General features: G+C 43.6%; 2 protein-coding genes across 3 annotated transcripts; one reads left to right on the top strand and one right to left on the bottom strand.

Moving 5' to 3' along the window:
* Window positions 1–18,786: 18,786 nt before the first annotated feature.
* Window positions 18,787–66,818, bottom strand: LOC112250460 (centrosomal protein of 128 kDa). 2 transcript variants are annotated; one of them, XM_024420633.2, is made up of 25 exons: window positions 66,705–66,818; window positions 66,136–66,313; window positions 65,932–66,018; window positions 65,633–65,759; window positions 65,259–65,392; window positions 64,916–65,007; window positions 64,774–64,846; window positions 64,420–64,539; window positions 63,450–63,536; window positions 62,658–62,732; window positions 62,424–62,547; window positions 53,850–53,992; window positions 53,166–53,453; window positions 48,653–48,976; window positions 46,736–47,062; window positions 44,634–44,798; window positions 41,978–42,154; window positions 37,069–37,128; window positions 36,618–36,810; window positions 28,650–28,699; window positions 27,885–27,908; window positions 22,709–22,786; window positions 21,270–21,383; window positions 20,236–20,344; window positions 18,787–19,941 (listed from the first exon to the last, which is right to left on the bottom strand). In XM_024420633.2, exons 2-25 carry the CDS (start codon window positions 66,292–66,294, stop codon window positions 19,811–19,813), a joined length of 3,261 nt encoding a protein of 1,086 aa, XP_024276401.2. In that variant the 5' UTR covers window positions 66,295–66,313; window positions 66,705–66,818; the 3' UTR covers window positions 18,787–19,810. The 2 variants fall into 2 exon arrangements, with proteins under 2 accessions (XP_024276401.2, XP_042177729.1); XM_042321795.1 differs by having other exon boundaries at window positions 66,136–66,280; window positions 66,705–66,810.
* Window positions 66,819–67,617: 799 nt separating this feature from the next.
* Window positions 67,618–103,399, top strand: LOC112250461 (thyrotropin receptor-like). The gene is made up of 12 exons (XM_024420634.2): window positions 67,618–68,091; window positions 79,545–79,616; window positions 83,102–83,176; window positions 85,424–85,498; window positions 85,886–85,960; window positions 89,013–89,090; window positions 89,584–89,652; window positions 91,207–91,284; window positions 93,323–93,511; window positions 100,433–100,775; window positions 100,885–101,466; window positions 101,646–103,399. Exons 1-12 carry the CDS (start codon window positions 67,898–67,900, stop codon window positions 102,255–102,257), a joined length of 2,442 nt encoding a protein of 813 aa, XP_024276402.1. The 5' UTR covers window positions 67,618–67,897; the 3' UTR covers window positions 102,258–103,399.
* The last annotated feature ends 2,724 nt before the right edge of the window (window positions 103,400–106,123 follow it).

Genomic DNA, 106,123 nt, shown 5'->3' on the forward strand with positions numbered 1-106,123 from the left:
TCCACCCTCTCCTTCTACTGCAGTATGGGCATGTAGCCACAGCTTTTAGTTTACTCCTCACAACTAATTAACTGGAGCGATATGAATGTGCAAATCGACCCTCCAAATCTACAGTTCCACTGACAAAGGCTTTTATGAGTATCACAGCATCATGATAAACACTCCCTGGTGATGTTGGGTGTCGTGGCCGGCTGGCGTAGTGTGTAGTAAGTAGTTGACAGCGCCATCTAAGGACTGAGTACAGGAATGACATGCAGGTTTTGGAGCCCCGTTCTCCTGTTCTGATTTGCAGAATTGATGTACACTTCTTCAGGGCATCCATTTTCAGAATGCAGTATTCTAGTGAAGCATCTGCACTAGTCTGCATAATGGAAAGGGCTCTTTTGTAAAAATGGATCGGTTGCATTAATTTCAATGTAAATGAGGAGGACCAAGTGAATGGTAGGTAGAGTAATGTTCCATGCATATACAACACACAGCTTTAGCTGCAGAGTTATATAACATATAGCAGACCTACAATAATAAACATACACACACACATATATACACACAGACACACACACACACACACACATACTTGACTTCAGATTTCTGAATAACAAGGTGTGACAGAAGGTGAGATTTAAAGAGTGAGTTTAAACGACCATGTCAGCCAGAATGAGATTGGTATTGCTGCTCCACAGTGCTATGAAGGAGAGAGAGAGAGAGAGAGAGAGACAGAAACAGAGAGAGAGAGAGAGAGAGAGAGAGAGAGAGACAGAAACAGAGAGAGAGAGAGAGAGACAGAGAGAGAGAGAGAGAGAGAGAGAGAGAGAGACAGAAACAGAGAGAGAGAGAGACAGAGAGAAACAGAGAGAGAGAGAGACAGAGAGAGACAGAGAGAGACAGAGAGAGAGAGAGAGAGAGAGAGAGACAGAAACAGAGAGAGAGAGAGAGACAGAAACAGAGAGAGAGAGAGAGAGAGAGAGAGAGAGAGAGAGAGAGAGAGAGAGAGAGAGAGAGAGAGAGAGACAGAAACAGAGAGAGAGAGACAGAGAGAGACAGAGAGAGACAGAGAGACAGAGAGGAGAAAAAGTAGGAGAGGAAGGAGAAAAGAGATGGGATAAAAAGAGGAGCAGCGCGCCAAAACATTGGCTCAGTGGCGTTCAACAGACTAGGAATTGACAGGGTTGTGTTTTCTCTCGTGTGTGTGATCTGCATCCTGACTGCTATGCTGTGTGTGTGTGTGTGTGTGTGTGTGTGTGTGTGTGTGTGTGTGTGTGTGTGTGTGTGTGTGTGTGTGTGTGTGTGTGTGTGTGTGTGTGTGTGAGTGTGTGAGAGAGAGAGCGTGTATGCACGCATGTGTGGCTGACAGGCTGATTTCTACTGTGTGATTGGATTCAATGAGAATCCAAATGTAGCAATAAGCATCCCAGACCCAGCACCACTCTCCCAAGACCCAGCCCGTCCCACAGGCAGCCTCCGCACAGACAGACAGACGGAATTGGAAAGCAGGGCACACACAAATACTGTTTCAGTAAGCTGCTTGCAACAACCCACTCACTCACACACGCCATAACCCACGGCAGTAAATACAATACACTCCCAGCCAGCTCCCAGCCCAGCAGCCAGGGGGCTTAAGGTAGAGCAGTAGAACAGCAAACCTGTCTGGTTCAATGGGTTTATAATGCAAGCCAAATAGGTCTGTTCTGATGGGAGCAGGCTGCGGGCTGTGCTGATGCCATAAAGGCTTACGCCAGCAGCACCATAAAAGTATAACAGCCCAGACTGCAGTACAAAGCACCCCATCGTTATGTGATCCAAATGAGAGGCAGTAACTACTGGAACAACAACAGTAGGTTGATCTATTCACAAATGACCCGTTTGGCACTGCAGTATGCTGTGGAGCGTGTCTGTGTGAGTGTGCGCACAAGTGTGCATGTGTGCGTGTACACTACAGCGTGTGTGCGCATGTGTGTGCGCCCAAGTGTGCATGCATTCATGTGTGTGTGTTTACTGTCAGTCACTAGCTGGTGGCAATGAAGACTATTGTGTATCATCATTCACAACACAGCTGTAATGACCTGATTTCTGTTCCATCTCTGATTTAATGGAGGGTAAGAAAAACCTTCAATAATTCATTCTGAATTGATTTGAATTACATGACTGTCCTGTATTGAATATCTGTTAATATAATTCATATACTTTACTGTCGGGTTAGCTTAGCTCAGAGCAAATTGTTTCTTTCTATTTACTCTGCAGTAAATAAGGTGTCTGGGAATGACAAGGAAATGAGTCTAAACTCACTGACTTTATTTGTCACAATCGTCAACCAGGCTAAATGGAACACTCTGTTTAATAAAAGCGTAATTGAAATGGACACGCCCTACTGGAAGTCCCACAGGTAAATGGCGTGTGTTAAAATGGCGCCCAAGAGGATGGGTGACATTTTACTTGCCCGTAATCAATTATGCTATTTTGTTCATTTTTTAATTGTTTGGAACTTCTTTTATACATAGTGTTGCTGCTACTGTCTCTTATGACCGAAAATAACTTCTGGACATCAGAACTAGGATTACTCACCACGAACTGGAAGAAGCTTTTTCCTTTAACAAGTTCGACGAGAAAAATATACTGATCTCCCGGGAACAGGCTCAGATCCATGTCATTTGCGTGAAGAAAATACGGAGGAAAAGAGGACGCAGATCAGGTTGCCTTTTGAGAATCCGTAGCCGAGCGAGTAAACTCCCATTGCCATCAATTCTACTTGCTAACATGGAAAATTGGAAAATAAAATGGATGACCTACGGTTACGATTAACCTACCAACGAGACATTAAGAACTGTAATATCCTATGTTTCACCGAGTCGTGGCTAAACGATGACATAGATAATATAGAGCTGGCGGGATATTCCATGCACCAGCAGAACAGAGAAGCTACTGTAAGACGAGGGGTGGGGGTGTGTGTCTTTATGTCAATAACAGCTGGTGTGCAATGTCTAATATTAAGAAGTCTCGAGGTATTGCTCGCCTGAGATAAAGTACCTTATGATAAGCTGTAGACCACACTATCTACCAAGAGAGTTCTCACCTATATTATTCGTAGCCGTCTAGTTACCACCACATACCAATGTTGGCACTAAGAGCGCACTCAACCAACTCTATAAGGCCATAATCAAACAAGAAAATGCTCACCCAGAAGCGGAGCTCCTAGTGGCTGGCGACTTTATTGCAGGCAAATTTAAATCAGTTTTACCTCATTTTTACCAGCATGTCACATGTGCAACCAGAGGGAAAAAAAACCCTAGACCACCTTTACTCCACACACAGAGATGCATACAAAGCTCTCCTTCGCCCTCCATTTGGCAAATCCGACCATAATTCTATCCTCCTGATGCCTGCTTACAAGCAAAAATTAAAGCAGGAAGTACCAGTGACTCGCTCAATACGGAAGTGGTCAGATGAAGATCAGATCACGTTACAGGATGTTACGTTACAGGACTGTTTTGCTAGCACAGACTGGAATATGTTCCGGGATTCATCCAATGGTGTTGAGGAGTATACCACCTCAGTCATCGGCTTCATCAATAAGTGCATCGACGACGTCGTCCCCACAGTGACCGTATGTACAGTGGAAGACAAAGTATGTGAACCCTTTGGAATTACCCGGATTTCTGCATAAATTGGTCATCAAATTTGATCTGATCTTCATCTAAGTCGCAACAATAGACAAACATAGTGTGCTTAAACTAATAACACACAAATGATTGTATTCAATATAGACAAGAAAAATACATCATTTAAACATTCACAGTGTAAGTTAGAAAAAGTATGTGAACCCCTAGGCTAATGACTTCTCCAAAAGCTAATTGGACTCAGGAGTTAGTTAACCTGGAGTCCAATCAATGAGACAAGATTGGAGATGTTGGTTAGAGCTGCCTTGCCCTATAAAAAACACTCACAAAATGTGAGTTTGCTATTCACAAGAAGTATTGCCTGATGTGAACCATGCCTCGAACAAAAGAGACCTCAGAAGTCCTAAGATGAAGAATTGTTGACTTGCATAACGCTGGAAAGGGTTACAAAAGTATTTCTAAAAGCCTTGGTGTGCATCAGTCCACTGTAAGACAATTGTCTATAAATTCAGAAAGTTCAGCACTGTTGCTACTCTCCCTAGGAGTGGCCATCCTGCAAAGATGACTGCAAGAGCACAGCGTGGAATGCTCAATGAGGTTAAGAATAGTCCTAGAGTGTCAGCTAAAGACTTACAGAAATCTCTGGAACATGCTAACATGTTGACGAGTCTACGATACGTAAAACACAAGAATGGTGTTCATGGGAGGACACCACGGAAGAAGCCACTGCTGTTAAAAAAACATTGCTGCACGTCTGAAGTTCGCAAAAGTGCACCTGGATGTTACACAGCGCTACCGGCAACATATTCTGTGGACAGCTGAAACTACAGTTGAGTTGTTTGGAAGGAACACACAACACTATGTGTGGAGAAGAAAGGCACAGCACACCAACATCAAAACCTCATCCCAACTGTAAAGTATGGTGGAGGGAGCATCATGATTTGGGGCTGCTTTGCTACTTCAGGGCCGGGACATCTTGCTATCATCGCTGCGCATCATTACTTCCCAAGTTTATCAAGACATTTTGCAGGAGAACGTTAGGCTATCTATCAGCCAATTGAAGTTCAACAGAAGTTGGATGATACAACAGGACAATGACCCAAAACACAGAAGTAAATCAACAACAAAATGACATCAACAGAAGAAAATACGCCTTCTGGAGTGGCCCAGTCAGAGTTCTGACCTCAACCCGATTGAGATGCTGTGGCATGACCTCAAGAGAGCAGTTCACACCAGACATCCCAAGAATACTGTTCAACTGAAACATTTTTGCAAAGAGGAATGGTCCAAAATTCCTCCTGACCGTTGTGCAGGTCTGATCTGCAACTACAGAAAACGTTTGGTTGAGGTTATTGCTGCCAAAGGAGGGTCAACCATTTATTCAATCCGAGGGTTCAGAGACTTTTCCACCCTGCCCTGTGAATCAAAACGTATAATTGTTTGTGTGTCATCAGTTTAAGCAGACTGTGGTTGTCTGTTGTTGTGACCTAGATGAAGAACAGATCAGATTTGATGACCAATTTATGCAGAAATCCAGGGATTCCAAAGGGTTCACATGCTTTTTCTTGCCACTGTACATATCCCAACCAGTAGCCATGGATTACAGGCAACATCTGCATCGAGCTAAAGGCTACAGCTGCCACTTTCAACACCTTGAAAAAGGGAATGCACCATTTTCCCTGTCAATTTGGAAGTCATGTGTGGGACTCCCCAGTGCTCTACCATAGGCTGTAGTGTATACCTAGTGTATACCTGTAGTGTACACCTAGTGTATACCTGTCATGTACACCTAGTGTATACCTGTAGTGTACACCTAGTGTATACCTGTAGTGTATACCTGGTGTATACCTGTAGTGTACACCTGGTGTATACCTGTAGTGTACACCTAGTGTATACCTGTAGTGTATACCTGTAGTGTACACCTAGTGTATACCTGTAGTGTATACCTAGTGTATACCTGTAGTGTACACCTAGTGTATACCTGTCATGTACACCTAGTGTATACCTGTAGTGTACACCTAGTGTATACCTGTAGTGTATACCTGGTGTATACCTGTAGTGTACACCTGGTGTATACCTGTAGTGTACACCTGGTGTATACCTGTAGTGTACACGTGGTGTATACCTGTAGTGTACACCTAGTGTATACCTGTAGTGTACACCTAGTGTATACCTGTAGTGTATACCTGGTGTATACCTGTAGTGTACACCTAGTGTATACCTGTAGTGTACACCTAGTGTATACCTGTAGTGTATACCTGGTGTATACCTGTAGTGTACACCTAGTGTATACCTGTAGTGTACACCTAGTGTATACCTGTAGTGTATACCTGGTGTATACCTGTAGTGTACACCTAGTGTATACCTGTAGTGTACACCTAGTGTATACCTGTAGTGTATACATGGTGTATACCTGTAGTGTACACCAGGTGTATACCTGTAGTGTACACCTGGTGTATACCTGTCATGTACACCTAGTGTATACCTGTCATGTACACCTAGTGTATACCTGTAGTGTACACCTAGTGTATACCTGTAGTGTATACCTGGTGTATACCTGTAGTGTACACCTGGTGTATACCTGTAGTGTACACCTAGTGTATACCTGTCATGTACACCTAGTGTATACCTGTAGTGTATACCTGGTGTATACCTGTAGTGTACACCTAGTGTATACCTGTCATGTACACCTAGTGTATACCTGTAGTGTATACATGTAGTGTACACCTAGTGTATACCTGTAGTGTATACCTGGTGTATACCTGTAGTGTACACCTGGTGTATACCTGTAGTGTACACCTAGTGTATACCTGTCATGTACACCTAGTGTATACCTGTAGTGTATACCTGTAGTGTATACCTGTAGTGTATACCTAGTGTATACCTGTAGTGTATACCCAGTGTATACCTGTAGTGTATACCTGTAGTGTATACCTGGTGTATACCTGTAGTGTATACCTAGTGTATACCTGTAGTGTACACCTAGTGTATACCTGTAGTGTATACCTAGTGTATACCTGTAGTGTATACCTAGTGTATACCTGTAGTGTATACCTAGTGTATACCTGTAGTAGTGTATACCTAGTGTATACCTGTAGTGTACAACTAGTGTATATCTGTAGTGTATACCTGTAGTGTACACCTAGTGTATACCTGTAGTAGTGTATACCTAGTGTATACCTGTAGTGTATACCTGGTGTATACCTGTAGTGTATACCTAGTGTATACCTGTAGTGTATACCTGGTGTATACATGTAGTGTATACCTAGTGTATACCTGTAGTAGTGTATACCTAGTGTATACCTGTAGTGTATACCTGTAGTGTATACCTGGTGTATACCTAGTGTATACCTAGTGTATACCTGTAGTGTACACCTAGTGTATACCTGTAGTGTATACCTGGTGTATACCTGTAGTGTATACCTAGTGTATACCTGTAGTGTATACCTGTAGTGTATACCTAGTGTATACCTGTAGTGTATACCTAGTGTATATCTGTACTGTACACCTAGTGTATACCTGTAGTGTATACCTGTAGTGTACACCTAGTGTATACCTGTAGTGTATACCTGTAGTGTATACCTGGTGTATACCTGTAGTGTATACCTAGTGTATACCTGTAGTAGTGTATACCTAGTGTATACCTGTAGTGTACACCTAGTGTATACCTGTCATGTACACCTAGTGTATACATGTAGTGTATACCTGTAGTGTATACCTGTAGTGTATACCTAGTGTATACCTGTAGTGTACACCTAGTGTATACCTGTAGTGTACACCTAGTGTATACCTGTAGTGTACACCTAGTGTATACCTGTAGTGTACACCTAGTGTATACCTGTAGTGTATAACTGTAGTGTATACCTGTAGTGTACACCTATCGTATACCTGTAGTGTACACCTAGTGTATACCTGTAGTGTATACCTGTAGTGTACACCTAGTGTATACCTGTAGTGTATACCTAGTGTATACCTGTCATGTACACCTAGTGTATAACTGTAGTGTATACCTAGTTAACAACCAACATCCCCACATCTTTAGAGAACATTCCCATCTTTAGGTCATGTTTTCATAGCAACGTTCCCATGATGTGCAAGGAATGTTTCCAAGAGACTATTCCCTTATCGTAAAATATAACTACAAAACGTGGTTACCATGTTCTCAGAATTTACGATATTAATGTCCTAGACTCGTTTCATCGGAACATAGCAAGAACATGTGTCCAGTTTCCTGTCGGTTGGGAAAATATTCCATCAACGTCCCTTCAAATATACACAGTACATGGTTGCCATGTTCTAAGATAAGAAAAGAATGTTCTAGACATGTTTCATGGAAACATTCATGTGTCCGTTTTTCTGAGGGTTAGGGGGATATTCCATCAACATCACTCAGAACATGGTTGCCATGTTTTCAGAATTTATGTTCTAGTCATGTTTCAGTACAGCTTTTTACTGTTGCCAGGCAAATCGAGGCCCCGATTGGTGAACAACTGATCCATTCACAGCTCTTTGTTTATTGGCAAGGTGGCGCGCACGGTGCTTTTAATGTACATATTTGACACACATTATTACATTGTGCATGCCTTTTCTGGGATTTGAACTCACAATCTCATGGTTCACGGATTTACTATCTTCCCACTACGCCACCATGTCTGTGTCAGGTATCGTTTAATTAGACTATTCCCATAATTTTATTTGTATTGACAAATTGATTTCAGCAATTTAAGGGCTTTCTGTATAGTTGTCTAATGTTGGTGGGGCATATTAACCTGTTTTTATTGATACTCCTGAATCACTATGATCTTTAAAATTGTTTTCTCTTGAGAGTCCTTTTAACTGACATTTACTTCAAAGTGCATTCACCCTATTGCTTACACCTATCAAGTTGTTTCCTCTACATAAGTGCCTAGGGAGGAGTGGTTAGGGTTTATTCTGGACAGGGCCTAACTATCACAACCGGACGTGATCGGGAGTCCCATAGGGCGGCGCACAATTGGCCCAGCAATAACTGACTTGCCTAGTTAAATAAAGGTTTAATAAAAATGTAGAACACTATACCGGCCCAATAAGTACATGGCCTAGAGATATCCCTTATAGGGACAGTGGTTAGGGTGTTTGTCATTGGTGCTGGTGGTCTGGGCTTGAGACCTGCTAGGGGAGTCTCTCTACTCTCACCTTCTAAGCAACATACTGTATTGTAAAGTCATTATTTGGCAACAGTTACAACACACCTATCTGATCTAATTAAAATGACACGTTTGTTCAACATTGTATACTGTATGTGGTACGGATTTGAAAGTTCTCTTTGAGATGCTCAGCAATATAGGATGAATGAATACTGATTGATGAGGTGGTGGAAATCTAGTCAAAACTCGTGCTCAAGGGGAAATCTTACAGATTCCCAACTTTCAAGGAAAACTCATATTAATTAGATCAGATAGGTGTGTTGTAACTGTTAAGACTGTAAGAGTTTTAAAAATGTTTTTTTTTAATTAAAGGGGTGGATCAGCTTAATATTGCGGAAATAATGTTGCTTCCAATGTAATTGTCTGCATCATTTCCAATCCCCCATATTTTTTGGTAAATATATATATCCATACACGCATGCATACATATACACATGCACATACCTACATAGACATACATACTTAAAAAAGAAAGAATATACCTTTATTATTATTCCCCGCAAACCCTTCCGCCGATCCCCCAAATGGAGTAAATTAATAAACACTTCTGCTTTTACCTTCAATTTATACATCTTATACACATTTTACAGACACAGTCTACTTTACAATAGTTCTCTCTTGTTTGTTCTTAGTCCTTCCTCTATTTCTGATGTCCATCCAGTTTGATTTCTATTTGTAACTGTGCTATTTCACAAAATTTCTGAACCTATATACATTCTACAGATCCCGTATGCTTTACATTGGTTATCTCATTATTAGTCCCACCCTTCAGCTCCATTCAACCCCTCCCACCTGTCTCTCAACATCATCCATTTCTGATTTCTATTTGCCATATATTTTTCAACTGTGCTGTGATGCTTCACAAAATAATTGAACCTTCCTGTTCTCATAGCTTCTACAGATTGTAAATTAAAAATAAACATTTTTTTCTCAAATAATTATTATATTATTGATTGATTGACTGTGGCTTTTCAAATCACCCAGTATTGCTGTCTGCAGCGTTAGTTCTAGGCAAATGTTGCAATTCTTCAGCCATTCCTGGACCTGTGACCAAAAACGAGCTACATACAGACAATACCAAAATAAATGATCTAATGACTCTGCCTCCTCAGAGCAAAATCTGCAGAGCTGTGAAGATTGTATCCCCCATATATATAACATTCTATTAGTTGCAAGAATTTTGTATAGTAATTTATATTGAAAAATGTGAAGTTTTAAATCCGGCGTTGTTTTGCGTATCAATTCATGAACCATGTAAGAGTTAGTGGCGTGTATTCATGGGTGCCAAGGGAAGCCCTTCGTCAAATATGTGCCCCCCAAAAATTATAACAAAAATGATATTTCTTTAGTCTCTCTGTGATTTCATCTTTTTCCATAAATTTGTAAGTGGCTTAATCTCACCGGAGAAATCATCAGAGTGAGGGAAACAGCACCCCTCTGTCTCAGTATGTGTAGCCCCTGTATCTGATGCTGTCTGGAACAAAAGAGTATGACATGTTGTCACAGTAGCATTTGGTTGATTGATGCCAGCAAGCGTTTGGCCTCCTTGATAAAAACAATTATAAAATAATTAGCCAATCAGCATTGAGCTGGTCTCAACTGTGGGTTGTCCTGGCACAGCATAACACCCCCAAGCGAGGCCAGTTTGCATTTGGTTTCAGACTAATCAAATCACATACTAAGCAGAGCAGCATCATTGTCAGAAAAACCTGTCTGTTTCTGGTCTGCTGTGTTGATGTCCTGGAGTAGTAGCTTGCAATATCGCCCCTTCCCTAAGCCATGGATGGAGATGAGGATTTGGACTTCTCGTTTTGACTTAATTCTTTGTACAGGCCAATGATTATGCCGGCGATTTTGATCCAACTATAAGTTAATATATTGTGCCACTGGCCTGAGATGATTGAAGTTCAATATGTAGCCTAGATGTAGACTAGCAGGCTCACGCTAACTAGCTAACTAACTTAGCTGGTTCATTGTTGTCCATGCGAGGAAGTGAGGCTAGCACACATTTTAGCTCGGGAGCCTTTGACAACAAACATTAAGAGCGTTCTGTATGACAGAGCCAAGGACCGTTTTGCCACATGAAAGAGAGGAGGATGGCATTGTCTTTCAACTAGTCTACAAGTAGTAGGGTGAGTCAACATTTTTTGTTTTACTTGAGCACGCACACACAGACACACAGACACAGACACACACACACACACACACACACACACACACACACACACACACACACACACACACACACACACACACACACACACACACACACACACACAGAGAGACAGAGAGAAATCAGTACCTTGGACTGCCACATGATATTTAGCAACATTGGTATTTTTAAGTTTGTTTTCAGTGTTTTCAACTAAGTACATATAGCCTTGTTGATTTTATGTTTAACCCTCAGAAAACTGGACACATGAATGTTCATGCAACGTTCTCATGAAGCGTGTCTAGAACATGGCAACCATGTTCTGTGTATGTTCGTTGCGACATTGATGGAATGTTCTCCTAACCCACGGAAACGAGACATGGATGTTCTTGCAGCGTCCCGTAAAACGTTAATGTTGTATATTCTGAGAACAGGGTAACGTTCTGGATATGTTCTGTCTGACATCAAGGGAATGTTCTCCTAACTCTAAGGCCAAAACGTGCTAAAAAAAGGTTCTCAGAAGGTTTTTTTACAGCCTGAATTTCATTGGATTACATTGAGATTTTGTGGCAATGGCCTACTCACAATAGACCGTAATGTCAAAATGGAATTATGTTTTTAGTTTATTTATTTTTTATAAATGAATTACAAATGAAAAGCTGAAACATCTTGAGTAAAGAAGTATTCAACCCCATTGTTATGCCAAGAATACATTTGTTCAGGAGTAAACAATTGGTTATCAAGTCACATAATAGTATTTAAATATGACAACCTCATCTCTGTAACCCACACATAAAACTATCTGTTAAGTCCCTCGGGTCGAGCAGTGAATTTCAAACACAGATTCAACACAATCTCCAGGGAGGTTTTCCAATCCCGCGCTAAGGGCACCAACTGGTAGATGGGTAAAAAAGGTTAAAGCAGAAATGGACTTATCCGTTTGAGCATGGTGAAATGATGAATTACACTTTGGATGGTGTATCAATACTCCCAGTCACTACAATGATACAGGCATCCTTCCTAACTCAGTTGCCGGAGAGGAAGGAAGCAGCTCAGGGATTTCACCATGAGGCCAATGGTGACTTTTAAACAGTTACGGAGTTTAATGGCAGTGATAGGAGAAAACTGAGGATGGAACAACAACATTGTAGTTACTCCACAATGATAACCTAATTGACAGAGTGAAACCAAGGACACCTGTACAGATTAACAATATTCCAAAACATGCATCTTGGTTGCAACAAGGCACCAAAGTAATATTGCCAAAAACGTTATGTCCTGAATACAAAGCATTGTTTGGGGCAAATCCAACACAACACATCAATGAGTACCACTCTTCATATCTTCAAGAATTGTGGTGGCTGCATCATGTTATGGGTATGCTTTTCATCAGTAAGGAACTGGGGGGTTTTTGGGGGATAAAAAGAAACAGAATAAAAATCCTAGAGGAAACCCTGGTTTAGTCTGCTTTCCATCTGACACTGGGAGACAATTTCCCCTTTCAGCAGGACAATAATCTATAACACAATGCCAAGTTGCTTACCGAAAAGACAGTGAATGTTCCTGAGTGGCCTAGTTACCCTGCTGACTTATATTGGCTTGAAAATCTATGGTCTAGCAATGATCAACAACCAACTTGACAGAGCTTGAAGAATATTGTACAATCCAGGTGTGCAAAGCTCTTAAGAGACTTACCCAGAGAAACTCACAGCTGTAATCACTGTGAAAGGTGATTCTAATGTGTATCGACTCAGGGGTGTGAATAGGTATATAAATGAGATATTTCTGTATAAACATGTTTTCACTTTGTCATTCAGAGGTATTGTGTAGATGGGTGAGTTATATAAAAAAAAGTTATACAAATGTTTGTAGTATCCATTTTGAATTCAGGCTGTAACACAAGAACATGTGGAATAAGTCAAGGGGAATGAATAAGGCACTGTATGCAGCGGTCTAAGGCACAGAATCGCAGGCTGTGTCACAGCTGGCCGTGACCGGGAGGCCCTGAGGCGGCGCACAATTGGCCCAGCGTCGTCCGGGATAGGGGAGGGGTTGGCCGTATCCCATTGCGCTCTAGTGACTCCTTGTGGCGGCCCGGGCGCCTGCAAGCTGTGACCATTTGCTAGCTGGACAGTGTTTCATCCGACACATTGGTGTGGCTGGCTTCCGGGTTAAGCGAGCAGTGTGACAAGAAGCAGTGCGGCTTGGCAGGTCGTGTTTCGGTGGACGCACGGCTCTCGATCTTCGCCTCTCCCGAGTCCGTAGGGGAGATGCAGCGATGGGTCAAGACTGTAACTACCAATTGGATATCACGAAAAAGGTGTAATAAAAATACAAGACATTTTCCTGTTAGGGTGCATTTCCAATGAACTATCAAGTGTCAATAAAAACAGCTGGCCGTAATGACGTCACACCTACCAAAACACCTACAGTGTAAAATAAAAATGTAGCAGTGAAGTGTTTCCATTACCCATTTAGGCAAATTGCGCATGAATAAATTGGGGACAGCCTATATACCCTCCCACCTATCTGTGTCATGTCTCAGATAGCCTTGAAACCCAGCATTGATAGAATGCAATAATTGGCTAATCCTAATCCTTGTCCTGCAAAGAAACATATTTTTTTAAATAGTTGAACAAAATAATTTTCAAGCGGTAGGTATTTAGGATTAAATGTGGAGTAGAGCTTTATAGTTGCATAATAACATCCCGTGCCCCACATACCTTCAAAAAATGATTCAGCAATCATCATTTATTTAGTTTATCATCGTTTGTTGCAATAGAGGAAGATAGACATAAGACAAATCCACCCCAGCCGAACAGATACAAATGTTGAAATTTAGAACAGTAATCCGATACAGAGCCTTCAGAAAGTATTCACACCCATTGACTTATTGCACATGTTGTTGTGTTACAGACTGATAGGTGATGAGCATCGCCTGGTTTGCATTCAGGCCAAAGTTTGACATTTTTGTCTCATCAGACCACAGAATCTTTTGCCTTATGATCTGTCTTTCACGTGTGCCTTTTTCTCAGGAGTAGCATCCGTCTGGCCACTCTCCGATAAAGCCCAGATCGGTGAAGTTCTGTAGAGACTGTTGTCCTTCTGGCAGGTTCTCCAATCTCAGGCAAGGAACTCTGTAGTTTTGTCAGTGGTCATTGGGCTCTTGGTCACCTCCCTGACTAAGATCCTTCTTGCTCGGTTCCTCAGTTTGATGGGACGGCCAGCTCTATGTAGAGTCTGGATAGTTTCATATTTGTTCCATTTACCAATGATGGAGACCACTGTGCTCTTGGAAACACTCTAGAAATTGTTTCATACCCTTCCTCACATATATGCCTCGTCACAATTCTATCTCAGAGATCTACAGACAGTTCCTTGGACTTCATTGTGTAGTTTCTGCACATCAACTGTGGGACCTTATATAGACAGGTGTGTTTCTTTCTAAATCATGTCCAAACAATTGAATTGGCCACAGGTGCACTCCAATCAAGTTGTAGTGACATCTCAAGGGTGATCAAAGGAAATTGGAGGCACCGAGTTCAATTTGGAGTGTCATAGAGGTGAGAATTCCTATGTAAATTAGTTAGTTCTATATTTCACTTTCACTACACACACAAAAAATCTAAAAACTTGTTTTCGCTTTGTGAAAATGGGGTATTGTGTGTAGATGGTTGAATTTTGTATTTATTTACAGTTGAAGTCGGAAGATTACATACACTTTAGCAAAATACATTTAAACTCAGATTTTCACAATTCCTGACAATTAATCCTAGTTGTCAATTCCTGACAATTAATCCTCCCTGTTTTAGGTCAGTTAGGATCACCACTTTATTTTAAGAATGTGAAATGTCAGAATAATAGTCGAGAGAATGATTTATTTCAGCTTTTATTTCTTTCATCACATTCCCAGTGGGTCAGAAGTTTACATGCTACCAAATACTAACTGAGTGTATTGCCTTTAAATTGTTTAACTTAGGTCAAACGTTTCAGGTAGCCTTCCACAAGCTTCCCACAATAAGTTGGGTGAATTTTGGCCCATTCCTCCTGACAGAGCTGGTGTCAGGTTTGGAGGTCTCCTTGTCACACACTTTTTCAGTTCTGCCCACAAATGTTCTATAGGTTTGAGGTCAGGGCTTTGTGATGGCCACTCCAATACCTTGACTTTGTTGTCCTTAAGCCATTTTGACACAACTTTGGAAGTATGCTTGGGGTCATTGTCCATTTGGAAGACCCATTTGTGACCAGTGGCTTCTTCCTTGCTGAGCGGCTTTTCAGGTTATGTCGATATAGGACTCGTTTTATTGTGGATATAGACTTTGTACCGGTTTCCTCCAGCATCTTCACAAGGTTCATTGCTGTTGTTCTGGGATTGATTTGCACTTTCCGCACCAAAGTACATTCATCTCCAGGAGACAGAACGCATCTCCTTCCTGAGCGGTATGACGGCTGTGTGGTCCCATGGTGTTAATACTTGCTTACAGATAAACGTGGTACCTTCAATTTTTTTTCTAAGGTCTTGGCAGATTTGAGATTTTCCCATGATATCAAGCAAAGAGGCATTGAGTTTGAATGTAGGCCTTGAAATACATCCACAGGTACACCTCCAATTGCCTCAAATTATGTCAATTAGCCTATCAGAAGCTTCTAAAGCCATATAATCTTCTGGAATTTTCCAAGCAGTTTAAAGGCACAATCAATTTAGTGTACAGTATGTAAACTTCTGACCCACTGGAATTGTAACACAGTGAATTATAAGTTAAATAATCTGTCTGTAAACAATTGTTGGAAAAATTACTTGTGTCATGCACAAAGTAGATGTTCTAACCAACTTGCCAAAATTAGTTTAACAATTAATTTGTGGAGTGGTTGAAAAAACCATTTTGAATGACTCCAAAATAAGTGTATGTGAACTTCCGAACTTCAACTGTATATATTTTGTATTCAGGCTATAACACAACATGTGTAATAAATCATTGGTTATGAATACTTCCTGAAGACACTGTATCTGTCATTTCCATTACACGTCCCAATAAACCTGGGTCAATGGAAACCTGCCTACAGATAGAAACTAATCTACGGAAAACTGGACACTCAAACGTTAGGGGAACATTACGGGTAACATCAAAAAAACTATCTCCCTAGAACTGTTTGCTGTGTAGAATATCATAAAGGGGAATATGTTTCATTCATTCTTCAGTTTGGTGTTATGCGGAGTAATATTCTGTTACCTCTGTGCTGAAAATAAAATCAATACAAAAATGATTATTACAGATAATAACTTTACAAAACAACCCCATGATAGATCAAATGTGTTAGAATCTTCCAAAAGAGCTCTCTCCTGTACAGTCATTTTTTCACAGGAGGATTCAATGTACTTGGCCTAAGACCTAAAAAAAACAACTAAAAACTAAGTAATGTAATTGAGAGGAAAGTACTTTTGGAAGGGTTTGTAAGATCTTCAGAAAAGACCAATACACTAGACATCACTCAATCTTCACCACTCAACGGTAACAGAAGACTGCAAAATTATTTTAACTGTAGGTTATGGACCTACAGCCTCAGAATATTCATAGCCAAGGCCTGTTGTTCAATTTAAAACATGAATATGAATTATATAACAGTTCAGTCCATTTACAGTGGATTCAGAACATATTCAGACCCCTTGACTTTTTCTCCATTTCTTTGTTACAGCCTTATCCTAAAATGGATTAAATAAAAATGTTAAATCCTCAATCTACACACAATACCCCGTAATGACAAAGTGAAAAAAGGTTTTATAAATGTGTGCAAATGTATTACAAATAAAAACAGAAATACCTTATATAAGTATTCAGACCCTTTGCTATGAGACTTGACATTGAGCTCATATGATTTGGAAAGGCACACCTGTCTATATAAGGTCCCAGAGTTGACAGTGCATGTCAGAGCAAAAACCAAACCATGAGGTTGAAGAAATTGTCTGTAGTTCCGAGTCAGGGTTGTGACGAGGCACAGATCTGGGGAAGGGTACCACAAAATGTTTGCAGCATTGAAGGTCCCCAAAAACACAGTGGCCTCCATCATTCTTAAATGGAAGAAGTTCTGAACCACCAGGCCTCCATCATTCTTAAATGGAAGAAGTCCCTCCCTAGAGCTGGCCGCCTGGCCAAACTGAGCAATGTGGAGAGAAAGGCCTTGTTCAGGGAGGTGACCAAGAACCTGATGGTCATTCTGACAGAGTTCCAGAGTTCCTCTGTGTAGATGGGATAACCTTCCAGAACTATCTCTGCAGCACTCTACCAATCAGGCCTTTATAGTTGAGTGGCCCGATGGAAGCCACTCCTCAGTAAAAGGCACATGACAGCCCGCTTGGAGTTTGCCAAAAGGCACCTAAAGGACTATGACCATGAGAAACAAGATACTCTGGTCTGATGAAACCAAGATTAAACTCTTTGGCCTGAATGCCAAGCGTCGCATCTGGAGGAAAACCTGCACCATCACTATGGTGAAGCATGGTGGTGGCAGCATCATTCTGTGGGGATGTTTTTCAGCGGCAGGGACTGGGAGACTAGTCAGGATCGAGGGAAAGATGAACGGCGCAAAGTACAGAGATATCCTTGATGAAACCTGCTCTGATGAGTCCGAATGTGATATTTTTGGTTCCAACCGCAGTCTTTGTGAGATGCAGAGTAGGTGAACGGATGATCTCCACATGTGTGGTTCCCACCCTGAAGCATGGAGGAGGGGTGATGGTGCTTTGCTGGTGACACTGTCAGTGATTTATTTAGAATTCAAGGCACACTTAACCAGTATGGCTACTACAGCATTCTGCAGTGATACGCCATCCAATCTGGTTTGCGCTTAGTGGGACTATAATTTGTTTTTCAAAAAGACAATGATCCAACACACCTCCAGGCTGTGTAAGGGCTATTTGACCAAGAAGGAAAGTGCTGCATCAGATGACCTGGCCTCCACAATCACCCGACCTCAACCCAATTGAGATGGTTTGGGATGAGTTGGAGTGAAGGAAAAGCAGCCAAGTGCTAAGCATATGTTGGAACTCCTTCAAGACTGTTGGAAAAGCATTCCAGGTGAAGCTGGTTGAGAGGATGCCAAGAGTGTGCAAAGCTGTCATCAAAGCAAAGGGTGGCTACTTTGAAGAATCTCAAATATAAAATAGATGGTACTGTATGTAGATGTGGTATTTCAGTTTTTTATTTGTAATAAATTTGCACACATTTCTAAAAACCTGTTTTTGCTTTGTCATTATAGGGTATTGTGTGTAGATTGAGGGAAAAAAACAATTGATTATATCTTAAAATAAGGCTGTAACAGTAACAAAATGTGGAATAAGTCAAGAAGGTCTGAATACTTTCCGAAGGCACCGTAGAGAACTTGTGATCGACAAAGATATTCATCAGTGAAGTTTACAGAGACCGCAATATATGAAAGTACAGTATTCAGCTTTGAAAGGCTGAGGATGAGGCTGCTTCGAAAGTCCCTGAGGGAAAGAGACAGCATAGCTACATGCGGTCCGAGGTGTGAAATCTTATGTGCAGAACATAGGACATTAATACAATACAACTCGAAATTGAAAGGACACGGAACTTTCTAGCGACTCGTTTTCACTGTACAGCAGATATGTATCGGCTCTTCTGAAGTACAGATGCATTTGGTAAATGTAAATTGAAGCTGAAATAAGGCTGGAGTGGCCATATAAAACTCCAAACATAAGCTCGTGCTACGAGTCATTTTCTCAACAGATGGACCAAGGCAACAGTGATTGACATACCATAGAGACTTAGGAGCCTAAGGAAACAACCCTTCATTTTGAAATGGATGAGACCAGGGCTCAGGGGAAACGATCCTTACAGATCTGTGGAGATTTGTTTATTGCATATATTCTAGTCTACATTTCATAAAAATATACATATATTGTGCTTATTGGCATTTTTCTTCTTCACAAATAATAAAAAGAAGACGGTAGTGGCAAAAACACTCCACATAAAAACAAACCTGTGACTTGTCAAGTCTGTTGAAAATAATAATAATATATTGTTCATGCATAGGCTACATGAAGTTAGAAAGGCAGCACAACTTTCACAGAATGTCAGCATAAATGTAATCATCACGTCTAATCTGTTCAGATGAAACACATTGGCATGACAACAGCAGAGTACAAAACCTGTCACAAAAAGGTAAACATTGGGGCTTAAAACAGTGTTTTTCAGAGAAGTGTTTTGAGTGTTGAAATACGTATACAAATGTAACGTTAGCATGACCTGTTGGAATGTTGACCTGCGTTGGCTTTATGGCTGCTTTTTCAATCTATTTTCAGTCAAACTTCATGTCTTCTTTAAGCTGTGCCTGCTTTCTTTGCACAAAGTAACATTCAATGAAAAATCTTCATAAATATCAGTTTATAAAGAAAGCTGCAATCGTCTTTCACAGTGCTAAATTTGGTGGTTCTCTTATAAGATACCCCAAGCTATGTGCTATGAACCTTCCACTAGGTTTAACCCTGCTTTTCTTATCACAATCGCACTTAGTGTGTATGCTTGGCTTCACGCTAGCTGTTTTCTAGGTTGGCTGCTAGTCACGCAGCTTGGGAAGGGTTGGCTGTTTTTTGGTTGAGGTATTGACGGAAGACTGTTGTGGTGATGCTTTGCAACCACGGTACTGCATAGAGATGGGTGTCGATTGTACTGTCAAGTAAGGCATAGAGTTAAAAAGAGGGCCCACCACTATCTTTGCTATAATCGCCTCTATGCCCATGTTAAAACGCACTTCCGTGTGAGCCCTCTATCCAACTCTATAATGAAAAGCTTGTAGATGAATACATGCATGTAACCAGTGTGAATCCCTGATGGTGGGCACTATGTGTTACTGTTGCGGTGGTCGGAGATGGAGTGAGGGTGGGCCCCGTTGACAGCAGGAGAGGCTCGGCGGTTCAGAGAACGGCTATAGTCCAGGGTGCATTCTGGAGAGGCCAGGTGTTTGTGTGGAGCTAAGGACCACAGGGAGAAAGGGAGGAGTTACAACACTGAGCACAACCTATTAAGAGTCATGTTTTACATTTTTTGTTGCAAATAAAAAAGAAAGAGAAAAAAAAGGAACATGTTTTAGGGCCTTTTATCGCAATGCTTCTTCACAGAGCTTCTTCACATTGAGACATCTGAGTGATTTAGCAGGCGCGCTTACAATCAGCGCAGTCGGCTGAAGTAGGTAAAACAACCACACATCACAATCATTGCACTCTTCGAGAGGAGACGAGAGGTGAACATTGCGGCTGTGTACTCACACGTGGGGTCAGTGAGCATGGAGCTGGTGAGGAGAGAGCTAGGGCCTCTTATGGAAGAGGAGAGCGCAGTCAATCGAATGCTCTGCGTTGTAGCGTCCAACCTGTCATCCTGGAAGAGGGTACAGTCTTGAGTACACACACTGCAAACTGGCATAACATCCAACCTTATGTGAAATGTATTCCAAGCAGTGCTCTTTCAGTCTTTGTCCTGGGTGAGCCAACAGGGCGACCAGGGTTTTGTTCCAGTCCAGCACGACAGATTAAACTAAGCAACTCATCTTCGAGCTTTTGATTAGTTGATCAGGTGTTAAAATGCTGGGCTGCAAAAAAAGCTCCGGTCTGTGTTCATCCTGTGGGTCCCCAGGACCAGCGTTAAATGAGAACGGACGCTATCAGCATTCTGTACTGAAACAGATTGCCCCTAACTGCAATCAAAGTGAAAGCTAAGTAGATGAAGACTTTTCTTTATTCTACTTTCTTTAAATGAACTCCTGGTGGGCGCCGTGCTATTAGGCACTAATGCAATCAGCACTTATGGATCAACACGGGAGTCATTTGGCGTCGCAGCAGAGTTGTCTGACAGATTAATGCACTTTAAGAAGTGGCTTCGATGTGGCTGCTGTGTGTGTGTGTGTGTGGCTGCTGTGCGGGCGGAATAGACACACTGATGGCAATCTGCTGTCAACAATGCAATGATGTTTCTCTGTTGGCCGCTTGAGAAGATAAATATGATGATTAGGACTGATTGGAAGTTACTACCCTCCGTCTCACTCTGTCAGTTATGTTTGCCAACATTGGCTTGGAATATTCATACTAAATGCAAATGCCAGTTGTGGACCGACGATACACCAGTGTACTCAGAAGGTGTCATAGGCTGGATGGCTCTGGGAGTAAGAGTACAAAGTACTCTTTCAACAGGCCAAGTGTTGAAATTGCAGAGTGGCAAAGTCTCATTTTGGGCTTCTAGGTATCATAAAGCTGATATTTGATGTAGCATATACATAGAGTGCACTGTGGGTAATGTAGTCAAGTACCCTGCACTCCTGTATCTGTCGTTTGGACTCATCCAGCTGGTGCTGCAGGACTCCAACGATCTCTTTGTATTTAATGTAACGTTGTTCCACCATCTCCTTCTGCCGCTGAGACTCCTATATATATATAAACAACATGGAGATAGTCAATCACTACACAAACCAGGCACGAAATGGAACTCATCACAAAACCGGTTTGGAGTTGAAGTTGCACAGATCTAGGATCAGGTTAGAGACACCTAGGTTGGTGTCATTAAGATTCAGAAGAGATCAAACACATAGAGAGACCCAGGCCGCAGGTCTCCCTTCTAGACATATGGGTCGTTCCACCAATTAGATGCCGTTTGAGTCGTCTAACTTGGTGGAAAAGTTTGATTTCACCTCATTTTAACATTCTCTCAAAAACAAAAAACACTTTTTGCCCTCATCTCAAGAGGTTAAATAAAAGAATGACTATAATAAGTGCCGAATAAGTCCTACAGAAAGTAACAGGGTTGATGACTACATTTTAAAATCAGCCATGGAAGCTTGTTGTGTGCAACAGGGAGGGGGCAATTGAATGTAAGCTTCACAAAGAAATGTAAATTGCTAAAACAAATTCTAGCGTGTCTATCTATGGGTAAAAGGGTTGACGTGTTGTGCTTGACTCGCTCAGTTTCCCACCACAAAACATGAGAAAATGGCCAAAAAGAATAGAACCACCACCTGCTTTTACACTATGATTTCACTATGAGGTGTTCAATGTCTCTTTTTGGGAGAGAAAAAAAAATACTTCAAAAGGAACAGTTTCACCATATTAAAATGAGAGTTCAGTTCACGTAACAGGGTTAACCTCGAAGGGATACATCGGGATTTTGTCAACGAAGCCCTTTATCTACTTCCCTAGAGTCAGATGAACTCATGGACACCATTCTTATGTCTCTGTGTCCAGTGTGAAGGAAAATGGTATCCACAAGTTCATCTGAATCTGGGTAAGAAGATAAAGGGCTTCAAAATCCTGATGATTTATTTACCTTAAAATAAATCACAAATAAATAATCATCTTCAGAAAATACTTTGTCAAAGCAACAAAATAATTAGGGCTTTACAATGGTGGTGGAAAATTGGGAGAAATGTTGGGGTTAAGTTGGTTAAAATCTTAGAAGTCACAGAGGGACATGTCAAAATGCAGAATTTTGTCATTTTAGCGAGTCTTTTTTCATATCAGATTTATGGAATTTCCCATGTGGTCTATATTAAAGGGCACTTCATTTAATATAACAAACTTTAAAATGCAATATTTGTGCACAATTTCTACTTAAAATATCAAAAGGGATGTAAAAGACCCTCATTTCGTGGAACAACCCATATATTCAGTACATCCCAGGTCTCCCCAAAAGGCTCTCATTTCGTGGAACAACCCATATATTCAGTACATCCCAGGTCTCCCCAGTGAGCCTCACCTCCAGGTCTTTGAAGTTGTCCAGGAGACACAGCTTCTCAGGGACTGACTCCAGGTGATCCACCGCCAGCCTGGTGCTCTGAATAGATAAAGGAATACAAGGAGGTTAATAATACTGCACATTAGCTTTACCCACAATACAACACAGCAAGGTGCTGTATCCAACTACTATTCATGTCAATTCAAAAGGCTTTATTGTACTGTCACACAATGTCCTAAAAAAGTAGGCTGCTATAAGTGGGCACGGCAGTAGGCTGCTATAAGTGGGCACGGCAGTAGGCTGCTATAAGTGGGCACGGCAGTAGGCTGCTATAAGTGGGCACGGCAGTGGGCTGCGATAAGTGGGCACGGCAGTGGGCTGCTATAAGTGGGCACGGCAGTAGGCTGCTATAAGTGGGCACGGCAATAGGCTGCTATAGGTGGGCACGGCAATAGGCTGCTATAGGTGGGCACGGCAGTAGGCTGCTATAAGTGGGCACGGCAGTAGGCTGCTATAAGTGGGCACGGCAGTAGGCTGCTATAGGTGGGCACGGCAGTAGGCTGCTATAGGTGGGCACGGCAGTAGGCTGCTATAAGTGGGCACGGCAGTAGGCTGCTATAAGTGGGCACGGCATTAGGCTGCTATAAGTGGGCACGGCATTAGGCTGCTATAAGTGGGCTTAAATGAACTAGTGATACTAGGAAAGTGCAGTGTGCTGGTATATATTTCCGACACAGTACATGCACAGTGGCTTCAGAAAGGATTCACATCCCTTACCTTTTTCCACACGTTGTTGTGTTACAGCCTGAATTTAACATGGATTAAATTGAGATGTTTCGTCACTGGCCTACACATAATATCCCATAATGTCAAAGTGGAATTATGTTTTTGGGACATTTTTACAAATGAATTAGAAATGAAAAGCTGAAATGTCTTGAGTCAATAAGTATTCAACCCCTTTGTTATGGCAAGTCTAAATAAGTTCAGGAGTTTCTATGTGCTTAACAGGTCACATAATAAGTTGCATGGACTCACTCTGTGTGCAATAATAGTGTTTAACATGATTTTTGAATGACTACCTCATCTCTGTACCCCACACATACAAAGACCAGGGAGGCTTTCCAATTCCTCACAAAGGGAACCTACTAGTAGATGAGTAAAAAGAAATTGCAGATATTGAATATCCCTTGGAGCATGGTGAAGTTTTTAATTACACTTTGGATGGTGTATCAATACACCCAGTCACTACAAAGATACAGGCATCCTCCCTAACTCAGTTGCCAGATGAAGGAAACTGCTCAAAATTTTCCCCATGAGGCCAATGGTGACTTTAAAACAGTTTAGAGTTTAATGGCAGTGATAGGAGAAAACTGAGGATGGATCAACAACATTGTAGTTACTCCACAATGATAACCTAAATGACAGAGTGAAAAGGAAGCCTGTACAGAATAAATAATATTACAAAACATGCATCATGTTTGTAACAAGGAACTAAAGTAATACTGCAAAAAAAATGTGGCAAAGCAATTCACTTTTTGTCCTGTGTTATGTTTGGGGCAAATCCAAAACATTAATGAGTACGACTCTCCATATTTTCAAACATTGTGGTGGCTGCATCATTTCATGAGTATGCTTGTAATCGTTAAGGACTGGGGAGTTTTTCAAGATAAAAATAAACTGAATGGGGCTAAGCACAAGCAAAATCGTAGAGGAAAACCTGGTTCAGTCTGCTTTCCACCAGACACTAATCTAAAACACAAGGCCAAATCTACACTGGAGTTGCTTACCAAGAAGACAATGAATGTTCCTGAGTGGCAGTTTTGACTTAAATCTAATAATAGAAATCTATGGTAAGACCTGAAAATGGTTGTCTAGCAATGATCAACAACCAATTTGGACAGAGCTTGCAGAATCTTGAAAAGAATAATAGGCAAATGTTGCACAATCTAGCTGTGGAAAGCTCTTAAGAGACTTACACAGAAAGACTCTGACAGCTGTAATTGCTGCCAAAAGGGGCTTCTACAAAGTTTGACTCAGGGGTGTGAACACCTACGCATTTCATTTTCCATCAATTTGTTCCAAAAACATGTTTTCATATTGCCATTATTTGGTATTTGTGTGTAGATGGGTGATTTTTTTAAAAATGTAATGAATCCATTTTAAATTCAGGCTGTAACACAACAAAATGTGGAATAAGTCAAGGGGTATGAATTCTTTGAAGGCATAGGTTTACAAATAGACAGCACTTGCAAGATGACAATCGAAGTAGCTCCACTGACAATCCGTTATACGAAGACAAAACAAAAAGCAATTGTCATCTAGGGTTGTATTATTATTGCCACATCATATTAGACAGACAGGTCTGTATTGTAATTCCATTCTATTCAGACTGCGGCTTCGTCCCAAATGACACACTACCCCCTATATAGTACACTACTTTTGACAAGTAGTACACTATGTAGAGAGTAGGGTGCCATTTGGGACTCGGCCTGTATGTTTTTGTGACATTAAAGAGCTGGGGCTGTTGGAGAACATTACACAGACTGCTCCGCTGATCGCCGCGGTAGTAATGTAAACGTGAAACCCCGCTCACTGCCTGATGAATCAGCTACGGTATGCGCACACATGCTGTAGAGTGCATTCAGAAAGTATTCAGACCCCTTGACTTTTTCTACATTTTGTTATGTTACAGCCTTATTCTAAATTGATTAAGTAGTCTTTTCCCCTCATCAATCTACACACAATACCCCGCAATGACAAAGCAAATACTAGTTGAGAAATTTCTGCAAATGTATATTTAAAAAAAAGGAAATATGACATTTACATAAGTATTCAGACCCTTTACTCAGTACTTTGCTAAAGCAGCTTTGGCAGCGATTTCAGCCTGGAGTCGTCTTGGGTATGGCGCTACAAGCTTGGCTGCACGTGTATTTGGGGAGTTTCTCGCGTTCTTCTCATCAGGGTTTGGCTCTAACATGCACTGTCAATTGTGGGACCTTAGACAGGTGTTTATTTTATTTTTACCTTTATTTAACTAGGCAAGTCAGTTAAGAACAAATTCTTATTTTCAATGACGGCCTAGGAACAGTGGGTTAACTGCCTGTTCAGGGGCAGAACGACAGATTTGTACCTTGTCAGCTCGGGGGTTTGAACTTGCAACCTTCCGGTTACTGGTCCAACGCTCTAACCACTAGGCTACTGTGCCTTTCCAAATCCTGAATTGAATTTATTACAGGTTCACTCCAATCAAGTTGTAGAAACCTCTCAAGGATGATCAATCGAAAAAGTATGCACCCAAGCTCAATTTCGAGTCTTATAGCAAAGGGTTCTGAATGCTTACGTAAATAAGGTATTCTGTTTTTTTTTAAATAAATTTGCAAAAAAAATCTAAAAACCTGTTTTCTGTTAGTCATTATGGGGTATTGTGTGTAAATTGATGAGGAACCATTTTTATTGAATCCGTTTTAGAATAAGGCTAAAACGTTAACAAAATGTGGAAAAGGGGTCTGAATACTTTCCAAATGCACGGTACATACACACACAGGTCGATACCCTGTGCCACAGTGGTGTAGCAGTAAGCAGGAATGATCTGAATGGATGGGCTTCGCAGGGTTTTTTATTAAAGCTAATTGAAGTCGAGGTCGCTGGCCGCGACACACAATTGTGATGGATAGAGAGAGAACACAGATCGCTTCATAGCTTCACAGCCCATAAATACTCTTAGGTCAATACGGCCTTTCCATATCCCTAACGAATGTGTCTGTCGGTTTAGGTTGACATGACATGAAGCGGGTGATAAAGGATGTTTGAGGTGGGGTGTTTACATTCTCCTGCCTGGGGTCAATGTTTGTTGTTGAGTCAGTGGACCCTAGTCAGTGTCTAATGGTCCTTACATATACCTGATCATGTTAGCTTTATGGTGATTGAATGATGCTCAGCGCTTCTATAAAAACAATCACTAACAATTTACCATCTTCAACTTAGGAGTCAGAGTTTACAAATAATCTTCTCTAGTTTGAGTCCATTAAGCTATCAAGAGGGAAGCCATATATCTGTTAATACGTTTTGTTCGCTATGTTGAAGGTAACACACTCAGTAGAATGGCTTTACTGAAGAGCTCAGTGACTTTCAACGTGGCACCGCCATAGGATGCCACCTTTCCAACAAGTCAGTTCGTCAAATTTCTGCCCTGCAAGAGCTGTCCCGGTCAACTGGAAGTGCTGTTATTGTGAAGTGGAAAAGTCTAGGAGCAACAACGGCTCAGCTGCGAAGTGGTAGGCCACACAAGTTCACAGAACGGGACCGCCGGGTGCTGAAGTGTAGTGCAACACTTACTAGAGTTCCAAACTGAGTCTGGAAGCAAAGTCAGGTTTCCATGGCGGAGCAGTCACACACAGGCCAAAGATTACCATGCGCAATGCCAAACGTCGGCTGGAGTGGTGTAAACTCGCCGCTATTGGACTCTGGAGTAGTGGAAACGCGTTCTGTGGAGTGATGAATCGCGCTTCACCATCTGGCAGTCCAACGGACGAATCTGCTTTGGCGGACGCCAGGAGAATGCTACCTGCCCCAATGCATAGTGCCAGCTGTAAAGTTTGGTGGAAGAGGAATAATGGTCTGGGGCTGTTTTTCATGGTACGTAATAGGCCCCTTAGTTCTAGTGAAGGGAAATCTTAATGCTACAGCATACAACTACATTTTAGACAATTCTGTGCTTCCAACTTTGTGGCAACAGTTTGGGAAAGGTCCTTTCCTGTTTCAGCAAGACAATGCCCCATGCATAAAGCGAGGTCCCTACAGAAATGGTTGGTTGAGATCGGTGTGGAAGAATTTGACTGGCCTGCACAGAGCCCTGACCTCAACCCCATCGAACAGCTTTGGGAGGACTTGGAAAGCCGACTACGATCCAGGCCTAATCATCCAACATCAGTGCCCGACCTCAATAATGCTGAATGAAAGCAAGTCCCCGCAGCAATGTTCCAACATCTAGTGGAAAGCCTTCCCATAAGAGTGGAGACTGTTATAGCAGCAATGTTCCAACATCTAGTGGAAAGCCTTCCCATAAGAGTGGAGGCTGTTATAACAGCATAAGGGGGGACCAACTCCATATTAATGCCCATGATTTTGGAATGAGATGTTCGGCGAGCAGCTGTCCACATACTCATGGTCATGTAGTGTATAAACAATTAAATCTTACCATCTCCAGATCCAAGATACGATCCTGTGAAGACAAGAACCACAGTTACTTATTGTTTAATGACCAAGAGACGTGTATGAGTGACTGAAAGCGTGTCAAAGCTTAAACCACTAAACAGTGAGTCAGCACGGCGTGTGTATTGCCAATAAACAAGCAACAGGGGACGGAACAGAAGAAGCTGTGGAGAACACGCTCCTCTCTCTCCTCCCTCTCATCTGGCTCCTGAGTGATGTTGGTTCTCTAATGATGCATAAGTGATGCGATGCATCTTATCGGCCTGTCACTCATCCATCCCCACACCTGCTAGATTCCCTCCCTCCCTCCCTCCTCCCCCCGTCCTGTGACTGCCCTGGCTGTTGGGTGGCAGCAGTGTGTGGTTGAACTCGACTCCTCATTCTTCTTAATTAAAGGCCTGGCTGGGTCCGAGGGGACTGATTAATTATAGCAGGTGCACACACACGTACAGACACAGATGGGCCCCAGTACACACACACGTACAGACACAGATGGGCCCCAGTACTCACACACACCACTTTGAGGAGAAAATGGAAAACACACTGTGTGACTGGACAGGACTGCCATGGGGTTTAGGACGTTATAGCTGGATTGGGGATGGTGTGTAGTGATGTTTAATAGAAGAGAGGAGGCAGTACTAGTACTATAACAGGGTACTCTGTCTGAGGGTGAGTCTGTGTGTTGTGGCCCTGGACAGCAGGCTGCATTGTTCAGACAGAGGAGCAAGGCCAACATGGGTTTCTGGCTCACCTGAAGACTTCTCATCTCATTTTCCTTCCTCCGAGTCTTCTCCAGGAGTTCTTTAAAGAGACAAGCACATGAATAATTACCATGTAATATAATATTCACGTAGACAGAGGCATTTGGGACCCACAGCCTTAACACCTTGACTAGCCATGCTATCAGTGGCTATGAAACTTTTCCTATTCTGAACAACCTTGCTGTCAGTCTCAACACCTCCCTAAACTTGGTCAAATCAAATAGATTGCTGTGATTGCTGCTCATTGGTCTCCCACTCCCTGCTGTCTGCTGTCTGCTGTCTTGCTGAGCTGAGAGCTGAGCAGGCTGGGCTGGGAGAGGAGGCTGCTCCCAGCTCACACATTCAATATTCAATCACTAGGCATTGGATGACTGCTTTCTACCCTCGTCCCTCTGTCCCTGCCCACCTCTGTCACTCACACTCACACACACTCCACCACGTGCCCACCCAGCCGGAACCCCATGCCGCCACCTCAGGAATACCCAAGCAGCCACTGATCCACTTGCCAATCTCCAGATGGCACCAGCGAGACTCTGGCAGTCTAAACGGGTCTAAAGACGACGTGCCACATGACGTGAGAGAGAAAGTCAGACTGCCAAACTGCCTTCTCTCGCTCACTCAGTCTCTCTCCGTTTAATCTTAACGTGTGGAAGTCAGTTGCTGAGGCAAGACCTATAATCCAACAGCTATCTACCACAGACTGTGTTTTAGTAAATAGGCAGGTGTTAAAAGTTAGACCTTACGCAAGAGAAAGAGTTCCTCTGAAAGGTACCACAGCAGTGTTTAAGAAGGCAAAAGTTCCTCTGAAAAGGTACCACAGCAGTGTTTAGGAAGGCAAAAGTTCCTCTGAAAAGTACCACAGCAGTGTTAAAGAAGGCAAAAGTTCCTCTGAAAAGGTACCACAGCAGTGTTTAAGAAGGCAAAAGTTCCTCTGAAAAGGTACCACAGCAGTGTTAAAGAAGGCAAAAGTTCCTCTGAAAAGGTACCACAGCAGTGTTTAAGAAGGCAAAAGTTCCTCTGAAAAGGTACCACAGCAGTGTTTAAGAAGGCAAAAGTTCCTCTGAAAAGGTACCACAGCAGTGTTTAAGAAGGCAAAAGTTCCTCTGAAAAGGTACCACAGCAGTGTTTAAGAAGGCAAAAGTTCCTCTGAAAAGTACCACAGCAGTGTTTAAGAAGGCAAAAGTTCCTCTGAAAAGGTACCACAGTGTTTAAGAAGGCAAAAGTTCCTCTGAAAAGGTACAAAAGTTCCTCTGAAAAGTACAGCAGTGTTTAAGAAGCAGTGTTTAAGAAGGCAAAAGTTCCTCTGAAAAGGTACCACAGCAGTGTTTAAGAAGGCAAAAGTTCCTCTGAAAACCACAGGTGTTTAAGAAGGCAAAGTTCAGCAGTGTTTAAGAAGGCAAAAGTTCCTCTGAAAAGGTACCACAGCAGTGTTTAAGAAGGCAAAGTGTTTAAGTTCCTCTGAAAAGGTACCACAGCAGTGTTTAAGAAGGCAAAAGTTCCTCTGAAAAGGTACCACAGCAGTGTTTAAGAAGGCAAAAGTTCCTCTGAAAGGTACCACAGCAGTGTTTAAGAAGGCAAAAGGTACCACAGCAGTGTTTAAGAAGGCAAAAGTTCCTCTGAAAGGTACCACAGCAGTGTTTAAGAAGGCAAAAGTTCCTCTGAAAAGGTACCACAGCAGTGTTTAAGAAGGCAAAAGTTCCTCTGAAAGGTACCACAGCAGTGTTTAAGAAGGCAAAAGTTCCTCTGAAAGGTACCACAGCAGTGTTTAAGAAGGCAAAAGTTCCTCTGAAAAGGTACCACAGCAGTGTTTAAGAAGGCAAAAGTTCCTCTGAAAGGTACCACAGCAGTGTTTAAGAAGGCAAAAGTTCCTCTGAAAGGTACCACAGCAGTGTTTAAGAAGGCAAAAGTTCCTCTGAAAGGTACCACAGCAGTGTTTAAGAAGGTAAAAGTTCCAAGGCAGACGTTTTTATCTCAATGTCAACTGTGATGGTTTTCAATTAAAATGTTAAATAAGAGACAAAATCTTCTTAGCAAAGAGCAATTTCTGAAACAAGACTAGGACTGTCTGGGAGTGGCTTGCGTGGAGAAGGGAAAACTGAAAATGATTAGCTATTTTCAGAGAAGTTTGGAACTCTTATCAGTCTATTAACCCATTTCAAAGTATTTTTAAACAGCTCTTACACTAAAAGGGCATTATCATCATTGTCAAAATATTATTCCAACCTCAGTGTGTAAATATATATAAACTAGAGGTCGACTGATTAATCAGAATGGCTGATTAATCAGGGCCGATTTCAAGTTTTCATAACAATCGGGAATCTGTATTTTTGGACGCCCATGTGGCCTATTTTTTTTTACAACTTTATTTAACTAGGCAAGTCAGTTAAGAACACATTCTTATTTTCAATGACGGCCTAGGAACGGTGGGTTAACTGTCTTGTTCAGGGGCAGAACGACAGATTTTTACCTTGTCAGCTCTGGGATTCAATCTTGCAACCTTACAGTTAACTAGTCCACTGAATTGAAACTGAATTGGTCCACCCACACAAACAGCGTGGTGAAGAAGGCGTAGCAGCGACTCTTCAACCTCAGGAGGCTGAAGAAATTTGGCTCGTCACCAAAAGCACCCACAAACTTTTATAGATGCACAATCGAGAGCATCCTGTCGGGCTGTATCACCGCCTGGTACGACAACTGCTCCGCCCACAACCGTAAGGGTCTCCAGAGGGTAATGAGGTCTGCACAACGCATCACCGGGGGAAAGCTACCTGCCCTCCAGGACACCTACACCACCCAATGTCACAGGAAGGCCGTAAAGATCATCAAGGACAACAACCACCCGAGCCACAGCCTGTTCACCCTGCTGTCATCCAGAAGGTGAGGTCAGTACAGGTGCATCAAAGCAGGGACAGAGAGACTTAAATCAATCTCAAGGCCATCAGACTGTTAAACAGCCACCACTAACATTGAGTGGCTGCTGCCAACATACTGACTCAACTCCAGCCACTTTAATAATAGAACAATTGATGTAAAAATGTATCACTAGCCACTTTAAACAATGCCACTTAATATGTTTACATACCCTACATTACTCATCTCATATGTATATACTGTACCCTATACCATCTACAGCATCTTGCCATCTTTATGTAATACATGAATCACTAGCCACTTTAAAGAATGCCACTTTTATGTTTACATGCCCTACATTACTCATCTCATATGTATATACTGTACTCAATACCATCTACTGCATCTTTCCTATGCCGTTCTGTACCATCACTCATTCATATATCTTTATGTACATATTCTTTATCCCTTTACACTTGTGTGTATAAGGTAGTTATTGTGGAATTGTTAGATTAGATTACTCGTTGGTTATTACTGCATTGTTGGAACTAGAAGCACAAGCATTTCGCTACACTCGCATTAACATCTGCTAATCATGTGTATGTGACAAATACATTTGGATTTGATTTTCAACGCTCTAACCACCTGCCTCAAGAGGAGCCTGCCTGTTACCCAAATGCACTAAGAAGCCAAGGTAAGTTGTTAGCTAGCCTTAAACATATCTTATAAAAAACGATCAATTAATCATAATCAGTAGTTAATACACATGGTTGATGATATTACTAGTTTATCTAGCGTGTCCTGCGTTGCATATAATCGATGCGGTGCGCATTCGCAACTGTCGTTGCTCCAACGTATACCTAACCATAAACATCAATTCCTTTCTTAAAATCAATACACCGAAGTATATATTTTTAAACCTGCATATTTAGCTAAAAGAAATCCAGGTTAGCAGGCAATATTAACCAGGTGAAATTGTGTCACTTCTCTTGCATTCATTGCACGCAGAGTCAGGGTATATGCAACAGTTTGGGCCGCCTGGCTTGTTGCGAACGAATTTGCCAGAATTTTACGTAATTATGACATAACATTGAAGGTTGTGCAATGTAACAGCAATAATTAGACTTATGGATGCCACCCGTTAGATAAAATACGGAACGGTTCCGTATTTCACTGAAAGAATAAATATTTTGTTTTCGAGATGATAGTTTCCGGATTCGACCATATTAATTACCTAAGGCTTGCATTTCTGTGTGTTATTATGTTATAATTAAGTCTATGATTTGATAGAGCAGTCTGACTGAGCGATGGAAGGCACCAGCAGGCTCGTAAGCATTCATTCAAACTGCACTTTCGTGCGTTTTGCCAGCAGCTCTTCGCTGTGCTTCAAGCATTGCTCTGTTTATGACTTCAAGCCTATCAACTCCCGAGATTAGGCTGTTGTAACTGATGTGAAATGGCTAGCTAGTTAGCGGGGTGTGAGCTAATAGCGTTTCAAACGTCACTCGCTCTGAGACTTGGAGTAGTTGTTCCCCTTGCTCTGCATGGGTAACGCTGCTTCGAGGGTGGCTGTTGTCAATGTGTTCCTGGTTCGAGCCCAGGTAGGAGCGAAGAGAGGGACGGAAGCTATAATGTTAGTTACACTGGCAAAACTAAAGTGCCTATAAGAACATCCAATAGTCAAAGGTATATGAAATACAAATCGTATAGAGAGAAATAGTCCTATAATTCCTATAATAACTACAACCTAAAACTTCTTACCTGGGAATATTGAAGACTCATGTTAAAAGGAACCACCAGCTTTCATATGTTCTCATGTTATGAGCAAGGAATGTTAGCTTTCTTACATGGCTCATATTGCACTTTTACAACAATTTGTTTTTGCATTTATTTAAACCAAATTGAACATGTTTCATTATTTATTTGAGGCTAAATGGATTTTATTGATGTATTATATTAAGTTAAAATAAGTGTTCATTCAGTATTGTTGTAATTGTCATTATTACAAATACATTTTTTTATATATATTTTTATTAAAATCAGCCGATTTTCGGGATCTGCTTTTTTTAGTCCTCCAATAATAGGTATCTGTGTTGAAAAATCATAGTCGGTCGACCTCTAATATAAAGCACAGGGAAATGTAGTTACCTTAACTTAACCAATTGAAAAGTAAGAGGGAGAAAAGTACACTGGCAGCAACTGTCAGCAACCAAAAACTTCCTCTGAAAACTTCTGAAGTAAGTTACGATGATCAAAGGCATGAGGAGTGCACCCAGTGAACCGTATATCTAGATAGAACAAATACATCTAAGATGTGTTGCTGTTCGTTCCTAATGAGAGAGAACATTTCCAGATGGTCCAATTTAGTTTTCTGATGTTTTGTACCAAATCGCGCCAAAGATATTGTAATGAAACAGCCAGGGAGCAGGTCTCGAACCCCGGCGCGCTATCGACTGTGCCGCAAAAGCATGCTCGAGCAACAGAGTCGATTTCCGCGATTATAAACACAGGTTCGTTACACTACTCCATCCTTTCAAAGAGCTAGCTTGCTACTTTACGTCTTTTTTATTATTCTTTTTTATTTAACTAGGCAAGTCAGTTAAGAACAAATTCTTATTTTCAATCACGGCCTAGGAACAGTGGGTTAACTGCCTGTTCAGAGGCAGAACGACATATTTGTACCTTGTCAGCTCAGGGATTTGAACATGAAACCTTTCGGTTACTAGTCCAACGCTTTAACCACTAGGCTACCCTGCCGTCTTACAGGAACGCGCTCACCGGCACACGCACTGTCGTGGATGCGAAGTCCGATCACTTCTGACACCGGTGTAATGAAACAGGCAGGGAGCAGGTCTCGAACCCTCGACTTTCTAGCCCGAGGTCGGGAACGCTATCGACTGTGCCGCAAAAGCATGCTCGAGCGGCAGAGTCGATTTCCGCGCGTATAAACCAAGGGTCGTTACAATGTACAGCTACCAGACTCTTTCCCAAGGGGAAGGCAGAGTTGGGGGTTAGACAGCATCATTGTAAATATGAATGTGTTTTTAACTGAATTGCCTAGTTAAATAAAAATAAATACAAATTACTATGGTGTCTAGGACCCACAATGCAAGGGCTGGGAATCGCCAGGGACCTCACGACACAATATTATCACGATACTTAGGTGCCGATACGATATATATTGTGATTCTCACGATTCTATATCTACTGCTATACGATACAGCGATTTTATTGTGATTTGATATTCCAAACATATTGCGCACTATATGTCTGCTGCAGCGAGACAATAGAGAGCATGAGAAAATTAAGTTTAGATTATTCAGGGAAATAAAAATGCTGAAAACATGTTGGCTCGCTATTTACATTTTAGGCATTTATCAGATGCTATTATCAAGAGTGACTTTACAGGAGCAATTAGGGTTAAGTGCCTTGCTCAAGGGCACATCGACAGAATTTTCACCCAAGCTCCGTTTCCATTGGCACTAGAAAGTCAGCTTCGTGGGCTAGCTCAAATTGCGTTTCCACTGCCTCCAGAAATGTGAAATTATGGCATGTTGCTAGGTACCCAATATGTGACTGTTATGCATTTTCAGAAATGAACACAAATTAAGAACTACAGACAAAAACAAGGACACTAAGTAGATAGAACACAACCATAATGAGGCTTGCTACATGTCGGACAATTCATTAGCAACCGTCTAGATGGAACAGAAAAAGCCTGGCTTCGCTAATGTTGCTAGCTAGCAAGATGTTGATGAATGTAATTCACCCTCACCATGCTGTAATTAACGTTAACCCAAACTCCAACCATTGCCAGCCAGACTCAGAGCCACGTATTTAGCTTAATTACTTAATTTAATTACTACCTTGCTGGCCATGGCGTTGCTTATTAGCTAGCTAACTAACCAAGCGAACTAAAAGACAGGTTTGATATGATGTAGCTAGCTAGCCTTTCAATATGACCTGGCCAGCTATAATTCCTGCTAGCTAGCGAGCTTGTTTCAAGCTGATTTGCTAGCTAACGTTAGGTAGCTACCATTAGAGGGCTGGCTGTTCTCATAAATAAGTTTATTGTGTAGCACAAAAATGAATCAAGGATCATGCTATGGTGGAATTCGTGTTATGTCTGACTACTGTAGTACTGCTTGCTAACAGCCACAAACCCAGACGACCTAGCTAAACCTGTTAGCATCCAGCAGTGATCCGCTGGTGGTTGCATAGTAACGGCGTCACCAACCAGAATTCTAATCAAGTTGTGAAACCGGGCTGCGCTGGCCCTGGTTTCCCTTGAACCAGCTCGAATTTGGCCCTAATTTTAAGTGCCAGTGGAAACGGGGCTCTAGTCAGCTCGGGGATTCGAACCAGCAACCTTTCGATTACTGGCCCAACGCTCTTAACCGATAGACTATCTCCCTATTTAAATAGAAGATGGAGAACAAAGTAGCTGTACGATGAAAATAACCACAGTTTTTGCGCAGATACAATCGATTAGCACTAGCTAACGCTACCTATAATATTATATAATATTGTTATAATATAATATAATATTGTCCAAAATAACATAGCGATTCGTAACCGTAACTGAGCCCCCCCCAATGCCACGCTGTTCCAGCCAGAGCAGCACAGCACGTCTGCATGACAGAGACTGGTTGATTAGGTCTTTGTCTGTCAGTCCTTCAGTCTGTGTAAAACAGAGGGAGGAGGGAGCTCAGAATTAGACGGAGGTTCCCCTGGTTGTTGTGATGAAACCTGCTCTGCTGGGTCCCCCTTCTCTAACTCATTATCAAGAGTTTAGTTTAGAAACTGGGAGAGAGAAGAGCTTCCCTGTGTGGATGTGAATGTGTGGGAGGAAGAAATGAGAGGAACAAACCAAGTGCATTTGCAGAAATGAACACAAATTAAGAACTACAGACAAAAACAAGGACACTCGAGCAGATAGAAACACAACCATAATGAGGCTTGCTACATGTCGGACAATTCATTAGCAACCGTCTAGATGGAACAGAAGAAACCTGAATGAGCCCATATTGCTCTTAAACTGATGTATGGGAGCTTTAGAAGTTGGCCCTCAATCAATGAATCAATCAATCAATCGGATCCAGCCCTACCTTTCTTCTCTGTGCTGATGGAGTGCAATAGTTTCTCCTGCTGGTGCAGTCTCTGTAGCAGGGCCTGTCTTTCAGAGTCTCTGCTCTGTCTCAGTCCTTTCAGCTGTTCTCTGTCCTGCTGGACCTGCCGACGCAGCTTTCTCTCTCTGGCCTCATGGACAGACACCTCCTCACATAGCCAACGCAGCTTGGTCTGGAACGAACACACACACACACACACACACACACACACACACACACACACACACACACACACACACACACACACACACACACACACAGCCTCATTTCATAATGCAGTCATACCCACAATATCACACACGCAGGTTGTTTCTCAGTCTCTCACATTCACACCCGAAAAAAACCTGATGAATTGTCATTTTCTCCCAATAGCGACAGGTGGGTCAATGCTTTGAAAGTATCTCCATAAAAGATGGATAATGTAGTGTACCTTAGTCTCAGCCAACCAGCGATGAGGGTCTTTCTGGAGTCCAGGATTGAGGGATATGGCCTAGACATAACAAAGACAGTTACTTCTAGAAGTTTGGAAACCATCAAGATTTGAAGGTGTAGAAATCCCAGAGCCCTAAACCGCTCCTACCTCCTCAGAACGGTGAGTGGGAGCTATAAATGGCCATTTCCAGCAACATCACACACACAGTTGGGAGAGACACACAACATTCTCTGACTGTCACATAAAAAAATAAACCATTTGCTCCCCTGACATACCCTTCTGCTGTCAACACAGCCTGCGTCTCTGCGTGGGTCAGCAGTGGCAGACAGAGTTGGGTATAACAGACGGTGTGTATGTGTGTGTGTGTGCTTGCTTTCCTGCATGTGCGTACGTGCGTCTACAGCTGTGTGAAAGTGTGTGATCATGTACAGAGGTAGCAACCTGCCCCTTCCTCTCCCTGTACCCTTTAGCGATCAAAAGCCCAATGTGTAATGTTGGGAGGCTGATATATAGGAGGAGTAAAAAGCTCTGTTTGACAGACAGCACCCAGGTGAAATGAAAGAAAGACGGAACAGGCAGCAGAGCAGTGATGTCGGAGCAGGGTGTGAGATGCATACTGCCTACATAAACAGCTGCTTGTTCAAAACTCCTCCAGAAAGAGAGAGAAGAGGGGGAGTAGAGGAGGAGGAGGAGGAGGATGAAGAAGATGAGGAGGGGGAGAAGGAATGAAAAATAGGAAGAAAGTAGAGAGGGGTCGGATGAAGGAGGTGTTAATAGTTATGTAATAGTTGATGAAAGGCAGCTTAATGCCGCTTGTTCCTCTCTAACCTTTAACTTTAATGATCCCCCTCATTAGCCCAAATCCTTGACACAGTTTGACTCCTTTATAACATGACAAATTACAGATGAACATTGCATTAGGCCGACTCGCCTCGGTGCATATTGGAAAATCTATATGCTGGAGCAAAGAGGGCTAACTGGGTTCGTTAAACTCATCGGAGGGGGAACAGGACAGGGTTTGTGGGAATATTTTGTATTGTCCTAAGAGACTGGGACATTTAAAGGCCTTTTATGTTTTGGACTCCAAACAAACACACATGCTACTAACTCACTCTTCACTCTGTGAATGAATACAGATTATTGCAAATCATCTAATGTAGATAGACCTCTGAGTCATTCTAATCATTATTACAGTATGGGCTATTCTTGGTTGGGCTACTCCTGTGCTGTGACTTGTGTATGTGGTGTGTCTTATCCACTGGCTGTCTGGCAAACAGGCTACACTAGGCAGTCTCTCCTGCTGATGTGTGTGTCTGTCTGACAAACAGGCTACACTAGGAGGTCTCTCCTGCTGATGTGTGTGTCTGTCTGGCAAACAGCCTACACTAGGCAGTCTCTCCTGCTGATGTGTGTGTCTGTCTGGTAGCACGACTCTCTCTCCTACACTATTCATATCAGCAGTAAATACCTGCCTTTTGACCCAATAGAAACCTTTATCTTTACATCTCTTTACACCTCTCTAACAACACCGCTACGGGTTTAGGTTAAAGTGTGTGAGGAATAGGTAGGGGTGTGTGTGAGGGATAGGTGAGGGTGTGTTAAAGTGTGTGAGGGATAGGTGAGGGTGTTACATACAATAGGCATGGTAACATGCAATTAAATGTCAATAGAAAAGCCATGACACGAGCCTATCAGACACAAGCCTACCAGACAAGCTAGATTACTTCTTTGCTCGCTTCGAGGCAAATAACACTGAAACATGCATGAGAGTATCAGCTGTTCCGGAAGACTGTGTGATCACGCTCTCCGCAGCCGATGTAAGTAAGACCTTTAATAGGTCAACATTCACAAGGCCGCAGGGCCAGATAGATTACCAGGACGTGTACTCAGAGCATGCGCTGACCAACTGGCAAGTGTCTTCACTGACATTTTCAACCTCTCCCTGTCTGAGTCTGTAATACCAACATGTTTAAAGCAGACCACCATAGTGCCTGTGCCCAAGAATACCAAGGTAATCTGCGTAAATGACTAGCACTCATGACTAGCACAAAAGCTGGTCATGGCTCACATCAACACCATTATCCCAGAAACGCTAGACCCACTCCAATTTGCATACCGCCCAAACAGATCCAGAGATGCAATCTCTATTGCACTCCACACTGCCCTTTCCCACCTGGACAAAAGGAACACCTATGTGAGAATGCTATTCATTGACTACAGCTCAGTGTTCAACACCATAGTGCCCTCAAAGCTCATCAATAAGCTAAGGACCCTGGGACTAAACACCTCCCTCTGCAACTGGATCCTGGACTTCCTGACGGGCCGCCCCCAGGTGGTAAGGGTAGGTAACAACACATCCACCATGCTGATCCTCAGCACGGGGGCCCCTCAAGGGTGCGTGCTCAGCCCCCTCCTGTAATCCCTGTTCACTCATGACCGCAAGGCCAGGCACGACTCCAAAACCATCATTAAGTTTGCCGATGACACAACAGTGGTAGGCCTGATCGACAACAATGAGGCAGCCTATAGGGAGGAGGACAGAGACCTGACCGTGTAGAGCAAGGACAACAACCTGTCCCTCAACGTGATCAAGACAAAGGAGATGACTAGGGACTACAGGAAAAGAAGGACCGAGCACGCCCCCATTCTCATTGACTGGGCTGAGGTGGAGCAGGTTGAGAGCTTCAAGTTCCTTGGTGTCCACATCACCAACAAACTAACATTTATTTATTTATTTAACTAGGCAAGTCAGTGAAGAACAAATTCTTATTTACAATGACAGCCTACCGGGGAACAGTGGATTAACTGCCTTGTTCAGGGGCAGAACGACAGCTTTTTTCCCTTGTCAGCTCAGGGATTCAATCCAGCAACCTTTCGGTTACTGGCCCAACGCTCTAACCACTAGGCTATCTGCTGTCCAAGGTCCAATCACACCAAGACAGTCGTAAAGAGGGCACGACAAAACCTATTCCCCTTCTGGAGACTGAAAAGATTTGGCATGGGTCCTGAAATCCTCAAAAGGTTCTACAGCTGCACCATAGAGATTATCCTGACAGGTTGCATCACTGCCTGGTATGGCAACTGCTCGGCCTCCGAACGCAAGGCACTACAGAGGGTAGTGCGTACGTCCCACTACATCACTGGGGCCAAGCTTCCTGCCATCCAGGACCTCTATACCAGGCAGTGTCAGAGGAAGGCCCAAAAATTGTCAAAGACTCCAGCCACCCTAGTCATAGCCTGTTCTCTCAGCTACCGCACGGCAAGTGGTACCGGAGCGCCAAGTCTCGGTCCAAGAGGCTTCTAAACAGCTACTACCCCCAAGCCATAAGACTCCTAAACACTAATCAAATGACTACCCAGACTATTTGCATTGCCCCACCCCCCCTTTTACACTGCTGCTATTCTCTGTTATTATCTATGCATAGTCACTATAATAACTCTACCTACATGTACATATTACCTCAATTACCGTGACATTGGTGCCCCCTGCATATTGACTCTGTCCAGGTACCCCCTGTATATAGCCCCACTATTGTTATTTTACTACCGCTCTTTATTTATTTGTTACTTTTATTTTGGGGGGGGTAATGTTCTTAAAACTGCATTGTTGGTTAAGGGCTTGTAAGTAAGCATTTCACTGTAAGGTCTGCACCTGTTGTATTCGGCGCATGTGACAAAATGTGATTTGATAACGGAGGAAAATGGAGCATTTGCTGCGGTTCCAGCTGTAGACTTTGTAGCTTTAGTTGGAAGGATTAAATGGTATGAGTTTACTTATCAAAATAACGTGCAGGCATCATGAGCATATGTCAATTAAGTGAATGTGCCGCTTTTGTGATGGGTGTTAAAGTGTGTGTGAGGAATAGGAATGGGTGTGTGCGAGGAATAGGTAAGGTTGTGTTAAAGTGTGAGTGAGGAATAGGTATGGATGTATTAAAGTGTGTGTGAGGAATAGGTATGGGTGTATTAAAGTGTGTGTGAGGAATAGGTATGGGTGTATTAAAGTGTGTGTGAGGAATAGGTAAGGGTTGTGTTAAAGTGTGAGTGAGGAATAGGTATGGATGTATTAAAGTGTGTGTGAGGAATAGGTATGGGTGTGTGTGAGGAATAGGTATGGGTGTATTAAAGTGTGTGTGAGGAATAGGTATGGGTGTGTGTGAGGAATAGGTATGGGTGTATTAAAGTGTGTGTGAGGAATAGGTATGGGTGTGTGTGAGGAATAGGTATGGGTGTATTAAATAGGTGTGTGTGAGGAATAGGTATGGGTGTATTAAAGTGTGAGGAATAGGTATTGGTGTGTTAAAAGTGTGTGTAGGTAGGAATAGGTATGGGTGTATTAAAGTGTGTGTGAGGAATAGGTATGGGTGTGTGTGAGGAATAGGTATGGGTGTATTAAAGTGTGTGTGAGGAATAGGTATGGGTGTGTGTGAGGAATAGGTATTGGTTGTGTTAAAGTGTGTGTGAGGAATAGGTATGGGTGTATTAAAGTGTGTGTGAGGAATAGGTATGGGTGTATTAAAGTGTGTGTGAGGAATAGGTATGGGTGTATTAAAGTGTGTGTGAGGAATAGGTATGGGTGTGTTAAAGTGTGTGTGAGGAATAGGTATGGGTGTATTAAAGTGTGTGTGAGGAATAGGTATGGGTGTGTGTGAGGAATAGGTATGGGTGTGTTAAAGAGTGTGTGAGGAATAGGTATGGGTGTGTGTGAGGAATAGGCAAGGGTGTGTAGGAGTGCATGTATTGGATAAAGAAGAATGTGAATGTGTGTGTTTGGAATAACAAAGGATGAGTAGGCAATAGTACGTGTGTGTGGAACACGTTTGGGTGTGTAGGGGTGTGAGTACGGAATAGGTACAGGTGTGTATGAGTGTGTGCGTATCGGGAATAGTTGATGGTGTGTGTTTACTTTAAGTTTGTCCTGGGAGTCCTTGAACAGTGCTCTGCAGGCAGCATCTATCTCCTCTGCTACAGAACTGAGGATGGACTCCTGTTCAGTGTCCAGACGAGACAGTCTGTCTTCTAGTGTCGCTACAGCCTCCTCTGACCCACGCCTCCGTTCCTCTCCCTGAACCATGCACTTCACCTGGAGGCCGGAAAAAGGAGAGAGAGAGCGAGACAGAGAGAGAGGTGACTCAAGATTACAACTGTGGTTATTGCAGCTTGGTCTTCCTCTATGTGGAGGACAATGCAATAATGAAAGTTTGGCCAAGGTTCCATTTCCAACATCACAACAGAAGAGACCCCAGAGAAAAACAGTCAGATGGATGGGCAGGTTGGGCAGAGACAACCGCGAACATCGGACCTCACTCTCCACTTGAAACGTTCCAGTGTCAGCTCCACCTCCCCATACAGAGTCAATACTCTCTGGGTCTCTATGGAGATACATTAATCAATATGTCAATGTAAACTAACCGGCCAGGGGGAGAGGGAGGCTGTGTGTGGATCAGTTATTTTTTTGGGACCTTTATTTAAACAGCTAGGCTAGTTGAGAACAAGTTCTCATTTGCAACTGCGACCTGGGCAAGATAAAGCAAAGCAGTGTGACACAAACAACACAGAGTTACACATGGAATAAACAAACGTACAGTCAATAACACAATAGAAAAATCTATATACAGTGTGTGCAAATGTAGTACGATTAGGGAGGTAAGGCAATAAATAGGCTATAGTGGCAAAATAATGACAATTTAGCAATTAAACACTGGAGTGAGAGATCTGCAGAAGATGAATGTGCAAGTAAAGATACTGGGGTGCAAAGGAGCAAAAAAATAAATAACAATATGGGGATAAGGTAGTTGGATGAGGATATCTACAGATGGGCTGTGTACATACAGGTACAATGATCGGTAAGCTGCTCTGACAGCTGATGCTTAAAGTTAGTGAGGGACATGTAAGACTCCAGCTTCAGTAATTTTTGCAATTCGTTCCAGTCATTGTCAGCAGAGAACTGGAAGGAAAGGCGGCCAAAGGGGGAGTTGGCTTTGGGGATGACCAGTGAAATATACATGCTGGAGCACGTGCTACGAGTGGGTGCTGCTATGGTAACGAGTGAGCTGAGATAAGGCAGGGCTTTACCTAGCAAAGACTTATAGATTAACTGGAGCCAGTGGGTTTGGCAACGAATATGAAGTGAGGGCCAGCTAACGAGAGCATACAGGTTGCAGTGGTGGGTAGAATATGGGGCTTTGGTGACAAAACAGATGGCACTGTGATAGACTGCATTCAATTTGCTGAGTAGAGTTGGAGGCTATTTTGTAAATGACATCGCCGAAGTCAAGGATCGGTAGGATAGTCAGTTTTACGAGGATATGTTTGGCAGCATAAGTGAAGGATGCTTTGTTGCGAAATAGGAAGCCGATTCTAGATTTAATTTTGGATTGGAGATGCTTAATGTGAGTCTGGAAGGACAGTTTACAGTCTAACCAGACACCTAGGTATTTGTAGTTGTCCACATATTCTATGTCAGAACCGTCCGGAGTAGTGATGCTAGACAGGCGGATGCAGGCAGCGATCGGTTGAAGAGCATGCATTTAGTTTTACTTGCATTTAAGAGCAGTTGGAGGCCACGGAAGGAGTGTTGTATGGCATTGAAGCTTGTCTGGAGGTTTGTTAACACAGTGTCCAAAGAAGGGCCAGAAGTATACAGAAAGGTGTCATCTGCGTAGAGGTGGATCAGAGAATCACCAGCAGCAAGAGCGACATCATTGATGTATACAGAGAAAAGAGTTGGCCCGGGAATTGAACCCTGTGGCACCCCCATAGAGACTGCCAGAGGTCCGGACAACAGACCCTCCGATTTGATACACTGAACTCTGTCTGAGAAGTAGTTGGTGAACCAGGTGAGGCAATCTTTCGAGAAACCAAGGCTGTTGAAAGTCTGCCGATAAGAATACAGTGATTGACAGAGTCGAAAGCCTTGGCAAGGTCGATGAAGACGGCTGCACAGTATTGTCTTTTATCGCTGGCGGTTATATCGTTTAGGACCTTAAGCGTGGCTGAGGTGCACCCATGACCAGCTCTGAAACCAGATTGCATAGCGGAGAAGGTACGGTGGGATTCAAAATGGTCGGTAATCTGTTTGTTTACTTGGCTTTCGAAGACTTTAGAAAGGCAGGGTAGGATAGATATGGGTCTGTAACAGTTTGGGTCTAGAGTGTCTCCCCCTTTCAAGAGGGGGATGACCGCAGCAGCTTTCCTATCTTTAGGGATCTCAGACGATACGAAAGAGAGGTTGAACAGGCTAGTAATAGGGGTTGCTAATTTTAGAAAGAGAGGGTCCAGATTGTCTAGCCCAGCTGATTTGTAGGGGTCCAGATTTTAAAGTGTCTGTGTGTGTAACGTTAATTGGAACTAGGCCACTCAGTGGATACTGAGCCAGCAGGCCTTTAGTTACTTAGATAAATACAATGATCTTCTTTAGTACTGTAGGTAAAACTGTCTGTGGTCATATAGGCTGTGAAGGCGTTTGTTCAAGCCCAGCATTAAGCTGATCCTTGATCTGTGGTTAACAGCTACCTACTGTCTTCTATCTACGTCTTTGGGGAAAACCATTTGGGGCTCACCTTGTCATCCAGCTCCTGCTTGAGTAGCTGGTATTTCCTGCGGAGGTGTGAGCATTGCTCCTCTCCTTCGCTCAGCTCCTCTGTCATCCGGTCACACTCAGTCTTCATCCTGTCCAGCTTCACACGCAGAGCTCTCACCAGCTCCTTGTCCGACGCGGCATCCGCCTGCAGGGAGGATGCGCAAAATGTGTTACAAAAAATGAAATAATAAATCAAATGGGTTAAAATTGGAAACCCTCTCCAACCTTTTAAAAAAACACAGGAGAAGGTCTGGGGGGAGCGACCTTGGAGGTTTTATTCCAGTGTTTTTAGGAAGCGAGGAAGGAAGATGGAGGATTGTGAACATGAGCTCAGAGAAGGAAGGGAAAGACTCCAGCCACCCAAGTCATAGGCTGTTCTCTCTGGCACAGCACGGCAAGTGGTACCGATGCACCAAGTATGGAACCAACAGGACCCTGAACAGCTTCTACTCAGGTGTGTGTGGATTTCAGGGGGGTCCAAGCCCCTATTTGCCTAGCTGCCTTGATGAGCTAGTCACACTGAAGGGAAGGGGCGAAGCAGAGGGTAAATATTCAGGCCTTCCTATCCACCTCTAGCCTGTAGGAACCTACTGTCCTGGATTCACCCGGGCTCAAAGCACTGGGCGTGTGAGGTCTGGGACTGCATGGATAGGCAAAGAGGAGGAAATTGAAATGACATTAAAGAAAAACGGAATTTTCCTGAGGAATTCCCACTTCCACTTTATCGGGATCGATGACAGATAACAATTATCTAACTTTACGGTTGGGTTACCTTGACGTTGTTCAAACATTTTTTGAAGAATCAAGTTCCACCAAGGTTAATTACAAGGGAGAAATATTTATTTTACCTTTATTTAACTAGGCAAGTCAGTTAATAACAAATTCTTATTTCCAATGACAGCCTAGGAACAGTGGCTTAACTGCCTTGTTCAGGGGCAGAACGGCAGATTTTAGCCCCTGTAATTAATTAATATTAATTACAAGGGGATAAAATATCCACAGCTATTATAAAGATAATAACAAGCAGTGGAGAATATACGATACACAAACTGTGAGGACTACTCTACACTTCATTGTTCTTAGCCCCAGGTTAGACCGGCCCTGGGCTAGCTTAGCCTACAGAAGCATTTGTTAACCCTGGGCTAAGCTTTAACCCTGGAGGATACAAGGATTCACACTTGTATTCCAAAGCCCTGGGCTAACAGACATTGGTCTAGCATTTGATTTCTAACAGTGACGGTTTGTATAAACCTTGCTCTCTTTTGAAAATCAATCTCGCCCCGTACAGAGAATGCTGTGCGGAATCATGTGACAATATTATTATCATGGTAACATGCAATTAAATGTCAATAGAAAACTATAACGGAGGAAAATGGAGCGTTTGCTGCCGTTCCAGCTGTAGAGTTTGTAGCGTTAGTTGGAAGGATTAAAATGATATGAGTTTACTTATCAAAATAACATGCAGACATCACGAGCATATATCAATTAAGTGAATGCGCCGCTTTTGTGATTGAACAGTAAAAGCATTCTAGGCTGTTCTTGACACCGTTTTATACTGGCTATTTTGGCAAAATGTTTCTGGGGCTAACCCTGGAAAGTCGGTGCCAACTCTGCTCCGGAGCAGGAGCAGCTAGCCTTGGGTTAAGGTTGGTGCTAGCTCACTTTACAATTTGCAAGTGTGAACACTCACTTAGCCCCGGCTAAAACCACCTAGCCCCGGGCTAAAATCACCTAGCCCCGGGCTAAGATCACCTAGCCCCGGGCTAAAATCACCTAGCCCCGGGCTAAAATCACCTAGCCCCGGGCTAAAATCACAGAGCCCCGGGCTAAAATCACTGAGCCCCGGGCTAAAATCACCGAGCCCCGGGCTAAAATCACCTAGCCCCGGGCTAAAATCACCTAGCCCCGGGCTAAGATCACCTAGCCCCGGGCTAAAATCACAGAGCCCCGGGCTAAAATCACTGAGCCCCGGGCTAAAATCACCGAGCCCCGGGCTAAAATCACCTAGCCCCGGGCTAAGATCACCTAGCCCCGGGCTAAGATCACCTAGCCCCGGGCTAAGATCACCTAGCCCCGGGGTACCTTGATCTCCTTGAGGTGATGCTCCATCTCATTCCTCTCCTTCATACAGAGTCGTAGTGTCTCCTGTATGTCTCTATCCTGCTTGGTCCTGCCGTTCTGCACAGTGGCTCTGAGACTGGCCAGCTCCCTCTGGTGCACCTCCCTCTCCAGCTCCAGCTGCTGCCCCAGGGAAGCCCTCAGCTCCTGGGCTGCGGCCAGCCGCACTGCCCCCTCCGCCACACTCCTCTGGAGCTCCGTCCTGAGCGCCGCCTCCTCAGCTAGACGGGTGATGAGCTGGGCACGGGCGGAGGTTAACTCCTTCATGGCTGCCTGGAGGCTATGTAACTCCTTAGAAATGAAAGTCACTTTATGCTTAGTTCATTCATATTTCATATATTAATTCATACAAAGCCCAAAGTTTTCATGTCTAGACCCTGGGCAAAAGCAGTTCAATACAGTTGAAGTCAGAGGTTTACATACACTTAGGTTGGAGTCATTAAAACTAGTTTTTCATCCACTCCACAAATTTCTTGTTAACAAACTATAGTTTTGGCAAGTCGGTTAGGACATCTAATTTGTGCACGACACAAGTAAGTTTTCCAACAACTGTTTACAGACAGATTATTTCACTTATAATTCACTGTATCACAATTCCAGTGGGTCAGAAGTTTACAAAATTCCAGAAAATTATGTCATGGCTTTACAAGCTTCTGATAGGCTAATTTACATCATTTGAGTCAATTGGAGGTGTACCTGTGGATGTACTTCAAGGCCTACCTTCAAACTCAGTGCCTCTTTGCTTGACATCATGGGAAAATCTAAAGAAATCAGCCAAGACCTCAGAAAAAAAATAGTAGACCTCCACAAGTCTGGTTCATCCTTTGGGAGCAATTTCTAAACGCCTGAAGGTACCACGTTCATCTGTACAAACAATAGTATGCAAGTATAAACACCATGGAACCACGCAGCCGTCATACCGCTCAGGAAGGAAAAGCGTTCTGTCTCCTAGAGATGAACGTACCTAGGTGCGAAAAGTGCAAATCAATCCCAGAACAACTACAAAGGACCTTGTGAAGATGGTGGAGGAAACAGGTACAAAAGTATCTTCATCCACAGAGTCCTATATCGACATAACCTGAAAGGCCGCTCAGCAAGGAAGAAGCCACTGCTCCAAAACCACCATAAAAAAGCCAGACTACGTTTGCAACTGAACACATTCTTATTTTCAATGACGGCCTGGGAGCAGTGGGTTAACTGCCTGTTCAGGGGCAGAACGACAGATTTGTACCTTGTCAGCTCGGGGGTTTGAACTCGCAACCTTCCGGTTACTAGTCCAACGCTCTAACCACTAGGCTACGCTGCCGCCACAATGACCCCAAGCATACTTCCAAAGTTGTGTCAAAATGGCTTAAGGAAAACAAAGTCAAGGTACTGGAGTGGCCATCACAAAGGCCTGACCTCAATCCCATAGAACATTTGTGGGCGGAACTGAAAAAGCGTGTGCGAGCAAGGAGGCCTACAAACCTGACTCAGTTACACCAGCTCTGTCAGGAGGAATGGGCCACAATTCACCCAACTTATTGTGGGAAGCTTGTGGAAGGCTACCTGAAAAATTTGACCCAGGTTAAACAATTTAAAGGCAATGCTACCAAATACTAATTGAGTGTATGTAAACTTCTGACCCACTGGGAATGTGATGAAAGAAATAAAAGCTGAAATAAATCATTGTCTCTACTATTATTCTGACATTTCACATTCTTAAAATAAAGTGGTGATCCTAATTGACCTAAAACATAAAATATTTACTGGGATTAAATGTCAGGAATTGTGAAAAAAGTGAGTTTAAATGTATTTGGCTAAGGTGTATGTAAACTTCCGACTTCAACTGTATATTAGGGAATAGGGTTCCCTTTCAGACTCTGCTATGAAGTAGCCTACCTCCTGGTCTCTCTGGCTGCGTCGGGCTACGGCCTCAGCCCTCTCCTCCAGACTCTGGTTCTCCTCTCTCAGCCTAACCTGCAGGACAGACTGCCGCTGGGCCTCCTCCTCCAGGGCTATGGAGGCCTCCCTCACTTCCCTCACTTCCTGCTCTAGGCCCAGGTGACGTGCCCGAGTCTCCGACAGCTCCACGTCTTTACGGAGCACCTCTTCCTCGCTCCGAGCCAGACGCCCCAGCACCTCCGCTAGCTCCCTGCGCACCCCTTCAGTCTGCTGGGAGAAGGCTTTCAGCTGGGCCTGGGACAGCTCTCTCTCCTTACATGCCTGGGGGGAGAGGAGAGAGAGGAGAGAGGTGAAAAAGGAGGAGAGGGGAAAATAAGAGCAGAAGAGAGGGATGAGAGTAAGACAAACGAAGGGGGAGAAGTGAAGAGGACAATGTATTTAAAGTGCAAACTCCAGCTTCATCGTAGATAGTGAAAAGCTGTCGCTCAGCTCAGATTTGTATTAAGGCTATAGGCCTAGCCCCGGTCTGTTTAAGAAAGATTGGTTCGCCTTTCCGTCGCTGATCCAACTCTTACAAATCACCCCACTGTCTAATCTGCTGTCTGAGAGACTGTCTGCAAGGCTTTCTCCCAGCTCAGAGCGCCACTCCTAATCAGTTAATTGAGCACTTCATTCTCTGCCTCCTAATTTATTAAGAGGAGAAATTATTCAGGGTATTCATTCTTGTCACGTAGAGAGCGAGCCAGGTGTGAGTCAGTCAGTCAGTCAGTCAGCTGCTGCTGGGGAGAGAGTTTTGAGGTGACTCATAGCGCAGAAAAAAAACAGAGTGGTGACATTCACACTAATAACGCCTGGCTGACTGACTACAGCTCATCACTTAGCTAAGCCCAGCCAGCCATACCAGCAGCCTCAGTAGATCTAGCAGCTCCCGCTTCCAAACCTCTGTATACCAGCCTTGTGTTCTTCAGCCTCATAAGGCCAGTATGAGTCCGAAAAACGCTTTGGCAGCTGCTCTTTGGCTATTAGAAAGCTTAATCAAATCAAAGTTTATTTGTCACGTGCGCCGAATACAACAGGTGTAAACCTTACAGTGAAATGCTTACTTACAGGCTCTAACCAATGGTGCGAAAAAAAAAGGTATGTGTGTGTGTGTAGGTAAGTAAAGAAATAAAACAACAGTAAAAAGACATTTGAAAAAAGAGTAGCAAGGCTATATACAGACACCTGTTAGTCAGGCGTATTGAGGTAATATGTACATGTAGGTATCATTAAAGTGACTATGCATATATGATGAACAGAGAGAAGCAGAAGCGTAAAAGAGGGGTTGGCGGATGGTGGGACACAATGCAGATAGCCCGGTTAGCCAATGTGCGGGAGCACTAGTTGGTCGGGCCAATTTAGGTAGTATGTACATGAATGTATAGTTAAAGTGACTATGCATATAAGATAAACAGAGAGTAGCAGCAGTGTAAAAGAGGGGTTGGGGGAGGGGGCACACAATGCAAATAGTCCGGGTAACCATTTAGTTACCTGTTCAGGAGTCTTATGGCTTGGGGGTAAAAACTGTTGAGAAGCCTTTTTGTCCTAGACTTGGCACGTCGGTACCACTTACCATGCGGTAGCTGAGAGAACAGTCTATGACTGGGGTGGCTGGAGTCTGTGACAATTTTTAGGGCCTTCCTCTGACACCGCCTGGTGTAGAGGTCCTGGATTGCCGGCAGCTTTGGCCCAGTGATGTACTGGGCCGTACGTACTACCCTCTGAAGTGCCTTGCGGTCGGAGGCCGAGCAATTTGCGTACCAGGCTGTAGAACCTTTTGAAGATCTCAGGACCCATGCCAAATCTTTTTTGTTTCATGAGGGGGAATAGGCTTTGTCGTGCCCTCTTCACGACTGTCTTGTTGTGTTTGGACCAATCTAGTTTGTTGTTGATGTGGACACCAAGGAATTTGAAGCTCTCAATCTGCTCCACTACAGCCCCGTCGATGAGAATGGGGACGTGCTCGGTGCTCTTTTTCCTGTAGTCCACAATCATCTCCTCAGTCTTGGTTACGTTGAGGGATAGGTTGTTATTCTGGCACCACCCGGCCAGGTCTCTGACCTCCTGCCTATTGGCTGTTCATGGTTGTCGGTGATCAGGCCTACCACTGTTGTGTTGTCAGCAAACTTAATGATGGTGTTGGAGTCGTGCCTCGCCATGCAGTCGTGGGTGAACAGGGAGTACAGGAGGGGACTGAGCACGCACCACTGGGGAGCTCCAGTGTTGAGGATCAGCGTGGCTACCTACCCTCACCACCTGGGGGGCGGCCTGTCAGGAAGTCCAGGATCCAGTTGCAGAGGGAGGTGTTTAGTCCCAGGTTCCTTAGCTTGGTGATGAGCTTTGAGGGTACTATGGTGTAGAACGCTGAGCTGTAGTCAATGAACAGCATTCTCACATAGGTGTTCCTTTTGTCCAGATGGGAAAGGGCAGTGTGGAGTGCAATAGAGATTGCATCATCTGTGGATCTGTTTGGGCGGTATGCAAATTGGAGTGGGTCTAGGGTTTCTGGGATAATGGTGTTGATGTGAGCCATTACCAGCCTTTCAAAACACTTCATGGCTACGGACGTGAGTGCTACGGGTCTGTAGTCATTTAGGCAGGTTGCCTTTGTGTTCTTGGGCACAGGGACTATGGTGGTCTGCTTGAAGCATGTTGGTATTACAAACTCAATCAAGGACATGTTGAAAATGTCAGTGAAGACAACTGCCGGGTTGGTCAGCACATGCCCGGAGCACACGTCCTGGTAATCCGTCTGGCCCCGCAGCCTTGTGTATGTTGACCTGTTTAAAGGTCTTACTCACGTCGGCTACGGAGTGCGTGATCACACAGTCGTCCGGAACAGCTGATTCTCTCATGCATGACCCAGTGTTGCTTGCCTCGAAGCGAGCATAGAAGTGATTTAGCTCGTCTGGTAGGCTCGTGTCACTGGGCAGCTCACGGCTTCCTTTTGTAGTCTGTAATAGTTTGCAAGCCCTGCCACATCCGACGAGCGTTGGAGCCGGTGTAGTATGATTCAATCGTAGCCCTGTATTGACGCTTTGCCTGTTTGATGGTTCATCGCAGGGCATAGCGGGATTTCTAGTAAGCTTCCGGGTTAGAGTCCCGCACCTTGAAAGCGGCAGCTCTACCCTTTATCTCAGTGCGAATGTTGCCTGTAATCCATGCCTTCTGGTTGGGGTATGTACGTACAGTCACTGTGGGGACGATGTCCTCAATGCACTTGTTGATAAAGCCAGTGACTGATGTGGTGTATTCCTCAATGTCATCGGAAGGATCCTGGAACATGTTCCAGTCTGTGATAGCAAAGCAGTCCTGTAGTTTTATCTGACCATTTTTATATAGACCGAGTCACTGGTGCTTCCTGCTTTAATTTTTGCTTGTAAGCAGGAATCAGGAGGATAGAGTTGTGGTCGGATATATCAAATGGAGGGCGAGGGAGAGCTTTGTACGTGTCTCTGTGTGTGGAGTACATGTGATCTAGAATTTTTTTCCCTCTGGTTGCACATGTATCATGTTGATAGAGATTTGGTAGAACTGATTTAAGTTTCCCTGCATTAAGGTCTTTGGCCACTAGGAGCGCCACCTCTGGGTGAGTGGTTTCCTGTTTGCTTATTTCCTTATAGAGCTGACTAAGTGCGGTCTGTGGTGGTAAATAAACAGCCACAAAAAGTATAGCTGAGAACTCTCTAGGCAAGTAGTGTGGCCTGCAGTTTATCACAATATACTCTACTTCAGACGAGCAAAATCTAGAGACTTCCTTAGATTTCGTGCACCAGCTGTTTTTTACAAATATGCACAGACTGCCCCCCCCCTCGTCTTCCCGGAGTGTGCTGTTCTATCCTGCCGGTGCAGCGTGTATCCCGCTAGCTGAATATCCATGTCGTCATTCAGCCACGATTCCGTGAAGCATAGGATATTACAGTTTTTTATGTTTTTGGTAGGATATTCGTGATCGTACCTCGTCTAGTTTATTGTCCAATGACTGCACGTTGGCAAGTAATATTGACGGTAACGGCAGCTTTCCTAGTTGCCTTCTGTGGGTCCAGACGAGGCATCAGGCTATTCTTCCTCTGCGTCGCTTCCTTTTGCGAATAATTGGGAGGTCTGCCCTGTGGGGTGTTTGGAGAATATCGTGTGAGTCCTGCTTGTTGTTGTTGTTGAAGAAATCTATGTCTAATCCAAGTTGAGTGATCGCTGTCCTGATATCCAGAAGCTCTTTTCTTCCATAAGATATGGTTGCAGAAGCATTATGTACAAAATAATGTACAAATATCGTGAAAAGAAACACATAATAGCACAATAAGTTAGGAGACCGTAAAACGGCGGCCATCTCCTCCGGCGCCATGTAGAAACAAGAGTAACTGAGTGGAGTGCATTTGATCACTCTTTTAATCAGAAACAGTGCCATCCACAAAACCTACATCGATGCATCTCTTTCAATGCACCGTCACCTCCCAGTCTCAATACAGACCTGTTTGGCTTTCTCCGTGTCCAGCTGGGCCTGTCCCCTCATTTCCTCCATGTCCCTCTCCATCCTCTTGCACTTGGCCCTCCACTGTCTGACTGCCTCCTGGGCTCTGGTCTTCAGCTCCTCCCTCCTCGTGGAGCTGTCCTGGAGCCGGGCCTCAGCCTCCTCAGCCCTGAGCAGGGCCCGGGCCCTCTCGGTAGCACACGCCTCAGAGCGGCCCTGGATCTCCTTCAACTGCTCCAGCATCCTCAACTGTTGCTGCTCGCGCCTCGCCAGGTCTGACGACAACACCTGGGGTAGGGAGATGGTGATGAAGAGAGAGAGATTCAGTGAAGATAGCACAGACTAAAAAAAAACGTGGAAATATATCCTCTATACCTGTATTAAGTCAAAAATATTTCCACTACAACGTTGTTTATATCTTTGTGCTTAGTGGGGAGCGTTTGATATTTCCACTCAGTGAACTGACAGATCTCAGCTTTATGAGGCGGATAAATGACTGTTAGCTAGCTAGACGATTGATGTTCTACTCTGACTGTTGTCTTACTTGGCACATTTAACCAGATCAAGAGAGCGTTTGCAGCAAACAGAAGCTGTGGCACAAAGACAATCTGATTCAACCTCACTCAGGCAGACATGCATAACACACACCTACATATCGACGCGCGCGCGCACATACACACGTACCTCGACCTGGTTGCACAGCTGTGTTCTCTCTCGGTCTTTGAGCTCCAGAGTCCTCCTGAGATCGTCCACCTCACTGAGGACAGATGTCCTGCTCAGCTGGGCTCTCAGCTCCTGCACCTCTCTTTCCAGCTCCGACGACCGGTCTAAATGTAACAACAACAACACATGGAAGTCAGACAACACGTACACTACCGGTCAAATGTTTTAGAACACCTTCTCATTCAAGGGTTTTTCTATATGTTTTACTATTTTCTACATTATAGAATAATAGTGAAGCCATCAAAACTATGAAATAACATATATGGAATCATGTAGTAAAAAAAGTGTTAAAACAAATGAAAATATATTTTATATTTGAGATTCTTCAAATAGCCACCCTTTGCCTTGATGACAGCTTTGCACACTACTGGCATTCTCTCAACCAGCTTCATGAGGTGCATTGAAATGCATTTCAATTAACCGGTGTGCCTTCTTAAAAGTTAACTTGTGGAATTTCTTTCCTTCTGAATGTGTTTGAGCCAATCAGTTGTGTTGTGACATGGTAGGGGGGTATACAGAAGATAGCCATATTTGTTAAATACCAAATAAAATTTGATTTGTCACATACACATGGTTAGCAGATGTTAATGCGAGTGTAGCGAAATGCTTGTGCTTCTAGTTCCGACAGTGCAGTAATATAATAACAATTCCCCAACAACTACCTAATACACACAAATCCAAAAAGGGGTGAATGAGAATATGTACATGAGAGATGGCCCAGCGGCATAGGCAAGGTGCAATAGATGGTATAAAATACAGTATATACATGCGATGAGTAATGTAAGATATGTAAACATTATTACAGTGGCATTATTTAGAGTGCATCGTATAAAGTGACTAGTGATCCATTTACTGAAGTGGCCAGTGATTGGGTCTCAGAGGCAGCAGCCACTCTGAGTTAGTGATTGCTGTTTAGCAGTCTGATGGCCTTGAAATAGAAGCTGTTTTTCAGTCTCTCGGTCCCAGCTTTGATGCACCTGTACTGACCTCGCCTTCTGGATGGTAGTGGTGTGAACAGGCAGTGGCTTGGGTAGTTGATGTCCTTGATGATCTTTTGGTCCTTCCTGTGATATCAGGTGCTGTACGTGTAATGGAGGGGAGGTAGTTTACCCCCGGTGATGCGTTGTGCAGACCGCACCACCCTCTGGAGAGCCTTGCGGTTAAGGGGCGGTGAAGTTGCCGTACCAGGCTGTGATACAGCCCGACAGGATGATCTCGATTGTGCATCTGTAAAAGTTTGTCAGGGTTTTGGGTGACAAACCAAATTTCTTCAACCTCCTGAGGTTGAAGAGATGCTGTTGCGCCTTCTTCACCACACTGTCTGTGTGGGTGGACCATTTCAGTTTGTCTGTGATGTGTACACCGAGGAACTTAAAACTTTCCACCTTCTCCACTGCTGTTCCTTCGTTGTGGATAGGGGGTTGCTCCCTCTGCTGTTTCCTGAAGTCCACCATAATCTCCTTTGTTTTGTTGACGTTGAGTGAGAGGTTGTTTTCCTGACACCACAATCCGAGTGCCCTCACCTCCTTCCTGTAGACTGTCTCGTCGTTGTTGGTAATCAAGCCCACTACTATTGTGTCGTCTGCAAACTTGATGATTGAGCTGGATGAGTGCATGGCCACACAGTCGTGGTTGAACAGAGAGTACAGGAGGGGGCTGAGCACACACCCTTGTGGGGCCCCAGTGTTGAGGATCAGCGAAGTGGAGATGTTTCCTACCTTCACCACCTGGGGGCGGACCGTCATAAAGTCCAGGACCCAATTGCACAGGGTGGGGTTGAGACTAATTATGGCAAGAACAGCTCAAATAAGCAAAGCGAAACGACAGTTCATCATTACTTTAAGACATGAAGGTTAGTCAAAATGGAACATTTCAAGAACTTTGAAAGTTTCTTCAAATGCTGTTGCAAAAATCATCAAGCGCTGATGAAACTGGCTCTCATCAGGACCGCTACAGGAAAGGAAGACCCAGAGTTACCACTGCTGCAAAGGATAAGTTCATTCGAGTTACCTGACTCAGAAATTGCAGCCCAAAGAAATGCATCAGAGTGTTCAAGTAACAGACACATCTCAACATCAACTGTTCAGAGGAGACTGTGTGAATCAGGCCTTCATGGTCAAATTGCTGCAAGGAAACCACTACTAAAGGACACCAATAATAAGAAGAGACTTGCTTGGGCCAAAAAACATAAGCAATGTATATTAGACCGGTGGAAATCTGTCCTTTGGTCTGGAGTCCAAATTGGAGATTTTTGTGTCTTTGTGAGCGGATGATCTCCGCATGTGTATTTCCCACTGTAAAGCATGGAGGAGGAGGTGCTATGGTGTGGGGGTGCTTTGCTGGTGACACTTTCAGTGATTTATTTAGAATTCAAGGCACACTTAACCAGTATGGCTACCACAGCATTCTGCAGTGATACGCCATCCCATTTGGTTTAGGCTTAGTGGGACTATCATTTGTTTCTCAACAGGACAATGACCCAACACACCGCCGGGCTGAGTAAGGGCTATTTTAATAAGAAGGAGAGAGATGGAGTGCTGCATCAGATGACCTGGCCTCCACAATCCCCCGACCTCAACCCAATTGAGATGGTTTGGGATGAGTTGGACTGCAGAGTGAAGGAAAAGCAGCCAACACGTGCTCAGCATATGTGGGAACTCCTTCAAGACTGTTGGAAAAGCATTCCAGGTGAATCTGGTTGAGAGAATGCCAAGAGTGTACAAAGCTGTCATCAAGGCAAAAGTGGCTGTTTGAAGAATCTCAAATATATTTTGATTTGTTTAAAACTTTTTTGGTTACTACATGATTCCATATGTGTAATTTCATAATTTTGATGTCTTCACTATTATTCTACAATGTAGAAAATAGTAAAAATATAGAAAAACCCTTGAATGAGAAGGTGTTCTAAAACTAGACCGGTAGTGTACCATGCTCTACACGTCAGATAACACACACACACACACCATATCCACACAGCCCTCATTTAGTTCAGACAGGATGCAGCTTCCACAATTTAAAAAAAAATCAAACACTTATTCCTGTGGGCCAGCAGTAGTTATGTTTCAATATATTGAATCACTCCAATATATTGGTATCACTCCTTGGCGGAGGGATACATCCGAGGTGAGGATTTACAGACTCACTCCCGTGTACACCTATGCACACCTGTGTCACAGCTGGGGTACGCTCCTATATATCGACCCCATGTCCGCGACACACGTTCTTTCATTTTCTCGGCGGACGTCCTATGGTTTGAGGCACAAACTTTCTGAAGTTCGCTTGGTAAGTCACTGGTAAGTGTAATATCTTGCGTGGAAGTATACTCCCTGGCTGCTTGCAGCATGGAGCATGGCCACATGGCCAGCCCCTCCCCTTGAGTGCTCCACTCGCTGCGTGGGGTTGATCTGTATCTTCCGCTTGTGGTTTGTCGTACTTGTGTTTCGTTAGCGTTACACTATGACTCCATGTGCATCCATTAGTATGGTGGCTCTTGCTGCCTCAAACTGTAATTTACCTTACACAACTTGCCCACTGGCTTGTTGTATGTGTGTGTTGTGAATTGTTTTAACATGCTGCTCCCTGCACCGTAGGGTTCTCTGCTAATTACCCTGCAGGTTGTTTTTCCTTGTTCTTTCCCCTGCAGAGTGTAAGAGTATCATGGTGGGCTTTCCACTACTTTGAGACTTTAACTTTGGAGTTCCTTAACAGAGTCACTCCATCATATGGTGTCGTTTTTTCCTGCTTGGATATTAAACCTAACCTTGCAGTTGGCGTAAAAACAAATAAATCAAATCCATTACCTGGTTGCTATTTTTTTTGTCTGCCTGCTTTTCCCACCAGTGTCTTTTTTGCAGAGGTACTGGATAATGTATTCCTCACCAGGTTCCTATTCCTCCAGGCGGGTCACCACATAAGCTCTCCCAGGGCGTCAGACCCCTGCTCCGTGGCATCCCCCTGGGGATCCGCATACCTCGTGTATGCACTGCCTGGGGTTGAGCCACGAGGAGAGGGTGGTGGAGTGCCCTACTTGATGCCTAATTTGTGTGGTGTTCTCAGAACGCCTGCGCCTGGCACGATTGGAGGCCATGCGCGAGTAGGTCGGCCAGGCTCGGGCTCAGGCTGAGAACGAGCTCCCTTCCTGAGGAGTAGTGCACCAGCGAGCTGTTAGTCCCTCTACTGGGCCCAGTACCCCTCCCAGAAAGCATGGCCAGAGCCACCGCAGGCAGAGCCCATCTGCTTGCCAGTCCTGGACAGGAGCAGGAGTCGGACCGTTGGGACCACCTTGAACATAGGGTGCATGCCCTGTGTCAGGAGGTTGATAGCTTCGATGGCGACGACAGCTGATCCCTGTTGGCTAGTATAGGCTATTCCTGGGGGACGATGCTGGCACTGTTCACCACCGTGAGCGGGGCTACCAGGCTGACAGGCCATCCAGAAGCCACCAGCAGTGCTTTATCGCCCCCAGCGGCTCGAGAGGCTATGAGGACCCTACTCACTCAGGTAGCCACTGCACTGGACATCAAACTGGTGGACAGTGGTGACTCTCCATCTGTCCCCATCTCTGCTGAGTTCCACGAGGCCTTGCAGGAGAGCTGGGCCTCTGCCAAGGGGGCACTTCTGACTCACAGCTGAGACTGGACCATGGAGTTATGTTGCGGGCGCAGAGTCACTCATCCTCCGGGAGTACCCGATCATGGACACCATGATCGCTGCCATGGTCCTCCAGGACCGGGAGATTATAGGGCGGAAACCACGACTGAAGCCAGGACCCCCTCTCCACACATATGGGTCCCTCTGCTCTCTTGGTTGCCTTAATAACGCGACCATGCTGCTGCAGATCTACCTGCAGACTCTGTTGCCCCGGCTGCAGGAGGGCACAGAGGAGCCCCTCTGGGAACTGATGGAGGTGTCTCGCCTGCTTCCCCTGCTCCAGGGGGAAGGTGGTTACCTCCCGGCACCATCTCTGGCTGGCCCAATCCTGTCTATCAGCTGCTCTCCAGAGCACATTTGCCACTCTCCCCATCACCCCAGGGCTGACATTTGGCCCAGGGGTTGATGACATTCTGGAGTAGACTGATAAGGTTCATAGGGACCGGGAGACCATGAGACGGTTCATGCCGCCTCCTCAGGCCCCGGGTCCAAGGAGAATGGGCCGCCACCACCCACCTGTACCTGAACGACGGCGGGGTCCCTCTCCTGTGTGGAGGGGCACAGGAGAGGGACCCCGCCGTCGTGCAGGTGGGTGGTGGCGGCGGAGCAACAACCTGTGTACCGTCACCACCATAGGGACGTGCCTGGGGGACCCCTCGTACACCCTTCCCCGGCCACTTCTCCCGGTCTCAAAGGGAAAAGTGGGATGAGGGTGTTGAATCCCCCTGAGTGTTGTCGACAATACACTCCAATTCTGGTGCTGGCCCCCGTCCTTCAGGGGCCTTCATGTCACCACAGTGGCCGACCCCCTGGAGAAAACCCTGCGGCTAGAGATCTCCTTACTCCTGAACAAGGGTGCCATCCTCAGGATCGAGACATCAGAACGGCTAGTGCAGTACCTCCACAACCTCAATGGGTACTTGAAGGTACTGAGGTTCCACATGCTGTACCCAGCCAGCGTGTTGAAGGCCATGTCCAGGGACCAGTGGTTTGTGACACTGGACCTGAGGGATGCGTACTTCCATGTTCCTGTTCACCAGCTCATTGGCAGTACCTCAGATTCGCATTCGAAGGGATGGCTTATGAATTCATGGTTCTTCCCTTCGGCCTCTACTTGGCACCCGGCACTTTCACAAAGTGCATATACGCTGTCCTGGCACCTCTCACGTCCCGAAGATTGTTGATCCTCAATTACCTGGACGATTGGCTGATTTGTGTCACGACCAGGACCCAGGTCCTGTCAGACAGAGACATGCTCCTGATCCACATCGGCGGATTGGACATTACTGTAAACGACAAGAGTCGTCATCATGCCAATGAGGGTAGCCTTCATTGGCATGGAACTGGAGTCCTCATGAGAGCGTGCCTGCCCAACAGAAGGGTTCAGCTGATCTTTTCTTGCCTCGACCACTTTTGGCAGGGGCGTGTGGTATCCGTTCTGACCTGCGAACGCCTGTTGGGCTTGCTGACGGTGACCTCGTTGCTGATTCCCCTGGTCCTGCTCCATCTCCGGTCTCTCCCACCGGCTGCACCCGAAGCGCCATCGTAACCACCAGCTGCGGGTGACCACACAGTGCCTCAGGGCATTGTTAAGATGGCGCTGTCGCTCCTTTCTCTCAGGTGGAGTGGAGATGCTGAGGATGTGCCGCTGGGAGCTGGTCAGCACAGACACCCCCAAATCAACTGGCGGCGGGGGGGGTTGACCAAGGGCAGGTCGGCCAGCAGCTGTTGGCTACCCCCTTGGAGCGGCAAGCACATCAATACACTAGAGCTCCGAGCTGTACTGCTGGCCCTGCTGTCTTTCCTTCCACATCCGAAGGGAACACATGTCCTGGTGAGAATGGACAACACCACAGTGGTGGCTTACATCAACCATCAGGGTGGACTGAGGTCCCACCGCCTCCAACTTATGGCACGGGAGCTCCTTTCCTGGGCTCAGGGACGTCTAGCGTCTCTATGCGCAGCACACATACCCGACATCCTGAATGTTGCAGCGGATATGCTCTTGAGGGAGGGCCCGCCACCTTGGGACTGGAGCCTACATCCCCAAGTGGTGCAGCACCTGTGGGACAAGTTCAGGAGGGCGCAGGTGAACCTGTTTGCCTCCCTGGACAATGCACACTGCCCCCTGTGGTACTCCATGTCGGAGCTCTGGCTCACGATTGGCCAAGGCTGGAGCTTAACACATTCCCCCCTTTTCACCTGATCCAGGCTGTGCTGGACAGGACGGCGGAGCATCATCTGCTGCTGGTGGACCCATACTGGCCCAGACGACCCTGGTTCGGCCTTCAACTGTCCCTGTGGTCTGGGACACCTTGGCAACTGCCCCTGAGACCCAACCTGCTATCTCAGGCCAGAGGAACTCTGTGGCATCCGAGACCACACCGTCTCAGTCTGTGGGCTTGGCTGCTGAACTGCACCAATGGTCCATGTTAGGACTGCAGGAGGGCGTATCCGCGGAAAAACAGTTGCGCTGTCAGTTGTTCTGCTCTTGGTGTGCTGGTATTGAGGTTGTGCCCGGGTCATGCGGGGTGCAGTATGTCCTCTAATACCTGCAGTTTCCCTTGGATGAGGGCTTGGCGGCCTCTACACTTAGAGGGTATTTGGCTGCTATATCTGCCTGCCATGTGGGGTGGATGGACAGGCTAGTGGGTCGCCATCCCTTGGTCTCCAGGTTTATGAAGGGGTCCGTCGCCTGCGTCCAGCTAGGACCCGCTGAATGGCGAGCTGGGATCTAAATATGGTCTTGGCAGCTTTGGCAAAGCCACCTTTCAAACCGTTGGGGTCAGCCTCCCTGAAACACCTCCCTATGAAGGTGGCTTTGTTGGTAGCGATTACTTCCATGAAGAGGGTGGGTGAGCTCCATGCTCTTTTGGTAAGTTCTGAGTGCTACCGGATGGACCCTGGTGGGAGGAGTATATCCTGTCTGCTTATGACACCCCGGCAGTGGCGGGGGACTCTGGGCCTCCCTCCGGCATGCGGTGCCCTGTGCGGGCACTGGCTGCCTATGTGGAGAGGACACGGTCAGAGAGAACAACAGACCAGCTCTTTGTCTGCTATGGTGAGAGAGTCCTGGGGGCTGGGTTATCAAAGCAGAGGCTCTCTCATTGGATTGTGAACACGATTACGACAGTATACCATCTGTATACCATCAGGCCAGTGCTGGGATCTGTGGTGGCACAATCAACACGAGGTGTGGCTGCTCCTGGGTTCTACTGAGAGGAATGCCCCTTGCTGATATCTGTGCTATAGCCAGCTGGGCTTCCTCTTGCACCGTTGCTAGGTACTATCGGGTAAATGTGGTACCTTCCTCTGCAGTTGGTTCAGCGGTCCTCGGCGTCGCCTCCTTCTGGGGACTGTGCCGGGACCCCCCTTCCACATTGACGGCCCCTGTGTCTAGGTCCCGCGCTGGGACTTCGCCGCTGGCTGGCCAGGTCCCTCTAGCACCGACTAAATCTGGTACTGGTATACCAATATATTGGAAAGATCCAATATAGTGAAACATAACGAAGGTTACGTATGTAACCACAGTTATGTGAGCTATATGGATCACTCCAATCCTCTACGGTGCTAGAGGCGCCTCAAAAATGATTTAGAAAACGTGTGTCGTGACCATGGGGTCTATATATAGGGGCGGACCCCAGCCGTGACACAGGTGTACACGGGAGTAAATCCTCACCTCGGATGTATTCCTCCACCGCAGAGTGATTCCAATATATTGGAGTGATCCATATAGCTCACACAACCGTGGTTACATATGTAACCTTCAGTCAGTACCTAAGCCAAGACATTCACTCTCCTCCCCACCCCTCCATCAGCCAACAACCTCCACTGAAAAACCCTTAACTCATATGAGCTCCAGCCTCCTTCTCCAGCAGTCAGTACCTGCTCCTCTCTCCTCCCTGTCCATGCGAGTAGCTCTGGGCTGGGTAGTAAGCTGGGAGATCTCCCTCTGCAGATCCATACGTTCCTTCTCTGTCCTCAGCAGCTGCACACGCATCTCTTCTACCTGGGAACACACACATGGAGGAGTTTACCCACAGAGAATATGAATTTGATTAACACCGTTGCACCCACCCCTACACACACACACACCTTTAAGAAGAGCTACTCAAGTACCTGTTGTAGAAGTGCGCCCCTGCCTCCTTCTGATTGGTCCAGCTGTCTCCTGGCCCTCTCCAGTTCTGCCTCCATCTGGAGGACAGATCACATGATTAGTGCCAAGAGTTTTAGCTGGTCAGGAAAAAAAATCATGGCCCTACACATGACCTGGACAGACATAGGCACATTCATGAGATCCCTTTCATTATACAACCAGGAAGTACTTCAGCTCATATAGAATATCATCTGCATTCTTCAACAAGGCAGAAAGTGGGTTACAGAATACATGGCTAAAATATTATTTGCATGCACACACACATTTGAAATACTTTATTTGAATCCACAAATCACATTACATCATGAAGGATTCAAACATTTCTAAGCTCATTGATGCAAGAACAATTAAGGAAACAAAAAGCACCTCCACACAGCTAGGCTGCTCATCAATTTTTTTTGTACCTTTATTTAACTAGACAAGTCAGTTAAGAACAAATTCTTATTTACAATGACGGCCTAGGAACAGTAGGTTAACGGCTGAAACAGAGCAGTACCTAGTCGGTTGTTCTGTTCTACTCTTAGGCAGGCCTGCAATCTGAAGGCCACGTATTGTAAGCCTATGTACGTGGCCCAGACTGCCAAATATCAATGCCACCAACTTGCATTGGTATCCCAGTCTGTCCAAGCGTGATACGAGTGGCTGGTATTTAAGGAGCTTTTCAGAAAAGGCCTGCTCCATGTAACAATCAAATGAGCAACCCACTTCCAAAATCAGCACCTCCAACACACACACACACACACACACACACACACCTTGGTCTTCTCGCTCTCTGATCTCAGTAGTTTGTTCTTGACGGCCTCCTCAGTTTCCAGGTCCCGAGCCTCTCGCCTCCTCAGAGCCTTGAGAAGGAAAACATAGAGTAATGAATGATACGTACATGTACACACACCCCCAGCACTATGCATTTAGTGTGTAGTATCACATTCAAACTAAATGAGATAACATGCCTTTTAGCCTTTAGGCAAGTAGAGAATCGAAAAAGGCAAAGAATAGCCTTTAGGCTAGTTGATAACCGAATAGTCAGGAGGAGAAACATGAGTAATGGTGTTACAGTCAATGGCTAGCTAGCTTCCATCTCCTCTCAAAGAGACAATGTGTTGGGTTTCTAATAGAGCTTAGCATCCCATCCCACACACTCCTGTTTCTGTGGTGTTTTGTAAAGGCTTAGTGATGTATTACAGCCCCTTAAGGCACCATCCACCAACTGACTCATCCTATCCATTCATTCACAACATGGCAGTAGAGTAGAGTAGGCCCACTGGAGTGTAGCCTTATAATACAACTACCCAGGCAGACCTCTCCCTTGCCCGGTGTCTCTTTAGTAAAAGAGATGATTTTCCTCTTCATTTCTTCTCCTCTTGTTTATTTACCCTTAACTTGGGAACAAATACATTATTTTCCCCTAGCCTGTGGCAGCCGGCTTCTCATTAGAAGAAGAGGCTCTCTGCAGTGGAAAGAGATGCAAATGACTTAGCCACCTCTCGTATCACTGCTTCTCTCCGAAGAGAAGAGGAGAGGATTAGAGCTGATAGATAGCTAAACACTGCCCCCCAGCTGTAACTTTCAGGACTGGTCTTAATTTGAAAACAACAACACCGCTGACATGGAAAAAGGCTAATTGCAGGGACGGGAGGACAGCTAGAATGGTTTGGATGAGAGGGGTGGATGGTGCGAGATGAATGTGGGTTATATTAGGCAAGGGTAGAAGTCAAGGTGTCCCACCTCCCGCAGTTCATCAGACATGATACCCCGCTGTTCTGGTCGTCTGTCTGACACGCTCTGTCGCTCCGAACGCATCTCCCTCTCAATCTCCTGCAGACGCTTCTCCACACGAGACGACACCTGGGGGAGAAAGTCACTGTAGGTTACAGCACTAAGCGTTCAAAGATTACCTCTAGAGTGGAGCAGCTAACGTTGGAGTAAACATTTTTACAGTTATGTATTTAATGTGAATTCATGTATTTACAGTGATGCTAATACATGTACATTTTAGTCATTTAGCAGACGCTCTTATCCAGAGCGACTTACAGTAGTGAGTGTTAGTACTGTTATGTTACTGTTATGTTCCTAACTGACCGAGTCCTGTCTCTGTGAAGTCGTCAGGTGCTCGGACAGATTCTCCAAGGCTCGTCTGGTGTCAATGTCAGACCTTAGAAACAGGGAAACAGGAATTAATTAATGAATGAATGGTACATTTTGGACAATACAGGGCCTCTACCTGTTCCTCCTGAGGATTTCTCTGTCCATGTCGTCCCCCAGTCTGAGCTGGTCACTGCGCAGGTCTCTGAATGACTGGTGCAGGATGTGGACCTGAACAGGAAGAGGAAAAAGAGAACACTTGCACTACTTAAAACGCCCACAAGGGCTGCATAATACTGACATAGCACTGTCATAGGCTGATACTAACAGATTCAACTGTTCCCGAGAAAACTTTAGGGCACAAAAACAATACAATGCTCCCTCTGCTGGTTCTTGTCTCTAACTGCACTACAACAGTGAGCGTTGAAGTGGGGATACTGAAGATGCAGAGCTTTGACAGATAAGGTGGTCTCAGGACTTACATCCCCATCTGGCAGGCTGGAGTCTCTGAAGCGGACTGTAGCTGATCTTGACCTCCTTCTCGCTCCTCCTTCTCCGGACGACTCAGATCTCCCATAGTCCTTCAAGGGAGACGTGGGGTAGAAGCGCTGGCCCTCTACAAACGTACACAATAAACTTTGGGCTATATAACTATTTTATAAATGTATAACTGCACATAATTATTTTTTCAAAATAAAACAGTTATAATAAGTAAAGTTTCTAAATTAATTCCACCTGCCCCCTGGTGTTTTGACCTTGACTATCTGTCTGTCAGGTATTGTTTTACTTAGTGTTGGCCAACTGAGACACAGCAGCATAGGTCTCACTTCTAGACATTATACATAGCATATATCACCTGAGCCATAGCCAGCTTCCAGGTCGCTGGTGTGCAGGGTGGAGGCTGAGGCACTCCGGACCCCTGAGGAACTATGCAGCCTCTGGTTCTGCAGCTGAGCGAGAGACTCCTCCAGATTATCCCTCAACTAGAGATGGGGAGGGAGGAAAAGAAGGGGGAGATAGAGAGACAGATGTACTAGAGAACTTCTGACAATGCGTTGACTGAGTTTTACAGCACACAACCTTCATGTATAAAACGAGACGTAGGCAACTTAAACTAAACAGTTGCAGACAGTACATTTTTGATGTTTTACTTACTGTTGCCATGGCTTCCGCCTGGTCATCTGTGTGCTCTCTGTATTGCCCAAGCATCCGGTCCACTTTGTTCAAATTCCTATTAGTGTCCTGGAATGGTTTTCGGAATGACAATTCGTATGCTAAATATTCAAAAGGTTTTGATTGGTTTCAACCTGCATGCACAGTTATTGACTGTCATGAGCAGGGAAAGGGAAACTAGCCTACCTGTAAAGTACTCGCCAAGGTGTTAATTTTCTCTGAAATGGCTGGAGCATCAGGACCTGTTCTGTGACTGTCCCGTCGCGATCGAGAGCTGGCATTCCGCCCCCGTGACCTCAGCCCCCTCGTCCGGTCGAAGGTGTCTGACTCGCTGGAGGATTCCATTGTTTTGGTCAGGAGTAGCCTTTAAAATGTTTTTAAAAACTTTACTGCTGATATTACTAATCGCTGATTAGTAATTTAACTAATCAGATTAGCTAGCTAGCTGGAAAATATAACGTTTGCTAGTTGCATCTCTTCTTTATGACAGCTCTTGTTTTCTATTCAAACTCAGTTAGCTGTACATTTTTGTATAACTAGCTATGAGTTTGGAAGCTAGCTAGCTAACGTGATGACTGTTAGTAAATCAGATAGAAAACTGGCTAGCTAACGTTAATATAACGGGGATAACTATGGCTAGTTTAGCTAGCTAAACCAGACTAGCTAAACCATTTTTTAAAAACAGGTTTTATCTGGAACCGTCGGTAGCTAGCTAACTCAACTAAACACACTCTCAACATATTAGCCACACTTACCAGCATGAATTAGCAACATAGAAACCGTTAACAAGTCACTTTAGCAAGTGACAACTGAAGAGGGACAAGCCAGTTTCTCTCTGCTATGGCAACTTGAACTGGCCGCCAAGAACAGGAAGACAACAAGCGTTGAACAGTTTCAAATTACGTCGGGAGTTGTAGTTTTAAAAGTTACCTCAGTGACGGAATTATGTGTGAATCACATTATTGAGAACTACATTGTCCGAAACTTGCTCTGGGGAGATGCATATTGCGCCACTGCGACCGCCTTTCAGATTACTGCGCAACCCGTCTAGTTAGTAGGATGCTACTGACATAAATAAGAAGATAAGAAAGCTTAGAAGATAAGACTTTGTTTTTTACTTTTTTTATGTAGGCTAGCATTTGCCTGTTATCTATAGCCTCGACTAATTCGTGCCCCTCTGTACCGGTACACCCTGCATATAGCCCTGCTATTGTAATTTTACTGCGGCTCTTAAATTATTTGTTGCTTTTATTTCTCATTCTTGTTTTGTTTTTTTAGCTATTTTTTATTTATTTTAATTTTTTAACCTGCATTGTTGGTTAGGGCTTGTAAGTAAGCATTTCACTGTAAGGTTGATTTCAGCGCATGTGACAAATAACATTTGATTTGATTTGAAAATTATAATGATTATAACTTATTGACAATTAATAATTATAATAGGTTAGTAGCTCAATTAATGAGTAGACTAATAATACACTCAACATTAAAACACATCATGATTTTAATGTGGTGTTTTTTAGGTTATTTAGATGCTTGAGCTTTATGATATGAAATTGCATTTCTAGGAAGGATAGCCTAAATACTTTATAAAATAGCCAACGGACCATGAGGTAAAGAAAATCCAATATATTAAATTCCCCTACTTAACACAAGAGTGTCTCAGAAGTCCTCTGTAGACCCACTCCATAAGAAGCGAGACTAAATCCACACCTCAGAGAGAGTATCCCCACGCGTCTCCTCTCACCGCTCTCTCACACGACACCGAGAGTCAGTGGCCAATAAGAAAACTGTCAGTATAATTGCACTGGGACGAGTCGAGTTCATGTGCTGAAATTTCTGACAAACAAAGTAACGTGGTTCAACTTCAGTTTGCCGTGGGCTTCAGGTGAGAAGGTTTTCGTCAGTGTCTGAAGTGCTTTCAAATTACTTTTGATATTTTTTCAAAGAGATGACTGAAAACGACCGACACCGCTTGCAGGTGATAACATGTGCGCTGTTTACCCTCGTCACGTTACCTATCAAAACCTTGGGGAACACCGACTCCTGCCCCACTGTTTGCGAATGCTCAGAGTGGAAGACTTACACTATCTCTTGCTTTGACATTGATGTCATTCCCACATTTCCTACAAGCACAGAGACAATGTAAGTATCTGTTTGTATAGGCTTATTAGGGTTGATGTCTCAGTGATATTGAGGTGTGTGTGTGTGAGATAAAACGATAGTTTTATCTTCAATCCTGTATATTCTATTATTTTGAGATATATTCAGAAATTAAACTTCAGAAAAAAATACCCAATATGGTCAAAAGTATGTGGACACCCCTTCAAATGAGTGGATTTGGCTATTTCAGCCACACCAGTTTCTGACAGGTGTATAAAATTGCGCACACAGCCATGCAATCTCCATAGGCATACATTGGTAGTAAAATGTCCTTACTGAAGAGCTCAGTGACTTTCAATGTGGCACTGTCATAGGATGACACCTTTCCAACAAGTCAGTTCGTCAAATGTCTTCCCTGCAAGAGCTGCCCTGGTTAACTGTAAGTGCTGTTATTGTGAAGTGGAAACTTCTAGGAGCAACAACTGCTCTGAAGCGTGGAGTGGTAGGCCACACAAGTTCACAGAACGGGACTGAGTGTGTACAAATCACCTGTCCTCGGTCACAACACTCACTACTGCGTTCTAAACTGCATCTGGAAGCAACGTCAGCACAATAACTGTTTGTCGGTAGCTCCATGGCCGAGCCCCTTAGTTCCAGTGAAGGGAAATCTTAATGCTACAGCATACAATGTAATTTTAGACAATTATGTGCTTCCAACTTTGTGGCAACAGTTTGGGGAAGGCTCTTTCCTGTTTCAGCATGACAATTTTTTAAATGTTTTATTTAACATTTTTCTATTTAACTAGGCAAGTCAGTTAAGAACAAATTCTTATTTACAATGACTGCCTAGGAACAGTGGGTTAACTGCCTTGTTAAGGGGCAGAACGACAGATTTTTACCTTGTCAGCTCGGGGATTCGATCTAGCAACTTTTCGGTTACTGGCTCAACGCTCTAACCACTAGGCTACCTGCACAATGCCACTGTCCACAAAGCGAGTTCCGTACAGAAATGGTTAATTGAGATTGGTGTGGAAGAACTTGACTGGCCTTCACAGAGCCCTGACCTCAACCTCATCGAACACCTTTGGGATGAATTGGAACGCCGACGCTGACTGTTCGACCTCACTAATGCTCTTGTGGCTGAATGGAAGCAAGTCCCCACAGCAATGTTCCAACATCCAGTGGAAAGCCTTCCCAGATGAGTGGAGGCTGTTGTAGCAGCAAAGGGGGACCAATTCCATATTAATGCCCATGATTTTGGAATGAGATGTTCGGCGAGCAGGTGTTCACATACGTATGTACATGTAGTGTATATTGGCACAGAGATGATCAAACACTAGATCGTCTAAATGACTTGATAGGCTACTATTTTCAAGAGAATGATTTTAGTCAGTAAACATTTAACAGTTTTATAAAACAGAATCCTTGGCACACTCAGTGATGCAAGGCAAACATTTCTCTTTAATGAGTTTATACCATAACAAACTGGTTCTCTTAGACAAGATTCATCAGACAGCCTGATGGTGCTTTGAGGGTGTTTGGGTCATGTCTGCAGTGTGTCTGTCCTCACTAAAGGGAAATACGCCTACATATGTGCTTATGAGAACGGGAAAGGTAAAAATATGTTATTGAAACAGAGACATATATTGAAAGACATTATGCAGTTTGTTACTGGTATAACTATATATTCAAACACAATTCTACAAATGTGCAAGGACAAAATCCTAATTGATTAAACAAGTGAACAAATCAGTTTCTCTGACTCAGCGTTATAAAAAGTTAGCCTTTTTTCCCCTAAACATTTCAATAACATTTTAGTGCTAGGGTTTGTCATTGTGTATTGGCTGCAGAGAGAAGGGAGGATATTGGCTTTGATATTAATATCTCTATTAAAGTGTAGGCCTATTCTGCCACTGAATCCTTAACATATTATTCCTTTATCGGCACATGTCAGAGCAAACATCTCCTAAACGCTGCGACACTGAAAGACTATCCAGGCTCTGTAAGGCTTTGCTAGGGACTCTGGGTAAAGAGTCAGGATTTGGTGATTATTTATTTATTTATTTTTGCTTTGTTCTGCAGCTTAAATGAGACCCTATTCCCTAAAGTACACTACTTTTGACCATAGGGCTCTGGCCAACCGTAGTGCACTATATAGGGAAAAGGGTGATATTTGGGACACAGATCTGGTCCTGTCTTGTGTGAGAACAGCAGGGCAGACGAAAAGGTCATATCCACTTCACAGGATAATGATCGTCATGATAACTTTATTTGTAAAGCACCGTTGTCTGGAGACGCACTCATGAGTATCAGATGTCACAAAGCGGAGGGAGAGATCTTTGGTGGGCTTTTGTGCAAAAGCGACCATTTTAATTCCTTACTCTTTCTTATCCTTCTGGTGACTGGGGCATCTGCTGTGTCAGCCCCCAGGCATAGGGAGGCATCAGGGATGGGCAGAGCAAGGGTTTGTGGGGCATGGTGGGTCTACAGCCCTCCTCTGGCTGTGCAGGTTAAACAATACGTGTGATAATCTACATTCTGCTCCAGTTTGTTTTACCGGTATGCTCAGAACATTCCTGTTACCCATTCTTCAACCGTCCCCCTCCTCACCCAGCCACCATCTCATGGTCTACCAAGGACACCCATCACATGAAATTATGCTCTAATCAGTGCCCTAATTCAGCCGCCCAGACGCCCCCGCGATGCCACTGCATTCTTTACCCTCGCATAGTTTGCCCAATGCCCCCCAGGAAACAAAAGACCAAAAAAACATCTCCCAAAATAGTCCAAAAAAGCCCAGCCCAAAATAGCCATCTGGCAACTAGGCGTGAAGATGTTGTACTGTACACACGGACAGGGGCACATTGTTGGAGCTGAACCCATTGTGTTAGTGCTGCGGGGACGAGGTCCCTGTCTCTTTTGCGTGAACACCGTTTCAATTTAAGGGGCTTTATTGGCATGGGAAGCATGTATGTACATTGCCAAAGCAAGTGAAATAGATAATGAACAGTAAACATAACACAACATAATATTCCAAAAGAATAGAGACATTTCAAATGTCTTATGTCTATATACAGTGTTGTAACTGTGGAAATAGTTCAAGTATAGAAGTCTCTGTGTATGACTGCTGGATACCTACAAGAGGTTGACATATCAGCACATTGTCAATTGTTTCTTGTTGTGCATGCTAATAAAAAGTGTGTACCTTATCTTTGTGAGTGCACGTGTGTGTGTGTCACAGGGGTAAGACAGAGAGTACTCTATTCAGGTTGTGTGTGTGTGTGTGGGGGGGGGATTTTTGCAGGTCTTGTCCATGCGTTGAAGAGTTAGATAAGAGGTAGAGGTACGGTGGAAAGGAAAGCAGGGACACTCTTTAAAAGTCTGTGTAGCGTGACTGCTAGCTCTCCCACACCAGACGCTGGGCCTGCTCGATGCACTCGAATACAATATTTACTTTTCACAGCACATTTCTCAAACACCCAGAGAGAGCGAGTGCCATTTGAGAATAATTAGGGAGAACAATTCTTTTTCAAGAGAGGGGGAAAAACCCACAATAACTCTCTTCAGTCTCCTAACACTGGAATTCTTGGATTCATTCTAGAATTACAATTTACTTAGATCCAGGTATCCGTTGTCTATAAATCCCACAGATTGTAATTAGGGGTGAGGTTGACTAATTTAGCTCTTAAGAATCGATTCCCAAATGATTTTTTTTTAAAGTAGTCACTGTGGGTCTAAAGGGTTGGGGGGAAAAATTGAAGTATTGAAGTGTGATTAATTATAGGAAATTACCATGACTAATAATTCTAAACACTGAACTATCTACCATTATAGTCACAAAAGCAATATTCATAGTTTTTTCATTACTTTCTGCTCAAAATGCAGTTACAGCAACAGAACAACGAACAGAAGAGGAAAAACACTGAGCCCAGGCACTGCATAACCTAACACTTGATAGAACACTTGAAGACAGTGATAGTGGTAGAGTACAGATTGAAGGTTTAGCCTAGGCCCTACACCAATGGTGGTCAGTGCTGTTTTAAGATGAGGGAGGGCAATTAATTTTGTTCTTCTCACGAGCATGGATTTATTTATCTTATAGCATATTGGATGACTGTCATTCATATTCCGTTCATCAAGTTCAATGTAACATCGATAGGTTTAGGCTACTACATGATACTCTAAACATCCCTATACCCATCATGAGGTTGCTACAACCTAGCCTATGAATGAAGGTTTACAACGTAGGTGCACACAGGTCAAGAGAAACATTTGAGGTGACAGACAGTGACACATTCAATACCACCTTGTACACTCTTGCCTGCATCTACCTAATCTAGGGTGTACTCATTAGTCACACAGTTGCAAACGAGTTTCTATGGGACAAATTCAGGCACTGTTAGTTTATCCCTGTTTTCGTTCCATTTGCTTCCATTTAAGAAGCATTTTTTCAACAGAATCAGCGGAATGAATACAACCCTGATCACGCGGAAACTCAGTTCACTTTCATAGCAGCCACGTCGTATTCCTTCTCGCATCTATGCGCTCTCCCCTTCTCACCTTCTCCCTTCGTGGACTTCAATGCACAACACATTACCTGTATGTGACCAGGCGAAAAAACCTTTCCAAGCGAAGCCATATCATAACCACTACACACAGCCTACATCGTTGTCCCCATATTAGTGAAAGTAACATCATAGTCAACATAGCTAATAGAACTAACAATTTAGTAAACCCGCTAAAATCATGCAGTAACATTAGTGTATAGTTAGTACGCAGTGTAGCAGTTACACCGGCAAACCCCGGTGGCAATCAATTAGTAAAACCAAAAGCTTACCTTGACTTGGAAGAGTTCTAGTGTTGTGTTGGATATTCATAGCCAGCTAGCTAACATAGCATCCCTCTGTTTGAGCAAGGTGTTTGAGTAGGCTAAACTTCCTAGCTGCATTTGCTAGCTAATTCAATTAAACTATTTTGCTTCTCCTTAATCTTTGAAGAAATTGTCTTTCTCTCTCTTTGAGACATACTCAACACATTTTGAGCACTACAGTGCTAGCTAGCTGTGGCTTATGCTTTCAGTACCAGATTTATTCTCTGATCCTTTGATTGGATGGACAACATCTCAGTTCATGCTGCAAGAGCTCTGATAGGTTGGAGGACATCCTACGGAAGCTGTCATAATTACTGCGTTAGTCTATGGAAGGGGATGTGAATCATGATGAGCCTCCTAGGTTTTGTTTTGAAGTCAATGTACCCAGTGGAGGACAGAAGCTAGCTGTCCCCCGGCTACAGCATGGTGCTACCCTACAGAGTGCTGTTGAGGCTACTGTAGACCTTCATTGCAATAACTGTGTTTTAATCAATTATTTGGAGACATGAATATATTTAGTGTAGTTTTATCTAAAAATTATAACTTATATGTTTTACAATGTCTATTTTTATGAAATTTACTGAGGAGGATGTTCCTGCCATTCCTCCTTTAAGGAGCCTCCTCTGGCCTACACTTGGCACGATTAGGGACACTTTTAGGATTTTAAGATTGAGTACAGTTTGAAGCTGTACACTGTTATGCTGTCACTTGCTAAATCATTAAGGCCACAAATAAGCCCAGTATTGCTCCATCATTCTACTTGAAAGAGATCTAGTAGTAACACCAGCCATGTTGTTCTGACACCCTTCTAAATTACGAGGGTTTTTTCTCTCTTGAATGACAACTTGAGGGAGTCATTTTCCCATAAAGCCTGTAGGATGCTGATTGTCTGCCCTCTGTGGCCCCAGTGTAACACTGGACTGGTTTTATTATGGCGTGTGTGTATAGTAGTAATAGGTATCCAGTGAAATGGCTCAACACATTGTGATGGTGATGGGAGTCTGCTCTGTGTATCTCTGTTTGTTTGACTTTGTCAAAGAGCTGCCGTGCTCTACGCTACCACTGACCAACCCCCTGACTAACCGCCAGCTCTCAGGACTGAATTAGTCCATTGTTTCTCCAAATTGTTCTGGCGTGCCAACCCCCTCCCACCCCCCGCCCCCTTGTCCCATCGTCCTCGTCTCGATACAATCTTTCCAAATTAGTAAAGATTGGTGTTAAAATAGTTGTCAAATGGGAGGAGAGAAGGGTAAAGGAAGTTAGATCAATGTCACACATGCTTAGCAGAGAAGCGCAGGTGTTCCGAGCAGACGCTTAGTCACATTGAAGTAGGTCTATGGGGTATACGGCTCCATTACCATCTGAGTCAGAAGTCCAAAGAGGATCTCCAATTTCGTTGGCTGAAATTATTTTTGGGAAATGGTCTACTGAGCGAACTATTTATCCTGGTGAAGAGCATTTCAATAGTGTTTCTTCTCCAGGCTTGACATTCTACTGATACTCCACGCTGTAGCACGGTTGACTTTTTTTTAAGGTCCTTTCCGATTGATCCGACATATGCAGCGTTTCCTATGAAAGCAGTCATGGGAACATTGCCTTCAAATTTCTATCGCACTATGGTGCGCATCTTCTGCGCTACAGATTGAAACAAAACCTAGGTCCAATAGCTAGCTCAGCTACCGCTGCTGCGATTAGCTACTGCAACAACAAACAAACAAATATTTATGTAATGATATTGAAAACAATATCACCAATGGTCATTTCTAGTGATAAACCACTAATAAACCACTTTTTAGTAATGAACCACTATAACCCAGTGTGTTTCCCCCAGCCACCCGGTCGTAGGTGTAAGCAGGGCCAGACATTGTTTGGTTTGGCTGAGAGCTGAGGGGTTAGGTCCAGGTCCACTCCTACATACTCAGACCCAACGTTTTTGTTTTCCCTCATGTTCCTATGACAGGGTTTACACCATACACTTCAAAGAACCCTTTAATCCAGCCCTGCATTGCATGGAGAGAGAACCTAGACTGTATGTTTCTGGTTACTATCTACCAATGTTGGTCTGGAGCCGACCCGGGTTAGCCGAGGCCGACTTCGCTGTAAGTTAAGGATCTTGTTTGATTCTATAACAAATGTGTAATACCGACAATTCTGAAATCAAAGCGATCGACAGGAGTGTTCCTGAGCTTGTACTCGTTCTGTCTCCAATCCATGTCTCTCACTCTCTCTTCACTGTTGGGTCTACTTTTCAACTCCAAGATTAATCCATGTCTTCAGCACTCTTGCGTTATGGTCTGCTTGATCAATTTCAATAGTTGTCTGCTCTGCTGCACGCCAAGTTTACAGGATACAAAGTGTATGATGAGTGTTTTCAGGGCATGCCTATAGATCCTGCAGACTGACTGAACAAGCAGAAGGACAGGGTTGAGGTTAATTCCACAAATTCAATTCCCTCCTTGTAAATTCCATTTATTTCAATTCAAATTCCAGGTCAGTCTTTAAATTCAGAGATAATTCAATTGCTCTCAATTTCAATGTTAGGTCAATTCCAATGATTCATTTCCCACTTCAATATTATCCCCAACAATTCCACAAATTCCAATTTTGAATTCAATTCCCTCAGGCTTTCAGGATGATCATGTCACTATTCAGACATTCTAGCTATACTTGAGACATAGAAATACAATTTTAAAATGGTTTAAAACAAATCCTGCAGTACAATTTTGGCACTAAGTGTATACCAGATGGGGATACATTTTTAGGATGGGAAATTATAATACACACCATAATATACACGCGCACACACTTACACACATACCGTATACACACACTCACCTTGTTTGTACTCATGTTATCCAAAAGTCAAGAAATGGTAAATGTTTGTAGTGTTGAATAAAATGGTTAAATAGTTGTACATCTTTGCTTGATTTCTTTTGTCATTTTTATTTTTTAATTTTACCCCTTTTTCTCCCCAATTTCGTGGTATCCAATTGTTTAGTAGCTACTATCTTGTCTCATCGCTACAACTCCCGTACGGGCTCGGGAGGGACGAAGGTTGAAAGTCATGCGTCCTCCGATACACAACCCAACCAAGCCGCACCAACCCAACCAAGCCCCGGAAGCCAGTCGCACCAATGTGTCGGAGGAAACACCGTGCACCTGGCAACCTTGGTTAGCGCGCACTGCGCCCGGCCCGCCACAGGAGTCGCTGGTGCGCGATGAGGCAAGGATTTCCCTACCGGCCAAACCCTCCCTAACCCGGACAACGCTAGGCCAATTGGGCGTCGCCCCACGGACCTCCTGGTCGCGGCCGGTTACGACAGAGTCTCTGGTGGCACAGCTGGCGCTGCAGTACAGCGCCCTTACCCACTGCGCCACCCGGGAGGCCCTCTTTTGTCATTTTTACTCATTCTGTTTTGCTGCATAACACACTTCCATTATTTGTCTACACATATAATGTGGATCACTCTCAGGTTATTAGATGTATACGGTTCAGTAACAACAGAACACCGCGGTTGTAATAACACTTTAAACAGGTAGTTTGTACATGTGTAGAATGTGTTTGTTTTGGGTCCACACTGGTAAGAATAACCCAACACAATGTTGAAACACAGAACGCTTCCCACCACTAGATCACATAACTAGACGTAAGCTGGACGTGATCTGAACACTGCCAACAATGTCGTAGAAGAAAGTGAAAGCTGCAACAGGGGACTCTGCCACAGATGAGCCCTGGTTAAAGTGATCTCTAACGGCCATTGCCCAGAAAGCCTAGTATTCCTCTGGACAGAGGCAGTAGTCCTACAATGCTGGCATATGTCTTGTTACAATAGCCTACTGTAAGTATATAACATGATTGACACGAACGTAATAAACATCATGAAACGGCCTAGGAAGTGCCATAAGTGTAAGCCATCAAATCAAATGTATTTATATAGCCCTTCATACATCAGCTGATATCTCAAAGTGCTGTACAGAAACCCAGCCTAAAACCCAAACAGCAAGCAATGCAGGTGTAGAAGCACGGTGGCTAGGAAAAACTCCCTAGAAAGGCCAAAACCTAGGAAGAAACCTAGAGAGGAACCAGGCTATGTGGGGTGGCCAGTCCTCTTCTGGCTGTGCCGGGTGGAGATTATAACAGAACATGGCCAAGATGTTCAGATGTTCATAAATGACCAGCATGGTCGTATAATAATAAGGCAGAACAGTTGAAACTGGAGCAGCAGCACGGCCAGGTGGACTGGGGACAGCAAGGAGTCGTCATGTCAGGTAGTCCTGGGGCATGGTCCTAAGGGCTCAGGTCCTCCGAGGGAGGGAGAGAGAGAGAGAGAAAGAGAGAATTAGAGAACGCACACTTAGATTCACACAGGACACCGAATAGGACAGGAGAGGTACTCCAGATATAACAAACTGACCCCAGCCCCCCAACACATTAACTACTGCAGCATAAATACTGGAGGCTGAGACAGGAGGGGTCAGGGGACACTGTGGCCCCATCCGAGGACACCCCCGGACAGGGCCAAACAGGAAGGATATAACCCCACCCACTTTGCCAAAGCACAGCCCCCACACCACTAGAGGGATATCTTCTTACCATCTTACCATCCTGAGACAAGGCCGAGTATAGCCCACAAAGATCTCCGCCACGGCACAACCCAAAGGGGGGCGCCAACCCAGACAGGATGACCACATCAGTGAATCAACCCACTCAGGTGACTCACCCCTTCCAGGGATGGCATGAGAGAGCCCCAGTAAGCCAGTGACTCAGCCCCTGTAATAGGGTTAGAGGCAGAGAATCCCAGTGGGAAGAGGGGAACCGGCCAGGCAGAGACAGCAAGGGTGGTTTGTTGCTCCAGAGCCTTTCCGTTCACCTTCCCACTCCTGGGCCAGACTACACTCAATCATATGACCCACTGAAGAGATAAGTCTTCAGTAAGGACTTAAAGGTTGAGACCGAGTTTGCGTCTCTGACATGGGTAGGCAGACCGTTCCATAAAAATGGAGCTCTATAGGAGAAAGCCCTGCCTCCAGCTGTTTGCTTAGAAATTCTAGGGACAATTAGGAGGCCTGCGTCTTGTGACCGTAGCGTACGTGTAGGTATGTACGGCAGGACCAAATCAGAGAGATAGGTAGGAGCAAGCCCATGTAATGCTTTGTAGGTTAGCAGTAAAACCTTGAAATCAGCCCTTGCTTTGACAGGAAGCCAGTGTAGAGAGGCTAGCACTGGAGTAATATGATCAAATTTTTTGGTTCTAGTCAGGATTCTAGCAGCCGTATTTAGCACCAACTGAAGTTTATTTAGTGCTTTATCCGGGTAGCCGGAAAGTAGAGCATTGCAGTAGTCTAACCTAGAATTGACAAAAGCATGGATTAATTTTTCTGCATCATTTTTGGACAGAAAGTTTCTGATTTTTGCAATGTTACGTAGATGGAAAAAAGCTGTCCTTGAAATGGTCTTGATATGTTCTTCAAAAGAGAGATCAGGGTCCAGAGTAACGCCGAAGTCCTTCACAGTTTTATTTGAGACGACTGTACAACCATTAAGATTAATTGTCAGATTCAACAGAAGATCTCTTTGTTTGCTTGGGACCTAGAACAAGCATCTCTGTTTTGTCCGAGTTTAAAAGTAGAAAGTTTGCAGCCATCCAATTCCTTATGTCTGAAACGCATGCTTCTAGCAAGGGCAATTTTGGGGCTTCACCATGTTTCATTGAAATGTACAGCTGTGTGTCATCCGCATAGCAGTGAAAGTTAACATTATGTTTTCGAATAACATCCCCAAGAGGTAAAATATATAGTGAAAACAATAGTGGTCCCAAAACGGAACCTTGAGGAGCACCGAAATTTACAGTTGATTTGTCAGAGGACAAACCATTCACAGAGACAAACTGATATCTTTCCGACAGATAAGATCTAAACCAGGCCAGAACTTGTCCGTGTAGACCAATTTGGGTTTCCAATCTCTCCAAAAGAATGTGGTGATCGATGGTATCAAAAGCAGCACTAAGGTCTAGGAGCACGAGGACAGATGCATTATTTTACAGAATTCATTATTTTACATGAACCTGTTTTAACTGCATTTTTTTTTTGCAGGTTTACCCATATTTTATTGATGAACTAATTTCCCATCATGAAAATGTATCCCCGTTCCCCAATCAAAAACCTCCAATACCACACAAAGACATACTACTTTTTACTCCAATCTGACAACCCTCATAAAATACAACATGCACCAGTATCCCAACGTATTAAGTGAAAATAAGCATAGAACACAGCATTGGCATTCATTTCAGTGACAACCTGGTTGATTAACAACAACAAAGGCAGTGTAGAACACCATTGCCCAAAATGCATTGCTCCAATAACTTTGAAAAGTTTGCTCTGAAGTTTGCCCACGCAAAATGTATTTTCCTATGAATACGGTTGCACAAATATTTGTGTCTTTTCCTATGAGTTCAGTCGCACCAAAACAGGTGTATTTTTCACACGAATTAAGCAACACAAAAATGAACAAAATCTCTTAATACTTTTTGCACGATTTGAGTGTTTGATTGTGTTGGATCTGTCAATTTGACATGGATCTGTAAACTTTACATTGATCAGTACTCCTCTATGTCTCTTCCAGATGGCTTCTGGAGACACGTCTGACATCAGTGCCAGGAGATGTTTTCTCCAACCTGGTCAACATCTCAAGGATGTGAGTGAATCACCATCAGCACAAACAGTCTCTTTTCACCGTTACACCCTTCCTTGTCCCTCTCTTTCTATCTCTCTGATCATCATCACAAATTCTCCCCTCATTAAGCCACTAAGCTATTTAAATTCTTAATATCCCGACTCCACATCATCCACCTGTCTATTATCCTCCCTCTGATCCAAAAAATTGGGATCAGGCATCCAAGCCTTTTTTTCAAGCCTCCTCTCGCTCTCTGCTTCCTCACACTCTCTCTTTCTCCCCCCACACACTCTCTCTTCCCCCCCAAAAAAATCTCTCTCTCTCACTCTCTCTGTCCTCTCCTCCACTTGTGCAGATGATCTGTTCTCTGTTTAGTATCACCGCTGTCTACTAATCACAGTTGGAAGAGCTAATGCGGTCCTAGAATAGGAATGTCAGCATTCCCACCGCAAGGGCCTAGGCATCGGCAAGGTATTCCGGTGGAGTCGCTGTACCGATTGGTACCTCGTTCAGGGAACGGGTTAGATGATGTGGTAAAGTATAAACTCAGTAGAAGAAGGTGGAAAAGGGTATCCACCAAGCCAAAATGTTGAAATTTGAAATTGAGTTCTTTTTGACAACTTCTCTGAAAATATACACGAGCTAGGCCTTGATCCCAGCCTGAGGCCGGTGGCTGTGTCCAAGTCCTACATGAGGAAATAAGAGCGAGAGAGAGCAAAAGGAGATTTTTCCCCAGCCTCACCCAGCACACCTCTATATTGCCCAACAGAATAGCAGGTTAGCGGTTTTCGTCATCAATCTTGTTCTGGGGGCAGCTCTGCTGAGTGGTTGCTAACTGGCACAGTCAGAAAGTCATCAAATCTGATTTTAAGCCTAACCTTAACCACACTGCTAACCCTAATGCCTAACCTTAACCACACTGCTAACCCTAATGCCTAACCACACTGCTAACCCTAATGCCTAACCTTAAATGAAGATCAAAAAGTTAAAAAAGAAATATATATCATACAGTTTTACTACATAGACCATTTTGACTTGGCAGCTGCCCAGTTCTGCCACCAGGACACGACCCATGACAATAAGCTTCCACCTGCCACAGAATACTGGAAAAGAGACCCTTTTTAACCTGTAGTCTTGACAGTCTAGACCGGCAGTACTTGTTTAACCCCCTTTAATTTAGCAGCATGTAAATAGTATTTAATAGCAATCAGGAGCAATTCTAGTCTAGTGCACTGCACTTTGAATACTAACCCTGCTTTCTCACAATGAAGAGACTCATTCCATTTCTGATATAGATTCATAATCTGTCTGTTTGTTTTATATGCCATTAGACTACACACGACCTACACAGTAGTTAGTCAGTAATAACAAGTAAAAGCAGTGGTACTGATGACTGGGTAATGGATATGTAGGGTGCATACATACCTGTTAAATTACCCATACATTTCAAGGCATTGGGAGAGGTGGGTGGTTAAGACTATAGGACTGAGGCTAAAGCTTGGCTTTGGATTGAGGATCATTAGTCTAGTAGCTTTACTTCTCACAGTGGTTCAGGTACACGCCCCTCCGTATTTATTTGGACAGTGAAGCTAACATATTTTTTACGTTGGGTTTATACTCCAGTATTTTGAATGTTTCAATTGAGGCAACAGTACAGAATCTCACCTTTTTATTTGAGGGTAAGAAAATAATGTTTCTGAACACTTCTACAGTAATGTGGATGCTACTATGATTATGGATTATACCCCCACATTAAAGATCATACCCCCACAAAAATGCTAGCCTCTCCTGTTATTGGTAATGGTGAGATGTTAGAATTTGATTTGGCAGTATGATGTTTGTTCCTCTGTAAATGTCTCACTAATCATTATTTGCGATTCATTCATGATTATCCATAATCATGGTAACATCCACATTAATGTAGAGGTGTTCAGAAACATTTTCTTTTTTTACAATAAAAGTTACTCCAAGATGACACTAGATTATTCACCATTCAGTTCCTATTGGGAACAATGTAATCCAAAGCACAAACAAAACAAACTGCAAATGCATCCATCACGTCTGTAGAGTTACAAGCTTGATGTACAGTGCCTTTCGAAGGTATTCAGATCCCTTGCCTTTTTTCCACATTTTGTTACGTTACAAACTTATTCTAAAATAGATTCAATTATATTCTTTCTTCATCAATCTACACTCAATACCCCATAATGACAAAGTGAAAACAGGTTACTTTTTAAATGTGTACATTTATAACAAAAATATAAACCAGAAATACCTTATTTACATAAGTATTCAGACGGCTATGAGACGCGAAATTGAGCTCAGGTGCATCCTGTTTCCATTGATCATCTTTAAGATGTTTCCACAACTTGATTGGAGTCCACCTGTGGTAAATTCAATTGATTGGACATGAGTTGGAAAGGCACACACCTGTCTATATAAGGTCCCACAGTTGACAGTGCATGTCAGAGTAAAAACCAAGCCATGAGGTCAAAAGAACTGCCCATAGAGATCAGAGACAGGATTGTGTCGAGGCACAGATCTGGGGAAGGAGCACACAGCCAAGACAATGCAGGAGTGGCTTCGGGACAAGTCTCTGAATGTCCTTGAGTGGGCCAGCCAGAGCCCGGACTTGAACCCGATCAAAGATACCTGAAAACAGCTGTGCAGTGACGCTCCCCATCCAACCTGACAGAGCTTGAGAGGATTTGCAGAGAAGAATAGCAGAAACTCCCCAAATACAGGTGTGCCAAGCTTGTAGTGTCATACCCAAGAAGACTTGAGGCTGCAATCACTGCCAATGGTGATTCAACAAAGTATACTGAATACTTATTTAAATGTGATATTTACAGGGGGTTTGTATATACATTTTCTAAAATTGATAACCTGTTTTTGCTTTGTCATTATGGAGCATTGTCTGTAGATTGAGGGATTTAAAAAAAACATTTTTGTTATAAGGCTTAACTTAACAAAATGTGGAAAAGGTCAAGGGGTCTGAATACTTTCTGAATGCACTGTTGTTGTTGCGTGCTTGGAATATGGGACCAAATACTATCCTTTTTACTACTTTAATACACAAATAAGTGAATTTATCCAAATACTTATGACAAAAACATCTTCAAAGGGGGGGGACAAGATGCATAAAGTGATTTCATTTCTAAAAAGTACAACCGATATGTATGAAAACAGCCTCAAATGAAAGGTGACATTCTGTCGCCTCATTTGATCTCCAAAATACCGGAGTATACAAAGTTGATCTTCACTGTCCAAATAAATACGGAAAGGAGTGTAGATGACAGTAAATCACGTTGTATAATAATTGGAATGTTTGAGCAATACCTTTTTTAAAAAATTGTATTTGATCAAATGTTACACAGTAAAACCATGTGTGTAAAGAATGTGGAGGAAAGAGTAATAACATTAAAGATATATTTTACAAAGATACCGTATGTTTTTCTGTATGTTGAAAATCCCTATATGAAAGTATGATGGTTTATTCCTTTCAGATACATATCAGTGGACGTAACACTGGCAGGACTTGAGAGGCATTCCTTCTACAATCTAAAGAAAATTACCCACATGTGAGTAGAGGATACGTACACTCCCTTCCATATGTATTTGGACAGTGAAGATAAAAATAATTTGTCTCTATACTCCAGCATTTTAGATTTGTGCTAGAATGTTTCATATGAGGCGACAGTACATAATGTCACCTTTTTAATTTGACGCTATTTTCATACAAATCTGTTTTAATGTTTAGAAACGAAAGCACTTTATAGATCTAGTCCCCCCCATTTGAAGAAGTCATGAAAATACCCTCAAATAAAAGGTGACATTCTGTACTGTAGCCTCATATGAAACATTTGATCTCAAATCCAAAACGCTGGAGCTTCACAAAATGTTTTGCTTCACTGTCCAAATACATATGGAGGGGAGTGTTTTTTTTCTAATAATGACTCTTATTAAACACATTATGGTGAGGAAGTTAGACCAATTTGCCTTGTTATTTTCACGATCGTAAATAGTGTTCTCCCCTTCCATGCCGCAAACCATTGCCAACGCCAGCATATGCATACACGGTCAACAGATATTCTAGACCTGTTACCCAACAGCGTTTCCATAACAGTTACGGTTGACGACAACATTTCATGACATCTGAAGAGCGTGGCTTTTGCCGTCCCATCTTACTCTGGGGCAGCACTTTAGCGAAGTGCCTTCTGACATAATGACGTTGGAGAGAATAATTGATACATAGAGTATCGGTCTCCTGTCCATCATCGCTAGGTCTGCGTCTAAACAGACAGACGTAACAGCGTGCAACTGGGGATGTTAGGAGAGAGGGACAGCCAACAGTCTGTGGTTTTCCTATCCATGCCTGAGCTGCTGTAGAGGCGTCTCATAAACAGCAAGTTGGTTTGCGTAATGGCCTTAGTCGTCTCTATATCTGCGTCTGATGTATGTTCTCTCTCAGGTCTGACCGCTAAGTTGCATGGGATGAGGTCATTTATTTGCTTTGCGTCAAGACTAATCAAGCTGCTTCATCACAATAGTACAGAACACTGACTTTCCCCTTATCTCGTATTCCATTGATGTCCATCAGCACAGTCCCCACTGTGACAGGCTCTGAGAGGGAGGGAGGTGGTGGAGAGTGGGATGGGGTAGAAGGGTGTAGGGTAGCAGTTCACTGCACACAGACACACCAACTCAGGGACTGAGAGGCAGGGAGGGAGGGAGGTAGTGGAGGACGAAGTAGGGTGGAGGTTGGAAGGTAGCTGTTCACTGCACACACACAGTGGCTCAGACTCTCAGTGGTCAGAACATGTTGGCTAAGGTGCTGATTGCGGTTACCTAGGTGTGTGAAGGAGGGCTAGGATCACACGTTCCCCAGCTTTCATCCACACCACATGGGTTAGACAAGCAAAGAGGAGAGCCCCCCTTGGCCCTCTCTTTGGCCGATGGGTGCACCAGAGTCAACACACGAATGAAACGTTAATTGAACCTTGACTTCCAGGGTTGGATGTATGTGGAGACTTTGGAGATTTTCCTCCTGGTCTTTCCGATAGACAGACATGCACCTTGCCCTCTTCTGTCAGCACTCTGTGTGTGTGTGTGTGTGTGTGTGTGTGTGTGTGTGTGTGTCTTTGTGTGTGTGTGTGGGGGTGTCTTTGTGTGTGTGTGTGTGGGGGGTGTCTTGTGTGTGTGTGTGTGGGGTGTGTGTGTGTGTGTGTGTGTGTGTGTGGGGGGGTCTTTGTGTGTGTGTGTGGGGGGGGTCTTTGGGTGTGTGTGTGGGGGGTCTTAGGGTGAGTGTGGGGGGTCTTTGTGTGTGTGTGTGTGTGGGGGGTCTTAGGGTGTGTGAGTGTGGGGGGTCTTAGGGTGTGTGTGTGTGGGGGGGTCTTAGGGTGAGTGTGGGGGGTCTTAGGGTGTGTGTGTGTGTGTGTGAGTGTGGGGGGTCTTAGGGTGTGTGGGGGGGGGGTCTTAGGGTGTGTGTGTGCATCTAAGTAAACGTTTCACTGTTCGTCTACACCTGTTGTTTTACGAAGCATGTGACCAATAAGATTTGATTTGATGTGTGTGTGTCAGTGAACCTAAAGCACGTACTTGACTTTTAGAGAACATGAAAGGAAACTGTAAAGGACTAGCGGGGATGAATACAACCCTATATACTACACAACATGTCCTGTATGTTCAGTGACACAGGAATGTCAAATTACTAAGCAAAGCAAAGGATGTATGAGCACTTAATCCTAGGATACACAGAAGTACATTTCAAACTGGAAAACATCATGTTTACTGTAATTTTTAAGGTGTATTTGTGTTTTCCATTTCAGAGAGATCCGGAACGCAAAGAGTCTGTCGTACATCGACCCAGAAGCATTTAAGAACCTTCCAAACCTGAAATACCTGTGAGCTCATTTAGAAATCCTACGTGTATTATAAGCATTTTTTTTCAAAATCAAAACCATCTTGGCTTTGAAAACGTTAATGTAAGTGAAAAACTGACAACGTTACTTTAACACAAGATACAATAGATGAGAATTGTCTTGAAATATTTGGCTTTGGCAATAATTGAGCAATTATTTCCAATCTATTCAACTTAAAAGGTTCCTATTGTATATGCCAGTGCTGGCACTGTCATGTTATATTTTATACTCTGTGGTTGCTTGATTGGTGAGGGAGTCTGCTTGGTCACTGCCAGCTATCTTTCCATCTCTCTCTTGGTTTTGATTGGGATAGTCTGCTTGGTCATCGCCTGCCAGCTGTCTAACCATCTCTCTCTTGGTTCCTTCTAGGGGTATTTTCAATACTGGCCTCACCCTCTTTCCTGATCTCACCAACATCCACTCAGATGATATGAACTTTATACTGTAAGCAAACTACATTACTAACACACACTACCTTTGTTAGCACTATACTCAAGTAGGTACTGTCTCACAAATATTACAACCATATAACATTCCATATTTCAGTAGTATTTCTATACATTCCAGTATTCCATTCAATACCTCAGTCATTTGTCATACTAAATGTGGAAAATAAGGGCATTTTTATCCGTAAGTCGATTGAGGTTTAAATCTATTTTATGAGACTGCCATCACACACACACTCCTCTACGTATTTATTTGGACAGTGAAGCTACAACATTTAATTAAGCTCTGTACTCTATACAAAATAGCATTTGAGGGGACAGTACAGAATGTCACCTTTTTTTTAATGGTATTTTCATACATATCGGTTTAATCGATTTAGAAATGAAGGCACTTTATGTATCTAGTCCTCCCATTTGAAGGTGTCATAAGTATTTGGACAAATACACTTATAGTGTATCACATTTTGTCAAAAGTTTGAGACTCTACAAACTTGTTGGATGCATTTGCAGTTTGTTTTGGTTGTGTTTCAGATTATGTTGTGCCCAACAGAAATCAATGGTAAATGTTGTATTGTGTCATTTTGGAGTCACGTTGTGGGTAAATAAGAATATAATATGTTTCTGAACACATATGTGTCATGAGTGAATTGTGAATAATGATGAGTGAATAAGTTAGTGGCATACATATCATACCCCACCCAAAGGGGGCATGATCAGTTAAATAAAAATGATTGCATCTTTAACTTTCTCATTCATCATTATTCACAATTCCTTCATGATTATCCATAGTCATGGTAGCATCCACATTAATGTAGAAGTATTTAGATATATAAAAATATATATAATATAAATATTCTTATTTACAATAAAAGTGATTCCAAAATAACACTACATTATTTACCATTCATTTCTATTGGGCACAACCTAATCCGAAACGCATGCATCCAGTTTGTAGAGTCACAAGCTTGATGTAGTCATTGCGTGCTAGGAATATGGGACCATATACTAAACTTTTGACTAAATGTAAAAAACTAGAAGTGAATTTGTTCAAATACTCATGACACTATATACATAAAGTGCTTTCATTTCAAAACAGTTAAACAGATAAGTATAAAAATACCCTTAAAAAAAGGTGAAAATATGTACTGTCACCTCATATAAAGCATTTGGTCTCAAATCCAAAATTCTGGGGTATAGAGCCAAATTAAGGAATGTAGCTATACTGTCCAAAACACATACTATATGTAGGGGAGTGTAGAAGCATCATCATGTCCTCTCTCTAAAGAGTTGTCTTACTTATAGTAAGGATTTTCCAATCCATTATGTCTCGCCTGTCGTCTAATGCCAGTGGTTACTATAGTGCCAGTGGTTAGTGCTAGGAGATGTACTATAGTGCTAGGAGATGTACTATAGTGCTAGGAGATGCTATTTTCCATTCTGTGGCATTCCATTCCTTTTGTTCTACAATCAGACGAGGTTTTGTATACATTACCGGTCAATAGTTTTAGAACACCTTCTCATTCTAGGGTTTTTCTTTATTTTTAAACTATTTTCTAAATTGTAGAATAATAGTGAAGACCTCAGAACTATGAAATAGCACATGGGATCCTGTAGTAACCCTGTAGTAACCAAAAAAGTGTTAACAAAATCAAAATATATTTTAAATTCTTCAAATAGCCGCCCTTTGTCTTGATGACAGCTTTGCACACTCTTGGCATTCTCTCAACCAGCTTTGAGGTAGTCACCTGGAATGCATCTCAATTAACATGTGTGCCTTCTTAAAAGTTCATTTGTGGGATTTCTTTCCTTTTTAATGCATTTGAGCCAGTCAGTTGTGTTGTGACAAGGTAGGGGTGGTATACAGAAGATAGCCCTATTTAGTGAAAGACCAAGTCCATATTATCGCGAGAACAGCTCAAATAAGTAAAGAGAAACAGCAGTCCATCATTACTTTAAGACCCGAAGGTCAGCCAATATGGAACATTTCTTTGAAAGTTTCTTTAAGTGCAGTTGCAAAGAACCATCAAGCGCTATGATGAAACTGGCTCTCATGAGGACTGCCACAGGAATAGAAGACCCAGCGTTACCTCTGCTGCAGAGGATAAGTTCATTGGAGTTACCAGTCTCAGAAATTGCAGCCCAAATAAATTCACATAAAAGACACATCCCAACATCGACTGTTCAGAGGAGACTGTGTGAATTAGGCCTCCATGGTCGAATTGCTGCAAAGAAAAAACTACTAAAGGACACCAATAATAAGAAGAGCCTTGCTTTGGCCAAGAAACACAAGCAATGGACATTAGACCGATGGAAAATTGTCCTTTGGTCTGGAGTCCAAATTTTCATTACAACCGCCATGTCTATGTGAGACGTGATGATCTCCGCATGTGTATTTCCCACTATAAAGCAATGAGGAAGAGGTGTTATGTTGTGGGGGTGCTTTGCTGGTGACACCGTCTGTGATTTCTTTAGAATTTAAGGCACACGTAACCAGCATTGCTACCACAGCATTCTGCAGCGATACGCCATCCAATCTAGTTCAGGTTTAGTGGGACTACCATTTGTTTTTCAACAGGACAATGACCCAACACACCTCCAGGCTGTGTAAGGGCTATTTTACCAAGAAAGAGAGCGATGGAGTGCTGCATAAGATGACCTGGCCTCCACAATCCCCCGACCTCAACCCAATTGAGATGGTTTGGGATGAGTCGGACCGCAGAGTGAAGGAAAAGCAGCCAACAAAACAACAGAAAAGCCTTCCAGGTGAAGCTGGTTGAGAGAATGCCAAGAGTGTGCAAAGCTGTCGTCAAGGCAAAGGGTGGCTATTTTGAAGAATCTCAAATATATAAAATATATTTTGATTTGTTTAACACTTTTTTTTTGGTTACTACATGATTCCATATATGTTATTTCATAGTTTTGATGTCTTCACTATTATTCTACAATGTAGAAAAATAGTAAAAATAAAGAAAAACCCTTGTAGGTGTTCTAAAGCTTTTGACCGGTAGTGTATTTGCAACACCACCTAATTTCCTCTTGTATCTCCTCAGTGAAATAGCTGATCATCCCTATATATCCGAGGTCCCAGCAAACTCATTCCGCGGTATTACCAACCAAGTGCTGACAGTGTGAGTACACAGCCATAGCGCTACAGTTTCACTGGTGTCTTCACTGTGGACTATAGGCCATTACATTACCCTTGCTTGCAGTCTGAGAGTGCTGTGACCAGCACAGAGATGTTCTCACAAATGTCTGTTGGTGAGAAAAGACCATTACATTAGATGCCAACGCCATGGTCACATTGACAAACTGATTCAGGACATAACTAACCAATACATCGACCGAAGTGGTTCAATTTTGTTGGGGAGAACATAACACAGTGAAATATTTTACAGAAAATGTTGTAGTGATTTTGGTCACTGAATTGCATACACAGGCAAATCCTCAGCACAAAAAATATACATGTTATTCAACAACTGGAATTGGCATTACTGATTTAATAGGACCTGTACAACCAGACAGATTCAAAGTTAGTCAGTGGGTTGGTGCATAAAATAACAGTTTTGACTTTAGTAAATGTTACTGTTATGAATGTTTTCTGATGTGTTTATTCTCTTCCAGGATGCTGTACAGTAATGGCTTCACCGACATTCAACATCATGCTTTCAACGGGACCAAACTGGATGCTGTGTAAGTTATTTTGCTGATATCATTAACACAAAATAATAGAATAGAATGGTATAGAAAATAATAGAATAGAATGGTATAGAAAATGATAGAACAGAATAGAAAATAATAGAATAGAATGGTATAGAAAATAATAGAATAGAAAATGAAATACTGTATTAGTAGCCACATGCAACTCTCTGCTTGACCCTGCTGACACAAAGCCATGCAGGACAAAGCACTGAAGCAGCAAGGATTCTTGTAATGTTGTATTGTTGTTGACCTCTTGCTGTTGGAACGAATTACTGTATAAATGGATTGTAACAGTGGACTGCCTTAGAGGAAGAGTCTTCTCATAGAGAAGTACTGGAGGTACGGTTCTCTATGTTGTTACAGTTATGATATCTTTCACTCTGGCTTAACAATCAGTCATTTCAGACCCCTTCATTTCGACAAAATTAAGTTACTTAGTATTTTGACTGGATTAAACTTTTTTTTTTTTTAACATCTGGAATGAATATTTCCTTACTCAAAATTACACTTATTACGCTATACACAAGCAGTAGGATCACGGTTCCATCTGAACTGGTTCTCCCAGACGTGCTAAGAGAGGTTAACCTCAGCCTTGATTAGGAAGCCCTAGTTCTCCTGATTTAAAAATTTAAAAAAACATTTAAGAAGACAATTTCAGGAAGTCTGCATCAAAGCACCAAAGGAAATGTATTTCCCCATCAGGGAACAAAAAGTCTTATTTTCATCTAGATTTCATCTTACTGAGACTAACCTGGATGAATGAAGTTTCAAATTGAAATGTAAAAAAACAATCATTGCTTTCTGTGTCACTACACTGTCCTGATGCACCCCTCCTCCACTCCGACCCCAATATTATATAAAGACATGTAAAGATTACTTACTTTTGTTACTGTTTTCTCTTTAACCCCAAACTTCACCCCCCTCCACCCTCCTTTTTGTCACCTCTCTCTAGCTTTCCCATCAGGATATGAAACATTAATATAGCTCTGACCCCCACCCCATCCCCCCACCCCTCAATTTAACCATTCACCTCTAGTAAAACCCTAGCTGGTCCTTATGGAGTTGTAATTAGACCAATGGGCAGTCACTGTAGTCAGTCTTACCACACTGCTGTTTGGGTTGGCACGCACAGAGCGTGCTTAGAGAAAAAACTGATCCGGGAGTGTGTGTATCGGTGTGTATGTGTGTTTTCTCAGAGCGAGAGCTGATCCCAGAGCTGTAACACCAAGACAAACACTCTCCCACACACGTTTATTATCAACATTAGATTTAGGGACTCTACAATATCTATTTTAAAGGTGCAGCGTGTTTCTGAAGTACCTTCTCCGATGGTGGGACGGCTCATTTAAAACAACACTCAGGATAAGACCCGAGTCGTCCCGAAGTCGGTGTTACTCCGGGAAGCGGGGTACATAAACAGTAGAACGTGGTGTGATGAGGATAGTGAAAATATTATAGCATGTCTCCGCGCTATCAGGATGATTATGGTGATTGAAGTGTGTCGGGTTACATTCTTGTTTGCGTGTGTGTGTGTTTTCTCTCCAGGTACCTCCATAGGAACAAGCATCTGACCAAGATGGATGAAAGAACATTTGCTGGCACTGTTAGTGGCCCAATGCTTCTGTGCGTAATTACTCATCTATTATTTAACAAGGAAAGTCATATAGAGATGAGCATCCTTTTTTTTTTTTAAGTGAGCCCTGGACAGAAAATACCTTTCACTGCACTGCCCAACATGTTCAGTTCCTATTCTGAAGTTAGAGTTGCTCAAACTACTTTGAAAGAATGGTACAAATGCATCCAATGTTCCTACGTTCCAGTCTTAAATGTCAGTTATTTGTCTTATTAAACAGAGAGATACAGTATGTTCCAATAATGTGATATTAATCAAGAGTGTTTTGCAAAGATATGTGATTTGTGAGTTAGGGTTTGGAACATTTATAGAGAAAGTTTATATTGGAGTCCAAAATTATCTGACGATTTAAGTATCAAAAATGTTAAATAATTACTAGAAAACAATCATTTTTACAAAGCCAAATGGGTTCAAATCATAACTTCCGTAATTCATTCATGGCAAAGTTTCTTTCTTTTTGTACCTCTCTATTTTCCCATATAAGTGGAGAATGAGTGAGAAACATGTCTGGGAGGAACACAGTTCAGGAATCATGAAAATAGCTTAGCGACAGCTGGGATTTTGACTGGGAAATCAGACGCAGATTGTGTGTGAGTGTTATAGAAACGTAAAACTTTTCCTTCCCTTCTCGGTTTTGAGAGTCATAGTGGAATTAAATATCCCCTTCCCTTTCTGAGGAGTTTGATGCAGAAACCTTACCTCTGTTGTCTGGTTTCTGAAGTAGTACTCCTAACGCTGTGTCCTCTTTAATACGTTTTTAATAAGTCAATCTGTTCCCCAGCCTTGTTCAGTACTTCAGCAATGCGGCCTTCCTTCCTACGTTCCTTGAAGTAATCACTGACCTGAATTGGTTGGATTGGTGAAAGCAATAAGGTTGTTAACTTGCTTATACCCATTCAATCACGTATCTCTATGCTAACCTCAAGGGGGGGAAAAGGAAGGATGCATATTTCTAAAGTATTGGAACATGTCTTAGTCCTGGCTGAGTGGTGAGGTCATCCACATGAGGTCATGGCCTAAACATCTCCCAATGACAAAATCAGACCGCCGGCAGGTCTTCGACACACACTATTATTATCCAGTGTTGCTCAACGTTCCCCCAGAGAGAGAGAGCGAGAGAGAGAGAACCAATGTGACAGAAAAATACTCAGCTGCCTCTGGAAAAGAGAGAAAGAAAGTGTGATTTAATTTTATGCATTGTTTGGCTTGTGTTTCTGTTTATTATTATTATTATCTTATTAAATCATTTAGCAGATCATTTCACTGATACACTAGATGAGGAAACATCTTGTTAATGTTTTGTCCCCCACTTGGCCCCTCGAAGGGGGAGTGTAGGTTACACTATGTGCTGATAATACAGTCACACAGGATGCTGAAGGAGAAATGGAATACCCAAATGGCACCCTATTCCCTGTATAGTGCACTACTTTTGACCAGGGCTCCGGTCAAAAGTAGCGCACTGTATAGGGAATAGGGTGCCATTTGGGATGCAACAATGGATGTGAGCTTGTACTGATTTGTGACTTTATGTCCCAGTGAGGTTCAGTCTTTGGCATGGCAACGTGGACAATAAAAAACAGAATGTTTAATTAGATAAAGGCGATGGAAGAGTGGTGGACACTCTTTTGCGGGAACAAGATGTAGGCGTTGTATTTTGTGTTTCAGAAAGATCGCAAGTCTAACAATTGGGGAATAAATAGGCATTTGTCAAAAATGTGTATCCCAGATTTGGAGAATGCGCAAAACGGGTAGCCATGCATATCATAACAGCTAGAGGGTGGGGAGGTGTTGCTGTCCTAAACAGTACAAAACCATATCTTCACTTGGCTTCATCTGTTGTTAGGCTTTAATGATAGTACTGTCTATGGCCCGTGCCATGGCCTATGATTCCAAATACCATTACAGCACTTCTGCACACACACGTTCCCCCAAGGTGACATATTATGTGACCCAAAGCTGTATGAACTCTGTATGACCCCTGTTTAACCTCCAGCTGTCTCCCATATTCAACTGTGTTTCCTTTCCCAGTGACGTGTCCCTGACGGGGGTGTCATCCCTCCCCACTGCAGGCCTGGAATCTCTCAGGGAGCTGATGGCCCGCAATGCCTGGAACCTGAAGAAGCTCCCGCCAATCAAAACCTTCAAACACCTGGTTACCGCAGACCTCACCTACCCCTCCCTGTGCTGTGGCTTCAAGAACATCAAGAAGAAGAGAGGGTGAGATGATGTTTTAATGTTTTTATGTCAATCATTGTGAAGCCATTTCCATATTGTGTGGACAATGACATTTTTCTGGAGATGTGAAAAGGATGTATCTTGTGTGTGTTGATGTTGAGTTGTTGTTGAGCTGTTGTTTCACACAATTATTTTTATTGTGTATTAAATATACAGTTGAAGTCGGAGGTTTACATACACTTAGGTTGGCGTCATTAAAACTTCAACCACTCCACAAATGACTTGTTAACAAATTATAGTTTTGGCAAGTCAGTTATGACATCCACTTTGTGCATGACACAAGTAATTTTTCCAACAATTCTTTACAGGCAGATTGTTTAACTTATAATTCACTGTATCACAATTCCAGTGGGTCAGAGGTTTACATACACTACGTTGACTGTGCCTTTAAACAGCTTGGGAAATGATGTCATGGCTTTAGAAGCTTCTGATAGGATAATTGACATCATTTGAGTCAATTGGAGGTGAACCTGTGGATGTACTTCAAGGCCTATCTTTGCTTGACATCATGGGAAAATCAAAAGAAATCAACCAAGACCTCAGAAAAAAAATTGTAGACCTCCACAAGTCTGGTTCATCCTTGGGAGCAATTTCCAAACGGCTGAAGGTACCACGTTCATCTCTACAAACATTAGTAAGTATAAACACCATGGGACCACGCAGCCGTCATACCGCTGACGAAGGAGACGCGTTCTGTCTCCTAGAGATGAACGTACTTTGGTGCGAAAAGTGCAAATCAATCCCAGAACAACAGCAAAGGACCTTGTGAAGATGTTGGAGGAAACGGGTACAAAAGTATCTATATCCACAGTAAAAAGAGTCCTATATCGACATAACCTGAAAGGCCGCTCAGCAAGGAAGAAGCCACTGCTCCAAAACCGACATAAAAAAGCCAGACTGCGGTTTGCAACTGCACATCGGGACAAAGATGGTACTTTTTGGAGAAATGCTCTCTGGTATGATGAAACAAAAATAGAACTGTTTGGCCATAATGACCATCGTTATGTTTGGAGGAAAAGGGGGGAGGCTTGCAAGCCGAAGAACACAGGGGTGGCAGCATCATGTTGTGGAGGTGCTTTGCTGCAGGAGGGACTGGTGCACTTCACAAAATAGATGGCATCGTGAGGTAGGACAATTATGTGGATATATTGAAGCAACATCTCAAGACATCGGTCAGGAAGTTAAAGCTTGGTCACAAGTCTTCCAAATGGACAATGACCCCAAGCATACTTCCAAAGTTGTGGCAAAATGGCTTATGGATAACAAAGTCAAGGTTATTGGAGTGGCCATCACAAAGACATGACCTCAATCCCATAGAAAATCTGTGGGCACAACTGAAAAAGCGTGTGCGAGCAAGGAGGCCTACAAACCTGACTCGGTTACACCAGCTCTGTCAGGAGGACTGGGCCAAAATTCACCCAACTTTTTGTGGGAAGTTTGACCCAAGTTAAAAATTTAAAGGCAAGGCAACCAAATACTAATTGAGTGTGTGTAAACGTCTGACTCACTGGGAATGTGATGAAAGAAATAAAAGCTGAAATTAATCATTCTCTCTACTATTATTCTGACATTTCACATTCTTAAAATAAAATGGTGAACCTAACTGACCTAAGACAGGGAATCTTTATGAGGATTTAATGTCAGGAATTGTGAAAAACTGAGTTTAAATGTATTTGGCTAAGGGGTATGTAAACGTCCAACTTCAACTGTGTGTGTGTGTGTATGTATGTGTATATATAATATATATATATATATATATATTAGAGAGACAGTGCATTCGGAAAGTATTCAGACTCCTTGACTTTTTCCACATTTTGCTACGTTGCAGCCTTTTTCTAATATGGGTTAAATTGTTTTTCCCTTATCAATCTATTTTTTTTTTCACCTTTATTTAACCAGGTAGGCTAGTTGAGAACAAGTTCTCATTTGCAACTGCGACCTGGCCAAGATAAAGCATAGCCGTGTGAACAGACAACACAGAGTTACACATGGAGTAAACAATTAACAAGTCAATAACACAGTAGGAAAAAAAGGGGAGTCTATATACATTGTGTGCAAAAGGCATGAGGAGGTAGGCGAATAATTACAATTTTGCAGATTAACACTGGAGAGATAAATGATCAGATGGTCATGTACAGGTAGAGATATTGGTGTGCAAAAGAGCAGAAAAGTAAATAAATAAAAAGTAAATAAATAAAAACAGTATGGAGAATGAGGTATGTAAAAATGGGTGGGCTATTTACCGATAGACTATGTACAGCTGCAGCGATTGGTTAGCTGCTCAGATAGCAGATGTTTGAAGTTGGTGAGGGAGATAAAAGTCTCCAACTTCAGCGATTTTTGCAATTCGTTCCAGTCACAGGCAGCAGAGAACTGGAACGAAAGGCGGCCAAATGAGGTGTTGGCTTTAGGGATGATCAGTGAGATGCACCTGCTGGAGCGCGTGCTACGGATGGGTGTTGCCATCGTGACCAGTGAACTGAGATAAGGCGGAGCTTTACCTAGCATGGACTTGTAGATGACCTGGAGCCAGTGGGTCTGGCGACGAATATGTAGCGAGGGCCAGCCGACTAGAGCATACAAGTCGCAGTGGTGGGTGGTATAAGGTGCTTTAGTGACAAAACGGATGGCACTGTGATAAACTGCATCCAGTTTGCTGAGTAGAGTGTTGGAAGCAATTTTGTAGACGACATCGCCGGAGTCGAGGATCGGTAGGATAGTCAGTTTTACTAGGGTAAGTTTGGCGGCGTGAGTGAAGGAGGCTTTGTTGCGGAATAGAAAGCCGATTCTTGATTTTGATTTTCGATTGGAGATGTTTGATATGAGTCTGGAAGGAGAGTTTACAGTCACCAGACACCTAGGTACTTATAGATGTCCACATATTCAAGGTCGGAACCATCCAGGGTGGTGATGCTGGTCAGGCGTGCGGGTGCAGGCAGCGAACGGTTGAAAAGCATGCATTTGGTTTTACTAGCGTTTAAGAGCAGTTGGAGGCCACGGAAGTAGTGCTGTATGGCATTGAAGCTCATTTGGAGGTTAGATAGCACAGTGTCCAAGGACGGGCCGGAAGTATATAGAATGGTGTCGTCTGCGTAGAGGTGGATCAGGGAATCGCCCGCAGCAAGAGCAACAACATTGATATACACAGAGAAAAGAGTCGGCCCGAGGATGGAACCCTGTGGCACCCCCATAGAGACTGCCAGAGGACCGGACAGCATGCCCTCCGATTTGACACACTGAACTCTGTCTGCAAAGTAATTGGTGAACCAGGCAAGGCAGTAATCCGAAAAACCGAGGCTACTGAGTCTGCCGATAAGAATATGGTGATTGACAGAGTCGAAAGCCTTGGCAAGGTCGATGAAGACGGCTGCACAGTACTGTCTTTTATCGATGGGGGTTATGATATTGTTTAGTACCTTGAGCGTGGCTGAGGTGCACCCGTGACCGGCTCGGAAACCAGATTGCACAGCGGAGAAGGTACGGTGGGATTCGAGATGGTCAGTGACCTGTTTGTTGACTTGGCTTTCGAAGACCTTAGATAGGCAGGGCAGGATGGATATAGGTCTGTAACAGTTTGGGTCCAGGGTGTCTCCCCCTTTGAAGAGGGGGATGACTGCGGCAGCTTTCCAATCCTTGGGGATCTCAGACGATATGAAAGAGAGGTTGAACAGGCTGGTAATAGGGGTTGCGACAATGGCGGCGGATTATTTCTGAAACTGAGGGTCCAGATTGTCAAACCCAGCTGATTTGTACGGGTCCAGGTTTTGCAGCTCTTTCAGAACATCTGCTATCTGGATTTGGGTAAAGGAGAACCTGGAGAGGCTTGGGCGAGTAGCTGCGGGGGGGGCGGAGCTGTTGGCCGAGGTTGGAGTAGCCAGGCGGAAGGCATGGCCAGCTGTTGAGAAATGCTTGTTGAAGTTTTCGATAATCATGGATTTATCGGTGGTGACCGTGTTACCTAAGCCTCGGTGCAGTGGGCAGCTGGGAGCAGGTGCTCTTGTTCTCCATGGACTTCACAGTGTCCCAGAACTTTTTGAACTTCTGCCTGAAGAAGCTGGCCTTAGCTTTCCTGACTGACTGCGTGTATTGGTTCCTGACTTCCCTGAACAGTTGCATATCGCAGGGACTATTCGATGCTATTGCAGTCCGCCACAGGATATTTTTGTGCTGGTCGAGGGCAGTCTGGTCTGGAGTGAACCAAGGGCTATATCTGTTCTTAGTTCTGCATTTTTTGAACGGAGCATGCTTATCTAAAATGGTGAGGAAGTTACTTTTAAAGAATGACCAGGCATCCTCAACTGACGGGATGAGGTCAATGTCCTTCCAGGATACCCGGGCCAGGTCGATTAGAAAGGCCTGCTCACAGAAGTGTTTTAGGGAGCGTTTGACAGTGATGAGGGGTGGTCGTTTGACTGCGGATACAGGCAATGAGGCAGTGATCGCTGAGATCCTGGTTGAAGACAGCGGAGGTGTATTTGGAGGGCCAGTTGGTCAGGATGACGTCTATGAGGGTGCCCTTGTTTACAGATTTAGGGTTGTACCTGGTTGGGTTCCTTGATGATTTGTGTGAGATTGAGGGCATCTAGCTATACACTATCTATACACAATACCCCATAATGACAATCAAAAACAGGTTCAAAATGTTTTGGGAAATGGAAATATCACATTTACATAAGTATTCAGACACTTTACTTTCTTGAAGCATCTTTGGCAGAGATGACAGCATTGAGTCTTCTTGGATATGACACTACAAGCTTGGCACACCTGTATTTGGGGAGTTTCTGCCATTCTTCTCTACAGATCCTCTCAAGCTCTGTCAGGTTGGATGGGCAGTGTTACTGCACAGCTATTTTCAGGTTTCTCCAGGGTTCAAGTCCGGGCTCTGGCTGGGCCACTCAAGGACTTTGTCCTGAAGCCACTCCTGTGTTGTCTTGGCTGTATGCTTAGGGCCGTTGTCCTGTTGGAAGGTGAACCTTCACCCCAGTCCGAGTTCCTGAACGCTGTGGAGAAGGTTTTCATCAAGAATTTCTCTGTACTTGGCTCCATTCATTTATCCATCTCCTGACTAGTCTCCCAGTCCTTACCGCTGAAAAACATCCCCTCCCTGACCAAGGCCTTGATCTTGGTGGTTCCAAACATCTTCCATTTAAGAATGATAGAGGTCACTGTGTTCTTGTGGACCTTCAATGCTGCAGAAATGTTTTGGTACCCTTCCCCAGATCTGTGCCTCGACACAATCCTGTTTATGCACTCTACGGACAATTCCTTCGACCTCATGGCTTGGTTTTTGCTCTGACATGCACTGTCAACTGTGGGACCTTATATAGACAGGTGTGTTCCTTTCCAAATCATGTCCAATCAATTTAATTTACCAGATGTGGACTCCAATGAAGTTGTACAAACATCTCAAGGATGATCAACAGAAACATGATGCACCTGAGCTCAATTTCGAGTCTCGTAGCAAAGGGTCTGAATACTTATTTAAATATGGTATATCTATTTTTTATTTTTCTATACTTTTGTAAAAACCTGTTTTCACTTTATCATTATGAGGTATTGTGTGTAGATTGAAGAGGAATTTTTATTTATTTAATACATTTTAAAATAAGGCTGTACTATAACATAACAAAATGTGGAAAATGGGAAAGGGGCTGAATAATTACAGAATGCATGTATGTGTGTGTATATATAACAATTTATCTATTTAATTTAACACAACAATACAATACACAGACAATACAAATTTCCGCTCTGGTCAGGTCAGTAGGTGCTCTGGTCAGGCGAGTATGTGCTCTGGTTAGTGGGTGCGCTCGACCCCACAAGCCCTGAGATGCCGGTCAAGGCAAGGCCCGGCCCCAGGCCAAAAATTATTTTCCAAGTGCTGGAAAAATCAAGCCCCACCCGAGACCTGGACGGGCATGGATGCAAGCGCACCCATAACTACCAGGATCAATACTAACACCACTCACAGCATGAAACCAAACCACAAAACGTAAACTGTGAAACGCATAATGTTTAACAATCCCATTTTCACCCCTTATTGGAGGACCTCAAACATTTCTGCTGTACACTTGTGTGTAGAATTATTCCAACACTCATCAATTCCACCGTTCAGACAGCCACAGATCAACCCATCTTTCCCAATAAATCATCATTCTACCATTTCCTCTCGCAATACATTCCTCCATTCTACCATGGTGTCTCACTAGGGACTTGAGCCATACCATCTGTAACATTGGCCCAAAAATATACACAAACAAGAGCACAACCATATTTCCCTTTGACTGACTGGTCCTTCCAACGTTTTGTTTATTTGTCTAGAAGTTTGTAAATCAATGCTGCTCGGCTCCGTTACAACTAGAGACCTGTGAACTCTTTCATTGATGGTTTTGTAAATGAAAATAAAATGAGTGCATTACTAACCCTGGAAGTGTACTGTAGTGTGTATTGCTCAGTCTTGTGTACAGTTACAGTATGATTAATGGCTGTTGAATAGCACAGCTGTAATTGCTCAGTGTGGATGTTGGCTGAGATGAAGTCAACTCGCGTTTATAACGTTTTATTAGGCGGCTTTAATTACTGTCAGTCAACACTCTTATTGTAGGAAGACCAACAAGCCTCTCCCAACATGAATCAGTTTTTCTTTACCTGGGTATGTAAATAATATGATAGCTGGACCCAGGAGTGTATGAAGAGGTATTTTGAATTATTTTGTATTTATTTGTTTGCGCTCAACTTGAACCTACTGTCATTCAGTTTCATTTGATCAACCTTGCAATGTTCATTACAGACTCAAATAAATTATTTCACCTTCAATTATTCTAAAAGCAGAAAGTGAAACTCACAGAAAAACTCATAGATCTACAGTACACTTTCTACAATGAGTCTCTTTTGACACTGCAGATACCTTGAGTACATCATCTGCAACCTGACAGCTTTCTACGACCAGCATCAAAAGAGATCAGTAGGTCCCCTCAGAGTCCCATCTCTTCAAATAGACCCAGCCTCTGACACTGCAGCAGACCGGCACCAGAAGAGATCCGTGGGTCCCCTCACAGTCCCATCCTTCCAAGAGGATCCCATGGGGGATGCAGCTGACCAGCAGCCCAGTGAGGTAGGCTTCAGAGATGGGGTGTCCAGAGACACCCAGGGAGATCCCCGGAGAGACTTCCAAAGCAGCCTCCACTACCACGCTTACTTCGGGGGCCAGCCGGATGATGACGTGGGCTTCGGGGAGACACTGAAGGTAAAGAGAGACTGGTCAGCAACCAGTGTTGCCAGTGCTGACTGGGTGGGGAAATAACAAATCAAGGAAAATGATACATTTATGTGTCTGTGATAATCTGATCTTACAGAACCCCCAGGAGGACACCAGCCAGGACTTCGACAGTCGCTACGACTACGTGGTCTGTGAGGAGGGCGAGGAGGTGACCTGCGCCCCTGCGCCGGACGAGTTCAACCCGTGCGAGGACATCATGGGCTTCAGCTTCCTGCGGGTGTCTGTGTGGTTCGTGTCCCTACTGGCTGTTGTAGGCAACATGGTGGCACTTCTAGTCCTCCTCACCTCTCACTACAAGCTCTCCGTCTCCCGCTTCCTCATGTGTCACCTGGCCTTCGCTGACCTCTGCATGGGGATATATCTCCTCCTCATCGCCTCTGTGGACCTTCACACCCGGGCAGAGTACTACAACCATGCCATCGACTGGCAGACCGGGCCGGGCTGCGGGTTAGCGGGGTTCTTTACCGTGTTTGCCAGCGAACTGTCGGTGTATACGCTGACGGTGATCACGCTAGAGAGGTGGTATGCAATAACGTTCGCCATGAGGCTGGACAGGAAGTTGCGTCTGCCCCATGCAGCTGCTGTGATGCTGGCTGGATGGTTGTTCTGCCTCCTCCTAGCGATGCTCCCCCTAGTGGGGGTTAGTAGTTACCAGAAGGTCAGTATTTATCTATTTCTTAATATTAATTGATTGATTCAGTGATTGTTACAAAACCAATTAGCCAGTCTATGGTAAGCCTAGGACCCCGTAGACCTGCAAGAGTATCCATAGCAGTGGGCTGGCTAATCGGTTTTGTAACGATTGATGGATGATTTATTTGATCTTTATTTAACTAGGTCAGTATCTGCCTACCCATGGACACCCAGTCCACCGTGGCCCAGGTGTACATTGTCTCAGTCCTTATCCTCAACATCCTGGCATTTCTGGTCATCTGTGCCTGTTACATCAAGATCTACTGCACTGTCCATAACCCGCACTACCGGTCCGGCTCCAAAGACACCAACATCGCCAAACGCATGGCCGTCCTTATCTTCACGGACTTCCTGTGTATGGCGCCCATCTCTTTCTATGCCATGTCGGCGGTTCTGGACCGGCCTCTCATCACTGTGTCCAACTCTAAGATCCTGCTGGTGCTCTTCTACCCTCTCAACTCCTGTGCCAATCCCTTCCTGTACGCCATCTTCACCAAGGCCTTCAGGGGGGATGTCTTTATCCTGCTCAGTAAGGTGGGGCTGTGCCAGCGCCGGGCACAGCTCTTCAGAGGGCAGACAGTCAGTTCGAAGGGTAGCAGTGGGGTATGTCACCAGGGCCGGAGAGGTAAGAAGAAGGGAACAGGAGGACCAGAGGAGGTACCCATCCACCTGCAGGATCGTTCTGGGTCTGGTCAAACCTACCTCCAACCCACCTCCCAGCAACCCAGTCCGGAGAACCGTAGCCTGGACACATGAACTCAAACCTAGCCTGGGGAGATCAGAGTACTGTGATGGTGCCAGTGGTGGTTTGGTTGGAGAGGAGAGAGGAGTCACAATGAAATCAAAACTGGAACTGGATTGAACTGTTAAGATATTTTACAGCAAGCCAGTATTTTTTTTTTCTGAACCTTTTCGCACGTTTGACTGTTTTCACAATTTCTGCTGTTATTTTTGTCGTTGCAATTAATATACTGACAGTCAAGGAATATTACGTGTCAGTGAGATATGAGATATTCTGGTTGATTGCAGCAAAACTTTGTTAGGAAATGATCCTATTTCGGTCGTTGTTAATTCTAAAGATTTAATTGGGTGTTGAAACTGTTGCTAAATGTCAGCTGTACTGTATCTGAAAGCAAAGTTGATTTACACATTTGTTTCAATTGTAGATGAACTGGAGCCCCCCCCAAAGAAATATCTCCTCGATCAATGTTTTATCACATTTAGCAAATAAATCTACCCTGGTTTCTTGTGAACTTTAAATCCATGATTATTCATACCAGACACAAAAAAGGGACATGTTTTTTTACACTAAGAGCAATATGCAATATGATATTTGATTTCTCAAATGTCAGACCTATGAAATTAAAAGATTCCTTAGAGGCTCCTGGATATTGTCCTGGTACTGTATTACAGATCAGCCTGCAGGTCCAGGGTGATTAGAAACTAGACCTGACTTCAGACATGGGAAATACTGCATCCCTTAATGTTGCACAATGTGTATACTGTATAGAAATTAGAAGAGTAATCCATGTACAAAGGCATAACATGCAAAACTTTGTTGTGATACTGCATCTTTTTAGTGTGCCTTTTTAAAAATGTTAATTAACAAACCAGCTACATAAAGGAAGTGAGGAAATGTGTTAATCGTCACATGGCATCAATCTATAGGAACCATAATGTGAAAACCAGACATGAGTGTTTTTACCGAGCCGTTCTCTCTGAAAGGTATCTACAGCGTAAGTGATCTGGTTTTGCCCCAAATGTATATTACATTCCAGCGATACATTAAACATTTGTCTCCTTATTTTTCTTCTCGTTGTCCTATTTAATGTTGCTACTGAACTGATCCAAATAAACATGTAAAGAATTTCCAGAAATACACCCCAAAACCAGTATTTCCATTTTTAAGATATGTGGCTTTTCAGACAATCAGAAGATGCAACCAGACCTACTATTTCAAATATTTAAATTAGTTCCACATACATTCCGATGTATGTATTCAGATATATTTGATTGGAAAGACAAGTTGAATGTTTTACTACATTTGGAAATACACTTACTCATACACATTCCTTGCACTTAACCTAGGTATTTTAAAATAGTCTCAAATACAATTGGTAGACTACTTGGTTTTTATACATAACCAGTCAAATACGCGAATAAAAGTATTTGTTTGGGCTGTGTATTTGAAAATACTCCCAATACACAGAAGAAAAAAATAATTCAATACCAGATACACATGTATTTGAACCCAGGTCTGGATAAAACCGTGCCTTGCTAGAAGAACCTAGGAAAAACACAAACATGCAAGATAGCTGTTGCTATAGTGAGATATTGGAGCCTTCTGCCAATGACCGCCCGCTTGACATCTGGATAGCGTTTGAACTGCACTGTGACATTTTCAGAGAAATGCAGACCGCTGGGGAATTAACTTTCCTGGAAAAAGGATCATTTCCTATTATGTTTTTATTTTCTCTCTTGCAACAGGCCAAAGTGATATGCAACTCTTCCGTTCAGCTAAATAAAGGTTCTTGGCCTTTTGTTAGATTTTGTCAGATATCCAACAGATTAAAAATATTCTGTTATTCTAATTCGTATAAAAAAATTTTTTGCTGGTTGACAAGTTGTCTTAGTCTAGTCTTCAATATCAAAAGGATTAAATACAAGGAAAACGTGAATAATAAAACCAAGAGGAGCATGTAACAGGCTGTTATTGAAGTAGTAAAAACTCAAAATACTTAAGTCATCACATTTATTTGTAGTATTACATTGTTATTGATTACAGCACTGAGTTTAGAGGTTGAAAGGCAATTCACTGTACGTGTGTGTACGACATTAAAAGTTGAAACAAATCGATTGAGGGGTGAGACAGATCTCATGGAGTTCACCAGAGTACATAACGATAACAATATTATGTGCTCCCATGGCACAAACTAGAATAAAATATGAATCAAACAGTCATGGTCTATAGACAGGGTCAAACAAACTGACTTGTTAAATTGAACCAATTTCATTCCATTCTCTCTCTAGCCCTGGTTCCTAACATGGCCTGGCCCATTCCTCTCCTGGTATTTCAAATAAACCTCTCATCTCCCAGCCGCTCCCCAAATAACCAGGAGGGCAGGGCGCTTTGGATGAACGACATGCAACCATGCTGCCATATTGAGTTTCTCAACACAAATAGTGGGAAGAGACTGAACTCATCAAAAGTGAGAGAGATGGGAAGAAACAGAAAGCGAGAGAAGGCACAGATTCTAATATCTAAAAAATATTAGGACTAGTCCGGGTTATTAATGCTGTGACTCAGCTTGTTGACTTGTCCCTCCTCACGTCTCCGCAAGTCAGTAGGTGTAGTCAGTGTGCTGCTCTTGAAAGGTCAAGGGTCACCCTCTCAGAACTACTAGAGCGTTCCGCCACGCTCTGCTCTCTTACGCAGCGAGAAAATTTGAGAATGAAGTGGAGGGGAAAGAAAACACTCCTTCCTCCCTCTCAGATTTTTCAAGTGTCTCCAGACCGCCTTGCCTGACATTATTTCATGCTAGTGAATGACACAGCAGACAAGAGACATGTCACAAGGTCCCACATCACAACACTTTTAATAACAGCCAGAGTCCATCACTATAATTGGACTGCAGATGTCCAGCATCAAGCCTGCAGACCTGGGTCAAATATCATACTCTCTAGCGAGCTTACTCCCAGGACATTCTCCCCGTCAGCCTTGGATTTTGGAATCAAGAGGATACGCAGTATAACTAGCAGCTCTCTACTCCAGTGCTCACTCAGGAGTAGGTTAGGCCTAGACTACTTGGAGTATGTAGGGTCCACTATCCCTCATCCACTCCATCTGAGTTAACGTCAACTCCATGTGGCATTTAGGATGGGCCATTACTCATCTCTCCATTTACAATCAGAGGCAGAATCGACGTCACATTTGAGTCATTTAGCACACCCTTATCCAGAGCAACCTACAACCAGAGCATTCAACTAAAGTAGGTAAAACCACCACAATCTATTTAAACTGGGATGAGTAACTGGGCTCTAGTCCCACTTCCACCATACCTTATATCTCAAAAGTACCCACATGAAACATTCCAGCCCGTCTGGAATTAGGGCACGAGAAACACCCACACATGGCCCACTGCCATACAGTATTTGGATTATCCCGCACAAATGTGGGAAGTGGGGATTAAACTAAAGATTGTCATCTCCGTGGAAAAGGATTGTAGGTTTATAGCTGATCGAATGCTCAGTTAAAAAAGTGTCAAAGCTACAATCACCCAAATTCTTTATTTTCCGAGGTAAGAAATTCTTAAATTCTGCCGCTCATCTGTCAATGAACAATTATACTATTTCATTAAAAACATTAAAAAAGCCATACACAAACCAGCTTTGATATTACTTTAATAAAATATTTAGAAAAGGCAAAAACTCAACATGTCTGCTCAATAAAATACTACCTTCCCTAATTACTTGTATTCAAAGCACATCCGCCAAGTTATGGTCATTTACAAAGATCTGATTTTAAATAAAATAAAAATGGTTATATGAATGATACAAACGATACATCTCAAACAAACTGTTTTTTTTTTTTTTTGAACAGCAGTTGAAAAGCATGGTACATG

This window comes from Oncorhynchus tshawytscha, linkage group LG05, assembly GCF_018296145.1.
Source record: "Oncorhynchus tshawytscha isolate Ot180627B linkage group LG05, Otsh_v2.0, whole genome shotgun sequence".
Taxonomy (NCBI): Eukaryota; Metazoa; Chordata; class Actinopteri; order Salmoniformes; family Salmonidae; genus Oncorhynchus; species Oncorhynchus tshawytscha.

What these genes read in the sequence shown, in the direction of transcription:
- LOC112250460 (XM_024420633.2), bottom strand. Translation starts at nt 66,294, where the DNA reads ATGGAATCCTCCAGCGAGTCAGACACCTTCGACCGGACGAGGGGGCTG. An exon ending in CCTTGGCGAGTACTTTACAG is followed by an intron (nt 66,019 to 66,135) that starts GTAGGCTAGTTT and finishes AAACCATTCCAG; the next exon opens with GACACTAATAGGAATTTGAA. An exon ending in CCAGCCTGCCAGATGGGGAT is followed by an intron (nt 65,008 to 65,258) that starts GTAAGTCCTGAG and finishes CTTCCTGTTCAG; the next exon opens with GTCCACATCCTGCACCAGTC.
- LOC112250461 (XM_024420634.2), top strand. Translation starts at nt 67,898, where the DNA reads ATGACTGAAAACGACCGACACCGCTTGCAGGTGATAACATGTGCGCTG. An exon ending in CTGGTCAACATCTCAAGGAT is followed by an intron (nt 79,617 to 83,101) that starts GTGAGTGAATCA and finishes TATTCCTTTCAG; the next exon opens with ATACATATCAGTGGACGTAA. An exon ending in GGGACCAAACTGGATGCTGT is followed by an intron (nt 89,653 to 91,206) that starts GTAAGTTATTTT and finishes TTTTCTCTCCAG; the next exon opens with GTACCTCCATAGGAACAAGC.